The sequence below is a fragment of the Thalassophryne amazonica genome, chromosome 8, assembly GCF_902500255.1.
Source record: "Thalassophryne amazonica chromosome 8, fThaAma1.1, whole genome shotgun sequence".
Classification (NCBI taxonomy): Eukaryota; Metazoa; Chordata; class Actinopteri; order Batrachoidiformes; family Batrachoididae; genus Thalassophryne; species Thalassophryne amazonica.
The window spans coordinates 79,511,454-79,649,447 of NC_047110.1; the positions used below are offsets into that span (position 1 = coordinate 79,511,454).

Here is a 137,994-nt window from a genome sequence, read left to right on the forward strand (position 1 = left end):
GAATGTGAAGGGCATAAATGGTCCTGTAAAGAGGTCTAGGATTTTCACCCATTTGAAACATCTTAAAACAAATGTGATTTTTCTGCAGGAAACTCATTTACGTATTAAAGATCATACCAGGTGTAGAAAGCTGTGGACAGGCCACATATATCATTCAAATTTTGACTTCAGAGTGAAAGGTGTTGCAATTTTAATTAGTAGCATTAGTAGTGAGTTAACATACTGGCTTAACTCAGTTGTGTGTGCATGTGTGTGTGTGTGTGTGTGTGTGTGTGTGTGTGTGTGTGTGTGTGTGTGTGTGTGTGTGTGTGTGTGTGTGTGTGTGTGTGTGTGTGTGTGTGTGTGTGTGTGTGTGTGTGTGTGTGTGTGTGTGTGTAAAATTTACAAATGATTTAAAGGTTTTGATTGAAATGACTCAATGGATTTTTTAACTTAATTTTAAACTTCCTAGTAGGTCATATCTAGCTAGTTAAAATGTGTTAGTTTCATTGGGTTTGTGCTTTCCTGCTGTTGACTTCTTTGCTCTGTTTAGCTCCTTTCACACATGAAGCTAGTTACATTTAACGACCAGACAGCAGTGACTTGACATTCACATATGAATTTGTTAATTCATTTATTCTTTAAAGTATAATTTCTGTGCCATGGAGACACACTCTAAAATCATATGATTACATTCATGTCAGCACATCATCTGTACTCTGCATTGTGCATCTTCTGTACAAATAAATCCACATATAAAGAACAAGCTGGCAAAGAACACAATGGTGTTGAGCTGTCTCAAGTGGTAACGGTGAAGGCTGAATCTTTCACCTGATACAAAGTAGTGCACAGCGCAAGTGTCAGTTTCCAACTATGCAATTGTCACTTCCATTCCCATTAAAGGTGTTCTTACACTGTGATGGATAAAGCAAATGGATTAGTTAAGTATTTAAATATTTTTACTGGTGTCAAAATTGCGTAATCCATCGGTCTCCAGTGAATTTGGAGATTTGACGGCAGGTGATGTCACATTTCCTCTGGCAACACAGAGAGCAGTATTCAGCAGATCCATTTTCACACTTTCAAGATATACGAGGTCTGTCCAAAAAGTAACGGACCTTTTTATTTTTTTCAAAAACTATATGGATTTGAATCACGTGTGATTGCACCAGCCAAGCTTGAACCTTCGTGCGCATGCGTGAGTTTTTTTCACACCTGTCGGTTGCGTCATTCGCCTGTGGGCAGGCTTTGAGTGAGCACTGGTCCACCCCTCTCGTCGGATTTTCATTGTCAGGGAAATGTCTAAATGATTTGGAGCTTTGCTGCATCAAATTTTTCCAGAAACTGTGAGAGACAGCAAGGTGGACACCATTCGCTAAATTCAGATGGCTTTCAGGGACGATTTTATGGGGATCACACAGATTGAGGAGTGTTACAGCCGGTTTAAAGACCGCCCACAGCGGCTGAGAGCATGCCGCGTTCCGAGCGGTGATCAACAGGCTCAAACAACCAGATCATTTCCAAACTGAACGCTGTGTTGATCCGGGACGTCGTCTGACTACCACAGAAATGGCAGAAGACATGGACATCAAGACTTTTTCGGCACATTCCACTGTTACAGGAGTTTTTGTCATGGAAAGAGGAGCGGAGGAATGCGCCACCGTGCCGTAAATGGTGCGGCACAAAACCACCCCCGTGTTGGCCTCACAGGACGGCTTTCAGATGGCTTTCAGACGGCTTTCGGTGGCTTTTCAGTTGTGTGACTATCTGAGAAATTGTGGATTAGCTGGACATGCCAGAACATGTCCTGTGAGGCTTCATCACGGCGTTGCTTTGCGCTATGTGGCTCTGTCCCGACGCGCGAATTCCTGTGGTTTTGTCCCGCGCCATTTGCGGCACGGTGGCGCATTCCTCCACTCCTCTTTCCATGACAAAAACTCCTGTAACAGTGGAATGTGCCGAAAAAGTCTTGATGTCCACGTCTTCTGCCATTTCTGTGGTAGTCAGACAACGTCCTGGATCAACACAGCGTTCAGTTTGGAAATGATTTGGTCGTTTGAGCCTGTCGATCGCAGCTCAGAACGCGGCGCGCTCTCAAATGTGGATAGAATCCAGCTCACTTGGGGATCATGACGTTATACTTCCTGACAACATTTTCTCACTGTGTCGGCATTCAGTGCAGCTAGAGCAGTAAGGTCATCAAACAACTCTGTGGTGCCTTCTCACCAAGAGAATCTGTCAGCTGCTGTGATATCCAGTTAAAAAACCACTGTCTTTTTCTTCAGTTAGCTCATATATTTGCTAAATGAATATCTGTGCTGCGTGTTCCTACGTCAGGATCTTTCGTCTCTCCACTCGTGCAGAATTCACACCCACACCGGAGCTTTGGTCAGTCAGAATCCCAGTCTGAAGCATCGGACAGCCAAATGATATAATCGCATGAGTATCATAAAGTAAAAAAAAATACTAGAGGACACAACAAAACAAACAAACCACAAAACAATGTAAAGAAGCATGCAGCCACCGGGAAAGGTCCCCACCTGATGTCCACTCAAAATTTTGAGCATGCACAAAAATTTCTGACAGACTCAGTGGACATCAGCTGACAAGGGATGCAATTAGTGAATAATAAAAAGGATTTTTGCAGAATAAAAAGAAAACACAAATGGATATCCAAAATTTGCATCAGTTCCCTTTAAAAAGTGAGTCTACTGACACTTATTTGTGCATCCATAGGTGAGCACTGGTGAGCATTTGAAGCAGCAGAACATGATTGCACCATACACCAACAAAAGCCTGGGCTAAAGTCGAGTGCAGAGTTTTCCCACTACTTATACAGTGCAACATTGAGATTCACTTGACCCAGCGGGCACTGATTTGTAAATTTTCAACTCAGGGCCAGCTGGCTCCTAACTTGAAAAACAGAGGCCAATCTGATTCATAAGGAGCCACTAAGCAACTTTTAAAAAGTCCTGTGTGTATTTCATTATTATTGTTTTATTTTTATTATTTGTTTATTCCAAAACATGTCTTTTTTTACTTTGAGAAGTAAAATTATTACAGGAAACAACATCCTTATTCAAACACCAAAATGTATTTGGGAAAACACTTTCAATTTCAAAAAGCATTTGTTTGAATACTATGGGTAGCATCTTACTAGGATTCAGCTGTTGGGGAGTAGTTGGAGACACAAATTTGCAACAAAACGTGAATTAGAAACAATTTTACAGTTGGAATCTCACTGAATTGGTAATTATGATATGTTACGGCATACCGCTTGAATGTGGACTGAATGTTGCACAGACTGATAGCTATTTAGGGTCTACTCATTTCTCTTTCCCTGACCAAAGCAGTGTCTGTACATCTATTTTCAATTTTAATTTCAATTTTAGTTTATTTTCATTTATATAGCATCAAATCACAACAAAGCTGCCTCAAGGTGCTTCACACAAGTAAGGTCTAACCTTAAGCACACAGGTGACAGTGGTAAGGAAAAGCTCCCTCTGAGGAAGAATCCTCAAGCAGACCAGACTCAAAAGGGTGACCCTCTGCTTGGGCCATGCTACCGACAGAAATTACAAAACAATTCACAAACGACGACAGGAGGGTTTCAGGAACAGATACCACACCCATCTCTGGATGGAGCCATCTGGAGTTGATCCTTGGGCACCAGACTGTCGCTGCCCACTGCTCCTAGTGGTTGGATTGTGTCTAACTGCAATTAGGATGGGTAAAATACAGAAGACAAATTTTGTTGTATTTATGTATGTACAATGACAAATAAAGGTATTTTACTTTACTTACTTAAAAGTCATTAGTAGTTCGCATAAATAGTGCACAGAGTGCCACCCGAATGCCACACGGCAGTCTAATAGCGATGACATCTGTTTTTAAACTTCTTTTAGTTTTATGTTTCTGTCCCATACCCATAGCCCATGGCCAGGACTCCCTTTAAAAAGAGATTAGTAATCTCATTGGGACTTTCCTGGTTAAATAAAGGTTAAATAAAAAAACAAAAAAAATAGCTCGAGATTCTACTGTGTCAACAGTCTTAAAGGTGGAAATACCAGAACCCTTGGGAGTTTGAAGGTTCATTTTCCTGCAAAGATATCAGGATTGTCAAACACCTCTGTACAGTAATCTCATGACTCCAAAAACTCTTCCCAGATGTTTCTTGACCTTATAGGCCAAGCTCCCAGAGACATGAATGTCACTGCCAAGATAACGGAATCCCCACAAACAGACAAGCTGCCGTTGGTAGAGTCCAGGAAGTCAATGAATATCTCAGGACAATCACAAACCCAAAGCCGTGAGTTTGGTATCAATCATACTCACCTAAAAACCTGTAGAAATTATGTGTATGAAGCAAGAACACCTCAATTCAGGGAAAGGTCCCTTCAGACATTTTTTTCAGGCAGGCTGTTGCACAGCACTTTTTACCTGAGGCCAACATATTGCCATCAGGTATTGCAAGGACCTGGCATCCGTCCGCCTGTCTCTCGTCCATCCGTCTGTCTGTGTCCAGCATAAGTCCAGTTCTATTACTGCCAAGGTCTTCACATTCACAGGGAAAATTCTTGGGACACAGACCTTGGATAAGTTCAAAGATGGCTAACCTTGAAATATTTTAAGAGGCATTTTAAGAGGATAAAAAGTCACATTGTGTTTGAATCTGTTCTGCTTTGTTTTTGAGTGGTGGGGATGACAGCCAATCAGAGTAGAGTTGCACCGTGACATCAGTGGATGGTCTCTTCAAAACTGCTTTGCTTTGTGTTTATATGCATGTTTCTCATATATTATGTAAAAGCTAGCGAGAAATAAACACTTCTTAAACCAAACATGCCATTTTTGGAACGTAATAACGCCTCTGAACTTATTTTGCGGACTAAGTAGAGAAGCTTGATATTTCGACTGGACTGGGTTGCTTGACGCAAGGACATTTTGCTTCAAATCGCAGAAGCTTCCTCAGCTAAAATTCTTGCTCTGGTAGTCTGACTTCTGTCTTGACTCTTGTAGAGAAGAATAACAGAAGCCACAAACACTGGAGTTTTAAACCTAACCACACCCCTCCTACCGAGAGGCAGACTGCTATTGGCTAGTGACTTAACAATTGCTCTAATTAGCACCTGTTGTGCTCTAGTTAGCACCTTCCTAATGACAGAGTAGCTGTCCCACCTAACGATGGGACTGACACCTCTCCTGACGCCTCTCCTGATGATGTGAATGAATCATTACCATGAACAAAAGACAGAAATTGCTTAGACCTGAGTACCCCATTGTAAACAGGGGACAAAGCGTGTCTCAGACCCCCTCCCCGGTTAAGGCTGGGTTTCAACTGTTTCACATACAATGTCTCCTTCACTCCTCTCTCAAACCATTTCTTTTCTCTGGCTAAGATTTTAACTTCCTTGTCCTCAAATGTGTGGTTAGTGTCTTTAAGGTGGAGATGAACTGCCGACTGAGGTCCACCGGCACCCTCTCTGCGGTGCTGGAATAGCCTTTTGTGGAACTGCTGCTTAGTCTCACCTATGTAGTGTTCGTTACAGTTTTCCTGACATCTGATACAATACACTACATTGCTCTGTTTGTAATTAGGGATCCTGTCCTTAGGGTGAACTCATTTCTGTCTCAAGGTGTTAACAGGTTTAAAGAAAACTGGGATTTTGTGCTGTCTGAAGATCCTCTGTAGTTTTTCCCCTACTCCTGCTAAATAAGGGAGAGACAGTCGTCTTCTTCTTGGCTCCGTCTCCTGTCTGTCTGGTCTCTTTGTTCTTTGGGACTTCTGCACTTTATCCAGGGACCATCGTGGGTACCCACATACTGTGAGGGCTTTCCGGACATGTTGTTGTTGTTTAGCCTTTCTGTCTGTAGTTGTGGGCACCTGTAGGGCTCTGTGTTGAAGAGTCCTGATCACCCTGAGCTTGTGTTCAAGGGGGTGGTTTGAGCCAAAGAGCAGATACTGGTCAGTGTGAGTGGATTTTCTGTAAACCTCTGTGTGGAGCTGCCTGTTCTCTCCAATTGTAACATCACAGTCCAAGAAGGCTAAATGGTTGTTTCTGGCATCCTCACGTGTGAACTTGATATTGGAGTCCACCGAGTTGATGCGCTCTGTAAAGGCCTCCACTTCCTGTTGCTTGATTTTAACCCATGTGTCACCGACATATATGAACCAGTGATATCTCGATATCTACCGTGATACTGTGATAGCCGTGATATCTACTCAGTTTTTTAAGAGAAATGCAATTTAGAATTTTTCAAAGGCAGCATAGAACCCCTTATGTTTTGAATAAATTTGACTCTTCCAGATCTTCTTCATGTCGAAAGTGCAACCAGACTCCGAGTACCTATTTTCATTGTTTCTGGTCATGTCCTAAAATATCAAGATTTTGGTTTCTGGTAGCAAAGGAGATTGGTGCCATTTTGAAATGTAAAATCTTTTTGGACACTGGGCAGTTTTTATTAAGACTGCCAGGTAAAACTACATACTTCAACGGTAAATTACTCAAGAAGTTTCTCTCTTTGGCTAGAAAATGCATCCTGAACAAGTGGATAATGGACAAACTGTTGTGTGGGCCGCCCGAAGAGGAGGTAGTGCTGGCCAACACCAGAGGGCGCTCTGCCTGTAGACGGGCTTCAGGCACCAGAGGGCGCAGTTCGCCGCCAGGGACCCTGACAGCTGTCATTCATCATCTCATCTAGCCATCCATAAAAGCCTGGAGAAGACACCACACCCCTGCCGAGAAATCATCTGAGGTACTCAGGTAAAACTCTCAGCCGTCTTTTGTCTTGTTCAGCTAAGCTTATTGTCGCAACGTACTTTGCTGCTAAGCTCGAAAAGCTGTAATTTATATTCTGAGTTTGCAGACGTTTCAGTACACTTGCAGCTGGTCAGGAGGAGTTGGCGTTTCCGCTCCTCAGCTGCTAAGTGTGATTAGGATCTGCACGACTGTGGATATTGTGAGAAGTGGGAGGTAGTGTTTTTCTCCCTTCATCATCAGAACTCTGCTGACTGTTTGCTGGGTGTGTGCACACACCCACCCTTGACTGTTTCTGCTTCCTGCCAGCAGTACCCGATCTGACAGCTGGAGACGGTGGCCACCTGGTGACTCGGGACTTGGCGGCTCCGGTGTGTTCCAGATCCGTTGGCGGTGGAAATCGTGTGGGTCCCGACTCCTATCTGGACAGGCGTCTCCTATCCTCGAGCCTGCCCACACGACACCAACTGTATAAATTGACTGTAGTATTGAATTGTATCTGTATCCGTTGTGCACATTTCACAACATTAAAAGTGTTACTCTTTATTTCCATTGACCGTTCATTTACGCCCCCTGTTGTGGGTCCGTGTCATTACACTTTCACACAACACAAACCTCCTACAATTACAGAGTGGTATAATGAAATTTTTAGAGTTATGCCAATTGAAAGACTAAGCGCAAAACTGGTTGGGCAATGACAACTTGTTTACAGAAATGTGGCAGCCTCTTATTGATTACCTTCCCAGGAACTTTGGAGACATTATTGTTAAAAGCTCTTGTACATTGACCGGAAGGTTCTGCTTTGCGGAGTGATGCCCGTGTCTACTTTAACAGTTGTGTTTTGTTTTTACTCTACGCCCTCTGTGTTTCTGCTGTGTATTTTTTTTAAGTTACTTCCCACATAGTCTGCTCAGTGTTGTTGACATTTTTTTGTTGTTGTTTGTTTTTGTTCATGTTTAAAACCAAACAAAATCTCATTATAAAAAATAATATTTATTTACACTGCTATTTGCTACTAATACAAACACATTTGTTGCTTTATTTTTACCGATGCTGTGTCTGGTACGTTTCCGAACAACCAGATCGGAATGCTTTCCACATGACTACAGCATTTAATCAGACACACACACATAAAAAACATTTAACTGTGTACTATTACTTAACCACTGTAGAAGCGCAAAAATCTATGAAAATTCTAAGGTAAAAAGTAACAAGCAACACTTGTAACATTCACTTGATATGGTATGACGACATCTACTCCCGGTGCTTAAGGTTTGAACTGAACTTTTTATGTCAGCTGACACACTAACTAACAATAATTTAAAAAAAAAATTTGTTTAATTTTTTGTTATTTGTATTTCATAGCATTTGCTCTTCTCCTACAGCGCAAGTGTTATTCATTCATGTCTTCAGCCAGTGGATAGTGGACAACAGACCCGTGTGAATGTAACATATTGTTACATAAAATGTAAGAAAATTTGAAAGTAGTCCAAAGTATTTAGAATACGTGTATGTTAAGCAGTCTAACGGAATATGTTACAAATTACATTCTGGGGCATGTATTCTGTAAGCTGCAGACTGATACATTTTAAAAGCATATGAATAACCTGTTGTAGGTTGCACAAGTCTTAGCAACCATAGGAACTCAATCAGTAAAAAGTGTAAATAACCGTAATTACTATCACTTCCCAAATTTGCCGCAAATCCGTGCAATTAAATCAAATCAAATCAATTTTATTTATATAGCGACAAATCACAACAAACAGTTGCCCCAAGGCGCTTTATATTGTAAGGCAAAGCCATACAATAATTACGGAAAAACCCCAACGGTCAAAACGACCCCCTGTGAGCAAGCACTTGACGACAGTGGGAAGGAAAAACTCCCTTTTAACAGGAAGAAACCTCCAGCAGAACCAGGCTCAGGGAGGGACAGTCTTCTGCTGGGACTGGTTGGGGCTGAGGGAGAGAACCAGGAAAAAGACATGCTGTGGAAGAGAGCAGAGATCAATCACTAATGATTAAATGCAGAGTGGTGCATACAGAGAAAAAGAGAAAGAAACACTCAGTGCATCATGGGAACCCCCCAGCAGTCTAAGTCTATAGCAGCATAACTAAGGGATGGTTCAGGGTCACCTGATCCAGCCCTAACTATAAGCTTTAGCAAAAAGGAAAGTTTTAAGCCTAATAAAATTAAAGAGAAATATTACGAAATTATTTTAGAGTAAACCGCCGCTGTTGCTATGGTAGCTTTTGTTAGATGCCGTCAAAATTTCTATGACTCATCGACTGTGTTGTGGCAGTTGTTGCTGGAAAATGCTTTTCTCATATACGAGCAGGTGGAGCCCTGTGTCCTTATTATGGTTGCTTTACATCAGGTATAAAGTAAATACGCTACACCCAAACTACCTCCAAAAAACAAATACATGGCATTTATACAAGCATAAATACAGATGCTGTCAAACATTTTAATTGGACTGGTCTCTCACGACTCATAAACCCCAATCATCAGTGATTGTGAGTCAGCACATCTATAAAGTCAGTGTTTACCACGTCTAGACAGGCTGAGGGGCTGGAAACCTTGGGCATCTTATGTAGTACGATGCACCCTGTTTAACCACAGATGAGCGTTCCACTATCATTTGACCCTATAAATCAGCCCATCTCACATAAATACAGCATATAAGAGTTGAGGTACCAAGCAATAAATCTGTAGAGTGATCTGAAAGCAGCCCTTCAAAGGACAAGAAGACAGGAGACAAGGAGCTCTGCAGTGGAATTCCCTCATGATAAAAAGCATTAGGGCACCTCCTTCCCCAGGCTACGCTGTGCAGTAACATAAATCATCATGCTGAAGCTAGACACAATAGTAATCTTTCTGTGGTTCCATACCATATGTGTCTGAATATCCCCCTTCCTGTGCAGTGTTGTTTTTACAGCTTCACGGATGGCGCGAGACAAGACAGAATTGTTGGGAACCAAAAGGTGAGGCAAAATCTTAGCTGCTCCACACCAAGAAAACACTGCATAAATGCAAACAGAGCTGCACTTTAAAAAAAAAAAGATATATATATATATATATATATATATATATATATATATATATATATATATATATATATATATATATATATATATATATATATATATATATATATATATATATATATATATATTTATATATACATACGAGGGCTGTCAATAAAGTAACGGTCCTTTTTATTTTTTTTCAAAAACTATATGGATTTCATTCATATGTTTTTACGTCAGACATGCTTGAACCCTCGTGCGCATGCGTGAGTTTTTCCACGCCTGTCGGTGACGTCATTCGCCTGTGAGCACTCCTTGTGGGAGGAGTCGTCCAGCCCCTCGTCGGAATTCCTTTGTCTGAGAAGTTGCTGAGAGACTGGCGCTTTGTTTGATCAAAATTTTTTCTAAACCTGTGAGACACATCGAAGTGGACACGGTTCGAAAAATTAAGCTGGTTTTCAGTGAAAATTTTAACGGCTGATGAGAGATTTTGAGGTGATTCTGTCGCTTTAAGGACTTTTCACGGTGCGAGACGTCGTGCAGCGCTCTCAGGTGGCGTCATCAGCCTGTTCAAGCTGAAAACCTCCACATTTCAGGCTCTATTGATCCAGGACGTCGTGAGAGAACAGAGAAGTTTCAGAAGAAGTCGGTTTCAGCATTTTATCCGGATATTCCACTGTTAAAGGAGATTTTTTTAATGAAAGACATGCGGACGGGTCCGCGCGTCGGGACGCAGCCGCCGCGACGCTCCGCCACAGGAAAAACACCTCTGTTGAAAGCCTTAAGGACAAGTTGGAACATGTCCTGCCTGTTAAACAATTTCTCATATACTCACTCCACTGAAAGCCATCAAAAGCCGCCTGGATTTTACAAATGGTTATCAACACGGAGGTGTTTTTCCTGTGCCGCTGCACCGCACCTGTTAGAAAAGTATCCGTATCCGTATCCATCAGGTTTTTTGAATCATGTGTGCTTGCATGAGCCAACCTTGAACCTTCGTGCGCATGCGTGATTTTTTTCACGCCTGTCGGTTGTGTCATTTGATTGTAAGCAGCCTTTGTGTGAGGATGGGTGTAGTCTCTCATCGTTTTTTCTTTGCAAGGAAATGGCGGAACGACTGGAGCAGCGCGACTGCATCAAATTTTGCCAGAAACTGGGCGACAGCCAGGTGGAAACCATTTGGATTATTCCGATGGCTTTCGGTGACGATCCTATGGGCATCACACAGATTAAGGAGCGGTACAACCGGTTTAAAGAGGGCCACACAACGATGGAGAGCGTGCCGCGCTCCGGGTGGCCATCAACATGCTGAAATGATCAGATAATTTCCAAAGTGAACGCTGTGATGATGTGGGACCGTCGTGTGACTATCCGAGAAACTGCAGAAGAGGTGGACATCAGCACTTTTTCGGCACATTCCACTGTGACAGAAGATTTGGCCATGAAAAGAGTTGCAGCGAAATTCATCGGCACAAAGCTGATGGCGCAGCAAAAGCGCCACCGTGATGAAGCATCACAGGACATGTTGTGACATGCTCACCTCGTCCACAATTTCTTGGATAGTCACACGACTGAAAAGCCACCGAAAGCCGTCTGAATCTTCCAAATGGTGGAAGAGCTGGGCATGTCCCAGCATGTCCTGTAAGGCTTCAACACAAAGGCGCTTTTTGCTGCTCCAGTCGTTACACCATTTCCTAGCAAAGAAAAAACGACAAGAGACTACACCCATCCTCACACAAAGGCTGCTTACAAGAAAATGACGCGACCGACAGGTGTGAAAAAAATCACGCATGCGCACGAAGGTTCAAGGTTGGCTCATGCAAGCACACGTGATTCAAATCCATCAGGTTTTTGAAAAAAATAAAAAGGTCGGATACTTTTCTAACAGACCTCGTATATATATACACATATATATACATATATATACACACACATATATATACATATATATACACACACATATATACATATATATACACACATATATATATATATATATATATATATATATATATATATATATATATATATATATAAAGAATGCTTCTTGCTATGGGCAAAGTGTTAAAAAATAAAAATATTATTTCCCTATTTAACTGGACTGACAGAGACATACAGTACTGGGCCTGTCCTCAGTGTTTCCAGCTGAAACCTCACTCAAACCTCAATTTAATATGGCTCACTGTGATGCCTGGAAAAAATCTTGCCACCACACATATTATCATATTAATTACCGCAGTGTATTTTCGCTCACCAAGACGAGGGTGATACTGAAGTAAAAAAAAAAAAAAAAAAAAAAAAAATCACAAAAATGAAAATGCTCTCCAACCAGAAGAATTTGTTTACTCAGATGAGGAAAAAAGTAGGAAAACAGTTTTAAATACAGAGGGAGTATTTTCAAAGTGACATGCATATCAAGGGTGCACATTTGCAAGTAATCTTTGCTGGACCTTTTTAAAAATGCCACATTTCTCACATAAAATAGAAGGATGTGACTTGGGTTTCTGTGTGAGGGAGAAAAACAGATAAAGTATTGTGGGGAAAAAAATAACCTTCTAGCAGCTGGAACAAGTCCACCAAACAGTGTCAGTCCTGTTTCTGTCATGTGGGATGATAGCATTAATTCATTCTACGGTCGTCCTAGTCTAACCATTGCATTATCAGTGGAAGGATGTGGACTTGTTATTGTTATGATCTCAAAGCCTTTGGGTGGTCTGGAGCCACACACATGAAAAAATAAGACATAAACACAAATAAATGCATTAAACACTGACAGATACACCTGCTGTTTCTGTTTTGATATTAATGGAGAGACTGTTGGTTGAAATATTGAGGAGCTGTGAATTTCATTTATTCATTTTCTATGCCCAGTTACTGCAAGCAAAGGTCGGGGGGGGGGGGGGGGGGGGGGGCAGGAACCTATCCCAGCGGTCATATGGCATGAGGCGGGGTGCACTCTGGGCACAATGCCAGTCTATCGCAGAGCCACATATAGACAGACAAACACATTCACATGCACATCTACGGTCAATTCAGAGTTACCAATTCACCAAACCTACATGTCCTTGGAGCCTCAATAAATTAAATTCCACCTATATATATATATATATATATATATATATATATATATATATATATATATATATATATCAGCTGCTACAAGAATGCCTCAGGCAGCTGAAGACGGACAGTGATACAGAGCAGGAGGAGGAGATATCATGGAAGTCCAAGCTTCTCCATGGGATGTCTGATCAATAGATAGAGGAGGTGGCTGGAATCAAGAAGACCTACCAGTGGCTAGTAATGACTGGCGTAAAGGACGGCACAGAGGATCTGATCATGGCAGCGCAAGAACAAGCCCTAAGCACCAGATCCATAGTGGCAGGAGTCTACCACAGCCTACACGACCAAAGTTACATGTTGTGCAAATGTGCCCCAGAGACAGTCCACCACATAGTAGCAGGATGCAAGTTGGGACAGCGTACACTGAAAGGCACAACCAAGTGTTGGGAATTGTGTACAGGACCATCTGTGCCGCATATGGATTAGAACTCCCCAAGTTGCCTCAGCTTCTGTTCCTACTGGAGCAGGTGAAAGCACTTTGCATCCAGAGTGCAGAAAAGGATCGGTGCATTGAGGATTTGGAGCGGCAAGTGGACGAGTTAGAATAACATACTCGCATGAATGATCTGATCGTCACTGGGATTAAAATCAAGCCACGCTCATATGCACGAGCGGTGGCTGCTGACACGGTCAGTGGGCTGCCGAGTGATGAGGAGACGCAGTCGGTAGAGCAACAGGTAGTATCCTACATCCAAGAGAAAGGGATAGAGATGGACCTGGAGCACATCGAGGCTTTCCAGCCGCTGCCCTCCAGGAACAACGAAAAATCAGCTGTCATCCAGAGGTTGACAGCTGACATTAAATATGCCTACACCACCAATCAGCAATGACTTTGGTATGCTGCAGAGAATCCTCCAACATAAACAAATGGAACTAGAAGTGTTTAATTATATGGAGTGTGGCACGCTCGATCTACCTGAAATAGATCCTGATAATAATTGTCTTTCCACTTTTGTTGGTGACTGTAAATATTTCACTCAAGATCAATATAATAATAATAACGTAAATCCAGAGGGGAAACTGTCAGTCATACACTTTAATAGCAGAGGCATGTACTCAAATTTCAGTTCTATCAAAGAGTATTTGTACAAATTTAATTTTCCTTTCAGTATTGTTGCAATTATAGAAACCTGGATTAATAAAGACAGACATGCAGTTTTGTTTTAATGACTATGAGTTAAGATATATGAATAGAGAGAGTAAAACGGGAGGTGGAGTATCTCTATTCATCCACAAATCTGTAACTTATACATTTCTAACCAATCTGTCTAGATGGAATAATGGAATGTTTAACCATTGAAATTTGTAATGGAAAGCAGAAAAATATTGTAAGTTGTGTGTACTGATCACCTGGTTCACATATTGAACCTTTTACTGCAATATTGGAAGAAAGGTTTTCTATTTGCAACCAAAGACTATTATTCATCTGTGGTGACTTCAATATTGACCTAATGAATCCAACCTGACAGAAAGTAATAGATGACTTTTCTGATATAATGTATAGTTTGTCCTTTTATCCCACAATAACTACACCAAGCAGAATAACATCACATAGTGCAACATTAATTGAAAATATCTTTACAAACAATATGGGGGTTTCTATCACAGATCACTTGCCAGCGTTTACCTTGTGTGATTGTAAATTTTTTAAAAATTAAAGAAGATAGGAAGGTCACTTATAAACGAATAAAAACTGAAGAACCCATCAATGCTTTTAATAATGGTCTAAAAGAACAAGATTGGAGCTCAGTTATCTCAGAAACAAATGTAGATCGAGCCTATGACAACTTTTTGAACATGTTTGTCTCTCTGTATAATGAACACTGTCCAGTTAAAGAATTTTGTATAAAGAAAAAAAAAATCAATGGGAAGCCCTTGGCTCACAAAAGGAATACTGAATGCATGTAAAAAAAAAAAAAAGCAAAATTTATACAAATTGTTTATTAAACTCAAAACTAAAGATGCGGAACAAAGATATAAGACATACAAAAATAAACTAATACATATTATTAGGACTGCTAAATAATTATATTTTAAACATATTCTGTATGATAATAAAACAAATATAAAGAAGACGTGAGAGATATTGAATGGTATTATTAAACAGGGATCAACAAGAGCTGAGTATTCCAATTATTTTAATTATAAATGGTGACAATCACAATATGAACAATATACACTCAACAAAAATATAAACGCAACACTTTTGGTTTTGCTCCCATTTTGTATGAGATGAACTCAAAGATCTAAAACTTTTTCCACATACACAATATCACCATTTCCCTCAAATATTGTTCACAAACCAGTCTAAATCTGTGATAGTGAGCACTTCTCCTTTGCTGAGATAATCCATCCCACCTCACAGGTGTGCCATATCAAGATGCTGATTAGACACCATGATTAGTGCACAAATCTTGCGACATCTGTGGCATTGTGCTGTGTGATAAAACTGCACCTTTCAGAGTGGCCTTTTATTGTGGGCAGTCTAAGGCACACCTGTGCACTAATCATGGTGTCTAATCAGCATCTTGATATGGCACACCTGTGAGGTGGGATGGATTATCTCAGCAAAGGAGAAGTGCTCACTATCACAGATTTAGACTGGTTTGTGAACAATATTTGAGGGAAATGGTGATATTGTGTATGTGGAAAAAGTTTTAGATCTTTGAGTTCATCTCATACAAAATGGGAGCAAAACCAAAAGTGTTGCATTTATATTTTTGTTGAGTGTAGTTAACAACTTCAATCATTTGTGAATATTGGCCCAGAGGTGTCTACTGAGATTCCTGACCAATCCAAAGGTCTATGTAATGAATTAATGACAAAGAATCCTTATTCAATGTTTCTCTCTGCAACAAATGAACAAGAGGAAAAGAGGTTGTTCTTATTTGTAAAAGTAAATATTCCACTGACTGTCATGATACTGACATGTCACTTGTTAAAAGAATTGTTGACAATATATTAATTCCACTCACTTATGTAATTTATCATTCCAGTCCGGCTGTTTCCCAATGTCAAATGAAAATAGCAAAAGTGGTACCACTATTCAAAAGTGGTAATAAACACAGTTTCACTAATTATAGACCAAGTTCACTGCTGCCTCAGTTTTCAAAAATCTTGGAAAAATGATTCTCTTCTCAATTTGAAAACTTTGTTAATAAACATCAAATTATAAGTGAAAGCCAATATGGCTTCAGATCCGGGAGAACCACTTCCAAAGCAATAGTTGAGGCAGTAGAAGAAATAACAAATGCTCTGGACAAAAATAAGTTTGCTGTTGGTATCTTTATTGATTTACAAAAAGCATTCAACATAATCAATCATTCAATTTTGATGTGTAAACTTGAAAATTATGGAATCAGAGGAATAGCTGGAGCTGGATAAGAAATTACCTGACTGGAAGAGTACAGTATGTAAAAATGGGAGAATAGTCATCTGAACATCTTGGCATTACCTGTGGTGGTTCCCAGGGGTCAGTATTGGGTCCAATTCTGTTCAATCTTTACATAAATTATATATTTAATGTATCGCAATCATTAAAACTAATTCTCTTTGCTGATGATACTAGCATTTTTACAGTAGCTCAGATTACAATGTGCTAATGAATATTGTGAATGTGGAAGTGAACAAATTTAAAAAATGGTTGGATGACAGATTACTATTAAATTTTAATAAAACAAAAATGACTTTTGGTGAAAAGCATTCCAGATTTTCAGATTATCATTGACGGTGTACCAACTGAAAATGTATCTGAGAATAAATTTTTAGGTGTTATTATGGACAGTAAATTATCCTGGAAAGCCCACATCAGGCAAAAACTAAAATAGCTAAGCGCCTCTCAATTATAAATAAAGCTAAACAATATGAAGCGTCCAGCCCCTCTCCAGGAGTTGGGTACCAGCTGTCAACCGATCACCACCTGGTGGTGAGTTGGATCCACTGGGAGGGGAAGAAGCCGGTCAGACCTGGCAGGCCCAAACGTATCGTGACGGTCTGCTGGGAACGACTGGCGGAACCCTCTGTCAGCGAGGTCTTCAACTCCCACTTCCGGGAGAGCTTCTCCCAGATCCCAGGGGAGGTTGGAGACATGGAGTCCGAGTGGACATGTTCTCCACCTCCATTGTTGATGCAGCCGCTCGTAGCTGTGGTCGCAAGGTCTCTGGTGGCGGTCACGGCGGCAATCCCTGAACCCGGTGGTGGACACCGGAAGTAAGGGATGCCGTCAAGCTGAAGAAGGAGTCCTACTTATCTTTGTTGGTAGGTGGGACCCCAGAGGCAGCTGACAGGTACCGGCAGGCCAAGCGTGCCGCAGCCTGTGCGGTCGCAGAGGCAAAAACTCGGGTCTGGGAGGAGTTCGGGGAGGCTATGGAGGAAGACTATCGGTCGGCCTCGAAGAGCTTCTGGCAAACCGTCCAACGCCTCAGGAGGCGGAAGCAGCAACAGCTCCCCACCCGCACCGTAAACAGTGCTGGTGGAGAGCTGTTGACCCTGACTGGGATGTTGTCAGGCGGTGGAAGGAGTAATTCAAGGATCTCCTCAATCCCATCGTCACGTCTTCCGAAGAGGAAGCAGAGACTGGGGACTCAGAGGCGGACTCATCCATTACCCAGGCCGAAGTCACCGAGGTGGTTAGAAAGCTCCTCGGTGGCAGGGCTCCTGGGGTGGATGAAATCCGTCCTGAGTACCTTAAGTCTATGGATGTTGTGGGACTGTCTTGGCTGACACGCCTCTGCAACATCGCGTGGCGATCAGGGCCAGTGCCTCTGGATTGGCAGACCGGGGTGGTGGTCCCTCTGTTTAAGAAGGGGGACCGGAGGGTGTGTTCCAACTATAGGGGGATCACACTCCTCAGCCTCCAAGGTAAGGTCTATTCCAGAGTACTGGAAAGGAGAATTCGACCGATGGTCGAACCTCGGATTCAGGAGGAGCAGTGTGGTTTTTGTCCTGGTCGCGGCACACTGGACCAGCTCTACACACTCCATCGGGTGCTCGAGGGTTCATGGGAGTTCGCCCAACCAGTCCACATGTGTTTTGTGGATCTGGAGAAGGCGTTCGACCGTGTCCCTCGGGGCACCCTGTGGGGAGTGCTCCGGGAGTACGGGGTCCGGGGTCCTTTGCTAAGGGCTGTCCGGTCCCTGTATGACCGCAGCAGGAGCTTGGTTCGCATTGCCGGTAGTAAGTCAAACCTGTTTCCAGTGCACGTTGGCCTCCGCCAGGGCTGCCCTTTGTCACCGGTTCTGTTCATTATTTTTATGGACAGAATTTCTATGTGCAGCCAGGGTGTAGAGGGGGTCTGGTTTGAGAGCCACAGAATCTCGTCTCTGCTGTTTGCGGACGATGTGGTTCTGTTGGCTTCGTTAAATCAGGACCTTCAGCGTGCACTGGGGCGGTTTGCAGCCGAGTGTGAAGTGTCCGGGATGAAGATCAGCACCTCCAAATCCGAGGCCATGGTTCTCGACCGGAAAAAGGTGCTTTGCCCTCTTCAGGTCGGTGAAGTGTACTTGCCTCAAGTGGAGGAGTTTAAGTATCTCGGGGTCTTGTTCACGAGTGAGGGACGGATGGAGTGTGAGATCGATAGACGGATCGGTGCAGCGTCTGCAGTGATGCGGTCGCTGTATCGGACCATCGTGGTGAAGAGAGAGCTGAGTACCGATCGATCTACATTCTGATCCTCACCTATGGTCATGAGATTTGGCTCATGACCGAAAGAACGAGATAGCGAGTACAAGCGGCCGAGATGAGTTTCCTCCGCAGGGTGGCTAGGCGCTCCCTTAGAGATAGGGTGAGGAGCTCAGTCACTCGGGAGGAGCTCGGAGTCGAGCCGCTGCTCCTCCATGTCGAAAGGAGTCAGTTGAGGTGGCTCGGGCATCTTTTCCGGATGCCCCCTGGACGCCTCGCTGGAGAGGTGTTCCGGGCACGTCCCATTGAGAGGAGGCCCCGGGGAAGACCCAGGACACGCTGGAGGGACTACATCTCTCGGCTGGCTTGGGAACGCCTTGGGGTTCCCCCGGAGGAGCTGGGGGAGGTGTGTGTGGATCGGGAGGTCTGGGCGGCTTTGCTTGAGCTGCTGCCCCCGCGACCCGACTCCGGATAAAGCAGAAGAAAATGGATGGATGGGATGGATGGATGGGCTAAACAATATCTTGATTATAATGCACTTCGGATTTTATATTGATCATTGATTCTCCCCTATTTCACATATTGTATTGAAGTATAGGGAAATAACATTAAATGTTCAACAAACCCATTATTTTTACAGCAAAAAAGCATGGTGCGGATCACTTACAAGGTTGGCTTCTTAAATCATACTCACAATCTTTTCATTCAGTCTAAATTATTAAAATTGCATGACCTGGTAAAAATTATACAGTAATTATGTTATTCAAAGCATTTAATAATCAACTACCTAAAAACATGCAAAGAATTTTTACTTGTAAAGAGAACATTTATGATTTGAGAGGGTATGGAAATTTTATATTACCTCATGTTTGAACTATTCGTAAAAGTTTGTGTGTGTCAGTATGTGGAGTTACAATGTGGAATGCTCTGGATTTACAGCAGAAGCTATGCCAAAATATTCAAAATTTACCTTCTTATATAAAGATGCTGTTTGGCCAGAATACAGAGAGAGTAGAGTTTAGATGTATTGTTGTATTGCACCTTTTGGTATTAGTTTTGTGTTTGGTACAAGATGATTCCTTACCATTTTGGCATGTGTTACGTTGTACCATTGTGTGCTAATCTCTGTATGTGTCAGTGATTTATATTTTGAATGAGAATGGAACTGTTTCTTGTTTTTTTTTTTGTTTTTTTTTTTGCTTTTTGTTTTGCCTTTCAATTGTACCGATAAGGAAGTAGAAATAACAATTTCAGTTATGTTATAATGGAAGATAGGGGTGGGATTTAATAAGATTTCTTCTTCCCACTACTTTTCGAGATAAAACAGTGTATTGAGAAAATAAATACATGTATTGGATACATATAATGTCCAGGAGTGTTTTTGCCAAATTTGTTGCATGTACCGCCATTTGAAAGATTCCCCTGAAATATTATGTTATCTGCTACACTATATACAGTTTGCAGCACGTCTGTTTGTCTGTTTGCATGTCAGCATGTTACGTGTTACGAACATTACGTGTTCATAAAAGCACATTAGTGAAGCGAATGCACTGTAGATTTCATGCAGTCTTTGAGCAGATGAGGCTGTCACTGGCACAGAACCACAATGGCTCGAGTACAACACAAACCTGTTCAAACATGCTGAACCATGGCCAAGACAAGCAGGATGAAAATAATTTACACAAGTGATACTAAGATGAGAACATTATGATGACATATCTGAGGAAATGCCAAGCTGTTGCTCTGTTATCAAGTCTTTGTTCAATCTGCGATGATGCCAATCCTACACCTGTGCTATTTCAATGAGCCAGTGAAACATTATAATGCTCACACAATCCCGTGTAAAATATGCTATAACGGCACCCAGCAGAATAAGACATTACTGTATCAGTTACCATAAAAGAAACTGGAACTTGGAGGACACAATTATGGCACACGCAAACATATTCACGCAATTTCATTCAGAATATCCAGCATCACCTTTCTCATGTCCACACATACAGGGATACACATACACAACACCAGCACGTATCCAAAAGGTGGATATCAGCCCCCTGACAGGAACTGCTCCCAAAATTTGTATTGCAGCTCATACACCATTAGACATATCATGGAGGGGTAACGATCCATAGAGGTGAAACTCACATCTAAAAATGTAGTAGCTTCTTCAACGGTGGCATTACAATATTCCTAAAAGTTCTGCCTCGTACTGTGTTGTCATTCTCACTGTCCATACTGACAACACAGAGTTACGCAACTTAACTAGTTCAGAAAGATGTGCAGCATTTACAGACTGCAGCGTTACTTTGATATGAGTTGACAGTCATTATTCTAATATTAGCTCATCTTAGAGTGAAGTGACATAAAATCGCCACACGCATGACACACTGTGGGTAGAGCACCAACATAGCCAAATGAATGATCATCATAATACCTTACAGCTACTCGATTAATATCATTGCAACCAAGACTGTGATTATGTACTCTTACTAAGGCTGTGAGTTAAATAAGTAATCTTCACACACTACACTGGGGTCTGCATGCACCCCACCTAATCTGACTGTCTTTGGATGTGGGGAGAAGCTGGAGCATCCAGAGGGAATCCACAAAAACACAGGTAGAAATGCAAACTCCACATAGAAAGGCTACAGGTGGGCATCAAGCCCATGACCTTCTTGCTGTGAGGTAACAGTGATAACCAGTATTCCACCGTGCTGCCTGTTTTTGTGGATTCACACATCTAAATAAAACATTTGACTAGGAATTCGAAGAGGGTGTGATCTAACAGTACTATTCCATTTAGGTATACACCACTGTTTTCAATAAGATAAGCAGGACAGGAGGAATTCACTCAGAGCCAAACTGTTCTTTAAACCCAAAGTATTCCTCAGAGTCAAAACTGGACAGAGGTGGTTGTCTCATTAGATGAGCATGTCAGTATACATACTGACACATAAATATGACAGGGGTGTGGTCCAATATGTGAGTGCAAAAAGTACTAGGGGGATGTATCCGTAACATTTTGTGTCTCAAAATATACATATCAGATATCCCTCTGGTTCATAGGTAGGAAGAAACCTGTTACCTCAAGTCCAAATAACAGACCACTGCTGGAACCTTAATATGTTTTTTGCCTGATTCCACTGTTAAGGCCATTTCTGCAATGGAAAACAGACCTTAAAGAATTCCTTGGAGCACTGAAATTCACTCCAGGAATACATTTTACTATCATTTATCTATGGAAATCTGAATTAGAACAAGAAGGGGAAAGTTTTTTTTGTTTGTTGTTTTTTTAATTCCAATCTGAGGACATGAGCTCTTGTGTCTGAGCGAAGCAAATCCCAAGTATGACCTCGAACCGGGCCTTCCTATTCTTTGGATTTCTCCCATCATATTTTCATGAATTTTGTACTTGCTTGTAGCCTGCATGCTCAATAGGTACACATTCTATCTGACTGCACTTAAGAGACTGTGATTACAGTGTTTGCTGTTAAATGTTTGTTTGCTTGTTTTTTATACCTAATAATAAAATCTGATTTAAAAGGTGAAATTCCCTGGTGGCAAATTTGTGATTCTGTGTAATGCAAATCAAAGCATCACTGTCTCATTGGTGACTTCAAAATGCTTCAGTACGTTACCATTATTAAAGCACCACCCCCTAGTGGTTGGGACCAGCACCACAGACCATCATTGTATGTACTGCACAGGGCAGCAAAGCTCTCAGGTTTCTGTACAGAATCTCCTCGGCTTATCAATTTCTCCTGCAGAGCACTAAAGTAGGGCTGTGTAGTATGTAGGGCTGTGCTGACAGTGAATATGAAGGTTTCTGCTGGTAAAAAAAACTGAGCAGGCTTGAATTCTTTACTGCCCAAATTTGACAGCAATCATGAATGAGCGCCCAGTTCACAGCCAAATTGCTTTGGCATTAATCCAGCAAAACAGTCATGAAAGAAAAGAAACACCACAAGCACTCTCCATTATTCTTACACTAACGACAAATTCATTATATCATCATCAAAAAGAATTATGGCACATAAACACAGGTGATAACAAATGTCCAGGAGCAACACCTAAAAATGATCAATGTTATAAATTAATATAGCAATAATTTGAGAGGCTACCAGCGTTAAAAAAAAATAAAATAAAAATAGTAATAATTTTCCTACATCTGCCCCTTACCATTCTTGGAGGGAGGGGGGCAAAACTGCCATTAAAATCAGTTAAATTAACAAACATCAAATTTTGTTTTTGGGCGGCACAGTGGTTTAGTGGTTAACATTGTTGCCTCACAGCAGGAAGGTCATAGGATCACTTCCCACCTGGTCCTTTCTGTGTGGAGTTTGCATGTTCTCCTCATGTTCGTGTGTGTTCCCTTTGAGTGTTCTGGCTTCCTCCCACTTCCAAAGACATGCAGAGTTGTCAGGCACCGGCACCCGAAGCGGCTGGACCCGCAATGCAGACTCCCACACTAGGCTTTGGTGTAAGAGAAATCATCGTCTTTATTCCAGGTACGGTACACATGTGGTCAATCAGCGGAGCAGAGGTACAATCAGGGTCAGGCAGAAATGCAGTCATGGACGAGCAGGGTTCAGAAGCACTGGCAAACAAAGACATCCGGGAAGAGGCAAGAGGCATGATCGAGGAGAACAGAGCAGAAAATGGTACATGGCTAGACAAAAATCAGGACTGAAGATGAGAGCTAGGATGTGTGCAAAGATGACAAACTGGCAGAGGTGTGGTGGCTGGGAGGAGTTTAAATAAGCAGGTGTTAACAAGGTGCACATGAGGAGAATGATCTAGAAAGGGGGTGTGGCTGATGGACAAAGATTAAGCACTGTGCAAGATAGTGAGGAAGGAAAACACAAGGCGGAGTGACGTAAGATACAAAGACAGGTGCAAAGAGCGTGAGTGAATGGAAACACAAAGCAGGCAGAAACAAAGACACAATGGCAGGTGCAGTGATGTGAAATGAACACAAACAGATGGGATGAAGTAACAACTGACAACAGGGATCAGACAGATTATAATACAACTATGAACAGGGCACGATCATGAGAACTATAAAGCAAACCAAGAGGTTAGGCAAGAGTTAGGCAAAACTTTAACTTGATTGCGAGTGTGAATGTGTTTGTCTGCCTGTATGTGGCCCTGTCCAGGGTGCACCATACCTCACACCATAAAACTGTTGGGTTAGGCTCCAGCTGCATGTGACCCTTGACTGGAGTAAGTGTGTATACAAAATGAATGAAAATATTCTGTTTTACAAGTTACTTCTACCTGTAATATCTTTTCATTTGTTTGTCTTCATATACAATAATTGCAGCTCAGCATCAATAGGTGGGTTTCCAATACCCTTAAAATTGTTTTTTGTTTTTTGTTGTTTTTTATGTGATTCAAGAAAGCCTTATTTTGCAAAACTGCAATAGTAGCAGTTTTTTCTGCTATTATAGATTTCATGACGTCACATAGTGACGAAATTCTGAAATACAGGGCATAACACATGGGGACAAGGTAAGAGATGGAGCACTTCTTAAACATGACAAGAGATGTTGTTAAGGTAACAGTGGATTAAAGAATGACAGTCTTCGGACCCTGGGATAGACTGGCGTCCTGTTCAGGGTGTACCCCTCCTCACGCCCACCCTGTTCAGAGTGCCGCTCTCATTGGACCGACATCTCTGCTATTATGGAATTGTGGGATAGCTCGCGCCCACAGATTAAGCTCGCCGGACTACTTTCGCCACCCTGCTCAGCGTGCCGCTCTCGTTGGAGCAACATCATACAGAATGTGTCTCTTCCCAGATACATCTCGTTCAGTGCAGCTTCTTGTTCTGACTTTAACACGAAGTTAACACCCAAGTCTTTCATCGCCAACTGCAAATGGTAATCAGAACATTCCAATCGTATGTTTCTGAACTCTTCCGCAACAAACTGCATCATGTTAATGTTTACAATGTGCTTGAACAGGTGAAATTGCTCATAAAGTTTAAGTTTCTTAAATATTTATTACGGCCACTCTTAAAACTTCAGCTATCTTTATAATTTTATTACTGGTAAATTTTAGAATTAATGGAGATGAGATATATCCTCATTATCTCACAGGAACTACTTTTTGCGCAGGAATTCATCAAGCACATCGGCCGCGGGCACATACTAACACAGAATACCCAAAAACTGGCTAGACATTCAGCCAAAACGACAGCATCCACTTTTAGCTTGTCACAAGCTAAACGAGTGGCGCTCGTGAGAGTGTGCCTCACGCCTTATGACTGCTGGGATAGGCTCCAGCTCCCCTGCAACACTTAATTGGAGTAAGCAAGTATAAAAAATGAATGGATGGATGGATGGATGGATGGATGGATGGCAGCTATCGCAAATTGGCAAAACCAGCAGTGGCATTCAGTCAGTCAGTCAGTGGAAATGCTTTAATTATCGCTTATTTTTAGTGTAAATCTGTAATGGAAATCCAGCCTTCGACAGCAGTAGCAGCTATTTTAACATACTTCAGTTGCATAAAACAAACATCAAAGCAACATTGTGCATGCTACTGATTTTTTTTTTTTTTTTTTTTTTTTTTTTTTTTTTTTTTTTTTAGCATTTCAACATACGTAGTTGGTACAGCATAAGAGCGTATGAATAACGTAACAAACACACCACATATTTTTGTTTTCTGGTTTTTAGTTACATGACCTACTCAGGCTAGTATTCAGCCAGTGATGTGGATCAGCAGTTGAGAAAAGTGGTGAGACGCATCTCTCTGAATGTCTGTTTAACTAGAGAGTAATTTCATCTATTCGATGTGGTTTCTTCTTAGTTTTGCAGTCTTTTCTGCTTCCGTAAGCAAAAGACAACAGGCCGACCACACCAGTGGAAATTGTTCTTTCCAGCAATGCTTATGTCACTGAAAACCAAAGAAATATCTCTAAAAACTGTTACATAGCTGCTTTTTTTCCAAAAAGCATGCCTTTTGCTTGATGACTGAAGGCAGTTCTTGCATTTCTCAATAATCTAAAACCATCTCTCTGTAAACCCAGATAAAGCGGTTCTCTCCATGATCTGGACAGCGTTAACCTGATAACAACTCCTGGTACTTTCCAACAAAGAAAGTGGTAAAGTCAATCTAAATTCATTGCTTAAATCTTTGACCCAGGTAAACCGTCTGTATTAAATGAAACATATGATATTGAGATTAAAAATTAACTTTGATTCCTGTAATATCTTCTTCTTTGTCTTTCGGCTGTTCCCGTTAGGGGTCGCCACAGCAGTTCAATCGTTTCCATCTCACCCTGTCTTCTTTATCTTCCTCTGTCACACCGACCACCTGCATGTCCTCCCTCAGCACATCCATGAACCTCCTCTTTGGCCTCCCTCTTCTCCTCCTGCCTGGTGGCTCCATCCTCAGCATCCCTCTCACTATATACCCTAGGTCCCTCCTCTGCACATGTCCAAACTATCTCAATCTCGCCTCTCTGACTTTGTCTCCAAACCATCCCACCTGAGCTGTACCTCTGATATGTTCATTCCTAATCTTGTCCATTCTTGTCACTCCAAAAGAGAATCTCAACATCTTCAGCTCTGTCACCTCCATCTCTGCCTCCTGTCTTTTTGTTAGTGCCACCGTCTCTAAACCGTACAACATAGCTGGTCTCACTACTGTCTTGTAAACTTTCCCCTTCACTCTTGCTGATATTCTTCGGTCACAAATCACTCCTGCCACCTTTCTCCACCCACTCCACCCTGCCTGCACTCCCTTCTTCACCTCTTTACCACACTCTCCATTACTTTGAACAGTTGACCCCAAATATTTAAACTCATCTACTTTCACCACTTCTACTCCTTGTAACTGCTCTATTCCACTGGGCTCCCTCCCATTCACACATGTACTCAGTCTTGCTTCTACTGACTTTCAATCCCCTTCTCTCCAAAGCATATCTCCACCTCTCCAGACTAGACTCAAATTGCTCTCTACTCTCACTACAGATCACAATGTCATCTGCAAACATCATAGTCCATGTGGACGCCTGTCTGATCTCATCCATCAACCTGTCCATCACCACTGCAAACAAGAAAGGACTCAGAGCTGATCCTTGGTGTAATCCCACCTTCACCTTGAATGAGTCTGTCATTCTGGCTGCGCATCTCACCACTGTCACACTATTCTGTACATGTCCTGCACTACCCTAACATACTTCTCTGCCACTCCAGACTTCCTCATACAATACCACAGATCTCTCTCTTGGCACCCTATCATAAGCTTAGAAAAAGCTTATGATAGGGTGGCTATTGATGGCTAGTAATACTGTGAGAAATCTTGGAGTCATTTTTGATCAGGATATGTCATTCAATGCACATATTAAACAAATATGTAGGACTGCTTTTTTGCATTTGCGCAATATCTCTAAAATTAGAAAGGTCTTGTCTCAGAGTGATGCTGAAAAACTAATTCATGCATTTATTTCCTCTAGGCTGGATATTGTAATTCATTATTATCAGGTTGTCCTAAAAGTTCACTGACAAGCCTTCAGTTAATTCAAAATGCTGCAGCTAGAGTACTGACAGGGACTAGAAGGAGAGAGCATATCTCACCCATATTGGCCTCTCTTCATTGGCTTCCTGTTAATTCTAGAATAGAATTTAAAATTCTTCTTCTTACTTATAAGGTTTTGAATAATCAGGTCCCATCTTATCTTAGGGACCTCATAGTACCATATCACCCCAATAGAGCGCTTTGCTCTCAGACTGCAGGCTTACTTGTAGTTCCTAGGGTTTGTAAGAGTAGAATGGGAGGCAGAGCCTTCAGGCTCCTCTCCTCTGGAACCAGCTCCCAATTCGGATGAGGGAGACAGACACCCTCTCTACTTTTAAGATTAGGGTTAAAACTTTCCTTTTTGCTAAAGCTTATAGTTAGGGCTGGATCAGGTGACCCTGAACCATCCCTTAGTTATGCTGCTATATGCTTAGACTGTTGGGGGGTTCCCATGATGCACTGAGTGTTTCTTTCTCTTTTTGCTCTGTATGCACCACTCTGCATTTAATCATTAGTGGTTGATCTCTGCTCCCCTCCACAGCATGTCTTTTTCCTGGTTCTCTCCCTCAGCCCCAACCAGTCCCAGCAGAAGACTGCCGCTCCCTGAGCCTGGTTCTGCTGGAGGTTTCTTCCTGTTAAAAGGGAGTTTTTCCTTCCCACTGTCGCCAAGTGCTTGCTCACAGGGGGTCGTTTTGACCGTTGGGGTTTTTCCGTAATTATTGTATGGCTTTGCCTTACAATATAAAGCGCCTTGGGGCAACTGTTTGTTGTGATTGGCGCTATATAAATAAAATTGATTTGATTTGATTTAAGTCCACAAACACACAATGTAACTCTTTCTGTCCTTCTCTGTACTTCTCCAACAGTATTCTCAGAGCAAACAATGCATCTGTAGTGCTCTTTCTTGGCATGAAACCATATTGCTGCTCACAGATCTTCACCTGTTTTCTAAGCCTAGCTTCTACTACTCTTTCCCAAAACTTCACGCTGTGGCTGATCAGCTTTATGCCTCTGTAGTTACTGCAGCTCTGTACATCACCCTTGTTCTTGAAAATAGGAACCAGCACACTTCATCTCCACTCCTCAGGCATCCTCTCACTTTCCAAGATTTTATTAAACAATCTGGTTAGAAACTCTACTGCCATCTCTCCTAGACATTTCCACGCCTCCACTGGAATGTCATCTGGACCAACTGCCTTTCCACTCTTCATCCTCTTCATAGCAGCCCTCACTTCTTCCTTACTAATTTGTTGTACTTCCTGATTTACTCTCACCACATCATCCAGCCTTTTCTCTCACTCATTTTCTTTATTCATCAGCTCTTCAAAATATTCTCTCCACCTTCTCAGCACACATCCTCACTTGTCAGCACATTACCATGTGCGTCTTTTACCACCCTAACCTGCTGCACATCCTTTCCAGCTTTGTCTCTGTCTGGCCAATCAGTACAAGTCCTTTTCTTCTTCCTTACTATTCAACTTCTTGTACAGCTCGCAATATGCCTTTTCCTTTGCTTTTGCCACTTTTCTTTTCACCTTACTCTGCATCTCGTTGTACTCCTGTCAACTTTGTTCATCTCTCTGACTATCCCGAAACTTTTTCACCAACCTCTTTCTCCTTATGCTTTCCTGGACCTCTTCATTCCACCACCAAGTCTCCTTGTCTTCCTTCCACTGTCCAGATGTCATACCCAGTACTGTCCTAGCTGTTTCCCTCACCACATCTGTGGTACTTTTCCAGTTGTCCAAAATTGCTTCCCCTCCAGCCAGTGCTTCTCTCACCTGCTCACTAAATTTCACACAACAGTCTTCCTCCTTCAGCTTCCACCATCTGATCCTTTGTTGAGCTCTCACTCTCTTCTTCTTCTTTACCTCTAAAGTCATCCAACAAACAACCATCCTATGCTGTCTAACAACACTCTCTCCTGTCACCACCTTACAGTCTCTGATTTCCTTTAGCTTGCATCTCCTATAAAGAATAGAGTCCACCTGTGTGCACTTTCCTCCACTCTTGCATGTTACCCTGTGCTCCTCCCTTTTCTTAAAGTAGGTATTCACCACAGGCATTACCATCCTTTTTGCAAAATCAACTACCATCTGTCCTTCCCCATTCCTATCCTTGATACCATATCTACCCATTACTTCCTCATCACCTCTGTTCCCTTCACCAACATGCCCAGTGAAGTCCGCTCCTATCACCACTCTTTCATGCTTAGGTACACTCTCCACCACCTCATCTAACACACTCCAGAAATCTTCTTTCTCCTTCATCTCACAACCTACCTGTGGGGCATATGCACTGATGATATTCATCATCACCCCTTCAATTTCCAACTTCACACTCATCACCCTGTCAGACACTCGCTTAACCTCCAACACACTTTTTAACATACTCTTCCTTTAAAATGACCCCAACACCATTTCTCTTCCTGTCCTCACCATGGTACAACAACTTGTACCCACCACAGATGCTCCTGCTCTTACTTCCCTTCCACTTGGTCTCTTGCACACACAATATGTCTACCTTTCTCCTCTCCATCATATCAGCCAGCTCTCTCCCTTTACCAGTCATACTACCAACATTCAAAGTCCCCACTCTCATTTCCACCCTTCTAGTTTTCTTCTTCTCCCGCTGTTTGTGGCAACGTTCTCCTCCTCTTCTTCGTCGTCTTTGCCCAGCAGAAGCCCAATTTCCACTGGCACCCTGTTGGGCAACAGCACCGGTGGCGGATGTTGTTAACCCAGGCCGTGACCGATCCGGTATGGGAATTCGATTCTTAGTCTGCATAGTTGGGTTGGCTTGTTTTACGCCGGATGCCCTTCCTGACGCAACCTTCCTCATTTATCCGGGCTTGGGACCGGCACTCAGAATGTACTGGCTGCACACCCCATGTGGCTGAGTTTGATTGCTGTAATATAACTCTTGTAATCTAGACTTTAGCAGTTGTCTGCAAATGAAGTCTTGAGACCAATTTCATATCAGGACCAACCTCATTTACAATAAAATATCCACCTATTTCTGGTGTCATGGATGTGGTGAAACACGGCAACAGTGCATGCCGCCAAACTTGACTTGACCAAATCTTGATATCCATCCTTTCATTAGCACAGACTACTACTGCAACCACACATTATTGTTTGTTTGTTTTTGTTTTCCATGACCAGTAAAAAATCAAGGACCGAGACATCGCCCGGTATGGCGGAGCCGGGGCCCCACCCTGGAGCCAGGCCTGGGGTTGGGGCTCGCGCGCGAGCGCCTGGTGGTCGGGCCTTAGCCCATGGGGCCCAGCCGGGCTCAGCCTGAAAGAGCAACATGGGCCCGCCTGCAGAGGGGGCCATGGGGGTCGGTGCAGAGAGGATTGGGTGGCGGTCGAGGGCGGGTGGCCCGGCAGCTCGGTCCATGCTCACAGCCCCTGGCTGTTGGGACGTGGAATGTCACCTCGCTGGGGGGGAAGGAGCCTGAGCTTGTGCGGGAGGTTGAGAGATACCGACTAGAGATAGTCGGGCTCACCTCCACTCACAGCTTTGGCTCTGGTACCCAACTCCTGGAGAGGGGCTGGACACTTCATTTTTCTGGCGTTGCCCACGGGGAGAGGCGGAGAGCTGTGGTCGCATTGCTTATTGCTCCCCAGCTCAGTCACCATGTGTTGGAGTTTACTCCAGTGAACGAGAGGGTCGCGTCCCTATGCCTTCGGGTCGGGGACAGGTCTCTCACCGTTGTTTCGGCCTACAGGCCGAGTGGCAGTGCAGAGTACCCGACCTTCTCTGAGTCCCTGGGAGGGGTACTAGTTAGCGCTCCGACTGGGGACTGCATTGTTCTCCTGGGGGATTTCAACGCCCACGTGGGCGGCGACAGTGAGACCTGGAGGGGGGTGATCGGGAAGCACGGCCTCCCCGATCTGAACCCGAGTGGTGTTCAGTTGTTGGACTTCTGTGCTAGTCACAGTTTGTCCATCACGAACACCATGTTTGAGCACAAGGGTGTCCATAAGTGCACGTGGCACCAGGACACCCTGAGACAGAGGTCGATGATCGACTTTGTAGTCATATCATCGGACCTTCAGCCACGTGTCTCGGACACTCGAGTGAAGAGAGGGGCAGAGCTGTTGACCGATCACCACCTGGTGGTGAGTTGGATCCGCTGGGAGTGGAGGAAGCTGGTCAGACCTGGCAGGCCCAAACATATCGTGAGGGTCTGCTGGGAACAACTGGCGGAACCCTCTGTCAGCGAGGTCTTCAACTCCCACCTCCGGGAGAGCTTCTCCCAGATCCCGGGGGAGGTTGGAGACATGGAGTCTGAGTGGACCATGTTCTCCACCTCCATTGTTGATGCAGCCGCTCGTAGCTGTGGTCACAAGGTCTCTGGTGCCTGTCGCGGCGGCAATCCCCGAACCCGGTGGTGGACACCGGAAGTAAGGGATGCCGTCAAGCTGAAGAAGGAGTCCTACTTATCTTTGTTGGTAGGTGGGACCCCAGAGGCAGCTGACAGGTACCGGCAGGCCAAGCGTGCCGCAGCCTGTGTGGTCGCAGAGGCAAAAACTCGGGTCTGGGAGGAGTTCGGAGAGGCTATGAAGGAAGACTATCGGTCGGCCTCGAGAGATTCTGGCAAACCGTCCAACGCCTCAGGAGGCGGAAGCAGCAACAGCTCCCCACCCGCACCGTAAACAGTGCTGGTGAGGAGCTGTTGACCCTGACTGGGGATGTTGTCGGGCGGTGGAAGGAGTAATTCGAGGATCTCCTCAATCCCATCGTCACGTCTTCCGAAGAGGAAGCAGAGACTGGGGACTCAGAGGCGGACTCATCCATTACCCAGGCCGAAGTCACCGAGGTGGTTAGAAAGCTCCTCGGTGGCAAGGCTCCTGGGGTGGATGAAATCCATCCTGAGTACCTTAAGTCTCTGGATGTTGTGGCACTGTCTTGGTTGACACGCCTCTGCAACATCGCGTGGCGATCGGGGACAGTGCCTCTGGATTGGCAGACCAGGGTGGTGGTCCCTCTGTTTAAGAAGGGGGACCGGAGGGTGTGTTCCAACTATAGGGGGATCACACTCCTCAGCCTCCCCGGTAAGGTCTATTCCAGAGAACTGGAGAGGAGAATTCAACTGATGGTCGAACCTCGGATTCAGGAGGAGCAGTGTGGTTTTTGTCCTGGTCGCGGCACACTGGGCCAGCTCTACACGCTCCATCGGGTGCTCGAGGGTTCATGGGAGTTCGCCCAACCAGTCCACATGTGTTTTGTGGATCTGGAGAAGGCGTTCGACCATGTCCCTCGGGGCACCCTGTGGGGGGTGCTCCGGGAGTACGGGGTCCGGGGTCCTTTGCTAAGGGCTATCTGGTCCCTGTACGACCACAGCAGGAGCTTGGTTCGCATTGTCAGTTGTAAGTCAAACCTGTTTCCAGTGCATGTTGGCCTCCGCCAGGGCTGCCCTTTGTCACCGGTTCTGTTCATTATTTTTATGGACAGAATTTCTAGGCGCAGCCAGGGTGTAAAGGGGGTCTGGTTTGGGAACCACAGAATCTCGTCTCCGCTGTTTGCGGACGATGTGGTTCTGTTGGCTTCATCAAATCAGGACCTTCAGCGTGCACTGGGGCGGTTTGCAGCCGAGTGTGAAGTGTCCGGGATGAAAACCCGAGGCCATGGTTCTCGAACGGAAAAAGGTGCTTTGCCCTCTTCAGGTCAGTGGAGTTTCCTTGCCTCAAGTGGAGGAGTTTAAGTATCTCGGGGTCTTGTTCACGAGTGAGGGACAGATGGAGTGTGAGATCGATAGACGGATCGGTGCAACGTCTGCAGTGATGCGGTCGCTGTATCGGACCGTCGTGGTGTTGAGAGAGCTGAGTAGGGGGCAAAGCTCTCGATTTACCGATCGATCTACATTCTGATCCCACCTATGGTCATGAGATTTGGCTCATGACCGAAAGAACAAGATCGCAAGTACAAGTGGCCGAGATGAGTTTCCTCCGCAGGGTGGCTGGGCGCTCCCTTAGAGATAGGGTGAGGAGCTCGGTCACTCAGGAGGAAGCTCGGAGTCGAGCCGCTGCTCCTTCACATCGAACGGACTCAGTTGAGGTGGCTCGGGCATCTTTTCCGAATGCCCCCTGGGCGCCTCGCTGGAGAGGTGTTCCGGGCACGTCCCATTGGGAGGAGGCCCGGGGAAGACCAGGACACGCTGGAGGGACTACATCGTCTCGGCTGGCTTGGGAACGCCTTGGGGTTCCCCGGAGGAGCTGGGGGAGGTGTGTGTGATCGGGAGGTCTGGGCGGCTTTGCTTGAGCTGCTGCCCCCGCTGATCCGACTCCGGATAAAGCGGAAGAAAATGGATGGGTGGATGGATGGATGGATGTTTTTGTTTTGAGCTAAAAAAAAAAAAGACACACTGTATACACAATATTCTATGGAGTAATATTGTTAGTACATTAGCTTGTTTATTGTGTAAAATGATTACAACCTGTACAACAAGTCATTTCAGTTTACCGTTACAACACCAAATTACAACTGATCCCCCAAAGTACTATACATGGGCACAGTTTAAACCTTACCCACCCCATGAACAAGCACACTGGTGACAGTGGTAAGGGGAAAAATCCCTCAGGAAAAAACCTGAAGCAGCTCAAGCTCACTGAGGTGACCATCTGCTTTGGCCTTTCTAAATAAACAAAACAAAACAAAAAAAAAACAGAATTGACAGAGCATGCAATTATAGAAATAGTGCAGATAAGCAACCATATATGGTCCAGTGTTTTTACAATGTCGGCTGACCTGAAAGGATAATGTGGAGGCAAAGATCAGCGTCCTGGCCAAACAAACACACTAGTTAATCAGTGATCCCATCAATACCAGATCAGTCAATGAAGCTATTTCCATGACTTGTGAATGGTATATATCAAACTTGCAATTTGTCATTGCACACTGTATGGAAATAATAATTTAAAGTCTTGACTGCATTTTTTCTGCTTTATTAATGAAGCCCAACCTGATAAATTTACGCAGTGAATCATTGGGTGTTCATATTGTAATCCTTTATCTTTATCAGTCATCACTTTTTTTCTTACAAATGAAGTTGTTTTTGTTTTGTTTTCTGACTACCCCCCAGTTGCACATTGAGATTTGGCATCAGTTTTATGCCAGATGTCCTTCCTGGCCAACAGCTCCAATTCTACCTGAAGAAAGAATTTACAAACAATCATAAATGCGTAGATTTTGTTTTATTATTTGAGTGAGACACATCTTATTACTAGTACTGAAATTGGTTTCTCCCCTACATGAGTCAAGGACATGTACAGTGGTAATATCTGTGTTTGTTAAACTCAATGTGTGTACTATATGGAATATAAATCCACAACAATTAATTTTGCACTTACCATAGGATTATGTATGACTTTCAGGCAGTAGTTAGTCTTTCTCTCAAATCTCTGTCACCGGGGTTGTTCTGTCCTATTGGGGCAAAAGTAGACCATGTCAACTCAGGAACTTCAGAAAAATCAAACATTACTGGCAAAATGAAGACAAATAGCACAGAAGGCCATGGAATTAAGTTACAAAAATTTATTTCAGACAAACATACAACTGAATGACATACAGGAAATGTCCAACAAATGCTTAGAAGATCACAGAAAAGCAGTTCTTCTAATTCCAATGCCTTTCAAAGGGTCAGTTTGCTTCAGCAAAATGCTTTAAACACACACACACACACACACACACACACACACACACACACACACACACACACTTTAATAGTTGAATGAGAATAGAGAATTTTCATTGTGAACAAGTTTTAAAACCTCGCCTGTGCTGACCAATTCTGCATTTCTTCAGAAATACGCTGCATTAGCTCGGTAAGTATGACACTGGTAGAAACCCATTTCTGTCTACCAGATCTGAAAGAATGTCAGTCTGTTTGGGCATTTGCCCCGGTCCACTGACAAAAGAACAGTGCACCAGACCCTCTGTGGACTTCCTGCAGGTGGTCAGCCCACACCCTCATAATCAGTCTACATGTGTTTTGTGGACTTGGAAAAGGCGTATCACTGGGTCCCTCAGAGTGTCCTATGGGGGTGATGCAAGAGTATGGGGTACCGGATTCACTGCAATGTGTGATCCGGTCTCTATATGACCAAAGTCGGATCTGTGTCCACATTCTCTTCATTACATCAGAGCTGTTTCCAGTGGGAGATGGTCTCCGCCAGGGCTGCCCCTTGTCACCAATTCTATTTGTGATGTTCATAGACAGGATTTCAAGGTGCACTCAGGAACTGGAGGGTGTCCAGTTTGGTGACCTCAGAGTTGCATCTCTGCTTTTTGCAATGATGTGGTTCTGTTGGCTTCATCAGGCAGTGACCTCCAATGCACATTGAGCATGTTTGAGGCCGAGTGTGAAGCGGCTGGGATGAATATCTGCACTTTCAAATCTGAGGCCATGGTCCTCTATCGAAAAATGGTGGATTTTCCCCTCTGGATCAGGGGAGAGTTATTGCACCAAGTGGAGGAGTCTAAATATCTCACGGTCAATCTTGGACTTTTTTGGCGCCACGTGAAGGCGCCCTGGTATATTGGTGCTCCCTGTTTTGTCTGTTTTTGTGCGTAAATCGTGTGTCGTCATGCTCCTACACCCACGAGGAGCTTCTAAACATCAGATCATCAACACCCACGGACATTACGCCAGTTTTTTAGTGCCTGCAGCTGAACTGGTTCACTTTTTGGCCAAAAGAGTGAGACGCCGGCAGAGAGGAAAACGAGCTGGAGCTCTCAGACAAAGGGGCACACGCGCGCCCCTACCTGGGATATTTCTCTCCAACGTTCGCTCACTCGGCAACAAGATGGATGAGCTGGCACTGCTGATGAAGAAGAATAGAGATTTCTCCTCATCTTGTGTACTGTGCTTCACGGAGATGTGGTTAAATGCACAGACACCAGACTGCGCGCTCCAACTAGAGGGATTCCAACTCCTCCGCGCAGACAGAGACCGCGCAGACAGAGACCGAGCACTCTCCGGTGGAAAAACAAGAGGTGGAGGACTCTGCTTCTATCAACAACGCCTGGTGCTCTGATGTGACTGTGATCTCCCAACACTGCTCTCCCTCTCTGGAATATCTCCTCATAAACTGCAGACCGTTCTACGCTCCACATGAATTTAACTCCTTCATACTTTGCTCTGTGTATTCCACCGAGCACGGACGTGCACGAGGCCGAGCGCACGCTCGCGGATCATATTATGAGCATGGAAAAGACTTTCCGGACTCCCTTGTTATAATTCTCTGTGATTTTAACAAAGGGAATCTCAGTCAGGAATTACCAAAATATAAACAGTTTGTTAAATGCCTGACCAGAGAAGGGAGCACGTTAGATCATTGTTACACGACAGTGAGTGGCGCCTACCACGCGGTGGCTCGTGCAGCTTTGGGACTCTCAGACCACGTGATGGTCCACTTGATCCCCGCGTACAGACAGAGACTAAAACTCTCTAAACCTGTTGTGAGGACAGCTAAAGTGTGGAGCAATGAAGATGTAGAGAAGCTATGCGCGTGCTTGGGCACTACGGATTGGGATATGTTTGAGGCTTCAACAAGCAGTCTAGATGACTACACGGACACTGTGACATTGTATATTCATTTCTGTGAAGACAGCATCATCCCACAGCGTACCAGGGTGAGATATAACAACGACAAGCCCTGGTTCACACCTAAACTCCGGCAGCTCTGTCGGCAGAAAGAGGTGGCTTTCAGAGAAGGCGACAGAGACAGCTATAGAGGTGCAAAGTACAGGTTTAGCAAGGAGGTGGCAAAGGCTAAATCCATGTACAGTTCACGTCTGCAGCAAAGGTTCTCTGTCAACGACTCAGCCTCTGTTACCAGCTACAAGCCCAAAGCACCTCGTTCTATTGACGACTTGAAGCTGGCCAACGACCTGAACGTCTTCTATTCACGTTTTGAAGTCATGGACTCACACCTCCCCACCCCCTACACAACTGGATATTCAAACACTCTGGACCTCCCCCCTCTCACCGCTGCCCTCTCGGTCCAAGAGGAGGATGTGAGAAATCATTTCAAAAGGCTGAATCCACGTAAGGCCCCGTGCCCAGACTGTGTCTCTCCTGCCACCCTAAGACACTGTGCTGATGAGCTGGCCCCAGTCTTCACGGGGATCTTCAACACCTCCCTGGATTCATGCCATGTTCCAGTCTGTTTCGAGTCCTCCATCATAGTTCCAGTCCCCAAGAAACCATGTGTCACTGGACTTAATGACTACAGGCCTGTGGCTCTCACGTCTGTAGTCATGAAGACCTTCGAACGCCTGGTTTTATCCCACCTGAAGTCCATCACCGACCCCCTCCTGGACCCCCTGCAGTTTGCCTACAGAGCCAACAGGTCTGTAGATGACGCCATAAACCTGGCCCTGCACTCCATCCTGTAGCACCTGGACTCCCCAGGAACCTACGCTAGGATCCTGTTTGTGGACTTCAGCTCTGCATTCAACACCATCCTTCCGGCTTTGTGCCAGGACAAGCTTTCTCTGCTCCATGTGCCCGACTCCACCTGCAGGTGGATCACAGACTTCCTGACGGACCGGAGTCAGCGTGTGAGGCTGGGAAAGAACGTCTCAAACACTCGGGCTCTCAGCACAGGATCTCCACAGGGCTGTGTCCTTTCCCCTCTGCTCTTCTCCCAGTACACTAACTGTTGCACCTCCAGCCACGACTCCGTAAAGCTCATCAAGTCTGCGGACGACACCACCCTCATCGAACTCATTTCGGATGTGGATGAGTCTGCCTACAGGAGGGAAGTGGACCGCTGGTGACCTGGTGCAGCAGCAACAACTTGGAGCTCAATGCCCAGAAAACAGTGGAGATGATCGTGGACTTCAGGAAAGCCACAGCCCCCCCGCCCTCCCTCGCCCTCACCAACAGCCCCATCACCACTGTGGACTGTCACCGCTTCCTCTGCACCACCATCACCCAGGACCTCAAGTGGGAGTCAACCATCAGCTCCCTCATCAAGAAGGCCCAACAGAGGATGTATTTCCTGCGGCAGCTGAAGAAGGCCAAGCTGCCTGCCCAGCTGATGGTGCAGTTCTATACGGCCATCATCGAGTCCATCCTCTGCTCCTCCATCACGGTGTGGTACGCCGGGGCCACAGCCAGGGACAGACACAGACTGCAGCACATTGTGGCCTCTGCTGAGAAGGTGATCGGCTGTAGCCTTCCATCTCTCCACGACCTGCATGTCTCCAGGACTCTGGGCCGAGCAGGTCGGATCACAGCTGACCTTCTCACCCTGCACACGGTCTATTCGAACCACTCCCCTCGGGCAGGAGGCTACGGTCCATCCGGACCAGAACCTCCCGCCATAAGAACAGTTTCTTCCCCTCTGCCGTCAGACTCATGAACACTTCATAACTCAGTCACCTTAACCTTAACTCTGTCACTTTATCATTTTATCACGAGTCACTTTAGACAAATGTACTTTGGTTTTTAATTGCACTCCTCCCACTGCACTGTTGTTCTGTTTATGTCATTGCACATAGCCTTTCATATTTCATATTTTACCTTATATTTTATCTTATTTTAGCACATATTTTATCTTAGCATTTTATATTGCTCTCTGTTTAATGTTGCACCATTACACCAAAGCAAATTCCTAGTCTGTGAATCCTGTTCATTGGCAATGGCAATAAACTTCTTCTGAGTTCTGAGTCTTGTTCACAAGTGGGGGTAAATTGGAGCGGGAGATTGATAGACGGATTTGGGCGGCGTCTGAAATTTTACGGACATTGTACCATCGTGGTAAAGAAGTAGATGAACCAAAAGGCAAGGCTCTCAATTTACCAGTCAATTTATGCTCCTGTCCTCACCTGTGGTCATGAAATTTGGGTAATGGCTCAAAGATTAAGATTCCAGATACAAGCGGCAGAAATGTGATTCTGCCATCGGGTATTTGGGCTTACACTCCTGGACAGGGTGAGAAGCTTGATTATCCAGGAGGGATTCGGATCGAAAGGAGCCAGTTGAAGTGGTTCAAGCATCTGTTGGGGATGCTCCCTGGTCGTCTCCCTATGGAGGTCTTCCAGGCATGCCCAACTGGAGGAGGCCCCGAGGAAGACCCAGGACATGCTGGAGAGAATATATTTCCCAGCTGGCTTGGGAAGACCTTGGGATGCCCCGGGAAGAGTTACAGGGGCTGCCCGAGGATAGGGGACTGTGGGATGAGGTGCTTGCTTTGCTGCCACTGCAACCCAGACCCGGACCCGATCAATCTGGATATTTTTATGCAGATTAATATAGTTTAGTCTATTATTTTTAGCATTCTGTTTTTTCAGCATATGATCAAAACGTTTAAAGTGTACATCAAATTTTTGATTCTGTTCCTACATTGTCTTTGAATCGTGCAAAGATATGATTTTTTTTTTTTGTAACGTAATGAAGCAAGGCAATAAAACAGTACTAGAACAGTGACAGTGCAACAGTTAAAAAAAAACTATATTAAGCAAATTATAGAGCATCAAATTACTCATGTTTGAACAAGCATGGTTCACAGTAACATTTAATGAAACAGATATTATTTTCATGTTCAAATATCAATATTAAGCACAAGACTGGAATGTTTTATACTCCTGCATAAAGTGATGGCAAGCACGCTGTGTCAGTCAAACTCAAGGAGTTCCACAGTGTGCACTGGTTCCAATGAAAACACATGCTCCAACTGACTCCACCTGTTTACTTTGAATCCATTTCCATTCTGTCAACTTGGGGAGAGATATCTCTGCTTTCAAAGGGATCCCAACACTGTTTTCATTCATTTGCTCATTAAGTTCTGGAAAATGACAGCAACAGGATAACATATCAGCATTTCACAGCTCACCAAAGACAGCAACATATTCCTTAGATTCGTGTTCTGCTAACAAATAACAGCTGAATTCTGACAGTTGGTGCTGGCAAAGAGAAAAGAGATTATTGTGTTTCCACATTCTACCATACAGGTGTAGTTCAAAAAATATAAATATGATGAAAAAGTTTGATTTGTTGTATTACAGAAAGTGAAAATTTTATATATTCTAGACTCATTTCATATAAACTAAAATGTTTCAAGCACTTCTCATTTTAATTTGATAATTATGGCCTATTCGCCCTATTGAGGTTTCAAATCCCACAAAATCTCAAAGAATTTGCTGCTCTGCGAGATGTCAACAACATTAAGAAATGCACTGAGATGGTCTGATAACACTGCAATTTAACCGCTGCACACGGACAACAGCATCAACATTGCAAGGTAAAACTCTATATTGTGCCTAAAACTTTCGTGAATATATTATCTACGTTTTAAGACGTTGTTTTTGTTTGTTTTATGTAAACGTGCAAGAAGCTCAAGTTGTTTCACCGTTATTTACAATTGGATTTGCCGTGAGGTGCGATCTGTTCCTGTTCATGTCATTCTGGGGAAAGTGAAGTTTGTTCTTTAACACCCTGCTTATTGTCTTTTACAACACTGTTTGTGCTGTTTGTTTCAGAGTAATATATATGTGAAGTTCGGTTTGCCTTTATGAAGTTCCATGCAGGTTGAAGGTAGCAGACATGGAATATTTGGAATATTCATTGTAGCAAGTGTTCAGGGGTCTCATGCATGCAGTCTCTTATAAATGTTATGAAAAGCATAAAAAATTACATTTTGGTAGTATATGTTCATTTGCAATTGTCGTCATGTGGTTTCTCTACATTGTCTTGACTGCAGTGCCTCTCTGACACGCAAGGGATTATGTGGCATAATGTTCATTTGCAATTGTCGTCATGTGGTTTCTCTACATTGTCTTGACTGCAGTGCCTCTCTGACACGCAAGGGATTATGTGATATCTCAATAGGATGAATAGCGCTAAACAAAGTATCAAAATATTTCATACGATTAATCAGAAAAGAAAGGCTTGATGGAAGTAACAGAAATGTTTGACATTTCTCTGTGCCATTTCTCCAAAATCTCTTCAGTAATCGATTGGACTTATTCATTGACAAACACACGCGACTTACAGACAGTCAGTATGGATTTAGTACACAAAAGTACTAGACCTGAAGAAATTACTAACTCCATAGATGAAAAAAAACATGTAGTTGGAATATTCATTGACTTAAAAAAAGCATTTGATACAATAAAGCACAGCATATAATTAAAAAGGTGGGACGATATGGCATCAGCGGGATAGTTTTAAACTCAGTCAAAAGCTATTTATGCAGCAGCCAGCAGACAGTTTGTGAAGTTGAGTGACAGTTCCTCTTCATGCTTCAACATCAGCTGTGGTTTCCTCCAGGGCTCAGTGATGGGACCAAAATTTTTCCTTTTATATATTAATGACAAATATGAAGTGTGTAAATTATTAAAATTCACACTATTTGTCAAAGACAACAATGTCCTTTGTTCTGGGGACAATTAAAGGGAACTAGTAGAGGAGGTTCCAACCAATAATTTAAACTACAGAAGTTGTTCAATTGTAATAAATTATCACTAATCTTAAATACAACTCAAGTAATATTTGGAAAAAATAAATCAACCATGCAAATAAACATTCAAATAGATGGGATTAATATTGAAAGGGTTATGGAAATTCAATTTCTTAGGATAATTATTGATGATAAACTTAGCTGGAAACCACAGCTGGACACATACACTCCAAAGTATCAAAATTATTGTAATAACAAACAAAGTAAGACAATTTCTAGACTACAATTCACTACTGCTCACTGGTTTGACCCTGTTCAAGTTATGGTGCTGAGGTGTGGGGAAATATCTATAAATGTACACCACATTTATGTTACTCTCCAAAAAAGTACAATAAGAAGTATCCACAAGTCTGGTGACCTGGATCACACAAACCCATTATTTTTCCACTCTAAAATTCTTACATTTGCAGACCTGATTGAACTTCAAACTGTGCAGATATTGTTTAGAGCAAAAAGTAATCAATTGCCACAAAACATTCAAAAAATGTTCACGGTAGGAGAGACAGGTTACAGTTTAAGGGGTTGACCTAATTTTAAATACAGAAGGGTGAGCATGACAATGAAAAGTTTTCTTATTTCAGTTTGTGGGATTAAGCAGTGAAACAGTTTGAATGAGGAACTAAAGCGATGTCCAAGCATGATGCACTTTAAAAGGTTTTACAAAAATACGATATTCATGAAGTACAGGGAAGAAGGTCTACAAAATAATAGGCTGTTTATTTATTTGTTAGATTTTTTTTTTAACTTATTTAAATATTAATTTATTTGCCATTTTTGGTTTATCATATATTCTATTGTGTTTTTTGTTTATTTTTTTTCTTCTTCCACTATTTTTGTGTGTTTACGTTATTCTTTTATAGGAAATCCGATGTTGAGTTAAATTAAGATTTGGAGGTGTGGGGCAATATGTTTATAACTTCAGCCCACTCCTTTCTGACACGTGAACTCAATGTGCATGTACTTGCTTCACAGTGTTTCACTGGAAAAACAAATTCCAGTTTTTTAATCTGATTACATGTTCAAAATAAATATTTAATTCATTCAGTCATTCATTCAACATCTGAATGGAGACGATCAGCCTCTGGCACTGCTGAGGCCTTATGAAAGCCCAAGTTGCCTTGATAGCGGCCTGCAGTTATCTGCTGGGGTGTCTCTCATCATCTTCTTGACAATACCCCATAGATTCTCTGTGGGGTTCAGATCAGGCAAGTTGGCCGGCCAGTCAAGTATCAAAATACCATGGTCAGCAAACCAGTGACAAGTAATACAGCACTGTGGGCAGATGCCAAATCCTGCTGGAAAAGGAAATTAACATCTCCATCAAGCTTGTCAGCAGATGGAAGCATGAAGTGCTGGAAAAAATCTCCTGGGAGACAGCTGCGTGGACTTTGGACTTGATAAAACACAGTAGACCAACGGCAGCAGATAATATGACACCACAAATCATCAATGACTGTGGAAACTTCACACTGGACTTCAAGCAACTTGGATTCGGTGTCTTTCCATTCTTCCTCCAGGCTCTGGAACATGGATTTCCAAATGAAATGCAAAATTTACTTTCATCTGAAAAGAGGACTTTAGACCACTGTTCCACGGTCCAGTTTGTTTTTTTTTTCCTTAGCAGGTAAGATGCTTCTAACACTGTCTTTGGTTTAGGAGTGGATAGACAATAGGAATGCGACACTTGTAGCCCGTTTTCATGGATACATCTGTGCATGGTGCCTTTTAATGGACTGACTCCATGCTCAGTGTATGCCTTATGAAGCTCCCAAGTTCTTTAATCTTCTTAAGGCTGCAGTCATCCTTGTTGCTTGTTTATCTTTGCCTACTACACCTTTCCCTTCCAGACTTTCCATGAATATGCTTTGTTACAGCACTTTGTGAACACCACATGGGGTGTACAGCCAGTACATTCTGAGTGCTGGTGTCGCAGACCAAACGGTCACCCCCCCCCCCCCCACCAATGATGCGGTTCATGGATTAACACCTCGTTTGTGCTTCAAACTGCACACCAGTCATCATCTATCTCAGAGACAGATATCTGAAGCTTTTGTCCAACAATCATTTACACATAAATTCAGCATTATTTCATCATAAAAGGCGGCAGAAGCGATCAGAGCACCGCGGCTAAATGAGCTGCTAGCTGATGCGTTCACTGCGCGTCGGACATTTCAAAGCATCATGGAATTTCGCTTCGTTTCTGCTTAAAACGGCCTAATTTCTGCTTAAAACTGACTAGAATGATTTAAAAGGTTTTACCTTTGTCATCTGATGGCTAATAATCCCATTAATCCATTTGATTGCTTTGGTTGAAGAGACTCTGTCTCAGACGTGCTGCTGTGGTCCGAAATTATGCATGTGCAGATGCAAATTGCGGACCGATTTTTAGGGGCGGACCGTTTGGTCTGTGACACCGGTCCCGAGCGCGGATAAATGAGTATGGTTGCGTCAGGAAGGGAATCCGGCATAAAATAAGCCAACCCAACCATGCAGGCTAAAATCAAGTTTCCATACCGGATCGGTTGAGCCCCAGGTTAACAACAACCACCACCGGTGCCATTGGGCAACAGGGTGCCGGTGTTCTGTCGAGATGAGGTGCGCCGTCGAGATGAGGTGCCTCGCGTAACTACACATGTGCACTGAAAAAATTACTTGACGAATTTCGCGTATTTTGATGGGCAAGTAAATGTATGAATTGTTCATTCGAAGGCAGTAATGTATAAAATCTACTCACTATAAAACGATAAGTATTTTTAACCTGGAGTTAGCTTATTTCGACAGGCAAAATATATATATATATATATATATATATATATATATATATATATATATATATATATATATACATACATTTATGCTCCTAACGTAAAATACAGAAAATGTACTTACTAGGCTATAAATACACTGAATACAATTAAAAAAAAAAAAAAAAACTGACGGAAAAAAAAAAAAAATGCGCATGCGCAGTTGCATGTCGAGCGAGTTACAATATCTCCCCATGTGGAGTTACGCAAGGCACCTCATCTCGACGGGTGACGTCTTCAACTCCGGGGTAGAGCAATGTGCACATGCGCACGCATGCACAGTAGCACGACGCACCTCATCTTGACGGGACACCGGTGGAAATTAGGCTACTGCTGCATGAAGAAAAAGAAGAGGAGGAGAACATGTCCACAGACAGCGACAGAAGAGGAAAACTAGAAAGGTGAAGTGAGAGTTGGGACTGTGAATGTTGACAATAAGCCTGGCAAAGGGAGATAGTTGGCTGATATGATAGAGAGGAGAAATGCAGACATATTGTGTGTGCAAGAGATCAAGTGGAAGGGAGGTAAGAGCAGTAACATAGGCGGTGGGTTCAAGTTGTTGCATCATGGTGTGGATAGGAAGAGAAATGGTGTTGGGATCATTTTAAAAGAAGAGTATGTTAAGAGTGTGTTGAAGGTTAAGCGAGTGTCTGACAGGGTGATGAGTGTGGAGTTGGAAATTGAAGACTTGATGATGAATATCATCAGTGCATATACCCCACAGGTATTGCGAGATAAAGGAAAAGATGATATATATATATATATATATATATATATTTACACAGTAGTTTTCAGAATAATAGTAGTGCTATGTGACTAAAAAGATTAATCCAGGTTTTGAGTATACAAGTATTTCTTATTGTTACATGGGAAACAAGGTACCAGTAGATTCAGTAGATTCTCACACATCCAACAAGACCAAGCAGTCATGATATGCACACTCTTAAGGCTATGAAATTGGGCTATTAGTAAAAAAAAGTAGAAAAGGGGGTGTTCACAGTAATAGTAGTGTGGCATTCAGTCAGTGAGTTCGTAAATTTTGTGGAACAAACAGGAGTGAATCAGGTGTCCCCTATTTAAGGATGAAGCCAGCACCTGTTGAACATGCTTTTCTCTTTGAAAGCCTGAGGAAAATGGGACGTTCAAGACACTGTTCAGAATAACAGCGTAGTTTGATTAAAAAGTTGATTGGAGAGGGGGAAACTTATACGCAGGTGCAAAAAATTATAGGCTGTTGATCTCCAATGCTTTAAAATGGACAAAAAAAAAACAGAGACGCGTGGAAGAAAACGGAAAAACAACCATCAAAAGGATAGAAGAATAACCAGAATGGCAAAGGCTCACCCACTGATCAGCTCCAGAATGATCTGGAGTTACCTGTAAGTGCTGTGACAGTTAGAAGATGCCTGTGTGAAGCTAATTTATTTGCAAGAATCCCCCACAAAGTCCCTCTGTTAAATAATAGACATGTGCAGAAGAGGTTACAATTTGGCAAAGAACACATCAACTGGCCTAAAGAGAAATGGAGGAATATTTTGTGGACTGATGAGAGTAAAATTGTTCTTTTTGGGTCCAAGGGCCGCAGACAGTTTGTGAGGCGACCCCCAAACTCTGAATTCAAGCCACAGTTCACAGTGAAGACAGTGAAGCATGGTGGTGCAAGGATCATGATATGGGCATGTTTCTCCTGCTATGGTGTTGGGCCTATATATCGCATACCAGGTATCATGGATCAGTTTGGATATGTCAAAATACTTGAAGAGGTCATGTTGCCTTATGCTGAAGAAGACATGCCCTTGAAATGGGTGTTTCACAACAGACAATGACCCCAACCACTAGTAAACAAGCAAAATCTTGGTTCCAAACCAACAAAATTAATGTTTTGGAGTGGCCTGCCCAATCCCCGGACCTAAATCCAATTGAGAACTTGTGGGGTAACATCAAAAAAGCTGTTTCTGAAGCAAAACCAAGAAATGTGAATGAATTGTGGAATGTTGTTAAAGAATCTTGGAGTGGAATAACAGCTGAAAGGTGCCACAAGTTGGTTGACTCCATGCCTCGCAGATGTGAAGAAATCATGAAAAACTGTGGTTATACAACTAAGTACTAGTTTAGTGATTCACAGGACTGCTAAAAAAGCAGTTTGAACATAACAGTTTTGAGTTTGTAGCGTCAACAGCAGATGCTACTATTATTGTGCACACCCCCTTTTCTACTTTCATAGCCCAATTTCATAGCCTTAAGAGTGTGCATATCATGCTTGGTCTTGTTGGATTTGTGAGAATCTACTGAATCTACTGGTACCTTGTTTCCCATGTAACAATAACAAATATACTCAAAACCTGGATTAATCTTTTTCACATAGCACTACTATTATTCTGAACAGTACTGTACCCTCCCACTACATGGCCAATATATATATGTTTTTTTTTTCAGTTTAAGTAGTTTATGGATTTCAGTTTATGGGTCAGTTACTGCAGGAAATCTTGATCACAAACCCTATCGCCGCAAAAAGGATTTTTTTTTTTTTTTTTTTTTTTGGCGGGGCTCACTGCAGCCTGAGGAGGTGATCCGAGTAGCTCTCGCTTCTGGAGTCAAGCGCCCGGTCCCGCTGGGTGTGTCCCGCTCTGGGGACAGTGTCAGGTGAGGAGTTTGACTGGGGCCGTCCACCTGACAAATCATGGAGGACAGAAGCCTCCCCCAGGAGACCACTGATGTGTGCAGTAAATTTTGTGTCACTACAACGTATAACATTGACATTACTGAAAATTTAAACAATAAATAATTCTCAAAAATTTTTCACAATGACATTTTTCCAAACTGAGTGCTGTAGTAGAGCCAGCAGGAGACCACTGATGTTCAGTGAATCTGGTGACACCACACCTGAATTTATTGAATATTTTTCTGGTGTCTTGTTTTTGCACTTTGTAGACAGTCCCTCTGCTTCCATTTCTCCGCTGCCTGCTTGTTCAGATTAAAATTATTTTTCCAGCTCAGAGGATGGTTCATATGGATAAAAAATAAGGTTGTAGTTGGTTGGCTACCTTCCTAAGGTTAGAAACTAGTGTTGTTTGTTTTTCTATAACGTTTCTCTTGATTATTGAGCTGTTTACCGGAGGGACAGGTTTCTGTCCTCTGAGTTTCACAGGTGGACCGTCCCAGTCAAACACCTCACCTGACACTGTCCCCGGAGCGGGACACACCCAGCGGGACCGGGCGCTTCACTCCAGAAGTGAAAGGTGCTCGGATCACCTCCTCATGCTGTAGTGAACCCGCCAAAAAAAAAAAAAAAAAAATTGTGGAGATCGGGTTTGGGATCAAGATTTCCTGCAGTAATTGATTCGTAAACTGAAATCCATAAACTACTGAAACTGAAAAAACATATACATCATGAATGATACTGACGTTTTGTGAGACACACGTTCACTTTTTGCAATTAACAGTTTGTGGATAATTCACGATTTGCAGCTGATTCACGTTTTGGGGGTTAACAGACTGTAAGGTGGTGGCAGGGGAGAGTGTAGCTAGACAGCGTAGGATGGTGGTTTGTAGGATGACTTTAAAGGTGAAGAAAAAGGAGAGAGAGCTCAACAAAGGATCAGATGTTGGAAGCTGAAGGAGGAAGACTATTGCGTGAAATTCAGTGACCACGTTAGAGAGACAATGGATGGAAGGGAAGCAGTTTTGGACAACTGGAAAAGTACTGCAGACATGGTGAGGGAGACAGCTAGGAAGGTACTGGGTGTTAGCTGTGAGCTGTACAAGAAGCTGAATACTAAGAAAGGAGAAGAGGACTTCTACCGACAGGTCAGAAAAAGGGACAGAGCTGGAAAGGATGTGCATCCCATATGATGTGCTGTCCAGCGTGTGAAAGTGTGCCATCCAGCCAGATGGCGGGACGCCCCGCTGCACATCAGGGCTCATGACACGCGATCACAAAGTCTTGACAGTACGTCATGTGATGCAGGACACACGCGTGAACCATGGTGTGGTCATCTCATGGACCTACTCCTGGAGAGGGAAAGGCATGAGCCTGAATCATCTGATCGCCCCGCTGAGCATGCGTGAGCTCATTTCATCTGACTGCCCCACTGCAAATGCGTGTGAAACTGGAGCATCTGATCGCTGCGCCCTGCTGTCCACTATAGAACTGATTTCATGGAGAGAGTAAGAGAGAGAGCGTGCGTGGGGGGGGGGGGGGGGGCTGCTGTGGGATGCTTTACTGTCAGGACCTGCCTTAGCTCCCCTCTGGATCACATCTGTCTTCCAATATTTGCACTGTTATATGTCATCAAGAATCCCCTTATTATGGGTTTCTGTGGTATACTACTGTGTTGTCATTCTCACTGTCCATACTGACAACACAGAGTTACGCAACTTAACTAGTTCAGAAAGATGTGCAGCATTTACAGACTGCAGCGTTACTTTGATATGAGTTGACAGTCATTATTCTAATATTAGCTCATCTTAGAGTGAAGTGACATAAAATCGCCACACGCATGACACACTGTGGGTAGAGCACCAACATAGCCAAATGAATGATCATCATAATACCTACAGCTACTCGATTAATATCATTGCAACCAAGACTGTGATTATGTACTCTTACTAAGGCTGTGAGTTAAATAAGTAATCTTCACACACTACACTGGGGTCTGCATGCACCCCACCTAATCTGACTGTCTTTGGATGTGGGGAGAAGCTGGAGCATCCAGAGGGAATCCACAAAAACACAGGTAGAAATGCAAACTCCACATAGAAAGGCTACAGGTGGGCATCAAGCCCATGACCTTCTTGCTGTGAGGTAACAGTGATAACCAGTATTCCACCGTGCTGCCTGTTTTTGTGGATTCACACATCTAAATAAAACATTTGACTAGGAATTCGAAGAGGGTGTGATCTAACAGTACTATTCCATTTAGGTATACACCACTGTTTTCAATAAGATAAGCAGGACAGGAGGAATTCACTCAGAGCCAAACTGTTCTTTAACCCAAAGTATTCCTCAGAGTCAAAACTGGACAGAGGTGGTTGTCTCATTGAGATGTCAGTATACATACTGACACATAAATATGACAGGGGTGTGGTCCAATATGTGAGTGCAAAAAGTACTAGGGGGATGTATCCGTAACATTTTGTGTCTCAAATATACATATCAGATATCCCTCTGGTTCATAGGTAGGAAGAAACCTGTTACCTCAAGTCCAATAACAGACCACTGCTGGAACCTTAATAGTTTTTTGCCTGATTCCACTGTTAAGGCCATTTCTGCAATGGAAAACAGACCTTAAAGAATTCCTTGGAGCACTGAAATTCACTCCAGGAATACATTTTACTATCATTTATCTATGGAAATCTGAATTAGAACAAGAAGGGGAAAGTTTTTTTGTTTGTTGTTTTTTTAATTCCAATCTGAGGACATGAGCTCTTGTGTCTGAGCGAAGCAAATCCCAAGTATGACCTCGAACCGGGCCTTCCTATTCTTTGGATTTCTCCCATCATATTTTCATGAATTTTGTACTTGCTTGTAGCCTGCATGCTCAATAGGTACACATTCTATCTGACTGCACTTAAGAGACTGTGATTACAGTGTTTGCTGTTAAATGTTTGTTTGCTTGTTTTTTATACCTAATAATAAAATCTGATTTAAAAGGTGAAATTCCCTGGTGGCAAATTTGTGATTCTGTGTAATGCAAATCAAAGCATCACTGTCTCATTGGTGACTTCAAAATGCTTCAGTACGTTACCATTATTAAAGCACCACCCCCTAGTGGTTGGGACCAGCACCACAGACCATCATTGTATGTACTGCACAGGGCCAGCAAAGCTCTCAGGTTTCTGTACAGAATCTCCTCGGCTTATCAATTTCTCCTGCAGAGCACTAAAGTAGGGCTGTGTAGTATGTAGGGCTGTGCTGACAGTGAATATGAAGGTTTCTGCTGGTAAAAAAACTGAGCAGGCTTGAATTCTTTACTGCCCAAATTTGACAGCAATCATGAATGCGCCCAGTTCACAGCCAAATTGCTTTGGCATTAATCCAGCAAAACAGTCATGAAAGAAAAGAAACACCACAAGCACTCTCCATTATTCTTACACTAACGACAAATTCATTATATCATCATCAAAAATTATGGCACATAAACACAGGTGATAACAAATGTCCAGGAGCAACACCTAAAAATGATCAATGTTATAAATTAATATAGCAATAATTTGAGAGGCTACCAGCGTAAAAAAAAATAAAATAAAAATAGTAATAATTTTCCTCCATCTGCCCCTTACCATTCTTGGAGGGGGGGGGCAAAACTGCCATTAAAATCAGTTAAATTAACAAACATCAAATTTTGTTTTTGGGCGGCACAGTGGTTTAGTGGTTAACATTGTTGCCTCACAGCAGGAAGGTCATAGGATCACTTCCCACCTGGTCCTTTCTGTGTGGAGTTTGCATGTTCTCCTCATGTTCGTGTGTGTTCCCTTTGAGTGTTCTGGCTTCCTCCCACTTCCAAAGACATGCAGAGTTGTCAGGCACCGGCACCCGAAGCGCTGGACCCGCAATGCAGACTCCCACACTAGGCTTTGGTGTAAGAGAAATCATCGTCTTTATTCCAGGTACGGTACACATGTGGTCAATCAGCGGAGCAGAGGTACAATCAGGGTCAGGCAGAAATGCAGTCATGGACGAGCAGGGTTCAGAAGCACTGGCAAACAAAGACATCCGGGAAGAGGCAAGAGGCATGATCGAGGAGAACAGAGCAGAAAATGGTACATGGCTAGACAAAAATCAGGACTGAAGATGAGAGCTAGGATGTGTGCAAAGATGACAAACTGGCAGAGGTGTGGTGGCTGGGAGGAGTTTAAATAAGCAGGTGTTAACAAGGTGCACATGAGGAGAATGATCTAGAAAGGGGGTGTGGCTGATGGACAAAGATTAAGCACTGTGCAAGATAGTGAGGAAGGAAAACACAAGGCGGAGTGACGTAAGATACAAAGACAGGTGCAAAGAGCGTGAGTGAATGGAAACACAAAGCAGGCAGAAACAAAGACACAATGGCAGGTGCAGTGATGTGAAATGAACACAAACAGATGGATGAAGTAACAACTGACAACAGGGATCAGACAGATTATAATACAACTATGAACAGGGCACGATCATGAGAACTATAAAGCAAACCAAGAGGTTAGGCAAGAGTTAGGCAAAACTTTAACTTGATTGCGAGTGTGAATGTGTTTGTCTGCCTGTATGTGGCCCTGTCCAGGGTGCACCATACCTCACACCATAAAACTGTTGGGTTAGGCTCCAGCTGCATGTGACCCTTGACTGGATAAGTGTGTATACAAAATGAATGAAAATTCTGTTTTACAAGTTACTTCTACCTGTAATATCTTTTCATTTGTTTGTCTTCATATACAATAATTGCAGCTCAGCATCAATAGGTGGGTTTCCAATACCCTTAAAATTGTTTTTTGTTTTTTTTGTTGTTTTTATGTGATTCAAGAAAGCCTTATTTTGCAAAACTGCAATAGTAGCAGTTTTTTGCTATTATAGATTTCATGACGTCACATAGTGACGAAATTCTGAAATACAGGGCATAACACATGGGGACAAGGTAAGAGATGGAGCACTTCTTAAACATGACAAGAGATGTTGTTAAGGTAACAGTGGATTAAAGAATGACAGTCTTCGGACCCTGGGATAGACTGGCGTCCTGTTCAGGGTGTACCCCTCCTCACGCCCACCCTGTTCAGAGTGCCGCTCTCATTGGACCGACATCTCTGCTATTATGGAATTGTGGGATAGCTCGCGCCCACAGATTAAGCTCGCCGGACTACTTTCGCCACCCTGCTCAGCGTGCCGCTCTCGTTGGAGCAACATCATACAGAATGTGTCTCTTCCCAGATACATCTCGTTCAGTGCAGCTTCTTGTTCTGACTTTAACACGAAGTTAACACCCAAGTCTTTCATCGCCAACTGCAAATGGTAATCAGAACATTCCAATCGTATGTTTCTGAACTCTTCCGCAACAAACTGCATCATGTTAATGTTTACAATGTGCTTGAACAGGTGAAATTGCTCATAAAGTTTAAGTTTCTTAAATATTATTACGGCCACTCTTAAAACTTCAGCTATCTTTATAATTTTATTACTGGTAAATTTTAGAATTATGGAGATGAGATATATCCTCATTATCTCACAGGAACTACTTTTTGCGCAGGAATTCATCAAGCACATCGGCCGCGGGCACATACTAACACAGAATACCCAAAAACTGGCTAGACATTCAGCCAAAACGACAGCATCCACTTTTAGCTTGTCACAAGCTAAACGAGTGGCGCTCGTGAGAGTGTGCCTCACGCCTTATGACTGCTGGGATAGGCTCCAGCTCCCCTGCAACACTTAATTGGAGTAAGCAAGTATAAAAAATGAATGGATGGATGGATGGATGATGGATGGATGGCAGCTATCGCAAATTGGCAAAACCAGCAGTGGCATTCAGTCAGTCAGTCAGTGGAAATGCTTTAATTATCGCTTATTTTAGTGTAAATCTGTAATGGAAATCCAGCCTTCGACAGCAGTAGCAGCTATTTTAACATACTTCAGTTGCATAAAACAAACATCAAAGCAACATTGTGCATGCTACTGATTTTTTTTTTTTTTTTTTTTTTTTTTTTTTTTTTTTTAGCATTTCTTTCAACATACGTAGTTGGTACAGCATAAGAGCGTATGAATAACGTAACAAACACCCACATATTTTTGTTTTCTGGTTTTTAGTTACATGACCTACTCAGGCTAGTATTCAGCCAGTGATGTGGATCAGCAGTTGAGAAAAGTGGTGAGACGCATCTCTCTGAATGTCTGTTTAACTAGAGAGTAATTTCATCTATTCGATGTGGTTTCTTCTTAGTTTTGCAGTCTTTTCTGCTTCCGTAAGCAAAAGACAACAGGCCGACCACACCAGTGGAAATTGTTCTTTCCAGCAATGCTTATGTCACTGAAAACCAAAGAAATCTCTAAAAACTGTTACATAGCTGCTTTTTTTCCAAAAAGCATGCCTTTTGCTTGATGACTGAAGGCAGTTCTTGCATTTCTCAATAATCTAAAACCATCTCTCTGTAAACCCAGATAAAGCGGTTCTCTCCATGATCTGGACAGCGTTAACCTGATAACAACTCCTGGTACTTTCCAACAAAGAAAGTGGTAAAGTCAATCTAAATTCATTGCTTAAATCTTTGACCCAGGTAAACCGTCTGTATTAATGAAACATATGATATTGAGATTAAAAATTAACTTTGATTCCTGTAATATCTTCTTCTTTGTCTTTCGGCTGTTCCCGTTAGGGGTCGCCACAGCAGTTCAATCGTTTCCATCTCACCCTGTCTTCTTTATCTTCCTCTGTCACACCGACCACCTGCATGTCCTCCCTCAGCACATCCATGAACCTCCTCTTTGGCCTCCCTCTTCTCCTCCTGCCTGGTGGCTCCATCCTCAGCATCCCTCTCACTATATACCCTAGGTCCCTCCTCTGCACATGTCCAAACTATCTCAATCTCGCCTCTCTGACTTTGTCTCCAAACCATCCCACCTGAGCTGTACCTCTGATATGTTCATTCCTAATCTTGTCCATTCTTGTCACTCCAAAAGAGAATCTCAACATCTTCAGCTCTGTCACCTCCATCTCTGCCTCCTGTCTTTTTGTTAGTGCCACCGTCTCTAAACCGTACAACATAGCTGGTCTCACTACTGTCTTGTAAACTTTCCCCTTCACTCTTGCTGATATTCTTCGGTCACAAATCACTCCTGCCACCTTTCTCCACCCACTCCCCCTGCCTGCACTCCCTTCTTCACCTCTTACCACACTCTCCATTACTTTGAACAGTTGACCCCAAATATTTAAACTCATCTACTTTCACCACTTCTACTCCTTGTAACTGCTCTATTCCACTGGGCTCCCTCCCATTCACACATGTACTCAGTCTTGCTTCTACTGACTTTCAATCCCCTTCTCTCCAAAGCATATCTCCACCTCTCCAGACTAGACTCAAATTGCTCTCTACTCTCACTACAGATCACAATGTCATCTGCAAACATCATAGTCCATGTGGACGCCTGTCTGATCTCATCCATCAACCTGTCCATCACCACTGCAAACAAGAAAGGACTCAGAGCTGATCCTTGGTGTAATCCCACCTTCACCTTGAATGAGTCTGTCATTCTGGCTGCGCATCTCACCACTGTCACACTATTCTTGTACATGTCCTGCACTACCCTAACATACTTCTCTGCCACTCCAGACTTCCTCATACAATACCACAGCTCTTCTCTTGGCACCCTATCATAAGCTTAGAAAAAGCTTATGATAGGGTGGCTATTGATGGCTAGTAATACTGTGAGAAATCTTGGAGTCATTTTTGATCAGGATATGTCATTCAATGCACATATTAAACAAATATGTAGGACTGCTTTTTTGCATTTGCGCAATATCTCTAAAATTAGAAAGGTCTTGTCTCAGAGTGATGCTGAAAAACTAATTCATGCATTTATTTCCTCTAGGCTGGATATTGTAATTCATTATTATCAGGTTGTCCTAAAAGTTCACTGACAAGCCTTCAGTTAATCAAAATGCTGCAGCTAGAGTACTGACAGGGACTAGAAGGAGAGAGCATATCTCACCCATATTGGCCTCTCTTCATTGGCTTCCTGTTAATTCTAGAATAGAATTTAAAATTCTTCTTCTTACTTATAAGGTTTTGAATAATCAGTCCCATCTTATCTTAGGGACCTCATAGTACCATATCACCCCAATAGAGCGCTTTGCTCTCAGACTGCAGGCTTACTTGTAGTTCCTAGGGTTTGTAAGAGTAGAATGGGAGGCAGAGCCTTCAGGCCTCTCCTCTGGAACCAGCTCCCAATTCGGATGAGGGAGACAGACACCCTCTCTACTTTTAAGATTAGGGTTAAAACTTTCCTTTTTGCTAAAGCTTATAGTTAGGGCTGGATCAGGTGACCCTGAACCTCCCTTAGTTATGCTGCTATATGCTTAGACTGTGGGGGGTTCCCATGATGCACTGAGTGTTTCTTTCTCTTTTTGCTCTGTATGCACCACTCTGCATTTAATCATTAGTGGTTGATCTCTGCTCCCCTCCACAGCATGTCTTTTTCCTGGTTCTCTCCCTCAGCCCCAACCAGTCCCAGCAGAAGACTGCCGCTCCCTGAGCCTGGTTCTGCTGGAGGTTTCTTCCTGTTAAAAGGGAGTTTTTCCTTCCCACTGTCGCCAAGTGCTTGCTCACAGGGGGTCGTTTTGACCGTTGGGGTTTTTCCGTAATTATTGCATGGCTTTGCCTTACAATATAAAGCGCCTTGGGGCAACTGTTTGTTGTGATTTGGCGCTATATAAATAAAATTGATTTGATTTGATTTAAGTCCACAAACACACAATGTAACTCTTTCTGTCCTTCTCTGTACTTCTCCAACAGTATTCTCAGAGCAAACAATGCATCTGTAGTGCTCTTTCTTGGCATGAAACCATATTGCTGCTCACAGATCTTCACCTGTTTTCTAAGCCTAGCTTCTACTACTCTTTCCCAAAACTTCACGCTGTGGCTGATCAGCTTTATGCCTCTGTAGTTACTGCAGCTCTGCACATCACCCTTGTTCTTGAAAATAGGAACCAGCACACTTCATCTCCACTCCTCAGGCATCCTCTCACTTTCCAAGATTTTATTAAACAATCTGGTTAGAAACTCTACTGCCATCTCTCCTAGACATTTCCACGCCTCCACTGGAATGTCATCTGGACCAACTGCCTTTCCACTCTTCATCCTCTTCATAGCAGCCCTCACTTCTCCTTACTAATTTGTTGTACTTCCTGATTTACTCTCACCACATCATCCAGCCTTTTCTCTCACTCATTTTCTTTATTCATCAGCTCTTCAAAATATTCTCTCCACCTTCTCAGCACACATCCTCACTTGTCAGCACATTACCATGTGCGTCTTTTACCACCCTAACCTGCTGCACATCCTTTCCAGCTTTGTCTCTGTCTGGCCAATCAGTACAAGTCCTTTTCTTCTTCCTTACTATTCAACTTCTTGTACAGCTCGCAATATGCCTTTCCTTTGCTTTTGCCACTTTTCTTTTCACCTTACTCTGCATCTCGTTGTACTCCTGTCGACTTTGTTCATCTCTCTGACTATCCCGAAACTTTTTCACCAACCTCTTTCTCCTTATGCTTTCCTGGACCTCTTCATTCCACCACCAAGTCTCCTTGTCTTCCTTCCACTGTCCAGATGTCATACCCAGTACTGTCCTAGCTGTTTCCCTCACCACATCTGTGGTACTTTTCCAGTTGTCCAAAATTGCTTCCCCTCCAGCCAGTGCTTCTCCACCTGCTCACTAAATTTCACACAACAGTCTTCCTCCTTCAGCTTCCACCATCTGATCCTTGTTGAGCTCTCACTCTCTTCTTCTTCTTTACCTCTAAAGTCATCCAACAAACAACCATCCTATGCTGTCTAACAACACTCTCTCCTGTCACCACCTTACAGTCTCTGATTTCCTTTAGCTTGCATCTCCTATAAAGAATAGAGTCCACCTGTGTGCACTTTCCTCCACTCTTGCATGTTACCCTGTGCTCCTCCCTTTTCTTAAAGTAGGTATTCACCACAGGCATTACCATCCTTTTTGCAAAATCAACTACCATCTGTCCTTCCCCATTCCTATCCTTGATACCATATCTACCCATTACTTCCTCATCACCTCTGTTCCCTTCACCAACATGCCCAGTGAAGTCCGCTCCTATCACCACTCTTTCATGCTTAGGTACACTCTCCACCACCATCTAACACACTCCAGAAATCTTCTTTCTCCTCATCTCACAACCTACCTGTGGGGCATATGCACTGATGATATTCATCATCACCCCTTCAATTTCCAACTTCACACTCATCACCCTGTCAGACACTCGCTTAACCTCCAACACACTTTTAACATACTCTTCCTTTAAAATGACCCCAACACCATTTCTCTTCCTGTCCTCACCATGGTACAACAACTTGTACCCACCACAGATGCTCCTGCTCTTACTTCCCTTCCACTTGGTCTCTTGCACACACAATATGTCTACCTTTCTCCTCTCCATCATATCAGCCAGCTCTCTCCCTTTACCAGTCATACTACCAACATTCAAAGTCCCCACTCTCATTTCCACCCTTCTAGTTTTCTTCTTCTCCCGCTGTTTGTGGCAACGTTCTCCTCCTCTTCTTCGTCGTCTTTGCCCAGCAGAAGCCCAATTTCCACTGGCACCCTGTTGGGCAACAGCACCGGTGGCGGATGTTGTTAACCCAGGCCGTGACCGATCCGGTATGGGAATTCGATTCTTAGTCTGCATAGTTGGGTTGGCTTGTTTTACGCCGGATGCCCTTCCTGACGCAACCTTCCTCATTTATCCGGGCTTGGGACCGGCACTCAGAATGTACTGGCTGCACACCCCATGTGGCTGAGTTTGATTGCTGTAATATAACTCTTGTAATCTAGACTTTAGCAGTTGTCTGCAAATGAAGTCTTGAGACCAATTTCATATCAGGACCCCTCATTTACAATAAAATATCCACCTATTTCTGGTGTCATGGATGTGGTGAAACACGGCAACAGTGCATGCCGCCAAACTTGACTTGACCAAATCTTGATATCCATCCTTTCATTAGCACAGACTACTACTGCAACCACACATTATGTTTGTTTGTTTTTGTTTTCCATGACCAGTAAAAATCAAGGACCGAGACATCGCCCGGTATGGCGGAGCCGGGGCCCCACCCTGGAGCCAGGCCTGGTTGGGGCTCGCGCGCGAGCGCCTGGTGGTCAGGCCTTAGCCCATGGGGCCCAGCCGGGCTCAGCCTGAAAGAGCAACGTGGGCCCGCCTGCAGAGGGGGCCATGGGGGTCGGGTGCAGAGAGGATTGGGTGGCGGTCGAGGGCGGGTGGCCCGGCAGCTCGGTCCATGCTCACAGCCCCTGGCTGTTGGGACGTGGAATGTCACCTCGCTGGGGGGGAAGGCCTGAGCTTGTGCGGGAGGTTGAGAGATACCGACTAGAGATAGTCGGGTCACCTCCACTCACAGCTTTGGCTCTGGTACCCAACTCCTGGAGAGGGGCTGGACACTTCATTTTTCTGGCGTTGCCCACGGGGAGAGGCGGAGAGCTGTGGTCGCATTGCTTATTGCTCCCCAGCTCAGTCACCATGTGTTGGAGTTTACTCCAGTGAACGAGAGGGTCGCGTCCCTATGCCTTCGGGTCGGGGACAGGTCTCTCACCGTTGTTTCGGCCTACAGGCCGAGTGGCAGTGCAGAGTACCCGACCTTCTCTGAGTCCCTGGGAGGGGTACTAGTTAGCGCTCCGACTGGGGACTGCATTGTTCTCCTGGGGGATTTCAACGCCCACGTGGGCGGCGACAGTGAGACCTGGAGGGGGGTGATCGGGAAGCACAGCCTCCCCGATCTGAACCCGAGTGGTGTTCAGTTGTTGGACTTCTGTGCTAGTCACAGTTTGTCCATCACGAACACCATGTTTGAGCACAAGGGTGTCCATAAGTGCACGTGGCACCAGGACACCCTGAGACAGAGGTCGATGATCGACTTTGTAGTCATATCATCGGACCTTCAGCCACGTGTCTCGGACACTCGAGTGAAGAGAGGGGCAGAGCTGTTGACCGATCACCACCTGGTGGTGAGTTGGATCCGCTGGGAGTGGAGGAAGCTGGTCAGACCTGGCAGGCCCAAACATATCGTGAGGGTCTGCTGGGAACAACTGGCGGAACCCTCTGTCAGCGAGGTCTTCAACTCCCACCTCCGGGAGAGCTTCTCCCAGATCCCGGGGGAGGTTGGAGACATGGAGTCTGAGTGGACCATGTTCTCCACCTCCATTGTTGATGCAGCCGCTCGTAGCTGTGGTCACAAGGTCTCTGGTGCCTGTCGCGGCGGCAATCCCCGAACCCGGTGGTGGACACCGGAAGTAAGGGATGCCGTCAAGCTGAAGAAGGAGTCCTACTTATCTTTGTTGGTAGGTGGGACCCCAGAGGCAGCTGACAGGTACCGGCAGGCCAAGCGTGCCGCAGCCTGTGTGGTCGCAGAGGCAAAAACTCGGGTCTGGGAGGAGTTCGGAGAGGCTATGAAGGAAGACTATCGGTCGGCCTCGAAGAGATTCTGGCAAACCGTCCAACGCCTCAGGAGGCGGAAGCAGCAACAGCTCCCCACCCGCACCGTAAACAGTGCTGGTGGAGAGCTGTTGACCCTGACTGGGGATGTTGTCGGGCGGTGGAAGGAGTACTTCGAGGATCTCCTCAATCCCATCGTCACGTCTTCCGAAGAGCAGAGACTGGGGACTCAGAGGCGGACTCATCCATTACCCAGGCCGAAGTCACCGAGGTGGTTAGAAAGCTCCTCGGTGGCAAGGCTCCTGGGGTGGATGAAATCCATCCTGAGTACCTTAAGTCTCTGGATGTTGTGGCACTGTCTTGGTTGACACGCCTCTGCAACATCGCGTGGCGATCGAGGACAGTGCCTCTGGATTGGCAGACCAGGGTGGTGGTCCCTCTGTTTAAGAAGGGGGACCGGAGTGTTCCAACTATAGGGGGATCACACTCCTCAGCCTCCCCGGTAAGGTCTATTCCAGAGAACTGGAGAGGAGAATTCAACCGATGGTCGAACCTCGGATTCAGGAGGAGCAGTGTGGTTTTTGTCCTGGTCGCGGCACACTGGGCCAGCTCTACACGCTCCATCGGGTGCTCGAGGGTTCATGGGAGTTCGCCCAACCAGTCCACATGTGTTTTGTGGATCTGGAGAAGGCGTTCGACCATGTCCCTCGGGGCACCCTGTGGGGGGTGCTCCGGGAGTACGGGTCCGGGGTCCTTTGCTAAGGGCTATCTGGTCCCTGTACGACCACAGCAGGAGCTTGGTTCGCATTGTCAGTTGTAAGTCAAACCTGTTTCCAGTGCATGTTGGCCTCCGCCAGGGCTGCCCTTTGTCACCGGTTCTGTTCATTATTTTTATGGACAGAATTTCTAGGCGCAGCCAGGGTGTAAAGGGGGTCTGGTTTGGGAACCACAGAATCTCGTCTCCGCTGTTTGCGGACGATGTGGTTCTGTTGGCTTCATCAAATCAGGACCTTCAGCGTGCACTGGGGCGGTTTGCAGCCGAGTGTGAAGTGTCCGGGATGAAAACCCGAGGCCATGGTTCTCGAACGGAAAAAGGTGCTTTGCCCTCTTCAGGTCAGTGGAGTTTCCTTGCCTCAAGTGGAGGAGTTTAAGTATCTCGGGGTCTTGTTCACGAGTGAGGGACAGATGGAGTGTGAGATCGATAGACGGATCGGTGCAACGTCTGCAGTGATGCGGTCGCTGTATCGGACCGTCGTGGTGTTGAGAGAGCTGAGTAGGGGGGCAAAGCTCTCGATTTACCGATCGATCTACATTCTGATCCTCACCTATGGTCATGAGATTTGGCTCATGACCGAAAGAACAAGATCGCAAGTACAAGTGGCCGAGATGAGTTTCCTCCGCAGGGTGGCTGGGCGCTCCCTTAGAGATAGGGTGAGGAGCTCGGTCACTCAGGAGGAGCTCGGAGTCGAGCCGCTGCTCCTTCACATCGAAAGGACTCAGTTGAGGTGGCTCGGGCATCTTTTCCGAATGCCCCCTGGGCGCCTCGCTGGAGAGGTGTTCCGGGCACGTCCCATTGGGAGGAGGCCCCGGGGAAGACCCAGGACACGCTGGAGGGACTACATCTCTCGGCTGGCTTGGGAACGCCTTGGGGTTCCCCCGGAGGAGCTGGGGGAGGTGTGTGTGGATCGGGAGGTCTGGGCGGCTTTGCTTGAGCTGCTGCCCCCGTGATCCGACTCCGGATAAAGCGGAAGAAAATGGATGGGTGGATGGATGGATGGATGTTTTTGTTTTGAGCTAAAAAAAAAAAAGACACACTGTATACACAATATTCTATGGAGTAATATTGTTAGTACATTAGCTTGTTTATTGTGTAAAATGATTACAACCTGTACAACAAGTCATTTCAGTTTACCGTTACAACACCAAATTACAACTGATCCCCCAAAGTACTATACATGGGCACAGTTTAAACCTTACCCACCCCATGAACAAGCACACTGGTGACAGTGGTAAGGGGAAAAATCCCTCAGGAAAAAAACCTGAAGCAGCTCAAGCTCACTGAGGTGACCATCTGCTTTGGCCTTTCTAAATAAACAAAACAAAACAAAAAAAAAACAGAATTGACAGAGCATGCAATTATAGAAATAGTGCAGATAAGCAACCATATATGGTCCAGTGTTTTTACAATGTCGGCTGACCTGAAAGGATAATGTGGAGGCAAAGATCAGCGTCCTGGCCAAACAAACCACACTAGTTAATCAGTGATCCCATCAATACCAGATCAGTCAATGAAGCTATTTCCATGACTTGTGAATGGTATATATCAAACTTGCAATTTGTCATTGCACACTGTATGGAAATAATAATTTAAAGTCTTGACTGCATTTTTTCTGCTTTATTAATGAAGCCCAACCTGATAAATTTACGCAGTGAATCATTGGGTGTTCATATTGTAATCCTTTATCTTTATCAGTCATCACTTTTTTTCTTACAAATGAAGTTGTTTTTGTTTTGTTTTCTGACTACCCCCCAGTTGCACATTGAGATTTGGCATCAGTTTTATGCCAGATGTCCTTCCTGGCCAACAGCTCCAATTCTACCTGAAGAAAGAATTTACAAACAATCATAAATGCGTAGATTTTGTTTTATTATTTGAGTGAGACACATCTTATTACTAGTACTGAAATTGGTTTCTCCCCTACATGAGTCAAGGACATGTACAGTGGTAATATCTGTGTTTGTTAAACTCAATGTGTGTACTATATATGGAATATAAATCCACAACAATTAATTTTGCACTTACCATAGGATTATGTATGACTTTCAGGCAGTAGTTAGTCTTTCTCCTCAAATCTCTGTCACCGGGGTTGTTCTGTCCTATTGGGGCAAAAGTAGACCATGTCAACTCAGGAACTTCAGAAAATAATCAAACATTACTGGCAAAATGAAGACAAATAGCACAGAAAGGCCATGGAATTAAGTTACAAAAATTTATTTCAGACAAACATACAACTGAATGACATACAGGAAATGTCCAACAAATGCTTAGAAGATCACAGAAAAGCAGTTCTTCTAATTCCAATGCCTTTCAAAGGGTCAGTTTGCTTCAGCAAAATGCTTTAAACCACACACCACACACACACACACACACACACACACACACACCACACACACACTTTAATAGTTGAATGAGAATAGAGAATTTTCATTGTGAACAAGTTTTAAAACCTCGCCTGTGCTGACCAATTCTGCATTTCTTCAGAAATACGCTGCATTAGCTCGGTAAGTATGACACTGGTAGAAACCCATTTCTGTCTACCAGATCTGAAAGAATGTCAGTCTGTTTGGGCATTTGCCCCGGTCCACTGACAAAAGAACAGTGCACCAGACCCTCTGTGGACTTCCTGCAGGTGGTCAGCCCACACCCTCATAATCAGTCTACATGTGTTTTGTGGACTTGGAAAAGGCGTATCACTGGGTCCCTCAGAGTGTCCTATGGGGTGATGCAAGAGTATGGGGTACCGGATTCACTGCAATGTGTGATCCGGTCTCTATATGACCAAAGTCGGATCTGTGTCCACATTCTCTTCATTACATCAGAGCTGTTTCCAGTGGGAGATGGTCTCCGCCAGGGCTGCCCCTTGTCACCAATTCTATTTGTGATGTTCATAGACAGGATTTCAAGGTGCACTCAGGAACTGGAGGGTGTCCAGTTTGGTGACCTCAGAGTTGCATCTCTGCTTTTTGCAATGATGTGGTTCTGTTGGCTTCATCAGGCAGTGACCTCCAATGCACACTGAGCATGTTTGAGGCCGAGTGTGAAGCGGCTGGGATGAATATCTGCACTTTCAAATCTGAGGCCATGGTCCTCTATCGAAAATGGTGGATTTTCCCCTCTGGATCAGGGGAGAGTTATTGCACCAAGTGGAGGAGTCTAAATACTCACGGTCAATCTTGGACTTTTTTGGCGCCACGTGAAGGCGCCCTGGTATATTGGTGCTCCCTGTTTTGTCTGTTTTTGTGCGTAAATCGTGTGTCGTCATGCTCCTACACCCACGAGGAGCTTCTAAACATCAGATCATCAACACCCACGGACATTACGCCAGTTTTTTAGTGCCTGCAGCTGAACTGGTTCACTTTTTGGCCAAAAGAGTGAGACGCCGGCAGAGAGGAAAACGAGCTGGAGCTCTCAGACAAAGGGCACACGCGCGCCCCTACCTGGGATATTTCCTCCAACGTTCGCTCACTCGGCAACAAGATGGATGAGCTGGCACTGCTGATGAAGAAGAATAGAGATTTCTCCTCATCTTGTGTACTGTGCTTCACGGAGATGTGGTTAAATGCACAGACACCAGACTGCGCGCTCCAACTAGAGGGATTCCAACTCCTCCGCGCAGACAGAGACCGCGCAGACAGAGACCGAGCACTCTCCGGTGGAAAAACAAGAGGTGGAGGACTCTGCTTCTATATCAACAACGCCTGGTGCTCTGATGTGACTGTGATCTCCCAACACTGCTCTCCCTCTCTGGAATATCTCCTCATAAACTGCAGACCGTTCTACGCTCCACATGAATTTAACTCCTTCATACTTTGCTCTGTGTGTATTCCACCGAGCACGGACGTGCACGAGGCCGAGCGCACGCTCGCGGATCATATTATGAGCATGGAAAGAGACTTTCCGGACTCCCTTGTTATAATTCTCTGTGATTTTAACAAAGGGAATCTCAGTCAGGAATTACCAAAATACAAACAGTTTGTTAAATGCCTGACCAGAGAAGGGAGCACGTTAGATCATTGTTACACGACAGTGAGTGGCGCCTACCACGCGGTGGCTCGTGCAGCTTTGGGACTCTCAGACCACGTGATGGTCCACTTGATCCCCGCGTACAGACAGAGACTAAAACTCTCTAAACCTGTTGTGAGGACAGCTAAAGTGTGGAGCAATGAAGATGTAGAGAAGCTATGCGCGTGCTTGGGCACTACGGATTGGGATATGTTTGAGGCTTCAACAAGCAGTCTAGATGACTACACGGACACTGTGACATTGTATATTAATTCTGTGAAGACAGCATCATCCCACAGCGTACCAGGGTGAGATATAACAACGACAAGCCCTGGTTCACACCTAAACTCCGGCAGCTCTGTCGGCAGAAAGAGGTGGCTTTCAGAGAAGGCGACAGAGACAGCTATAGAGGTGCAAAGTACAGGTTTAGCAAGGAGGTGGCAAAGGCTAAATCCATGTACAGTTCACGTCTGCAGCAAAGGTTCTCTGTCAACGACTCAGCCTCTGTTACCAACTACAAGCCAAAGCACCCTCGTTCTATGACGACTTGAAGCTGGCCAACGACCTTAACGTCTTCTATTCACGTTTGAAGTCATGGACTCACACCTCCCCACCCCCTACACAACTGGATATTCAAAACACTCTGGACCTCCCCCCTCTTCACCGCTGCCCTCGCGGTCCAAGAGGAGGATGTGAGAAATCATTTCAAACACCGATAGGAATCCACGTAAGGCCCCGTGGCCCAGACTGTGTCTCTCCTTGCCACCCTAAGACACTGCGCTGATGAGCTGGCCCCCAGTCTTCACGGGGATCTTCAACCCCTCCCTGGATTCATGCCATGTTCCAGTCTGTTTCGAGTCCCTCCATCATAGTTCCAGTCCCCAAGAAACCATGTGTCACTGGAACTTAATGACTACAGGCATGTGGCTCTCACGTCTGTAGTCATGAAGACCTTCGACGCCTGGTTTTATCCAACCTGAAGTCCATCACCGACCCCCTCCTGGACCCCCTGCAGTTGCCTACAGAGCCAACAGGTCTGTAGATGACGCCATAAACCTGGCCCGGCACTCCATCCTGTAGCACCTGGACTCCCCAGGAACCTACGCTAGGATCCTGTTTGTGGACTTCAGCTCTGCATTCAACACCATCCTTCCGGCTTTGTGCCAGGCAAGCTTTCTCTGCTCCATGTGCCCGACTCCACCTGCAGGTGGATCACAGACTTCCTGACGGACCGGAGTCAGCGTGTGAGCTGGGAAAGAACGTCTCAAACACTCGGGCTCTCAGCACAGGATCTCCACAGGGCTGTGTCCTTTCCCCTCTGCTCTTCTCCCAGTACACTAACTGTTGCACCTCCAGCCACGACTCCGTAAAGCTCATCAAGTCTGCGGACGACACCACCCTCATCGAACTCATTTCGGATGTGGATGAGTCTGCCTACAGGAGGGAAGTGGACCGGCTGGTGACCTGGTGCAGCAGCAACAACTTGGAGCTCAATGCCCAGAAAACAGTGGAGATGATCGTGGACTTCAGGAAAGCCACAGCCCCCCCGCCCTCCCTCGCCCTCACCAACAGCCCCATCACCACTGTGGACTGTCACCGCTTCCTCTGCACCACCATCACCCAGGACCTCAAGTGGGAGTCAACCATCAGCTCCCTCATCAAGAAGGCCCAACAGAGGATGTATTTCCTGCGGCAGCTGAAGAAGGCCAAGCTGCCTGCCCAGCTGATGGTGCAGTTCTATACGGCCATCATCGAGTCCATCCTCTGCTCCTCCATCACGGTGTGGTACGCCGGGGCCACAGCCAGGGACAGACACAGACTGCAGCACATTGTGGCCTCTGCTGAGAAGGTGATCGGCTGTAGCCTTCCATCTCTCCACGACCTGCATGTCTCCAGGACTCTGGGCCGAGCAGGTCGGATCACAGCTGACCCTTCTCACCCTGCACACGGTCTATTCGAACCACTCCCCTCGGGCAGGAGGCTACGGTCCATCCGGACCAGAACCTCCCGCCATAAGAACAGTTTCTTCCCCTCTGCCGTCAGACTCATGAACACTTCATAACTCAGTCACCTTAACCTTAACTCTGTCACTTTATCATTTTATCACGAGTCACTTTAGACAAATGTACTTTGGTTTTTAATTGCACTCCTCCCACTGCACTGTTGTTCTGTTTATGTCATTGCACATAGCCTTTCATATTTCATATTTTACCTTATATTTTATCTTATTTTAGCACATATTTATCTTAGCATTTTATATTGCTCTCTGTTTAATGTGCACCATACCACCAAAGCAAATTCCTAGTCTGTGAATCCTGTTCATTGGCAATGGCAATAAACTTCTTCTGAGTTCTGAGTCTTGTTCACAAGTGGGGGTAAATTGGAGCGGGAGATTGATAGACGGATTTGGGCGGCGTCTGAAATTTTACGGACATTGTACCATCGTGGTAAAGAAGTAGATGAACCAAAAGGCAAGGCTCTCAATTTACCAGTCAATTTATGCTCCTGTCCTCACCTGTGGTCATGAAATTTGGGTAATGGCTCAAAGATTAAGATTCCAGATACAAGCGGCAGAAATGTGATTCTGCCATCGGGTATTTGGGCTTACACTCCTGGACAGGGTGAGAAGCTTGATTATCCAGGAGGGATTCGGATCGAAAGGAGCCAGTTGAAGTGGTTCAAGCATCTGTTGGGGATGCTCCCTGGTCGTCTCCCTATGGAGGTCTTCCAGGCATGCCCAACTGGGAGGAGGCCCCGAGGAAGACCCAGGACATGCTGGAGAGAATATATTTCCCAGCTGGCTTGGGAAGACCTTGGGATGCCCCGGGAAGAGTTACAGGGGCTGCCCGAGGATAGGGGACTGTGGGATGAGGTGCTTGCTTTGCTGCCACTGCAACCCAGACCCGGACCCGATCAATCTGGATATTTTTATGCAGATTAATATAGTTTAGTCTATTATTTTTAGCATTCTGTTTTTTCAGCATATGATCAAAACGTTTAAAGTGTACATCAAATTTTTGATTCTGTTCCTACATTGTCTTTGAATCGTGCAAAGATATGATTTTTTTTTTTTTTGTAACGTAATGAAGCAAGGCAATAAAACAGTACTAGAACAGTGACAGTGCAACAGTTAAAAAAAAACTATATTAAGCAAATTATAGAGCATCAAATTACTCATGTTTGAACAAGCATGGTTCACAGTAACATTTAATGAAATAGATATTATTTTCATGTTCAAATATCAATATTAAGCACAAGACTGGAATGTTTTATACTCCTGCATAAAGTGATGGCAAGCACGCTGTGTCAGTCAAACTCAAGGAGTTCCACAGTGTGCACTGGTTCCAATGAAAACACATGCTCCAACTGACTCCACCTGTTTACTTTGAATCCATTTCCATTCTGTCAACTTGGGGAGAGATATCTCTGCTTTCAAAGGGATCCCAACACTGTTTTCATTCATTTGCTCATTAAGTTCTGGAAAATGACAGCAACAGGATAACATATCAGCATTTCACAGCTCACCAAAGACAGCAACATATTCCTTAGATTCGTGTTCTGCTAACAAATAACAGCTGAATTCTGACAGTTGGTGCTGGCAAAGAGAAAAGAGATTATTGTGTTTCCACATTCTACCATACAGGTGTAGTTCAAAAAATATAAATATGATGAAAAAGTTTGATTTGTTATGTATTACAGAAAGTGAAAATTTTATATATTCTAGACTCATTTCATATAAACTAAAATGTTTCAAGCACTTCTCATTTTAATTTGATAATTATGGCCTATTCACCCTATTGAGGTTTCAAATCCCACAAAATCTCAAAGAATTTGCTGCTCTGCGAGATGTCAACAACATTAAGAAATGCACTGAGATGGTCTGATAACACTGCAATTTAACCGCTGCACACGGACAACAGCATCAACATTGCAAGGTAAAACTCTATATTGTGCCTAAAACTTTCGTGAATATATTATCTACGTTTTAAGACGTTGTTTTTGTGTTTGTTTTATGTAAACGTGCAAGAAGCTCAAGTTGTTTCACCGTTATTTACAATTGGATTTGCCGTGAGGTGCGATCTGTTCCTGTTCATGTCATTCTGGGGAAAGTGAAGTTTGTTCTTTAACACCCTGCTTATTGTCTTTTACAACACTGTTTGTGCTGTTTGTTTCAGAGTAATATATATGTGTGAAGTTCGGTTTGCCTTTATGAAGTTCCATGCAGGTTGAAGGTAGCAGACATGGAATATTTGGAATATTCATTGTAGCAAGTGTTCAGGGGTCTCATGCATGCAGTCTCTTATAAATGTTATGAAAAGCATAAAAAATTACATTTTGGTAGTATAATGTTCATTTGCAATTGTCGTCATGTGGTTTCTCTACATTGTCTTGACTGCAGTGCCTCTCTGACACGCAAGGGATTATGTGGCATAATGTTCATTTGCAATTGTCGTCATGTGGTTTCTCTACATTGTCTTGACTGCAGTGCCTCTCTGACACGCAAGGGATTATGTGATATCTCAATAGGATGAATAGCGCTAAACAAAGTATCAAAATATTTCATACGATTAATCAGAAAGAAAGGCTTGATGGAAGTAACAGAAATGTTTGACATTTCTCTGTGCCATTTCTCCAAAATCTCTTCAGTAATCGATTGGACTTATTCATTGACAAACACACGCGACTTACAGACAGTCAGTATGGATTTAGTACACAAAAGTACTAGACCTGAAGAAATTACTAACTCCATAGATGAAAAAAAACATGTAGTTGGAATATTCATTGACTTAAAAAAAGCATTTGATACAATAAAGCACAGCATATTAATTAAAAAGGTGGGACGATATGGCATCAGCGGGATAGTTTTAAACTCAGTCAAAAGCTATTTATGCAGCAGCCAGCAGACAGTTTGTGAAGTTGAGTGACAGTTCCTCTTCATGCTTCAACATCAGCTGTGGTTTCCTCCAGGGCTCAGTGATGGGACCAAAATTTTTCCTTTTATATATTAATGACAAATATGAAGTGTGTAAATTATTAAAATTCACACTATTTGTCAAAGACAACAATGTCCTTTGTTTCTGGGGACAATTAAAGGGAACTAGTAGAGGAGGTTCCAACCAATAATTTAAACTACAGAAGTTGTTCAATTGTAATAAATTATCACTAATCTTAAATACAACTCAAGTAATATTTGGAAAAAAATAAATCAACCATGCAAATAAACATTCAAATAGATGGGATTAATATTGAAAGGGTTATGGAAATTCAATTTCTTAGGATAATTATTGATGATAAACTTAGCTGGAAACCACAGCTGGACACATACACTCCAAAGTATCAAAATTATTGTAATAACAAACAAAGTAAGACAATTTCTAGACTACAATTCACTACTGCTCACTGGTTTGACCCTGTTCAAGTTATGGTGCTGAGGTGTGGGGAAATATCTATAAATGTACACCACATTTATGTTACTCTCCAAAAAAGTACAATAAGAAGTATCCACAAGTCTGGTGACCTGGATCACACAAACCCATTATTTTTCCACTCTAAAATTCTTACATTGCAGACCTGATTGAACTTCAAACTGTGCAGATATTGTTTAGAGCAAAAAGTAATCAATTGCCACAAAACATTCAAAAAATGTTCACGGTAGGAGAGACAGGTTACAGTTTAAGGGGTTGACCTAATTTTAAATACAGAAGGGTGAGCATGACAATGAAAAGTTTTCTTATTTCAGTTTGTGGGATTAAGCAGTGAAACAGTTTGAATGAGGAACTAAAGCGATGTCCAAGCATGATGCACTTTAAAAGGTTTTACAAAAATACGATATTCATGAAGTACAGGGAAGAAGGTCTACAAAATAATAGGCTGTTTATTTATTTGTTAGATTTTTTTTTTTAACTTATTTAAATATTAATTTATTTGCCATTTTTGGTTTATCATATATTCTATTGTGTTTTTTGTTTATTTTTTTTCTTCTTCCACTATTTTTTGTGTGTGTTTACGTTATTCTTTTATAGGAAATCCGATGTTGAGTTAAATTAAGATTTGGAGGTGTGGGGCAATATGTTTATAACTTCAGCCCACTCCTTTCTGACACGTGAACTCAATGTGCATGTACTTGCTTCACAGTGTTTCACTGGAAAAACAAATTCCAGCTTTTTAATCTGATTACATGTTCAAAATAAATATTTAATTCATTCAGTCATTCATTCAACATCTGAATGGAGACGATCAGCCTCTGGCACTGCTGAGGCCTTATGAAAGCCCAAGTTGCCTTGATAGCGGCCTGCAGTTATCTGCTGGGGTGTCTCTCATCATCTTCTTGACAATACCCCATAGATTCTCTGTGGGGTTCAGATCAGGCAAGTTGGCCGGCCAGTCAAGTATCAAAATACCATGGTCAGCAAACCAGTGACAAGTAATTACAGCACTGTGGGCAGATGCCAAATCCTGCTGGAAAAGGAAATTAACATCTCCATCAAGCTTGTCAGCAGATGGAAGCATGAAGTGCTGGAAAAAATCTCCTGGGAGACAGCTGCGTGGACTTTGGACTTGATAAAACACAGTAGACCAACGGCAGCAGATAATATGACACCACAAATCATCAATGACTGTGGAAACTTCACACTGGACTTCAAGCAACTTGGATTCGGTGTCTTTCCATTCTTCCTCCAGGCTCTGGAACATGGATTTCCAAATGAAATGCAAAATTTACTTTCATCTGAAAAGAGGACTTTAGACCACTGTTCCACGGTCCAGTTTGTTTTTTTTTCCTTAGCAGGTAAGATGCTTCTAACACTGTCTTTGGTTTAGGAGTGGATAGACAATAGGAATGCGACACTTGTAGCCCGTTTTCATGGATACATCTGTGCATGGTGCCTTTTAATGGACTGACTCCATGCTCAGTGTATGCCTTATGAAGCTCCCAAGTTCTTTAATCTTCTTAAGGCTGCAGTCATCCTTGTTGCTTGTTTATCTTTGCCTACTACACCTTTCCCTTCCAGACTTTCCATGAATATGCTTTGTTACAGCACTTTGTGAACACCACATGGGGTGTACAGCCAGTACATTCTGAGTGCTGGTGTCGCAGACCAAACGGTCACCCCCCCACCCCCACCAATGATGCGGTTCATGGATTAACACCTCGTTTGTGCTTCAAACTGCACACCAGTCATCATCTATCTCAGAGACAGATATCTGAAGCTTTTGTCCAACAATCATTTACACATAAATTCAGCATTATTTCATCATAAAAGGCGGCAGAAGCGATCAGAGCACCGCGGCTAAATGAGCTGCTAGCTGATGCGTTCACTGCGCGTCGGACATTTCAAAGCATCATGGAATTTCGCTTCGTTTCTGCTTAAAACGGCCTAATTTCTGCTTAAAACTGACTAGAATGATTTAAAAGGTTTTACCTTTGTCATCTGATGGCTAATAATCCCATTAATCCATTTGATTGCTTTGGTTGAAGAGACTCTGTCTCAGACGTGCTGCTGTGGTCCGAAATTATGCATGTGCAGATGCAAATTGCGGACGATTTTTAGGGGCGGACCGTTTGGTCTGTGACACCGGTCCCGAGCGCGGATAAATGAGTATGGTTGCGTCAGGAAGGGAATCCGGCATAAAATAAGCCAACCCAACCATGCAGGCTAAAATCAAGTTTCCATACCGGATCGGTTGAGCCCCAGGTTAACAACAACCACCACCGGTGCCATTGGGCAACAGGGTGCCGGTGTTCTGTCGAGATGAGGTGCGCCGTCGAGATGAGGTGCCTCGCGTAACTACACATGTGCACTGAAAAAATTACTTGACGAATTTCGCGTATTTTGATGGGCAAGTAAATGTATGAATTGTTCATTCGAAGGCAGTAATGTATAAAATCTACTCACTATAAAACGATAAGTATTTTTAACCTGGAGTTAGCTTATTTCGACAGGCAAAATATATATATATATATATATATATATATATATATATATATATATATATATATATATATATATATATACATACATTTATGCTCCTAACGTAAAATACAGAAAATGTACTTACTAGGCTATAAATACACTGAATACAATTAATAAATAAAAAAAAAACTGACGGAAAAAAAAAAAAAAATGCGCATGCGCAGTTGCATGTCGAGCGAGTTACAATATCTCCCCATGTGGAGTTACGCAAGGCACCTCATCTCGACGGGTGACGTCTTCAACTCCGGGGTAGAGCAATGTGCACATGCGCACGCATGCACAGTAGCACGACGCACCTCATCTTGACGGGACACCGGTGGAAATTAGGCTACTGCTGCATGAAGAAAAAGAAGAGGAGGAGAACATGTCCACAGACAGCGACAGAAGAGGAAAACTAGAAAGGTGAAGTGAGAGTTGGGACTGTGAATGTTGACAATAAGCCTGGCAAAGGGAGATAGTTGGCTGATATGATAGAGAGGAGAAATGCAGACATATTGTGTGTGCAAGAGATCAAGTGGAAGGGAGGTAAGAGCAGTAACATAGGCGGTGGGTTCAAGTTGTTGCATCATGGTGTGGATAGGAAGAGAAATGGTGTTGGGATCATTTTAAAAGAAGAGTATGTTAAGAGTGTGTTGAAGGTTAAGCGAGTGTCTGACAGGGTGATGAGTGTGGAGTTGGAAATTGAAGACTTGATGATGAATATCATCAGTGCATATACCCCACAGGTATTGCGAGATAAAGGAGAAAGATGATATATATATATATATATATATATATATATATTTACACAGTAGTTTTCAGAATAATAGTAGTGCTATGTGACTAAAAAGATTAATCCAGGTTTTGAGTATACAAGTATTTCTTATTGTTACATGGGAAACAAGGTACCAGTAGATTCAGTAGATTCTCACACATCCAACAAGACCAAGCAGTCATGATATGCACACTCTTAAGGCTATGAAATTGGGCTATTAGTAAAAAAAAGTAGAAAAGGGGGTGTTCACAGTAATAGTAGTGTGGCATTCAGTCAGTGAGTTCGTAAATTTTGTGGAACAAACAGGAGTGAATCAGGTGTCCCCTATTTAAGGATGAAGCCAGCACCTGTTGAACATGCTTTTCTCTTTGAAAGCCTGAGGAAAATGGGACGTTCAAGACACTGTTCAGAATAACAGCGTAGTTTGATTAAAAAGTTGATTGGAGAGGGGGAAACTTATACGCAGGTGCAAAAAATTATAGGCTGTTGATCTCCAATGCTTTAAAATGGACAAAAAAAAAACAGAGACGCGTGGAAGAAAACGGAAAACAACCATCAAAATGGATAGAAGAATAACCAGAATGGCAAAGGCTCACCCACTGATCAGCTCCAGAATGATCTGGAGTTACCTGTAAGTGCTGTGACAGTTAGAAGATGCCTGTGTGAAGCTAATTTATTTGCAAGAATCCCCCACAAAGTCCCTCTGTTAAATAATAGACATGTGCAGAAGAGGTTACAATTTGGCAAAGAACACATCAACTGGCCTAAAGAGAAATGGAGGAATATTTTGTGGACTGATGAGAGTAAAATTGTTCTTTTTGGGTCCAAGGGCCGCAGACAATTTGTGAGGCGACCCCCAAACTCTGAATTCAAGCCACAGTTCACAGTGAAGACAGTGAAGCATGGTGGTGCAAGGATCATGATATGGGCATGTTTCTCCTGCTATGGTGTTGGGCCTATATATCGCATACCAGGTATCATGGATCAGTTTGGATATGTCAAAATACTTGAAGAGGTCATGTTGCCTTATGCTGAAGAAGACATGCCCTTGAAATGGGTGTTTCAACAAGACAATGACCCCAAGCACACTAGTAAACAAGCAAAATCTTGGTTCCAAACCAACAAAATTAATGTTTTGGAGTGGCCTGCCCAATCCCCGGACCTAAATCCAATTGAGAACTTGTGGGGTAACATCAAAAAAGCTGTTTCTGAAGCAAAACCAAGAAATGTGAATGAATTGTGGAATGTTGTTAAAGAATCTTGGAGTGGAATAACAGCTGAAAGGTGCCACAAGTTGGTTGACTCCATGCCTCGCAGATGTGAAGAAATCATGAAAAACTGTGGTTATACAACTAAGTACTAGTTTAGTGATTCACAGGACTGCTAAAAAAGCAGTTTGAACATAATAGTTTTGAGTTTGTAGCGTCAACAGCAGATGCTACTATTATTGTGCACACCCCCTTTTCTACTTTCATAGCCCAATTTCATAGCCTTAAGAGTGTGCATATCATGAATGCTTGGTCTTGTTGGATTTGTGAGAATCTACTGAATCTACTGGTACCTTGTTTCCCATGTAACAATAACAAATATACTCAAAACCTGGATTAATCTTTTTAGTCACATAGCACTACTATTATTCTGAACAGTACTGTACCCTCCCACTACATGGCCAATATATATATGTTTTTTTTTTCAGTTTAAGTAGTTTATGGATTTCAGTTTATGGGTCAGTTACTGCAGGAAATCTTGATCACAAACCCTATCGCCGCAAAAAGGATTTTTTTTTTTTTTTTTTTTTTTTTTTGGCGGGGCTCACTGCAGCCTGAGGAGGTGATCCGAGTAGCTCTCGCTTCTGGAGTCAAGCGCCCGGTCCCGCTGGGTGTGTCCCGCTCTGGGGACAGTGTCAGGTGAGGAGTTTGACTGGGGCCGTCCACCTGACAAATCATGGAGGACAGAAGCCTCCCCCAGGAGACCACTGATGTGTGCAGTAAATTTTGTGTCACTACAACGTATAACATTGACATTACTGAAAATTTAAACAATAAATAATTCTCAAAAAATTTTTCACAATGACATTTTTCCAAACTGAGTGCTGTAGTAGAGCCAGCAGGAGACCACTGATGTGTTCAGTGAATCTGGTGACACCACACCTGAATTTATTGAATATTTTTCTGGTGTCTTGTTTTTGCACTTTGTAGACAGTCCCTCTGCTTCCATTTCTCCGCTGCCTGCTTGTTCAGATTAAAATTATTTTTCCAGCTCAGAGGATGGTTCATATGGATAAAAAATAAGGTTGTAGTTGGTTGGCTACCTTCCTAAGGTTATAAACTAGTGTTGTTTGTTTTTCTATAACGTTTCTCTTGATTATTGAGCTGTTTACCGGAGGGACAGGTTTCTGTCCTCTGAGTTTCACAGGTGGACCGTCCCAGTCAAACACCTCACCTGACACTGTCCCCGGAGCGGGACACACCCAGCGGGACCGGGCGCTTCACTCCAGAAGTGAAAGGTGCTCGGATCACCTCCTCATGCTGTAGTGAACCCGCCAAAAAAAAAAAAAAAAAAATTGTGGAGATCGGGTTTGGGATCAAGATTTCCTGCAGTAATTGATTCGTAAACTGAAATCCATAAACTACTGAAACTGAAAAAACATATACATCATGAATGATACTGACGTTTTGTGAGACACACGTTCACTTTTTGCAATTAACAGTTTGTGGATAATTCACGATTTGCAGCTGATTCACGTTTTGGGGGTTAACAGACTGTAAGGTGGTGGCAGGGGAGAGTGTAGCTAGACAGCGTAGGATGGTGGTTTGTAGGATGACTTTAAAGGTGAAGAAAAAGGAGAGAGAGCTCAACAAAGGATCAGATGTTGGAAGCTGAAGGAGGAAGACTATTGCGTGAAATTCAGTGACCACGTTAGAGAGACAATGGATGGAAGGGAAGCAGTTTTGGACAACTGGAAAAGTACTGCAGACATGGTGAGGGAGACAGCTAGGAAGGTACTGGGTGTTAGCTGTGAGCTGTACAAGAAGCTGAATACTAAGAAAGGAGAAGAGGACTTCTACCGACAGGTCAGAAAAAGGGACAGAGCTGGAAAGGATGTGCATCCCATATGATGTGCTGTCCAGCAGTGGAAAGTGTGCCATCCAGCCAGATGGCGGGACGCCCCGCTGCACATCAGGGCTCATGACACGCGATCACAAAGTCTTGACAGTACGTCATGTGATGCAGGACACACGCGTGAACCATGGTGTGGTCATCTCATGGACCTACTCCTGGAGAGGGGAAAGGCATGAGCCTGAATCATCTGATCGCCCCGCTGAGCATGCGTGAGCTCATTTCATCTGACTGCCCCACTGCAAATGCGTGTGAAACTGGAGCATCTGATCGCTGCGCCCTGCTGTCCACTATAGAACTGATTTCATGGAGAGAGTAAGAGAGAGAGCGTGCGTGGGGGGGGGGGGGGGGCTGCTGTGGGATGCTTTACTGTCAGGACCTGCCTTAGCTCCCCTCTGGATCACATCTGTCTTCCAATATTTGCACTGTTATATGTCATCAAGAATCCCCTTATTATGGGTTTACTGTGGTATACCGTGGACTGGTGGTTATTACCGGTGGCCGCAGCGGGGATAACGGTTGTGGGTGTGCATGTTGGTGTTCTGATGGCCGCAATACTCTGAACACACGTGGTGACATGCACAATAGTTGCGCGATCGTCAGAGGATCCTGGTTTACATGTTCACAGTTCATAGGATTGATATCATCTGACATTCAGCAGCAAGACACAGCAGGTCTTCAAAAGATAGCGGACCTCAGCGCTTGCTCTGCCATGCCCCTCCCCTTGTGTGCCTTCCACCCAGAGTTTGGGTGGTGATTGGGCCGTGCCTGCTCGGCATTCCAGTGCATTCTTGGTATTCTTACTACATTCTACATTCATTTAATCTGCATCAACCAGGTTAGTCCCATTGACATCAAGATCTCTTTAACAAGGGAGACCTGGACAATTATAAAGTTTTTAATTCACCTAACCTGCATGTCCTTGGATGTGGGAGGAAGCCGGAGTACCCTGAGGGAACGCCCGCAAACACGGAGAGAACATGTAAGGGTGATTCTTAGACTACGGGCACTTATTATGTCCTTTGATCATATTGTATGAAAAACAGAAAAAAGGGGAAATTTCACACTTTTATAGTTATCTTTACAATGAAAGTGTTAAGAAATTTGTTCTAGTACTCTATGATGACTTTTTCACCTTTTTTCAGCATCATTATATGCAAATATTGCCGTTTTGTGCTTGTCCCACACCCAGACTTTTGATCTTCAATAATAAAAATGAATGGTAAAGAAACATTTTTTTTAATGTTTTAAAATATCTCTGAATAAAATATCAGTAAAATAATCAAAACATAATTGGGGTATTCAATGTCATACAACTGTTGTGATTTTTTTAAACAAAATGTAGTTGTCCCACACTATTGCCGTAATTTCCACCACAACACTGTAATGTCCCTAAACAGTTTGTATGAAAGATTGTTTGGGTAGTTTCTATGGAGATAAACAGTGACATCAGAGCACATGTACATAGCGCCAAATCACAACAAACAGTTGCCCCAAGGTGCTTTATATTGTAAGGCAATGGTGTGGTGGAAATTACATTTACAAGGCCAATAGTGCCCGTAGTTAAAGAATTACCCGTAAACTCCACACAAAAAGGCCATAGGTGGAAATCGATCCCATGATCTTCTTGGTGTGAGGCAACAGTGCTAACCACAAATCCACTGTGCTGCCCACATTCTGACAGCATTCTGGGTATTTGTACTGTGTTACACCAACAACTGAACTGCATTTGTAAGCATAAGCACGGGATGCGCATGAATCAGACGAGGCGGGATCCGCCCACATTCTTAGTAGTCGAAGGGCATTTGTAAATTGCTGTCCGAATGTCTGTCCCTCCCAACTGCGCCTTGAAGTTTGCCTTTTGTCCCCATTCTGGCTGATTCTGCTTAATTCCTGCTCATTCATACTAAAACCCCTGTCACACATAGGCCGAACTGTGTCAGAATGACACATCTGGCCACAATCGGGAAGTGTTGAGTTGCAGTCTGAAGACAGATGGACAACAGTTTCTGAGTAGTCCACATACAGTTGTGCTCAAAAGTTTACATACCCTGGCAGAATTTTTGCTTTTTTGGCCATTTTTAAGAGAATATGAATGACAACACAAAAACTTTTTTTTCACTCATGGTTAGGGGTTGGGTGAAGCCATTTATTGTCAAACAACTGTGTTTCCTCTTTTAAATCAAAATGACAAGAGAACTACGCAAATGACCCTGATCCAAAGTTTACATACCCTTGTTCTTAATACTGTGTATTGCCTATTTAACATCAGTGACAACTTGGAGTCTTTTGTGGTAGTTTTGGACGAGGTTCTCTGATGGTGAAGCTGCCACTGAATATGTCTTGGACTTTATTTACATTAATTACAAAGAAATACAAACAGTATGGCATTTTATGGTAAATCTGCATGGAGTAGACAGTTCTCAAAAACTGAGTGACTGTGCAAGAAGAAGAAGAGTGAGGAAAGCCACCAAGACACCCAGACAACCCAGGAGAAGTTATGGGCTTATGTGGCTGTGACTGGAGACATTATGCACAGTGCAAGCTTTGCATTTTGCATCACTACTCTTAGCTTCATAGTGGAGTAGAGCAGAGAAGGAATTTCTTTCACCAGAACAGATCAAATCCAGGCTTGCATCTCAGATGTACCTTCTGGCAATTTGTCGCTAAACTTTCAGGTCTTCTTTTTAAGAAAATCCTCCTCTATACCACTTCATCATGAAGATGGATAACTGGTGATACAAAATGCAAAGCTTGCACTGTGCATAATTTCTCCAATCAAAGCCACGCAAGCCTATAACTTCTTCTGGGTTGTCTGGGTGTCTTGGTGGCTTTCCTCACTCTTTTACTTCTTGCACAGTCACTCATCTTTTGAGAACTGTCTACTCCATGCAGATTTACCATAGAGTGCCATACTGTTTGTATTTCTTTGTAATTAATGTAAATAAAGTCCGAAACATATTCAGTGGCAGCTTTACCATCAGAGAGCCTCGTCCACAACTACCACAAAAGACTCCAAGCTGTCATTGATGTTAAAGAGGGCAATACACAGTATTAAGAACAGGGGTATGCAAACTTTGATCAGGTTCATTTGGGTAGTTCTCTTGTCATTTTGATTTAAAAAGAGGAAACACAATTGTTTGACAATAAATGGCTTCACCCAACCACTAACCATGAGTGAAAAAAAAGTTTTTGTGTTGTCATTCATATTCTCTTAAAAATGGCCAAAAAAGCAAAAATTCTGCCAGAGTATGTAAACGTTTGAGCACAACTGTAGTTGGTCCCATTCACTTGGCTGTCCCAATTTCATTGCACAGTTCAAAACACTCTTGGCGCCATCGAGATGGACACACGTCTGATGGCGGTCTATGTGCAGTTTCTGCATCATCTGATCGCAATCTACATATTCTGACGGCGTCATAACAGTATATGAAATGATCCGATCGCGGTTGATTGAGCTCTGAGATTGATCGGTCACGGCAAAGCCTGCCGGCATGTTATGCCATGTATGTCCACCTCCACTGGACCCCAGCCAGGGAGGGCAAAGGAAATGCTGATATGTGCAGAATGTTGTGCACATGGGGAAAGTTAACGCTCTGTCAGCACAGTTCAGCAGCAGTTATAGAGTCCAGCTGGACGAGTAAATCTAGTAATGCTCCAGTGATTGGAGCATGATACTGATCAAACACTTAAAGGCATTTTTTGACAGACTGTACGCAAGCGATCACTGACAGTTGTCAGCCTTTTTGTGTGTGCACTGTGGATGGACAGCTCCTGGGGTCACGCACGTACACACCACGTGTGCACGTGGAGTGGCTAGTTTAGCCATTATGAACACACATACATGCAGCTGAGCGAACATTTCCGCCACACACTCACACGCCAGTTTGATCACCTGTTCTACGCACGCACACACGCGCACTCCGTCATGTGAGAGACACAGTCCTGCCAGCGCACCCTCCTCCTGATGAGAGGTCAGTGAGCACTGGGAATGTGAAGACGAGGGAAGATGTGAGATGTGATTGGGTGGATGAGTGAGTGAGTGAGTGAGTGAGTGAGTGAGTGAGTGAGTGAGTGAGTGAGTGAGTGAGTGAGTGAGTGAGTGACAGCTCCAATGTTGGTGGCATCTGACAGCAGTCTGTGTTGTCTGATTGTTGTAGAAATATGTTTGGGCTGCATTGTGCAGGTGTGCACAAGGATTCTGACACGGATGACCACGCCTCTATCCCTCCCAACTGTGTCCAGATTATGACTGTTTTTGCCGTGTCAGCCTGGTTCCTGCACATTCTTGCTATGTGTGACAGGGCCCTTAGTTTCTGTTGTCATTATGATTTAAAAAGAGTAAACACATTTTCACATTGTCATTATGGGGTATTGTGTGTACAGTTTTGAGGAAAAAAAAATGTTTTCATCCATTTTTGAATAACGCTGTAACATAAAATGTGGAAAAAGTGAAACTGAATACTTTCAGGATGCACTGTAATTGTGTGCAGCGACTTTAACATAAGTTTAAAAGAGATTTTAAAAAAATGCTTAATTGCTTTTCAAATGTCATGTGTTTGTATAACCACAGACATCTGTTATCTTTATTTGACTGTCTGCAGTATGTTTGTGGAGTGAACAAAACGGGCACTGTTTGCTCCTACTGCAATGGTTGTGGTCTGGTCATCCAAATATTCAGAAGGAAAAATCAGTCTCCTGCAAAATTAGAGCTTTCCATGTAGACCCTCAAGCCACAATGATTGAATCTAAACTCACAACTAAAAGTTGGTACACTATTCTTTACAGACTGAGCTATGCAACAACATTATCTTGTTTCCTGCACATGGTTTGAATAGAGGTGAAATGGCTGTGTTTGGCATATAGTATTGGATAGCTTCTACTTTTAAAGCCCCATGGGCCTTCTTTTCAGGGTCCATGTAACTTTGAACTAAACCCAGAGGTATATGGTATCACTGGAACAGACAAACAACAATGGGCTGAGCACAAACGCTGCATCAGAGATCCTCAGCTGCTTTAATAAAGCATCAATGTAGAACAGTGATGTTGGTGTTCACATGGATGTTTGGACTGGCTGGGTAATTACTGAGCATTGTTATCTGAGAATGGGGCTGTTTTCTGAGTGGAATGTTAATTGTGTAATTTCCTCAGGATTGCAATCAAAAATACATGTGACATTCCCAGAACAAAGTATGCACCCTTACTAAATAGTAACAGGCAAAACAAAAAACACAGTGCTAACAAATGTTCTGAATTACAGTGGGGGAAAAAAAAGAATTGCTAAAGCAGAAAAGCAGAACATGCCAATTATTGCTTTGGCATGCAATGACACTTTACATTTTACAAACACCAAACGCAAATTCATTCACTAATTCATAATTTCCTGTGCCAGTCATAGTGTAAAACTTTGATTGTAAAAATGTAGACAAGTGCGTGAGCCACTCACTAAATTAAAAACAGCACATAATGAGGATGAACTGCTGCTACTTCATGGTGAATACTGATGACAACTGAAAAAAGCAACCTTGTTTTGCCTAGGTAATATGCCATATAATGTCACGGCGCTTCACTTTTTCCACATTTTATTTTGTTACTAATAAAATAAAAAAGGAAGAAATCACATATACGTAAGTATTCACAGCCTTTGCCATGAAGCTCAAAATTGAGCTCAGGTGCATCCTGCTTCCACTGATCATCCCTGAGATGTTTCTCCAGCTTAACTGGAGTCAACGTGGGGTCAGTTCAGTTGATTGGACATGATTTGGAAAGGCACACACCTGTCTACATATGAGGTCCCACAGTTGACAGTGCATGTCAGAGCACAAACCAAACGAAATCAAAGGAATTGTCTGTAGACCTCAGAGAAAAAAATTGTCTTGAGGCACAAATCTGAAGAAGGGTATAGAAACATTTCTGCTGCTTTGAACGTTCCAATGAGCACAGTGGCCTCACTCATCGGTAAATGGAAGAAGTTCGGATCCACCAGGACACTTCCTAAAGCTGACCACCCGTCTAAACTGAGCAATCGGGGCAGAAGGGCCTTAGTCAGAGAGGTGATCAAGAGCCTGATGGTCACTCTGTCAGAGATCCAGCATTCCACTTTGGAGAGAAGAGAACCTTTCAGAAGGACAACCATCTCTGAAGCAATCCACCAATCAGGCATGTATGGTAGAGTGGCCAGACGGAAGCCACTCCTTTGTAAAAGGCACACGGTAGCCCACCTGGAGTTTGCTAAAAAGGCACCTGAAGGACTCTCAGACCATGAGAAACAAAACTGTCTGGTCTGATGAGACAAAGACTGAACTCTTTGGCATGACTCCCAGGTGTCATGTTTGGAGGAAACCAGGCGCCATCCCTGCAGAAAAGCATGGTGGTGGCAGCATCGTGCTGTGGGGATGTTCTTCAGCGGCAAAAATTGGGAGACTAGTCAGGATTAAGGGAAAGATGAATGCAGCAATTTACAGAGACAACCTGGATGAAAACCTGCTCCACAGCACACCTGACCTCAACTGGGGTGACGGTTCATCTTTCAGCAGGACAATGACCCTAAGCACACAGCCAAGATATCAGGAATTTTAAATTTCAATTTCAATTTTGAATTTATTTTCATTTATATAGCACCAATTCACAACAGAGTTGGCTCAAGACGCTTCACACAAGTAAGGTCTAACCTTACTAACCCCCAGAGCAACAGCGGTAAGGAAAAACTCCCTCTGAGGAAGAAACCTCAAAGTGACCCTCTGCTTGGGCCATGCTACAGACATAAATTACAGAACAATTCACAGAACTAATATACAGGAAATGCTGTTGGTGCACAGGACAGGAGGGTCTCCAGCACCTTAAACAAAGAGAAGAGGAAAACTCTGCGAATGTCCTTGAGTGGCCCAGACCTGAACCTGATTTAACATCTCTGAACTGATCTGAAAATGGCTGTGCACCGACACTCCCTATCCAACCTGATGAAGGCTTGAGAGGTTCTGCAAAGAGGAATGGGCAAAACTGCCCAAAGATAGGTGTGCCAAGCTTGTGGTATCATATTCAAGAAGACTTGAGGCTGTAATTGCTGCCAAAGGTGCATCAGCAAAGTATTGAGCAAAGGATGTGAATACTTATGTACATGTGATTTCTTTATTATTATTATTATTAATAATAATAATAATAAATTTGTAAAAATGAAAACAAATCATGTTGTGGGGTGTTGTGAGTAGAATTTTGAGGGAAATTAATTTACTCAGTTTTGGAATAAGGCTGTAACATAAAATGTGGGAAAAGTGACACTACATGCTTTGCTTCTACATTTGAGAAGCAAATATTGTACTTTTTACTGCATTACATTTGTGTTGAGGGGTGGTGGCCAAGTGGTTAATGCACTTGGTTTCAGTGCTGAAGGTTCTGGGTTCAAATCCCACCCCTGCCACATTTCTCCATGCAATGTGGAGTTGCGTCAGGAAAGGCATCCGGCGTAAAACCTATGCCAATTCAACATGCAGATCCACCTTGGATTTGCTGTGGCGACCCCGAATGCAAACAAGGGAGCAGCCGAAGGGACTTACTTTTTACTGCATTACATTTGTGTCACGGTCATGTTCTGACAGTTTCAGTGGTGCTTTTATTTTGGTGCTATTTGCAGTGACTTTCCACCGCTTCCTTCCACTTCAGGTGCTCACCTGCTTCCTTGGTGATTATGATGCCTACTATTTTTACTTCCCTTCTCCATCACTCCAATTCCAGAATGCCATGCTCCTTAAAATTCTTTGAGTGTTGTTTTTCCTTGTGTGTTTCCTCATGTTGCTGAAGTTTGACTGCTGTTATTTAACTAGTTGAATGGTGTGACATCTGGGTTTTGAATCTCTGACTGTACCTGTGAACTGTCTGTCCTGGTTTGCCCCTCACAGATATGATCAACTTGTGGACTGCCTTCTCTGTATTTATCGTCCTTTGTCTGCCAATTGAACATGAATAAAGGCTGTCTTATGTACCTGTCTGTTCTCTGCTGTGGGGTCCCCAGTCGTGCCTAAACCACACTCATCATCTTCAACCACTTATCCGAGATCGGGTTGCAGGGGCAACAGCTCTAGCAGGGGACCCCAGACTTCCCTCTCTCGGGCCACATTGACCACCTCTGACTGGGGGATCCCGAGGCATTCCCAGCCCAGTGTGGAGATATAATCTCTCCACCTCCTCCCAGGTGGACATGCCCTCGATTTTCACTGCCACCCATGGGACAGTGCACCCGACACCAGCGGTTCCCCTTGCGGGTGGTGAGCCCACAGGGTGGAGATGGAAGGTCCATGTTGCCTTTTCGGGCTGTGCCCGGCTGGACTCTGTGGCAAGCCCAGCCACCAGGCGCTCACTGACGGGCCCTACATCCAGGCCTGGCTCCAGATGGGGGCCCCAGGCTTCCTCTGAGCCAGGTCACATTTCCTCTACCTCTTTTTTTTTCAAGGTGTCTTATAAACCATTCTTAGGCTGGCCTCTCGCCTGAGACCAATTTGCCATGGGAGACCCTACCAGGAGCACAAAGGCTCCAGACAACACCGCTCTCAGGTTCATAGCGGCACATAAGCCTCTCCATCACGATAAGGTGATGGTTCCCGGAGAGGATAAGGTGATGGTTCTTGGAGAAACCATTACACCATTACAATTTATTTGGGTTTTAGCTTTAGATACTTTGCATATTCACTTTAACCACACAAAATATAAACAACTAAAATATATTACATCAAAAGGCATTATTGAACCACAGGGGAATATCCACAAGCCCCTGCCACTGTGTAAAATCTTGCATCTTAGGGCCCTATCCCACTGGCGTTTAGGAGGATTTGCGCATGAAATGAGGAGACAAAAGCTGAGCGTCCACAACAAAGGTGGGCGGAAATGACAAATGTCCCGGGGTGGATCAGCGAATACATGAGGAAGAAAAGCGAATATAACAGGGAACAGAAGCAAAGGCGACCGCAGAGGCGCCCCCATGAGGGGCACAGCGGCCGTGATGCACTCGCTTCATCCGTGCCCACTCTGTCTGCATGCGCGACATACCATTTGCAACCGTGATGTGGCCGTGCTGGGCACGCATCATATCTGTTTTGCACGCTGTCCCGGTCCGCCGCCAAGCCGCGCCAACCCGTCGGTTGCGGATATCAGCGGATGACAGGGGATATGTGGCACGTTGGTTGTGTATTTCCTGCGTATGTCTTCAGTATGTGTTCAGGCAGTGATGCGGATCTCATCCGCAGCAGGATTTTTGAGCCGCTCAAAAATCCTGGCTGCGGACATGCGTGCCTCTGCGGATGATCACGGACGTGTTCGGATGGCGGCCGACTCATACAGGAATGTTACACGGTTATTGCGGTTGTTTGGCGGATGTGGGCCACTTTTGTGCGCATTCCATCTGCAAATCCTCCTAAACGCCAGTGGGACAGGGCCCTTACATATGTATGTATATACAAAGATGAAAATGTGTGTGTGTGTGTGTGGTTGTTTTACAGAAATCTACAGTTTTGATCTTATCTACACATAATTTGGTGTGCTGATAGCTTGGGTTAATGGCCTCCTTATGGACATTTTAAAATATGTTTTATTGCACATTTAACAGAATATTCACATTAGTTTTTCTGTACTGCTTAAAATATGGGCAGATGTGGCTATAAATCACTGCCAACCCATATATGGATAAACAGGTGGAGCATGTGCAAGGCCTCGTGTGACCTGGTTGGGACAAACGCACCCCTATTTTGGAGTTCCCAAAGAAAGATTAAAGGGTAACTCTGCTTCGGGGTTACTGTTATTTATTAAAGCATATTTTTCATGGACTGGGTGGTGGTTTTCTTGATGGGTGGCTTTGGTGGGGTATTATAACCAGGGGCCTCATGTACAAAGCGTGCTTACGCACAAAACGCCGACGTTCAGATGTATCAAAAGTGAAATGACCATGGAAATGTGCGGTGCGTCACGTAAAAATCCTGGCTGGTGTACACACGTTTCTGCAGCTATTGTTCCACTGTGGACATCTGAAGGTGATGCTGGGAACCGTTAATAGTGTGAAAACAAGAAATCATCAGAGTGATGTGCACATCAGCGACACAGTGATGAGCAATTTAACACACCCACGTGTTTGCAATTATATGGATGATATAAAAGCATGCACAAAGTGATGCGTAAAATGGCACTAACAATGGCTGTGTTAGCATTGTTAGAGGACCTTGCAAATGGTGCAATCCCACGTGAGCATGTACTCAGGGAACGCAAGGATTTACTTGCAAATGGCGATAATTGGCTCATAAACTAATTTCGTTTACCAAGTCCACTATGACTGGAGTTGCCCACAGAACTGCGGCCGGCCCAGAGCGCAAAACGGCAAGGAGCCAGAGGTTGTCTGTGCCTACACAGGTGCTGACCACGCTGGACATCCTGGGATCATGGGCATTCCAGCGTGAACTGGCTGATAGGTGAGGCATGTGCCAGTCAACCTTGTACAGAGTCATCCCAGCTGTGTGGAACACAATCATCCAAATCTCATCCAGGTACATTCCAATATTACAGTGCTTTTTGCAGCAAGAGCCAGTTTCCCAATTGCAATCGGAGCTTTTGACGCCACACATTTTGCTATAGGGGCGCCATCACATGATGAGTTTATTTTTGTTAATAGGAAACATTTTCATTCCATCAATGTTCAAATCATGTGTGGTGCGCAAATGGCCGTCAGGCTGGAGGCTGCATGGTGCGTGATGGGGAGGCAGCTTTGTGGTTAAATAATTCATCAATGTAATTGTTCTGAACAAAAATAAATGCGGACACATTTGGGCATGTGCGCATTAAAATATTTTATAAATATGTTTCCTTTTTCTTGATGGTGGAACTAGAGAGCATCTTAACAAGCCCCCGACTGTGTTCAGTATTTATCAATAAAAGAGGGTGTAATGTTAATGTCACACACTGTCAGCCACCATGCACCTAATATCTTTTTACTTCAGTGTGCACGCAGCACAATTCAGCATTCACACACACAAAAGTACTTATTTCATTTCCGTTTTACATTCCAGCGAGCTGAGAGAATGGTGATCTAACCACAGCTTTCGTTGTTTTTACATGTTGTCTCTGAAAGTTCTTTAATTTTTACACACAACACAGAGACGATGGCAGGCATCATCAAACACACAACACTCCACACTTATGTTACCGTCAGCACAACACAACCAGACTATTTGAATGTATTTGCATATTCAGATGTAGGCGTGGCCAGGGAGGACTTGGTGCGCGTGCATGTGTGTTAAATTCCACGTTCAGTGGGATGTACAAACCGAACGTGCATGGATTCATGCCTACGCACACTTTGATACATCTGAATATATTTGTGCTTGCACCTGATTCAGGGTTTTGGCATACAGCAACTTTTAGTAGAAAGTCAACACAAGTCGTTGTACATGAGGTTGTACCCCAGGTTACTGCCTCACTAACAGCGGATTGTTAGAGCTAGTGTGGAGTGAAGCTAACTTAATCCAGTGTGCTTAATGCATCATAGTATGAAACTGTAGGGGGCCAAATTGAACTATGGCAGGCCACAACAGTTTAACTAGTTTATGGGAAACCCTGCGTATACCCCTGTCACTCTAGAGCATGAATGAGCCCAAATGCTGCACGAATGGACATTTGAAGTTTAGTTGGGCAAATATGAGCTGCATTCAAAATCCTCGTACAGCATTCTTGAGTGCATGCCACACAGTCGGGCACAATCGTGCGGCCAGCTCAAATGTAGTGCACATGCACCCCACTGTTGAGCTGCATTCGAGGTGGGGAAAGCTTGTACGGCGGTCGCAGTGACGTGTGATCGCAGTCTGACTGCATTCTAAATGTTCTGATGGTGTCAAGACAGCAGTCAAGACAGTCTGATCACAAGGGTAAATCGCCATGGTCAGGCACGGCAAATCCTGCCAGCATGTCCCGATTGTGGCACGGATGAGCTGTATGTGCACCTCCACTGGATCCAGTTCAGTTCAAATGAAATATTGTTATGTGCGATGTCTGTGGCATGCATTCATCTTGTGACCCAGACGTGAACATTGGGCAATCAAACCGAAAGCACTGTGTGTCACTGCGGGTCAATGCGTCTCAGAACCACAGCGCGCACATCTGAACGGACTGGTATACCCATAATAAACCTTATATTACAGATACATTGTCATTCCCTCCCATGGGTTAGATAATGTATGTGAAACAATATGATCATCATAGCTATAATATGATGTGCAGGTGCGCCACGCTGCACTGCCGGCACACGGTGAGTCAATGCGTGTCACAGGCTCAGGCTTATTTCATGCAGTAACATGCAAATTAATTATTTAAAAATCATACAATGTGAATTTTTGAATTTTATTTTTGGATTCTGTCTCTCACAGTTAAACTGTGCCTACAATAAAAATTACAGACATCTCCATTGTTTGTAGGTGAGAAAACATGCAAAAATCGACAGTGGATCAAATACTTATTTGCCTCACTGTAAGTATTCACAGCCTTTGTCATGAAGTTCAACATTGAGGTCAGATGCATCCTCTTTCCACTGATCATCCTTGAGACGTTTCGACAGCTTTATTGGAGTCCACCTGGGGTAAATTCAGTTGACTGGACATGATTTAGAAAGGCACACACCTGTCTACATATAAAGTCCCACCACAAGTGACAGTGCATGCCAGAGCACAAACCAATCATGAAGTCAAAGGAATCGTCTGTAGACCTCTGAGACAAAATTGTCTGGAGGCACAAATCTGAGGAAGGGAAGAAAAACATTTCTGCTGCTTTGAAGGTTCCAATGAGCACAGTGGCCTCACTCATCCATAAATGGAAGAACTTCAGATCCACAGGCCTTCCTAAAGTTGTCCGCCTGTCTAAACTGAGTGATTGGGGGACAAGGGCCGTATTCTGGGAGGTGACCAAGAACTCGATGGTCACTCTGTCAAGGATCCAGCATTCCTCTGTGGAGAGAGGAGAACCTTCCAGAACCGGGGTGGGCAATCATGTGCCCAACCCTCATGAAGGGGTGGGCACATGAAGGTGTTTTGGCAATCATGAAGGGCCAAGACACTGCAGGTTTCCCTTTCTACCAGTCACCTCAGAAGGTCATTTCATTGATGTTCAGTTGTTTCTATTCAGGGGAGAAGCTCATCAGCAAACCCACCTGCTGAGGTGATTTGTTGCAAGGAAAACCTGCATTGTCTTGGCATTCATTGCCCACCCTTGTTCCAGAAGTACAACCATCTCTACAGCAATCCACCAATCAGGCCTGTATGGTAGCGTGGCCAGACGAAAGCCACTCCTTTGTAAAAGGCACATGGCAGCCCACCTGGAGTTTGCCAAAAGGCACCTGAAGGACTCTCAGACCATGACAAACAAAATTCTCTGATCTGATGAGACAAAATCTGAACTCTTTGGCATGAATGCCAGGTGTCATGTTTGGAGGAAACCAGGCATCATCCCTACAATGAAGCATGGTGGTGGCAGCATCATGCTGTGGAGATGTTTTCAGTGGCAAGAACTGGGAGACTATTCAGGACTGAGGGAAAGATTAATGCAGCAATGTACAGAGACATCCTGGATGAAAACCTGCTCCAGAGTGCTCAACCTCAGACTGGGTCGATGGTTCATCTTTCAGCAGGACAGTGGCCCTAAGCACACGACAAAGATATCAAAGGAGTGGCTTCAGGACAACTCTGTGAATGTCCTTGAGTGGCCCAGCCAGAGCCCAGATCTGAATCCGATTGAACATTTCTGAAGAGATCTGAAAATCACTGTGCACTGACACTCCCCATCCAACCTGATGAAGCTTGAGAGGTTCTGCAAAGAGGAATGGGCAAAACTGCCCACAGATAGGTGCGAAAAGCTTGTGGCATTATATTCATATTCACGTGTACGGCATTCGAACACGGTTGTTCGAATGTCTGTCCCTCCTGAATGCGGCTCGAATTGTGGCTGATTTCCCCATTCAGGCTGATTCGGCCTCATTCGCACCAATCAGTGAAGAGTCCTCCCTATAGTGCATGTCGTCCTTGTTCTGGATGAGCCCCACTATGGTTGCACTGCGGTTGTGCAGGCGTCGATGACAGACTGCAGCTACTCTGTTAAGGTGTGTGAATCTCGCTAAAACATACCGACACAACCTCTCCCATTTGCCTTGTTTTCCCTTCTCCTCTGGGAACCGAAAAAACTGCACTTTTCATGACTGCTTCAGTGAATGCAGCCGAAAACAAAACCGTACACTATTTTTCCGTTCAAAGTGATGCTGTGTTTGCTTAGGCTGTCCCGGAAGTGGTCAAATCCCGCAATATCACGTAGGGGTTCAAACTAGACTGTGCTGCTCATTGTTTATGTAGATGCACACTCCTCTGCAGTGTGTTTTTCCATTGAGCATGTTTCTATCAGCCCGATGGATGATTACCCCCACTAAGCTAATAGCATCATCCGTTACTGTCTCAGTCACGCCTCAGTATAGACAAAAGCACAGCAGGTTGTAAGGTTGCAAAAGTGATTATTTAGACGTGTCATGTTAAAGAGAATGCATATGTGTGCTGATTTTTGTTGCATTTAGTTTTTACTTTGGGGCCTGTATTTTCAATATAGTATTTAAAGTATTTGTTTAAGATTTCATTAACCCTCTACTTATTAATGGGAGGTGATGCAATTTTGAATTATTTGATATTTAGCTGACATTGCACATTGACATACTGACTTCTGTTGTATACTCTATTGTATTTTGGGAGAGAACAATTCTCTAGCCAGTGAAAGGATGACACAAGTCAAAATATTTGAAGGTGATTCAAATTAATGTCTCATGTAGGCTTTTTCTCAAAGGATGGGTCTCATTCACGGATTATGCCTCTGGCTTCTTACCACCAGGCCAGACAAAATGAGTCAAATAAATGCCAAACAGTTTGTCTGTCATTTGATCATTATGCAAGTTGTTTTCAGTGGAAAAAATTGTGGCGAGTTGGTTGTTGAATGCCCACAGATGTTTTCCCCATTTCTCCTACGTTTTCCCTGACAAAGATCATTTCGGCAGATGTACACTCCACCTGGAGTAGAAATGACAACCAAATTTCCCCTGTGCTTGTTATGGATATATAAAACATATCCTGTGTTTAAGAACTTTCCCATGAAAAGCTTTGTTTTTAAATAAATCACGCAGTACTACCCCATCAAACAAATCCTATCCCGCGGCTTTCTTTGGGACTTTTCAGTGGAAAACACTATTACAACCCCTGGCAAAAATTATGGAATCACCAGCCTCGGAGGATGTTCATTCAGTTGTTTAATTTTGTAGAAAAAAAAGCAGATCACAGACATGACACAAAACTAAAGTCATTTCAAATGGCAACTTTCTGGCTTTAAGAAACACTATAAGAAATCAGGAAAAAAAATTGTGGCAGTCAGTAACGGCTACTTTTTTAGACCAAGCAGAGGGAAAAAAATATGGACTCACTCAATTCTGAGGAAAAAATTATGGAATCATGAAAATCAAAAGAACACTCCAACACATCACTAGTATTTTGTTGCACCACCTCTGGCTTTTATAACAGCTTGCAGTCTCTGAGGCATGGACTTAATGAGTGACAAACAGTACTCTTCATCAATCTGGCTCCAACTTTCTCTGATTGCTGTTGCCAGATCAGCTTTGCAGGTTGGAGCCTTGTCATTGACCATTTTCTTCAACTTCCACCAAAGATTTTCAGTTGGATTAAGATCGGGACTATTTGCAGGCCATGAAATTGACCCTATGTGTCTTTTTGCAAGGAATATTTTCACAGTTTTTGGTCTATGGCAAGATGCATTATCATCTTGAAAAATGATTTCATCATCCCCAAACATCCTTTCAATTGATGGGATAAGAAAAGTGTCCAAAATATCAACGTAAACTTGTGCATTTATTGATGATGTAATGACAGCCATCTCCCCGTTTCCCCATCTCCCGTTTGGCACGTTGGAGAGGTGTTCTCTTCACGGATGAATCCCGGTTCACACTGTCCAGGGCAGATGGCAGACAGCGTGTGTGGCGTTGTGTGGGTGAGCGGTTTTCTGATGACAATGTTGTGGATCGAGTGGCCCATGGTGGCGGTGGGGTTACGGTATGGGCAGGCGTCTGTTATGGACGAAGAACACAGGTGCATTTTATTGATGGCATTTTGAATGCACAGAGATACCGTGACGAGATCCTGAGGCCCATTGTTGTGCCATACATCCAAGAACATCACCTCATGTTGCAGCAGGATAATGCACGGCCCCATGTTGCAAGGATCTGTATACAATTCTTGGAAGCTGAAAATGTCCCAGTTCTTGCATGGCCGGCATACTCACCGGACATGTCACCCATTGAGCATGTTTGGGATGCTCTGGACCGGGGTATACGACAGCGTGTACCAGTTCCTGCCAATATCCAGCAACTTCGCACAGCCATTGAAGAGGAGTGGACCAACATTCCACAGGCCACAATTGACAACCTGATCAACTCTATGCGAAGGAGATGTGTTGCACTGCATGAGGCAAATGGTGGTCACACCAGATACTGACTGGTATCCCCCCCCAATAAAATAAAACTGCACCTTTCAGAGTGGCCTTTTATTGTGGACAGTCTAAGGCACACCTGTGCACTAATCATGGTGTCTAATCAGCATCTTGGTATGGCACACCTGTGAGGTGGGATGGATTATCTCAGCAAAGGAGAAGTGCTCACTATCACAGATTTAGACTGGTTTGTGAACAATATTTGAGGGAAATGGTGATATTGTGTATGTGGAAAAAGTTTTAGATCTTTGAGTTCATCTCATACAAAATGGGAGCAAAACCAAAAGCGTTGCGTTTATTTGTTGAGTGTAGTATTTATAAAATATAATTACTCTAAATCAATAATGATGACAGTATTTATTTAAAATACATAAAGTATATTGTTTGAATTGCATAATAATTACGTTACCTATGCCATTTATCTTGTATAGGTAACATAAAAACTCCCTTCTTCCTCAGAGGGAGTTTTTCCTTACCACTGTTGCTCTGGGGGTTAGTAAGGTTAGACCTTACTTGTGTGAAGCACCTTGAAAATAAATTGAAACTGAAATTGACTTTCTCTTATTTACACTTGAAAAGAGTTGTCGTTCGTTTCTGTTCGATTACGTAATTTTCCCAAGGTTGTCCTGACGACAACAAAGCTAGATTCATTCTTCAGGTCATGAAGAACAAAATGATACCAAAAATGTTGAAACTACCAATCAATGCAAGGTTCTAAACATAACATATAAGGCTGGCAACTCGACTATATATACAATTCTATCAGTAGTTCTGCAAACAAGCAGAAATATGGATCTGCCTCTATTCTCAAACTGCTTTTCACGTTATCCCACCACCTACCTTTCTCTTAATCAGAAGGCTACTGTCACTCTTATGCTGATACATCTATGAGCCACGAGGAGTCACAGATTCCTCCCCCAAAACACACACACACACACACACACACACACACACAGGTAATAAAATCTTGTAGGGGTGAAACACTACATTGTGAATCTTGATAATTCATAATTCATAATTCATTTTATTGTGTGAAATAGTATATACATAGTATAATAAAAGCACACGTCAGTACATTAAAATACAATGTTAAGCACCCATAAAAACATTAATTTAAAATCCCATCAATATTATGAGGTTAAAAAGAAGCACACATCGAGCCTCAAATAATCTTGATATTAAAATACATTATTTTTATACCATATAAACCAGAGGTGGGACAAAGTCACTGTCAAGTCATTCTCAAGTCATCAATCTCCAAGTCCCAAGTCAGCTTGCAAACAGTTGGTGTTCATTATGACTTCAGACTTGACTTGGGACTTGCTGATTCATGACTTGAGAGTGACTTGATGGTGACTTCATCCCACCTCTGATATAAACTTAAACTGAGGTGGTATAATATCTGTCATAATTAATTTTAAAAGAATTTACATCAGGTGAGAGTACAATGTGTTCAGGGAGGCTGTTCCACAAACATACAACTCTATTACTAAAACTAAACTTTCTGATCTTTTCACTTCCACAGTGAGTTCATGGCCTCTATGGCCAAGATACCTACGTCTAGTAAATAAAATATTGGGGTCTTATTGCCTCAAAACCATGTAAAATTTTATACATTTCAACTAGGTCACCCTGAACTCTTCTATCCTCAAGAGTTGTTAAACCTAATTCACTTAATCTTTCAGTTTCACTTAATCTTAATCAGGTAGTTGTATCAAGGATCGAACTGTATTTATTTATTTTTTTTATTTAGTATTGTGATACAAATAAATCATAAATGATTTACAAAATATACAAAAGGAAAAAGATAATATCAAGGATTATAATTCATACTTCAGATTAATTTGTTTAAACTAAAACATTCACCACAGATTACGTCTGACAACCTGTTTAGTGAGAGCAGTGATGTAACTATGTATCGTGAATGTATCATATTGTGGAGTGAGTGTATTGTTACACTTCTAAAGCCTTGTGCCCTGTGCAACCATACGGTACCACATGTAGCAACAGTTACTGCAAACACGGATGAAAGGTTATATAATGCTAATTCAGAGACTGGTAAGTAGTGACCAAGATCCAATGACAACTTAAAATCATAGACTGTATATATACACACTATTACAGGGCATTATAGATACTGTGTAACCCCTTTGTGACGTCACCCACAGGTTTCCTACAGAGACCCAGAAGAGCCGATATATGAAGCCCATATCTGGGCATCACCATGTTGGCAGCATTGGCATGGCTTATTCTGTGTACATCATGGCGAACTCATAAATGGATCAAGTGGTGGAGCATGGGCGGCTCAGTGAGTGACGAAAGAAGACTGAACATGCCCCCCAACTTCGAGTCCAAACCACTCACCAATCAATCACTCAGTGCAAATATTACAGCAGGGACATCTAAGATAAGTTGCGACAAGTCATGGCTTCATCTTCATGGCTTAAAACTTCTTAAACTAAAAAGTTAGAAAAAAATTTAACCCCCATACAGTTCTCTTGCACAGGGAAACCATCTACAGTAGGGCGAAAATATTTTGATTACCGAAAACCAGGGCTCTCGGCCTGGCAATGAGATAGTACTTAATAATACTCTAAGTTTCTGCAAAGATGCTCAAAGATGAAAAACAATGAAAACCAGAATATTTTAATCACTTTTCAAAAACACACATGACCTTTTAGAACTAGTGTAGAATTTATGTGCTTTTGTATTATAACAAAACACTTCTACCCAGTGCTTGTCTGACCCAAAAGCGCTAAACCAGATAGCAGTTCATCAGGCTAAAAATCAAATCTCTCTCACGCTCACAGATATGGATCGCGTTGGCCAGGGCAAACATGATCACACTCAAACCATCTTTGATATCGCACACTGCAATTCTCACCATAGCTCATAAATTTAACATCGGTTCAACTTTATTCGACTCACAAATGCAAATCTATAACACAATCGCACTATGATGCCTGTTGTATGTCCCAGAACTATCTCACTGATGTTGTGGTGCTCTTTGCCCTTACAACAAAAATGAATATGATATTAATTTTTGTGAATCTTGTTTTGGTAATGCTTCAAGTTTACATGTGATTTCTCCAAGGACCATCTGAGGGCCAGCCACACTTACTTCATCATGCTCTCAGCAATGACAACTCAGCCGATGGGTGTTTCCTGATCTTGTCTCTCGCTCTCTAATTGCAGTAAACGACTGCTGAGCCAAGACACAGCTGGGTACATCATCATTCCCCTCGCTTTCCTCATCCTTTAAAATAAAAACAAAAAAACATTCTTGTTCAGTGCTGATTGCACAGATAATTGTCAGAGCTGGAGGGCAAAGAAACTCCCTTACTTTTCTCAACCCTCCTCCTCAACCTGCTGTCTTCACTTGTAGCACAACACAACCCTGACCAACACAAACTGACTGAACCTGAATACATTCTGGACTGTACTTTTTTACTAAAATTGCACATGTGATTTATTTCACTGTGTGAGATTTCATGGAGTTCTGCCTCTAGTTTTCTCTGTGCACTTTTGCCACAGTTTCTGGAGGTCATTAAGGAAAATGACAACAGCAAAAAAAAAGATTGCAGAAGCAACATGAAGGTGCTGAACAAAAGAACATGATGTGCCGGCATGGAAACGTCATGAATAAACACAATTTATTGTCACCAGACTTCGACATTTGATGTTTAAGGCATCTTGTGTGAATTCTTGTTAAGTGTTTTAGCAATTGAATCATTTGGGTGTGGGCTTGTTTTTTTGTGTTTTTGTGGTGGGTGTTGTTGTTTTAGTTTGTTGGGGGGAGAGGAAAGAAAGTCAGGTGAAAAGTGTCACCAATAGAAATTAATCAAAACAGATGACCTCTGTAATATGTACACCCTCGCTAGTGCAGTCCCCCTGGATAAATCCACCCGAATCCAACTGAAATACCACCCCCCCCCCCCAAGAAAATTTTTTTTTAAAAAAAGAAAGGTTGCTGCTCCCTTGTTTTCACTCAGAGTCACCATAGCAGATCGGCATGTTGAACTGGCACAGGTTTTGCACCAGATGCAACTTCCGCATTACATGGAGAAATGTGGCAGGGGTGGGATTTGAACTGAAAACCTTCTGCACTGAAACCAAGTGCACGAACCACTTGGCCACAGTGCAAATGAGATATGAGCTGATAAATAAAATATACATTATGATCACAGTCAGTAAATTTGGCTCTAATCTTTTAAATCATTAGTGCAATTACAGTAAAACTTGCATATAATGTATTCAGGTGGACCAGCGAATTTTGTCCATTATAATCAAAATCTGTTATATGTATAAAACAGACAATATCTATTATATGTATGTAACGGATTAGTTACAGCCGGGAGGTGCCAAACGATCTACGGGGAATTCCCAGCACCAATTAGGTTTATGTATTTCCTAGATTAAAAGCCTGACCTGCCTCATTTAATGATCGGGTCAAAACTTCGTCTGAAAAAAATAAACGCCTGCCTTAAATAAGCGCCAGACATTATGTGCAGTAAAAAGATTACATTTGGTCGAGTCCACTGCTGAGAGGTACCTTAAAATCCTAAAGCTTGATTTATGCTTCTGCAACTCTGTGGCCATGCAATTTACAGCAGGAACAGCGGCTTTTTCTGGATTAATTTGTCCCTTGACGAGCTCCACTTCCAGTCCATGGTAAATGGACTGCATTTATATAGCGCTTTTCCATCTGTATCAGACGCTCAAAGTGCTTTACAATTATGTCTCACATTCACCCCGATGTCAGGGTGCTGCCATACAAGGCACTCACTACACACCGGGAGCAATAGGGGATTAAAGACCTTGCCCAAGGGACCTTAGTGATTTTCCAGTCAGGCTGGGATTTGAACCGAGGATCTTCTGGTCTCAAGCCCAACACCTTAACCACTAGACCATCACTGTTGTGTGGGCCGCCCAAAGAGGAGGTACTGCTGGCCCAACACCAGAGGGCGCCCTGCCTGTCGTCGGGCTTCGGGCACCAGAGGGCGCAGTCGCCACAGGAGTCCACCAGGAGCCCGGAGCTGACAGCTGTCACAAATCATCTCATCACCATCACATCCCATAAAAGCCTGGAAGAGACACCACAACTCTGCCGAGTTAACAGCTTACCCGTCAGGTAAACTACTCAGCCATTCTGTGCCGTACGCACACGTTTTTGCAGCAGAGCTTTTTGCAGTCGTAACCTTTTTGTACACTTGCAGCTTGTAGCCGAGTTTGTGGAAGTTGGAGGAGTTGGCGTCTCCACTCCTCACTTCTGACTTGATTAAGTGATACATAAGGCACTGCACGTACTCTGTGTTCCTGTATTGGAGGTGGAGGTTTTTTCCCTCAGGAAGGAACTGTATTTTTGCTGACTGTTTGCTGGGTGTACACACACCCACCTCTAACCTGTCTGTTCTTCCTGCCAGCAGTACCGGATCTGACAGCTAGAAGCGGTGGCCACCTGGGGACTCGGGACTTGGCGGCTCCGGTGTATTGCAGGTCTCCATTGGCGGTGGAACCTCGTGGGTCCCGGCTCTTCTCTGGATAGGCATCTCCTACCCTCGGGCCTGCCCATGCGTCACCTTTTTGTGGAACTTAATTGACAGACTAAGAGCAGTATTTTGACCTGTTGTGCACATTTGCAGTATTAAATTGTATTTATTGGCATCTCTATTGGCCGTTCATTTACACCCCCTGGTGTGGGTCCGTGCATTACATTTTCCCCAACAATCACCTCTCCTCCCCTTTATACAATCATCAACCTCCAAACCAACAGTACATGTAATTTTCCTCCATGAATTGTGGGTCATTTGAGCATCTATTTCCAATTCCATGTTGTGAAGTTGGTCACATTTGTGGACTTTTCTGGCAAACATATTTGATCAATGATCGAAATGTAATCGGCGTGCACAATGCAAAACTTTTAAAATATGATGGGAGAGGAAGGAATGAAATGAGAAATCACAGCCTTTGCGGTGTCCATCATTTAGCAGGTGCACATCAGGCGCCGGAGAGGGTTCACAACCCCATAGAGGGCTCTGAACTAAACCAGGTTTGTTCGTCTCACCCAGGGATAAGTATGAAACTTAACACCATATTGCAGTACAGGCAACAAGCAGCATTTTGTTAATAATCACGGCCTTAAATTACACCCTTCCTCGTTTAGGCACCAGGTCTGAGCACAATTTGAAAAAATAAACGGACGGGCTTTAAATCATGGAAATATGGTGCCCAATTTCTTCAAATCAGCGAGTGTCAGTGCTGAACGTCATTTTGTACCTCTGTTACTGGGCACATCCAGACTGCTCTGTCCGATATAAGCAAGTGATTTGTAATGGAAATACATTACGATGGGGTGGGACGTTTTGTCCGATGTGGGCAAAATCCATTATACAAAAATCCGTTATATATGGTGTTTATTACATGGAAAACAATTCAAAAGCACTGGGGCTTTTGGTTTTGTCTAATGAGTGCGAATATCCGGTTTATATGATGACAGTTTGGGCGAATATTACTGTATTGGGAAAATACTGAGAAACACGTTCCAAGGTCCTTCCAAATAATACATATTTAAGCCAATTGCAAATTCACAATTGGTGAATGCTGTCATTGTGATGCAGCACTGTTTTATTCTTTTTTTTTTTTTTTTTTTTTAAGTAACGTTATAGTCTTCATATAATATAGCAGGGGTGGTGGCCAAGTGGTTAGTGCAATTGGTTTCAGTGCGTAAGGTTCCCGGTTCTTCTGATGCAGATGGAAAACTGCTATATAAATGCAGTCCATTTACCACTATAAATTTAATCCTTCACACACATTGAAAACTTGCTAGCGTCACATAACATGATGCTAACGGGCATCACATAATGTGATGCTAATGGTGTAATGTTAGCATGAAAACTTGTTTGCATCACATAACGCATTGTTATTGAGTGAACATCAGCATGAAATCTTGCTAGCATCACATAAATGGACTGCACTTATATAGCGCTTTGCAATCTACATCAGACGCTCAAAGCACTTTACAAATTATGCCTCACATTCACCCCGATGTGAAAAACAAGGCGCTCACTGCACACCAGGAGCAATAGGGGATTATAGACCTTGCCCAAGAGCCCTTAATGATTTTCCAGTCAGGTTGGGATTTGAACTGAGGATCTTCTGGTCTCAAGCCCAATGCCTTAACCACTCGACCATCACCTCGCCAATGCCAATGGGCTAATGTTAGCATGAGCTGAGTGCCTTCATCTTGAGCAACTGGATTTATAATGTGCCTAAAAAAAACAGCTATAATTCTACATGTTCCCTAAAAATAAATAAATAAATGACAATTTAACAAGGTGTGCGTGTGTGGTGTTTTTTTTTTTTTTTTTTTTACAGACAGACTTAGTGACTCATGGTACAGATTAAGGTCAGGTCTAGGAGCACTGTGCCAGTGCAGCACATCACTGCATCCACCACACCGTGGAACTGCCCCCAGTCCATTTTGACAAGTCAAAGCAAGACAAGCACAAGTGTAATTCATAAGATGAAAATTATCTGCATTCCATTCAGGTAGTCCAAATCCAGAGCGCTGGCTCGCAGGCAAAGGAGACACTCAGTTGTAGCCAGCATTAATATTATTAAATACACGTGCATTTTTGTGACTTGTAGGAAAAACACATTTGTACAAGTCAAAAGATCTGCTGTCAAAAAGGCTTGCTGAATATCTGCTGGTGTGAAAAGTTTAACCAAATACAGTCCTGTGAGGTAATTGTTATTTTAATTATCGTAGCTGTGCAATAGCTATCCCAAGTCATAATCCTATGACAAAGATTGAAAAGAAAGTCAAGAGTCAGTCATTCATTCTCTGTAGTGAAGCAAACTTTTCATATAAACAAATGGGAGACAAAGATCACAGATTAAAAAAAAAAAAATTACAATATGCTTTCAATTACTCAATTAACTATGAAAATTATTTTATAAAGCCAACATATTATTTTAAATTTTTTTCTAGCTCCTCAGCCTTTGAGATCACAGTTTTGAAAATGCCATAGACATGCTAACGCGTTAGCATCGGTCCTGTTTTTAAGTTATAAAATACATCTATCAACTGTTTCAGGAGACCAGAACAGATCAGTTTAACATAAAAAAGGTAAATATTACTCACAGACATATGCTCTTTAGGGGGGGAAAATTCAGATAAAGCAAAATAAAACAAGAACCAGCAAAGCAGCAGATCGAAGATCGAAGCACTGTTTCATTCATTCAAGGTTCAAAGCAAAGCTGCACAGCAGAAACGGTTGATTATACAGACCCGCAGCAGGGTCTGTAATCAATGTAGAGAAATGATCATTTTCCTGACAAACACCCCCAAAAACAATGGCCACTCTGAAGGACCGATAAGGGAATCGTTAAGCAAAAAGGCTATTGATGTCGATGGATCGAATCATTTCTTAACGATACCCAAAAAGAATCGGTTCATGACACGCAACCCTAATAGCAACACGCTTTTTTTTTGTTTGTTTTAAAGTCACATTAAAGACTCATATTTATCTTAGTGACACACCCAAATACATATTTTGGTTGAACTCACCTCCATAACGACGCAATGTTGCAAACAAGTTGCTTGTTGCTTGTCCATTCCACTGACAACAAAATCGCGGCCTCCCCAGTGAGAATGTGATTACGTGCGAGCTTTGACACCATAAAGGCATCAATGGAGTCACGAGCTGAGTTACTTGTTCTACGCACGGGTAATAGAGAAGTTCAGCCATGTCATTGTATTCTTCATGTCCAGTGTTGGGGAAAGTAACTTTGGAAAGTTACTTCATTAGTTAATTTATACAGTTATATTTTACAGTTACTTCATTAGCAGCTGCGGACACCTTGTCGGCAGCTGCTGAATGTAATTAATAAAGTTACTCATAATCTAATTTGGTTATTTTTAAGATTTAGTACTCAGAAAAGTAACTATTAGTTACTTTGCTGATGAGTTACTTTGCTGATTGCTCAATCTTACGAGTAACCAAGTTACATTAGTCGTTACCTTATTAGTTACATTACTTATTAGTTGCACGTTTTCAGCAGATTCTAATAAAGTAATTGCATAATGCTGCTAATGAAGTAACTGCATAAAGCAACTGTATAAAGCAACTAAAAAAGTAACTTGTCAAAGTTACTTTTCACAACACCGTTCATGTCACTTTACTTAAGGTGTAGCAAGTTGCTTTGCATTGTGTGTACGTATGTTGTCATCATTAATTTTCATCAAGCACTCAAGTGAATGATGATCCAAGGTGATAGCCTGTCATATCACTGCAATGTTCTGGCATGCCGTACACAGCAGGTACATTTCAGTTGAAAAAATGCACGCCTTAACTCGCACATGCCACACGCTCGCCCATTCAGATTGTAATTAAAGTGCACCCTAGCCAGCCGCTACTACATAGTACGTAAAGTGTGATGCTTGCTACTTGACCTGAGTACCACGTGAACTGAAAAACTAAGTGCTCCAGTGAGCGGGTCGTGATTCTGACATATAAGGCTGACCGTGTGTGTGTGTGTGTGTGTGTGTGTATATACGAGGGCTGTCAATAAAGTAACGGTCCTTTTTATTTTTTTCAAAAACTATATGGATTTCATTCATATGTTTTTATGTCAGACATGCTTGAACCCTCGTGCGCATGCGTGAGTTTTTCCACGCCTGTCGGTGACGTCATTCGCCTGTGAGCACTCCTTGTGGGAGGAGTCGTCCAGCCCCTCGTCGGAATTCCTTTGTCTGAGAAGTTGCTGAGAGACTGGCGCGTTGTTTGATCAAAATTTTTTCTAAACCTGTGAGACACATCGAAGTGGACACGGTTCGAAAAATTAAGCTGGTTTTCAGTGAAAATTTTAACGGCTGATGAGAGATTTTGAGGTGATTCTGTCGCTTTAAGGACTTCCCACGGTGTGAGACGTCGCGCAGCGCTCTCAGGCGGCGTCATCAGCCTGGTCAAGCTGAAAACCTCCACATTTCAGGCTCTATTGATCCAGGACATCGTGAGAGAACAGAGAAGTTTCAGAAGAAGTTGGTTTCAGCATTTTATCCGGATATTCCACTGTTAAAGGAGATTTTTTTAATGAAAGACGTGCGGACGGGTCCGCGTGTCGGGACGCAGCCGCCGCGACGCTCCGCCACAGGAAAAACACCTCTGTTGAAAGCCTTAAAGACAAGTTGGAACATGTCCTGCCTGTTAAACAATTTCTCATATACTCACTCCACTGAAAGCCATCAAAAGCCGCCTGGATTTTACAAATGGTTATCAACACGGAGGTGTTTTTCCTGTGCCGCCGCACCGCGTCGGCTGCGTCCCGACGCGCGGATCCGTCCGCACGTCTTTCATTAAAAAAAATCTCCTTTAACAGTGGAATATCCGGATAAAATGCTGAAACCGACTTCTTCTGAAACTTCTCTGTTCTCTCACGACATCCTGGATCAATAGAGCCTGAAATGTGGAGGTTTTCAGCTTGAACAGGCTGACGACGGCGGCTGAGAGCGCTGAGCGACGTCCCGCACCGTGAAAAGTCCTTAAAGCGACAGAATCACCTCAAAATCTCTCATCAGCCGTTAAAAGTTTCACTGAAAACCAGCTTAATTTTTCGAACCATGTCCACTTCGATGTGTCTCACAGGTTTAGAAAAAATTTTGATCAAACAAAGCGCCAGTCTCTCAGCAACTTCTCAGACAAAGGAATTCCGACGAGGGGCTGGACGACTCCTCCCACAAGGAGTGCTCACAGGCGAATGACGTCACCGACAGGCGTGGAAAAACTCACGCATGCGCACGAGGGTTTAAGCATGTCTGAGGTAAAAACATATGAATGAAATCCATATAGTTTTTGAAAAAAATAAAAAGGACCCTTACTTTATTGACAGCCCTCGTATTTGTGTGTGTTCATGCACATATGCTTTCAATCTAAGGGCCCCAGTGACCTCACCCTTGGTGCCCCCAGTTACCATAGCAAGTTTGGTGTCGATTGCTTAATTACTGTTGCTGTGCATAGCGAACACACACGCATGCACGGTCAGCTTTAGCTATTAGATATAAGGTCACTGGACAGAGGTGCTTGGTGATGCCGATATCTTTGTAAATTAACAACTTCCAAGCCTTTCAGGTCCTGGTGCTTCCTGTGTGGTTGTTAGAGTTGGATGCTTGCCTGAGGCCAAAGGTAACGACTCGATGTCTTTGGTACTAGGTATCTTCAGAGGATAGGTACTGCTGGAATGACTTTATGTCAAACAAACAGTTACTCGGGGAGGCTTAGATGAAGAGTATTGGTTGTTTGGTGAGGGTGCATCAGCTATGACATTTTGACCACATGGTGCATTTCTCTGGACAAGGGGACAACATTTCACCTGGCTGCAGCATATGGAGTTACTTTTGAGAGGTGAGGATGGACTGGTGGTCTGCTTGGGTGATGGCCACCCAGGACCCAAGGCAGGAGAGAACTTTGACCCATCATCATACCTTATTGACACAGGAAAAGGTCACGATCCCATCCCATCCCATCCACAAAGCACTCTATTGACTGTACTGTAACTCAACTGAAATATTTTAACCTTAACTGGACTAAATCTGCAACATCAAGAAACTGTCTTGATAGCTTGTGATTTATTCCTACAAGAGGGCTAAGAGAATTTAAAATGTTTTCATTATCCATGTACAGTCAGGTCCATAACTAACTGGGCAGTCACAAGTTGTGTAATTATGCCTCTACATGTCACCACGATTGAGTTGAAACAATTAAGATGTTTGTAAGTGAAGACTTTTATCTTTAATTCAAGGGGTTTAACAAAATGATCACATTAATTATTTAGGAATTGTGGCTATTTGTATACCTAGTCCCTGTAGTTTTTCAGAAAGACAATATAGGCACTGATGTCCAGTAGTGCAGGTGCTTATCCTCAGATTCTGTAGTGTGAGCCGTATGAGAGTCAGAATTTCCCACTGGACAGGATATCAGTCTGGCGCAGGTTACTTCCTTTGCCAAAGCCAATATGTATTTACAGCTGGGTGTACAGGGACAGTGTTTAAGTGTCTTGCCCAAGGACACAGACAGGTTACATGACCGGGAATTAAATCCAGGTCTACATATTGGTAGCCCAGCTTATCCCACTGATCTACCTGCTCAACATATATATTGACCAGTACAAGTCAGTAGTATGACCTACTAAATGAAGCTTAAAATCATGAAGCTTTTGTTGAAATAATTGGCTGGGAGTCTAAACTTCATCACCATATCACTTAAATTAGGCTAGTTTTAGACATGTTGCGTGATGCGGGCAGCCCATTGTCCATTTGTGAGGCATGTTATTCTAACCTTGTCTGTAGGAGACAACCGTCACATCTACAATAGGACATAAAAATCTAATGAATAGCTGTACTTGTCAGATCTGAATTATTTTCTAGTTCTGGACAATCTGATTCATTCTTGGTGTCAATCTTTCATGTGAATTATCAAATAAACACATTCTTAAAAGCACCTCATCCATTTACAAGGGGTGACTGAAAAGTTTTGAGCCCAACCAAGAAGAAACCACAACTGAATTAATGTAATGCTTTATTTTTCAACATAATCTCCATGTAAATCCCCACACTTTTTCCAGCATCACCCTAACCCTAACCATCCTAAAGGACTCATCCCACCCTGGCCACTATCTGTTTGAACCACTGCCATCAGGCAGACAATACAGGGCTATTAAAGCAGGAACAAATAGACCGAAAAACAGTTTCTACCCAACCGCTGTTAGAGCTATGAATGCCACTGAAATAAAATAGCCATGTCATAAGCCACACTGAAATAAGTGCAATATCTGTTAATGTGCAATATCCACTGCCACTGTGAAATATTCAGTTTGGTACTTAGTTTTCTCATTTTATATATACACTCAACAAAAATATAAACGCAACACTTTTGGTTTTGCTCCCATTTTGTATGAGATGAACTCAAAGATCTAAAACTTTTTCCACATACACAATATCACCATTTCCCTCAAATATTGTTCACAAACCAGTCTGAATCTGTGATAGTGAGCACTTCTCCTTTGCTGAGATAATCCATCCCACCTCACAGGTGTGCCATACCAAGATGCTGATTAGACACCATGATTAGCGCAGAGGTGTGCCTTAGACTGCCCACAATAAAAGGCCACTCTAAAAGGTGCAGTTTTATCACACAGCACAATGCCACAGATGTCGCAAGATTTGAGGGAGCGTGCAGTTGGCATGGTGACAGCAGGAATGTCAACCAGAGCTGTTGCTCGTGTATTGAATGTTCATGTCTCTACCATAAGCCGTCTCCAAAGTCGTTTCAGAGAATTTGGCAGTACATCCAACTAGCCTCACAACCGCAGACCATGTGTAACCACACCAGCCCAGGACCTCCACATCCAGCATGTTCACCTCGAAGATCGTCTGAGACCAGCCACTCGGACAGCTGCTGAAACAATCGGTTTGCATAACCAAAGAATTTCTGCACAAACTGTCAGAAACCGTCTCAGGGAAGCTCATCTGCATGCTCGGCGTCCTCATCGGTGTCTCGACCTGACTCCAGTTCGTCGTCATAACCGACTTGAGTCGGCAAATGCTCACATTCGCTGGTGTTTGGCACGTTGGAGAGGTGTTCTCTTCACGGATGATGCGAAGGAGATGTGTTGCACTGCATGAGGCAAATGGTGGTCACACCAGATACTGACTGGTATCCCCCCCCCAATAAAACAAAACTGCACCTTTCAGAGTGGGCTTTTATTGTGGACAGTCTAAGGCACACCTGTGCACTAATCATGGTGTCTAATCAGCATCTTGGTATGGCACACCTGTGAGGTGGGATGGATTATCTCAGCAAAGGAGAAGTGCTCACTATCACAGATTTCGACTGGTTTGTGAACAATATTTGAGGGAAATGGTGATATTGTGTATGTGGAAAAAGTTTTAGATCTTTGAGTTCATCTCATACAAAATGGGAGCAAAACCAAAAGTGTTGCGTTTATATTTTTGTTGAGTATATATATATATATATATATATATATATATATATATATATATATAAAATGAGAAAAAAATATATATATACAAGGTCTATTAGAAAACTATCCTACCTTTTTTAAAAAAAAACTATATGGATTTGAATGACGTGCGATTACACCAATCATGCTTGAACCCTCGTGCGCATGCGTGAGTTTTTTCACGCGTCGGTGACGTCATTTCCCTGTGGGCAGGCCTTGAGTGAGATGTGGTCCCGCCCTCTCGGCTGAATTCCTTTGTTTCACACGCTGCTCGAGATGGCGCGCGTTGCTTTATCAAAATTTTTTCTGGACCTGTGAGGAATATCCGAGTGGACACTATTCGAGAAATTAAGCTGGTTTTCGGTGAAAAGTTTAACGGCCGATGAGAGATTATGGGGTGTTTCTGTCGCTGTAAGGACTTCCCATGGAGCGGGACGTCGCGCAGCGCTTCCAGGCGCCGTCGTCGGCCTGTTTCGACCTGAAAACATCCTAATTTAAGGCTTAATTCACCCAGGACGTCGTGAGAGAACAGAGAAGATTCAGAAGAGGCCGGCATGAGGACCTTATGCGGACATTCCACTGTTTAAGGACATTTTTTAATGAAAGACGTGCGCGCAAATTCGCCGAGTCGTTTCCGTGACGACAGGAAAAACACCTCCGTGTTGAAAACCATTTGTAGAATTCAGGCGGCTTTTAATGGCTTTCAACAAGTGAGTAACTGAGAAATTGTTTAACAGCTTGGGCATGTTCCAACTTGCCCGTTAAGGTTTCCAACGGAGGTGTTTTTCCTGTCGCGACCCCCCGCGGTCGGGTCCGGCCCGACATGCGACTCTGCCCGCACGTTCTTTCATTACAAAATGTCCGTTAACAATGGAATGTCCAAATAAACTCCTCATGCCGACTTCTTCTGAAAGTTCTGTTCTCTGACGACTTACTGGGTCAACAGAGCCTGAAATGTGGAAGTTTTCAACTTGAAACGGCGAGACGCTGCCGCCTCGAAGCGCAGATCGCCGTCAGGCGCCGTGGGCCGTCCTTACGGCGACACTACCAGACCAAAATCTTTCATCAGCCGTTAAAATTTTTACTGAAAACCAGCTGAATTTATCGAATGGTGTCCGCTCAGTTGTGCCTTACAGTTTTGAAAAAATTTTTGATCAAACAAAGCAGCAGTCTCTGAGCCATTCCTAAACAATGAAAAAACTACGAGAGGGTGGGCCACGCCTCACTCAAAGACTGCCCACAGGCGAATGATGTAACCGACAGGCGTGAAAAAACTCTCGCATGCCCACGAGGGTTCAAGCATGTCTGATATAATCACACGTGATTCAAATCCATATGGTTTTTGAAAAAAATAATAAGGTCGGATACTTTTCTAATAGACCTCGTATATATATATCTATATATATATAGATATATATATACACATATATATAGATATATAGATATATACATATATATACATATATATATACACACACACACACACACATTACTGTTTAGCCAAGGTGAAACTGAAAATACTGCTTTACTGTACCTGTCCGCCTCTCCCTGTCATTGCAACCACTCAGTTAAAACATTTCATTCTGTTTTTCATTTTCCAATGAAAGTTGCTCTTGTTCACTCACTACACTGCTCTATACTTCAGTGTCAGACAAAAGTGTTTAAAACTTCTGGAAATACTTTACTTGAGTCAAACTGTGTGTACCGAGTCATTCTAAGCCCTTTAATCTCTCCTTATGTTGTATTTTGTCTGAATGACAAAATCTTTTTTGTTTATGTGGCTGATATATATCCAGACTGTGTAGTCAGAGACTTTACTGCTTTGAGCCTTTGCCATATCTTGACCTCAGGTCACTGGTTCTGATTCATGCATATGAGGATTAGTTAAGTCAGCAAATTGCTTTGCTGATACTTGCCTGAGAGTTTGTGCTTATAGCAAATGATACCACACAAGAATCAGACTAAAGGCTCATTAATGCTTGACTTACATACATAAATCTATCAAATGATGTAAACATCATTGCTCACATACTTCCGGTATGGCTTTTCATGAAAAATGCATTTTAATTTAAGCAATGCCACCTTTCGCTTATTGTAATTTATAATGTAAAATGAATGGTTACATTAAGTGACAAATTATTTCAGATTTCACTGCATCATATCGACTTGAACTGTTCCGTAATAAAACATGTCATTCTTGAATTGTATTATAGCCCATGTATCTAGATCTGTATTGTTTTGGGTGCTATATAAACACTTAGCAAAGTTTTCCAAAATTGTTAAATGCCTTCCCTGTGTCATTTTTGCCTAGGGTCATGTCCTGCTTGAACTATTTCTACATTGCCTCCATGATTTCTGGTAGTATTGCTTCATTTTGCATCCATAAGCTTTCATATTACAGAATAAATGAATACAGAGTGTAGACAGATGGATCTAAACGTCTCAGTATGTTGCACGGGTAGGGTCCACTAGTCCTAAACTCTTTATTTTATATGATGATGTATATTACAACCCCAAACTAATTTTAAAGTTCACAAATAAATGTAATACTTTAAAATAGCTAAAAACCAGATCCAGTTTTGTTCACTTTACTGAAATAAACAGTATTCTTTCGACATACACCATTAATCACCTTTAATTGAACTGTTGTTTATAAATCTGTTGAAATGAAAATCAACAAATAATGGCAATTCACCATGATTAAATGTTTTGGGGTTTTTTTTAATTGCCACACTTTTGGAAACCTACCATAAATGTAAAAACAACTTAAACATGCTCTCCTTAATACTAGGGCTAGGACTAGTGGACCCTAGGACTATATAGTAGGAAGTACCCCCCATGTAGCATTGAGCATACTGTAAATGAGCCTGAAGACAATCTTCTAAGTAGCAAGAAGAAAGCAAGAAGATGAAAGTTGCTCACTTTAAGCTCCATAGGGGAGTCCAAAAACATTACTGTGCAACAAATGCGTGAATCGATCTTAGCAGGTTGACTGGACATAACTAGAGGTGGTGAGATACACTGTCGGATGCTAGTGTTTTACACCTCCAAAAATCTCTCAGCCACTGTTTTGCAGGCAGACCTCCTGCTTGGAATGGAGGAAACATTCACAGAGATATCAACCATTTATGGCTCCAGACAAATGGCATGCCACATCTAGCATAATCATATTTTTAACCATAACAAAGATAAGCAGATGTAAATCAGGCACAGCCCATCTCACAGCACTTACGTAGACTTTTTTAGTGAAAAGCAAATTAATTTCCTTTCATCACACAAGAGCTTTCTGGGCTTAACAAACAACCAGCCATTCTCCCATAGAATCAGATCCAGCCTTGTTCTAAACTGGATGAACTCTGTGAGTCACTAAAGTCTCTAAAAACAAAAGACCATTCTGGAATGATAAAAACTCAAGAGTGTGAACAAAAGTCCACAGCGAGATGAAATCATTCTATCTCTGGTCTATTCTCTGCAGGAACATTTCAAACTGAGGCATAGATTAACCTGATGCATATTTATGCTGGCATTATCAATCTGCATCCTTCAGTGTGTTCCTATGTGCCAGCTGCCAAGAAGCATTCCAGGCAAAAGATGCACACTGTAATGTACTTTGAGCAAAGACTTTAAAATGCAGTTGCCATACTCCCTAATAGAGCATGTTATTCATTATCAACAAGCAAAACTGGTATGAGGTAACTAAATATGAAGAAGAAAACTTTACAGCAACGTTTAAAGTTTTTCATGCAGTGCGCAGTAAACTGCAGGGTCTCAAAAAAAATTAGTCATTAAATTTGTTCATGATTGAATAGTGTTTTATAGTTACTTGATCAGCTCACAAAGTTCATTAAATAAACGGTTCAATCGCTTAAAATCTGAGTAATAAGATGTTGATGTTACTGCTCGTAAGGGTTCCTAAAACAGGCATTGCTTCTTGAACATTATCTCTATCCACCTACACAGAGCAAACTCTAATAATGTCACCTTCAAACAGGGGCGTGCTGGGAACATTTTTCAGCCCGGGAGTTTCATATCCAACCAGCCCACAAACCGCCAGCGCACAGGGATAATAAGAGTTCTGCTGTGGCATTTAAATTCAGCATTTATGTAAGCATTGAGCATTTATGACTGACTGTGAAAACTGGGTGGCTTATAATAGAAAGTAAAAGTTAGTTAGTTAAAACAAGAACGGTATTGTTAACTCACCAGTGCACCGGCTGGGCTTTACACTGTGCGATTTTTGGCCCTTTTTCATCTGATTTTTCACTCGTGCGAGAATTTTTTGGATCGCGCCGAGTTTCAGCTTAATCGTGCATCCTGCGTCGTGCAGTCTACATGGAGTAACGAGCTGCGTTTAACATCTCATGACCACCTCCCGATGGCAAATCATATGGTCGGATAAAAATCAAACCTGTTTGATATTTTGGTCAGCCGTCGTGACTCGTGAGGGTTCCGCGCTGTTGAAGCAGTGCTACAAGCGTCTACGTGCTGATTACCTCGCGCACTGTCCATGTGCAAACACCGGAGAGAGCAAACAGTGATCTCATGTAAAGTCTTGTGTTTTGTTTTTTTTATTGAGTTCCCTCGCAATAACCTAATATCATATTAAAAGTTCATGCCTATCAGCGCGCACAGCGCGCATATATGTTCAGTCTCCCCCAACCTGATTTCACTCACTGTGCGCGCTGATAGGCATGAAATAAATTTAAAAAAAAAAGAAGAAAAGAAAAAGCTTCTGTTACATTTTGCTTTTGGAAACACCAGTCCGTGGTTTTTGAACGTTCAATGTGAGCAGTCAGATCGCATCAGAGCATCGGGCCGTACAGTGTGAGAACATGAATTGTGCGCTCTGAACTTTTAAACCCTGCAGTTTTGTTGCACAGTTTGAGCTGGAGCCAAGTACAACGATTGAAAATATCGTACAGTGTATGCCCAGCTTAAGTCAGTGAAGTCTGTAAGTAGCTGGAACAGGTGGTACTGTACTACAAATGTTGATACGGCTGACATCCTGGCATCAACAGGCACGTAGCCTGTTATTCCCGGCCCTATTTACCATTTCCCTCTTCACTCTGTCTTCTTGAAAAAATATCTGTGAGCTTTGCACACTTGCCAGCATCTTCCTCCAAAGCTTTTCTTTTTCTTAATCTAGGTTTTTCAGCTCCACCTGGCTTTTTTCTGTCCATCTTTTCACTCACGGGCCACTCCTCCTATACTTGCTAGTAGCACAAGTCCCATCTGGGCGCACAGGGCTTGATTGGACTGAACTAACTGTAATGAATGCATAGGGGTGTTAAATGTGTAACGGTAATTGCACAATCAGGTGTACCACTAGTGCAGGGGTGGCCAAGTTCGGTCCTCGAGAGCCACATTCCTGACACTCTTAGTTGTCTCCCTGCTCCAACACACCTGAATCCAATGAAAGGCTTGTTAGCAGACTTTTAATGAGCCTTTCATTGGATTCAGGTGTGTTGGAGCAGGGAGACAACTAAGAGTGTCAGGAATGTGGCTCTCGAGGACCGAACTTGGCCACCCCTGCACTAGTGTTTCACTTTTGGTGAAAAATGAAATTCAGTATAATGCTTAATAGTTTGTTTCACAATAATAACAACATCCCAAGGGATCTTCATGCAGAATTTCATGAGCAAATACCATTTAGATTTTTTTCGGTGACAGACTGAGTGCTTGATCCTTGTGAAGAAAAACAGGTACTACGGAGACTACATTAAGTTTGTGAAGAACTCTTATTCCAAAAAGTTACACACCAAAGCATTGGAAATGGTGTTATTTCTGTGTCCTATAATGTGAGTCAAAAGACTGGACCAAAATTTCTGCTGTAAAACCTCCATCATAGTTTTACAAGTGATTCCAGTATAGAGCTACTACTACGGAGACTACAAGGCTCTACGGAGACTACATTTGGCACAAATTGTCATTCTTGAGGTACTAAAAATAAATATATCACTTCCAATTTCTAGATCATGGTTGAGACAAAGACACTCTAGTGAAATATACTGGTATCATTCCTGCAACTAGTGTTGCCTCTCTGTGAGTATGCTACTACGGAGACTACAATATTTTGGGGGACATCCACAACCCTGATTATGTGAATTTCCCAGAAGTTCCAGCAATAAAACTGAAAAAAAAATTACTAGCACTGTTTTGTAAGGGATCCATTTAGGTGTCAAATCTAATAAACAGGAATTATGAAATCAAAGGATTTATGTTTAGAACATAGTGTTTTCTCAAATGAATTGACATATTTGGATTCTGGTTACAAACCTATTATTTTACTCAAATGACTGCTGCTTGGCTCCAAGTGAAGATATTTTGATTCCGTAACTTGTGTCATGACCAGAGAAATACTGGGAATGTTCACTGATTGGTGTAGTTCTTTGAAAGGTTCGAGAGGATAAATATCAGCTTTATTATATAATGAGCAAATTTCACATGAAACGAGGTAACATGCAAAAAATTCCATTTTTTCACCATATATTCACCATTTTTGAGGGTTTTTTTTATGCATTTCCAAACTGTAAAAAGCAGGGCACAGATAAAGGTATGCCCAAGGGTCCTTAGCAATAGCTTCTAATGTCCCTAATGGCATTATTTTATGAGATATAGGTTGGTAACATTGCATTATTAAAATGGTAACACCTGATTGTGCACTTACCGGTAATGGTATGTCCCTGCCTTAGGCTTTGGAAAAGATAACAGCGTTGCAAAAGAAGCAGTCTTAAGTTATTTTCTTGTGAATTTTCGTGATTGTAAAACATTTATAACACTTAATGTCTTCTCTTTAAGATACAGCAGCCCAAGTGTCTTGCTGTGTAGCCTAACAGTGGTGGTCATATATGTATGCATATATATTAACACCCCCTCACAACGGCCCCAGGTTGGACCAGCCCACCGGGAAAACTCCCGACTCTCCCGATTACCCAGCACGTGGTAGCCTTCAAATGAACGACATCTCGTTTGTTAAAAGATGCCAGGCCTGACCCACATCAACAGGAGCTAGGTCTGGATCATACCATCCATCTCCATCTGCTTAGCAACTGGCATTGCAGGTGCTAGTGTTGCCTTAACTGAGAACTTTGAACTGCATCACTGAAACCTGTATGCCAGAGTAATTAAATGATTGCTGAGAATATCATACACAGCATTAACTTTGAGCAATGATTTTGCAAACTGTTACCACTCTGGGGTCAGAATGGACGGGGACCCACCTGTACATTAACAATTAAAGGTAATGTCAGTGTGTCTCAAACAAAATGTATTTGTATGCCAGCTGTTTTGGAGAAAATAGAACAAAAACATAAATTTCATAGTGAATAAGTGATACTAATGTAGATTACTTGAACAAATATGTTCAGAGCGGCATCTACCCAAGTTCTGGACTAAATGCCCTGTTTATGACGATGACCACACAAAGGCAGATTTAAAAACCTCATACCATTAAAAATATGTACAATTACTTTCTGCATGTTAATCAGTTTAACTGATCCCAATGTGATATTTGACACTAGAAATTAACTCCAGAGTCTAGACCTTGTATCTGCTGACTTGCCAATAGAAACTAATTTATGGAATAACATATACCTCTTGCTGCAAAGCAGCTCTGTAAGTGCACAATTACTTTTGATTCCTTTACAAATCTGGACCACCTAAAAAAATAATGCTGTAATTCCTACAGCATTTACCCAATTTGGATGTAATTGGTGATACTAAAGCAGCAAGTCTGCATTATGTGAATCCATGAACAGTTGTCTTTCAAGTCCAATATGGGCTCCTGACATCGACTCAAGTCAAGTTGCCCACAACATGATGCAAGTCTCAGTGGCTAGTTGCCATCTGATAGAGGTGTTATTTTTACATCCACCTGCTGTGTTTTCTAAATCACTATACCACTTGCTCTCATATGCATGTGTTGGTCTAAAAATGAGGTGTGGTCAGGTGTGAGTCAGGTCAGTATCATCCATCACCAGAAAGCATTTGCACCAGAGACCAGCAAAAACCAAGTCAAAAAAGCCCAGGGCTGTCTGGTACTGCACACAAATATACTGATTCAGTTAACACATATAACAAACAATACTACAACATTATTTGTCACATGCATACACATTAATACAATATTTATGTGCAGCTACATCTGCCACATTTGGAATCAGCATCAGCTGCAAAGTGAAGAGATGTCTGTGACAGAACAGAACAAGTCTCACAAGCCCAAATCTAGTATTCTTCTGTGAATGTTTTAATGAGCATTTCCAGCTCTTTTTTTAATTCCTTCATGTTTTTCTTTTTTTTTTTATAGTTTAATTGTTTATTGTGAGTTTATTGAGTTTATGTAATAACTGTGTCTGTGGTGTTGCCATCTTGGCCTGGTCTCATTTGCAAAGGAGTTTTTGAATCACAATGTGATTTTAAACCTGCTTCAATAAAAGAATGCATTCAGACACAGGAGGCTATCATTATATGCAGTGAAATACAACCATTGGCAAAATTATGGAATCACCGGCCTCGGAGGATGTTCATTCAGTTGTTTAATTTTGTAGAAAAAAAGCAGATCACAGACATGACACAAAACTAAAGTCATCTCAAATGGCAACTTTCTGGCTTTAAGAAACACTATAAGAAATCAGGAAAAAAAAATTGTGGCAGTCAGTAACGGCTACTTTTTTAGACCAAGCAGAGGGAAAAAATATGGAATCATTCAATTCTGAGGAAAAAATTATGGAATCATGAAAAACAAAAGAACGCTCCATCACTAGTATTTCGTTGCACCACCTCTGGCTTTTATAACAGCTTGCAGTCTCTGAGGCATGGACTTAATGAGTGACAAACAGTACTCTTCATCAATCTGGCTCCAACTTTCTCTGATTGCTGTTGCCAGATCAGCTTTGCAGATTGGAGCCTTGTCATGGACCATTTTCTTCAACTTCCAAAGATTTTCAATTGGATTAAGATCCGGACTATTTGCAGGCCATGACACTGACCCTATGTGTCTTTTTGCAAGGAATGTTTTCACAGTTTTTGCTCTATGGCAAGATGCATTATCATCTTGAAAAATGATTTCATCATTCCCAAACATCCTTTCAATTGATGGGATAAGAAAAGTGTCCAAAATATCAATGTAAACTTGTGCATTTAATGATGATGTAATGACAGCTATCTCCCGAGTGCCTTTACCTGACATGCAGCCCCATATCATCAATGACTGTGGAAATTTACATTCTCTTCAGGCAGTCATCTTTATGAATCTCATTGGAACGGCACCAAACAAAAGTTCCAGCATCATCACCTTGCCCAATGCAGATTCGAGATTCATCACTGAATATGACTTTCATCCAGTCATCCACAGTCCAAGATTGCTTTTCCTTGGCCCATTGTAACCTTGTTTTTTTCTGTTTAGGTGTTAATGATGGCTTTTGTTTAGCTTTTCTGTATGTAAATCCCATTTCCTTTAGGCAGTTTCTTACAGTTTGGTCACAGACGTTGACTCCAGTTTCCTCCCATTCGTTTCTCATTTGTTTTGTTGTGCATTTTCGATTTTTGAGACATATTGCTTTAAGTTTTCTGTCTTGACGCTTTGATGTCTTCCTTGGTCTACCAGTATGTTTGCCTTTAACAACCTTCCCATGTTGTTTGTATCTGGTCCAGAGTTTAGACACAACTGACTGTGAACAACCAACATCTTTTGCAACATTGCGTGATGATTTACCCTCTTTTAAGAATTTGATAATCCTTTGTTTCAATTGACATCTCTCGCGTTGGAGCCATGATTCATGTCAGTCCACTTGGTGCAACAGCTCTCCAAGGTGTGATCACTCCTTTTTAGATGCAGACTAACGAGCAGATCTGATTTGATGCAGGTGTTAGTTTTGGGGATGAAAATTTACAGGGTGAGTCCATAATTTATTCCTCAGAACAGAGTGAGTCCATATTTTTTCCCTCTGCTTGGTCTAAAAAAGTAACCGTTACTGACTGCCACAATTTTTTTTCTTGATTTCTTATAGTGTTTCTTAAAGCCAGAAAGTTGCCATTTGAAATGACTTTAGTTTTGTGTCATGTCTGTGATCTGCTTTTTTTCTACAAAATTAAACAACTGAATGAACATCCTCCGAGGCCGGTGATTCCATAATTTTTGCCAGGGGTTGTACAAGACACAAGTGACTTGAAAGCAACCATTAAATGAAATGACAGTAAATGCTCATAGAAAATACAAAACCTCACACTGCAGCACTGCTTCACCTCAGGGACCTTTGGTGGCCACTGTCCATTCTGACAGGTTGGTGCCAATCTGTTAACTTGACACAAGTCCTTTCACTTGCATCCGCTTTCTCGATATCAGTGCTGTGCATATGGAATGGACAAGTGGTATTTGGACTACAACATACCCAAGTCTATGGCAGACAATAACTGCACCTCCTTTACACCCAGCATATGGCTTTGAGAATGTATTTCCCACTGAGTTTAAATAGCAATGTGCTCTCGGAATGGCCCAGATTAGCCCTGTTTGGCATCAAAGTGGCTACCACTTTCTTCTAATAACACCATGCTTTAACCTGCAGTTGGTCCTATAGATGTTTATCTTAATTCAGCACGCTCAACCCTCTGCATATGTGTCCGTAACGTCAATGAACATCCACGTAAAACTTCCATTTACTTTGTCACTGCTTCTGACATGTTTCTGTTGCATTTAGACAAAAGACAGCTTTATGTCTGAACATGTATGAAGCTATTAAACTAAGCGTTCTTCTTGTGCTGATCTGCACGAGTGCCAAGAAGTTAACACATGCATGTGTGCTGGTTATTGTCGAAGTTACATTATGTGTGTTAATTTGATGGCGAGCATGACAGGTCAGTACAAGAGTGGCCCTTAGTTTGTAGTCCAATCGCTTCAGACGTAAACGTTTTTTTGTTGAACTCAACAGACACACGACAATGCAAAGCAGCGACAACGTAAACGGAAGTTTTTATGTGTTTTTAGTGAAGCTCCAGGCACACACACATGCAGAAAACTGAGTTTGCTGAATTAAAATACGTCTATAAGAAAAACTACAGGTTAAAGCATGCCATTGATAAAAGCAAGTGGAAGCAACTGATGCCAAGCATAGGGTGACCAAATGTCCTGTTTTCATGTCCTGTCCTAGCAATCCTGTTTTTTTTTGTTGTTGTTGTTGTTTTAAGAAAGTGTTGAAAATGTCCTGGTTTTCATTGTTTTTCATTGGGCTATTAAACTGACCGGAGGCTGAGTGCACCGTGTGCAAACCTGGCACATATGTTTCGGTTTCCAGCCGGGGTGCCAAGGATCTTAAAGCTCACACGGATACTGAAAAACATAAGTACCTTAGGGCCCCTTCACACATCGTGCGCAGGTTGGACGAAGTGCACTGAACGTCACGTCTGTCTGACAGGACTGTGAGCGGGACACCGCAGGACCATATGACAGGCCAACAGTACGACAAATATGCCACGTGCAGCAAACGCTGTTTGGTCAGTTATCGCAGCACTTTTTTTCTCTTTTTTTGAAAAAATATGTTCATCTGCTTGTTGATTAGAATTATTTCATGCTCCTTTTACAAGACAGTGATTGTGGCGCAGTAGAGTTGCCACTTCTAAGTGGACTTTGACCTTGAAATTTTTTCCAAGTTAAAATTTTGTGGAATTGAAAATTAGTGTTGGTGCAAATTTGGCACAGGTTGCTGTTCCTGCTCCACAGACACCGCCGCGTGCACGAACCATCGTACTGGTGTTGCGCATGCTTGCTCGTCGGTGCGATGTTTCGTGGTGCACTAATTTCGAACTGTTTCGCCGTTTTTGTCCACACTTCGCGCTATGTGTGAAGGGGCCATTAGCAAAGTTGATGGAGTTCTTTGTTAGACCAGGAAAAACAGGATGCTGAGAATGCAACAGAGGGTGCAGTCGCATTTCACACTGTGAAACAGCACAACTACTATACACTCAAAAACCAAATATTTGACTTATCAAAGAGGTATTATTTTAAGCATAATAAAACATGTTGAGTAACCTCTGAGAAGCCTATCTGAATTTATGTGTTTTGTAATATAACAATTTTTTATCCATGCAGGGGAATCATACTTTGAATGTATTGAAATTGTATAAGTACCTCGTTGCCGGACGGAGTGTCCTGGTTTTCTGTAATCAAAATATGGTCACCTTAACCAAGCAGGGCTAGCCCCAAATGGATTCACACCCAACTTATTTCAATTCAGAGTTCCGTTGGGTCTTCATGGTTACCGTACTGGCCAGGGGGCACGCAAGGTGCCCATCGTATCTCACCCCAACAGGGAATCCCCTGCTTGATCCGTTGCCCAGGTGTTATGATGCAGACGAGGGGTAGATTTTGACATTCAAAAAAATCAAGTAGTCCTGTGTGTGTGTTAAGGTAGCATACCGCACGTTTTCACTCATCACTATGCAAAATAAAGTTAGGTGGCTAATGCAAAGAACACTGTAATTCTCTGTAGTTTCTATAAACAATGACAAATTCAGTTTAATGCTTATTCCATGTTTAACAGCTAATAAAACGCAAGGGTAAAAAACAAACAAGTGAATTCAAATGTGGACAGTATGTATTTCTAAAGTTCCGAGCATTTCAGATATAATTTGATACACACAGGTGAATTTAATTATTTTATTTGGATGCACCTGCTTCAAATTGCACCTTACGGAGTTGGCACTTCTGCCGAGACTGTCTGTGAGCCACAATAAATACGTGTAGTGTATTTTAATACGTGGATTGTGTCGGATTGAATTTGGAGTGAAACGGAAACAAACGCTTCGAATTTACGACCTTCGCGCAGCTGGAGAGCACGAGTGAAATCCGAGCCTGTAAAAAAACAAAACAAAAAAAAGTTTCACGTCATCACGTCGTCTAAATACCGCAGGACGTGGGCGTGACTTTCATTTAACACCGACACACGATAAATCTTAAACTTACCTTCAGAGTAAACATTTGAAGCAGCCAAGCGGAGGTCCCGGCTGTCAACTCATATAGAATGAGTTTTGTACAAACTCAGTGAACAGGAGTTTGTAGATGTGTGGCGGAGCTGGAACCTTCTCGGTCCTCCTCCTCTCTCACATCTGGTCCTTTAATAACAGAACCTCCCCTCCGTCCCTGCAGCATTAGCTGGAGCTGCTAATTTTCTAATTTTAATGTCGAGAAGAGTCTTAAAGGACAAGTTCACTTTTTTCCTGTTTCCAACATTTGTTATTATAAAACACTGTTAACAATTAAGGTTTAAAGTACTTTTGCTCACCTTTGCCAATCTGTCATATGCGGGTGATTCTTAGACTATGGGCACTTATGTCCTTTGATCATATTGTATGAAAAACAGAAAAAAAGGGGAAATTTCACACTTTTATAGTTATCTTTACAATGAAAGTGTGTTAAGAAATTTGTTCTAGTAGTCTATGATGACTTTTTCACCTTTTTTCAGCATCATTATATGCAAATATTGCCATTTTGTGCTTGTCCCACACCCAGACTTTTGATCTTCAGTGATAAAAATGAATGGTAAAAAAACGTTTTTTCTAATGTTTTAAAATATCTCTGAATAAAATATCAGTAAAATACTCAAAACATAATTGGGGTATTCAATGTCATACAACTGTTGTGATTTTTTTTTTAAGCAAAATGTAGTTGTCCCACACTATGGCCGTAATTTCCACCACAACACTGTAATGTCCCTTTAAACAGTTTGTATGAAAGATTGTTTGGGTAGTTTCTATGGAGATAAACAGTGACATCAGAGCACATGTATATAGCGCCAAATCACAACAAACAGTTGCCCCAAGGTGCTTTATATTGTAAGGCAATGGTGTGGTGGAAATTACATTTACAAGGCCAATAGTGCCCGTAGTTAAAGAATCACCCACGTGCAAGGATGGCCCCAAGGGGTGGCCAGGGGGCCGTAACCACCCTGCTTAATTTACCGGTCACCCCACTACAACCTAAAATAACAGATGTCATTTTTAAAAGAGTGTAAAAATCTGTAATGAGATGTTTTGTATATATTTGTAACAATCATTATTTTATACTAAGGTCTACAGATTGAGTTGCAGACATCAGTTTATGTACACCTTGACCAAAACCCTCCAAAGTCAATTTTCTCTTACTATACATGCTCCATCTCGTCAAACAATGTGTGTTAATTAGAATGACTATTTTATTTCATCCATCCATCCATTTTCTTCCGCTTTATCCGGAGTCGGGTCACGGGGGCAGCAGCTCAAGCAAAGCCACCCAGACCTCCTGATCAACACACACCTCCCCCAGGTCCTCCAGGGGAACCCCAAGGCGTTCCCAAGCCAGCCGAGAGACGTAGTCCCTGCAGCGTGTCCTGGGTCTTCGCCGGGGCCTCCTCCCAATGGGACGTGCCCGGAACACCACTCCAGTGAGGCGTGCAGGGGCATCTGGAAAAGATGCCCGAGCCACCTCAACTGGCTCCTTTCGACGTGGCGGAGCAGCGGCTCAACTCCGAGCTCCTCCCGAGTGACCGAGCTCCTCACCCTATCTCTAAGGGAGCGCCCAGCCACCCTGCGGAGGAAACTCATCTCGGCTGCTTGTACTCGCGATCTCGTTCTTTCGGTCATGAGCCAAATCTCATGACCATAGGTGAGGATCAGAACATAGATCGATCGGTAAATCGAGAGCTTTGCCCCCCTACTCAGCTCTCTCAACACCACGATGGTCCGATACAGCGACGGCATCACTGCAGATGCTGCACCGATCAATATAACCTTAATTAGATAGAACTGGATTTGAATTCTCTTCACTCCTCACTCAGATTTTCAACAGGTCAACCAGTTACATTATGGTGGTCCTCTACAGCCTGCCCCAAAAAAAAAAACAAAAAAACAAAAGTGACTTTCTTAAGGTGCTTCCTGAAAAAATTGTTAATCTTGATGAGAAAATATTTTGTGCAAAATTCTATTCTAGCCACTGTCGCACGCGGGGTGGAAATCGCAATGGTTGAGCATATGAGCGCAAACCAGCAATAGTAATATACCTGTTCATAAATGAAATACAAATTGAAACAACAATCCTTTCTCCTTTAACTGATCATACAGAGAGAGATTAAAAAAAGTATTACATCACTCTCTATTTGGTGAAAACAAACTGTCACGGGGAGTGGCGTTTAGTTCCGATTTCCTTCACCTCCGTGAACTGACGTCAATGCCACTCAACATCTTGCAGCAGGGATTGGTGCTCTTGTTCATTTTCCATTAGGATCTGATCGTAATCCTGGAAAAGTGCAACTCCTCACTCAGTAAAATCACTGACAGCAGCAATGTTATCCAGGACCTGCTGTGACGACTGGAATGATGGGTCATCCTCCACTCTGAGGGGTCCTTGATCAGGAAGCCCATGTTGATGTTGAATGCCTCAAAAAATGCAACCTGAGGCAGCTGTAACAAAATCTGCCACTAATGAACTAATGTATCCAGTCCATAACTAAAAATGTCACTCACACCTCACAAAAAACATGGGCATATATATATATATATATATATATATATATATATATATATATATACACATATATATATATATATACTCAGTCACATGGGGTGTGGAGCCAGTACACTCTAGTGTCTGTCCCAAGCCCAGATTAAATGAGGAGGGTAGAAAGCAGGCAGGACATTAGAGGAGGAAGGACATTAACCTTAGTCTGGCAAATCTCAGTCACATGAGGTGTGCAGCCAGTAAACTCTGAGTGCCGGTGTAGCCGGCCAAATGGTCCCCCTAAAAATCGGTCCCCCTGCCTTCACTGCGCATGCATCATTTCGGAGCATCAGCATCGTCATTTAAACGTTAGCTGCTATCCACCGATTATCACCTCATTTCTGCTTAAAACTGCACTCCAGTCATCTATCTCAATGACAGATATCTGAATCTTTTGTACAACAATCATTTCCACATAAATTCAGCATTATTTCGTAATAAAAGACGGTGGACCTATCAGAGCGCAGCAGCAGCACGGCAGATGTCTTTTCGGTCATTTCAGTCAGTAGTGAAATGAGGCCATTATCGCATTGTTTTGCTTAAAGGCCCGGTCACACGGCGTTAGCTGAACAAAGGAAAAAGTCCTAAAGTGGCAAGTCGCCGAGAAAAAGTGGATGAATGAGCCTGGACTTCTCCCATGATCGTAAAGCCTGCGAGTGCAGAGCGCATAATTTCAATCTCAATTTATTTTCATTTATATAGCGCCAAATCACAACACAGTTGCCTCAAGGCGCTTCACACAAGTAAGGTCTAACCTTACTAACCCCCAGAGCAACAGTGGCAACAGTTTCTTCCTCCCTCTGAGGAAGAAACCTCAAGCAACCAGACTCAAAGGGGTGACCCTCTGCTTGGGCCATGTTACAAAGGGGTGACCCTCTGCTTGGGCCATGCTACAGACATAAATTACAGAACAATTCACAAAACGAATATACAGGAAATGTTATTGGAGCACAGGACAGGAGGGTCGCCAATACAAATACAACTCCCATCTCTGGATGGAGCTGCACCTTAAAAAAAGAGAAAAAACAGAATCGGGCATCAGAAAGACAAGAAATACTGTATAATTTGCCAGCATTAATCAACAAGAAAAACAGAAGAAATACTAAGGTGATCGCAATCCACTAGCCCTAAGCTTCACTAAAAGACCCAGAATTTAGGTACATTTTTGGCCACAGCACGCTCCATTTCCTAATAACATGAATTAAAAGAGTAAAAAGTGTAACACAAAACTATATCAATATAGCTATACGAAAGGGAAAGTAAGTGCGTCTTAAGTCTGGACTTGAAAGTCTCTACAGAATCTGACTGTTTTATTGATGCAGGGAGATCATTCCACAGAACAGGGTCACGATAAGAGAAAGCTCTATGACCTGCAGACTTCTTACTCACCCGAGGGACACAAAGTAGTCCTGCACACTGAGAACGCAAAGCCCGGGCCGGTACGTAAGGTTTAATTAGGTCAGCTAAGTAGGGAGGTGCCAGTTCATGAACAATTTTATAGAGTAGTAGCAGAATGTTAAAATCCAATCTCACTGGGACAGGAAGCCAGTGAAGGGATGCCAAAATGGGTGTAATGTGTATGAACTTTCTGCTTCGTGTCAAAAGTCTGGCTGCAGCATTCTGAACCAATTTGGGACCCCTAATGCTAGACTGTGGTAAACCAGAAAATAGAACTTCTCAGAGTTGGACTTTCGCCACAATCTGTCAACTGGGTTGCTAACTATCTTTCGCATAGGTCTCAGTGTGTACAATCAAACGGGCTCACTTCCAGTTGGCTAGAAATTACTAAGGGCGTTCCGCAGGGGTCGGTCCTCGGACCACTCTTCTTCATTCTATATATAAATAATGTTACAATGTTTCTGGTGCTAAATTTCATTTTTACGCAGATGATACTGTGTTATACACCTCAGCGCCCACATTAGAATTGGCTCTATCCCAGCTGCAGACCACTTTTAATATTGTCCAGCCAAATTTTAATGGCTTAAAACTTGTTTTAAATGCAGCCAAAACCAAATGCATGTTGTTTTCAAACTCCAAATCTAAATCACAGAATTTGCCAGTAATCACTTCTTCTCACGGAGTACAAATTGAACAAGTGTCTCAGTATAGATATCTTGGGATTTTAGTTGATGACAGTCTCTCTTTTACACCTCACATCCAGCAGCTGGCAAAGAGACTGAAAGTGAAATTAGGTTTTTACTTTAGAATCAAGTCTTGTCTGTCATTTGAGGCCAAAAAAAGATTGGTTGCATCTACTTTTATGTCTGTGTTGGATTACGGTGACGTAATGTATATGAATGCTTCTGTTCAAAGTCTGCGTGTTTTAGATTCTGTTTATCATGGTGCCTTAAGGTTTGTCACCAACTTAAAATCTCTTACTCATCATTGTTTGTTGTATTCTCGTGTTGGTTGGTCAGATCTGTCTTCTCGAAGAAAAAGCCACTGGCATCTTTTAATTTACAAATGTATTTTAGGCTTGCTTCCCTCATATCTCCAGGTTTTTATCAGCACAAAAGCTGCAGGTAGTTATAGTCTGCGCTCCTAGGATCTGCTGTTGCTGTCTGTTCCTAAGGTCAGAACAGAACGGGGAAAGAAGGCTTTTAAATTCGCCGCGCCCTTCACCTGGAACAATTTACAAAATGATCTGAAAATTCAGGAGCTGGTCTCTTTAAACACTTTTAAAGCACTACTACAAGACTTGGAGGCTGAAACATCAGTCTGTAGATGTTTGGACAGATGATCACATGATGCTTATTTTTAACATGTTTCTTGAGTATCAATGTATGTCTTATCCTGTTTGTCTCTTTTGTTTGTGTTAACTTTGTCTTTTTGCTGCCTGTCTTGGCCAAGACTGTCTTGGAAAAGAGATTTTCAATCTCAATGAGCTTTTCCTGGTTAAATAAAGGTTTGATGATGATGATGATAACACTGCAGTAGTCCAATCTAGAAGAGATAAACGCATGGATCAGGATCTCAGCATCAGCCATAGACAGGATGGGACGAATCTTCGCTATATTTCACAGGTGGAAGAAAGCAGTACTCATAATATTTCTAATGTGGAGGTCAAATGAAAATGTAGGATCAAAAATAACACCAAGGTTCCTCACTTTGTCAGTGTGATGTATAACACACGAGCCTAGGCTGAGCTTTAACTGGTCAAATTGATGCCGATGTCTCACTGGACCAAGAACCATCATTTCAGTCTTATCAGAATTTAAAAGTAGGAAGTTTCTAGACATCCAGCTTCTCACTGATGCAAGGCAATCTTCTAAGGATTTTATGTGAACAAGATTACCAGCAGTTATCAGCATGTATAACTGAGTATCATCAGCATAGCAGTGAAAGGTAATCCCAAAACGCCGCAATATGTGCCCAAGGGGTGCTATATAAAAGGAGAAAAGCAGGGGGCCGAAGACAGACCCCTGTGGAACCCCAAATTTCATGTCACTAAGGTTAGAGGTAGTTACTGTACAAAACACAGTGAGAATGACTGGTCAAGTATGACGTCAGCCATGTAAGGGCACTCCCAGTAATCCCAAAATGATTTTCCAGCTTATCAAGTGGAATATGATGATCCACGGAATCAAATGCAGCACTGAGATTTAACAGCACCAGGTGGTATAATCACGTCGAGTGTAGTTTTGAGCAGAGTTTAAACTATCCACAAGACTGTCTACTGATTGGGTATTTTCCAAATGTCAAGCTAAGACATCAGGCAGTCTAGCTTTGAGTTCAGTCTTAGATGAGAAGTTGACGCATTGCAGTAGTGAGATATAAGGTTGTCATTCCACTAAACACAGCAGCAAAACTGTAAACTTAATAAGTGAGTGATCAGAGACTACTGATGTAAGAGGCATGATGTCAACATTCGTGACAGCAATACCACGTGTGAGAACCAGATCCAGGGTATTTCCACTAATCGTCGAGTCCCAAATGCATTGCCGAAAACCTAATGCATCCACAATTTCCATAAATAATTTGCAGAGGATATCAGAAGGCTTATTTATATGAATGTTGAAGTCACCAATAATCAGAATGTTATCTGCACTAGTTGACAAGTTAGAGATGAACGCACCAAATTCATCTAAGAATTCAGAATATGGGCCAGGAGGCCTATTTACAGTGACAAATAAGGCTGATTTTTATTCTTCTGACCTTGGCAATGCATAATATCCTGAGCAGAGTGGAGAATCAGATGCTCAAATGGGGGTCATATGTGTGACCCCCAACAGCTAATAAGCTAAACCTAGATTTATAAATAAGAGCAACACCCCCGCCTTGCTTCGCATCATGACGGACGTGACTATGTATATGCTGGTGAGGAGGCCTCATTTAAGGGGAGGACAGCTGTAGGTTTAAGCCAGGTTTCACATAACCCAATCATATCTAAGTGATGATCAATAATTAGATCATTAATCAACAATGATTTTGAGGACAGTGATCGTATGTTAATGAGACCCAGACTAAGTGGGGTTGACATTTCAATCAATCAATCAATTTATTTTTTATATAGCGCCAAATCACAACAAACAGTTGCCCCAAGGTGCTTTATATTGTAAGGCAAGGCCATACAATAATTATGTAAAACCCCAACGGTCAAAACGACCCCCTGTGAGCAAGCACTTGGCTACAGTGGGAAGGAAAAACTCCCTTTTAACAGGAAGAAACCTCCAGCAGAACCAGGCTCAGGGAGGGGCAGTCTTCTGCTGGGACTAGTTGGGGCTGAGGGAGAGAACCAGGAAAAAGACATGCTGTGGAGGGGAGCAGAGATCGATCACTAATGATTAAATGCAGAGTGGTGCATACAGAGCAAAAAGAGAAAGAAACAGTGCATCATGGGAACCCCCCAGCAGTCTACGTCTATAACAGCATAACTAAGGGATGGTTCAGGGTCACCTGATCCAGCCCTAACTATAAGCTTTAGCAAAAAGGAAAGTTTTAAGCCTAATCTTAAAAGTAGAGAGGGTGTCTGTCTCCCTGATCTGAATTGGGAGCTGGTTCCACAGGAGAGGAGCCTGAAAGCTGAAGGCTCTGCCTCCCATTCTACTCTTACAAACCCTAGGAACTACAAATAAGCCTGCAGTCTGAGAGCGAAGCGCTCTATTGGGGTGATATGGTACTACGAGGTCCCTAAGATGGGACCTGATTATTCAAAACCTTATAAGTAAGAAGAAGAATTTTAAATTCTATTCTAGAATTAACAGGAAGCCAATGAAGAGAGGCCAATATGGGTGAGATATGCTCTCTCCTTCTAGTCCCCGTTAGTACTCTAGCTGCAGCATTTTGAATTAACTGAAGGCTTTTTAGGGAACTTTTAGGACAACCTGATAATAATGAATTACAATAGTCCAGCCTAGAGGAAATAAATGCATGAATTAGTTTTTCAGCATCACTCTGAGACAAGACCTTTCTGATTTTAGAGATATTGCGTAAATGCAAAAAAGCAGTCCTACATATTTGTTTAATATGCGCTTTGAATGACATATCCTGATCAAAAATGACTCCAAGATTTCTCACAGTATTACTAGAGGTCAGGGTAATGCCATCCAGAGTAAGGATCTGGTTAGACACCATGTTTCTAAGATTTGTGGGGCCAAGTACAATAACTTCAGTTTTATCTGAGTTTAAAAGCAGGAAATTAGAGGTCATCCATGTCTTTATGTCTGTAAGACAATCCTGCAGTTTAGCTAATTGGTGTGTGTCCTCTGGCTTCATGGATAGATAAAGCTGGGTATCATCTGCGTAACAATGACAATTTAAGCAATACCGTCTAATAATACTGCCTAAGGGAAGCATGTATAAAGTGAATAAAATTGGTCCTAGCACAGAACCTTGTGGAACTCCATAATTAACTTTAGTCTGTGAAGAAGATTCCCCATTTACATGAACAAATTGTAATCTATTAGACAAATATGATTCAAACCACCGCAGCACAGTGCCTTTAATACCTATGGCATGCTCTAATCTCTGTAATAAAATTTTATGGTCAACAGTATCAAAAGCAGCACTGAGGTCTAACAGAACAAGCACAGAGATGAGTCCACTGTCCGAGGCCATAAGAAGATCATTTGTAACCTTCACTAATGCTGTTTCTGTACTATGATGAATTCTAAAACCTGACTGAAACTCTTCAAATAGACCATTCCTCTGCAGATGATCAGTTAGCTGTTTTACAACTACCCTTTCAAGAATTTTGAGAGAAAAGGAAGGTTGGAGATTGGCCTATAATTAGCTAAGATAGCTGGGTCAAGTGATGGCTTTTTAAGTAATGGTTTAATTACTGCCACCTTAAAAGCCTGTGGTACATAGCCAACTAACAAAGATAGATTGATCATATTTAAGATCGAAGCATTAAATAATGGTAGGGCTTCCTTGAGCAGCCTGGTAGGAATGGGGTCTAATAAACATGTTGATGGTTTGGATGAAGTAACTAATGAAAATAACTCAGACAGGACAATCGGAGAGAAAGAGTCTAACCAAATACCGGCATCACTGAAAGCAGCCAAAGATAACGATACGTCTTTGGGATGGTTATGAGTAATTTTTTCTCTAATAGTTAAAATTTTGTTAGCAAAGAAAGTCATGAAATCATTACTAGTTAAAGTTAATGGAATACTCAGCTCAATAGAGCTCTGACTCTTTGTCAGCCTGGCTACAGTGCTGAAAAGAAACCTGGGGTTGTTCTTATTTTCTTCAATTAGTGATGAGTAGAAAGATGTCCTAGCTTTACGGAGGGCTTTTTTATAGAGCAACAGACTCTTTTTCCAGGCTAAGTGAAGATCTTCTAAATTAGTGAGACGCAATTTCCTCTCCAACTTACGGGTTATCTGCTTTAAGCTACGAGTTTGTGAGTTATACCACGGAGTCAGGCACTTCTGATTTAAAGCTCTTTTTCAGAGGAGCTACAGCATCCAAAGTTGTCTTCAATGAGGATGTAAAACTATTGACGAGATACTCTATCTCACTTAAAGAGTTTAGGTAGCTACTCTGCACTGTGTTGGTATATGGCATTAGAGAACATAATGAAGGAATCATATCCTTAAACCTAGTTACAGCGCTTTCTGAAAGACTTCTAGTGTAATGAAACTTATTCCCCACTGCTGGGTAGTCCATCAGAGTAAATGTAAATGTTATTAAGAAATGATCAGACAGAAGGGAGTTTTCAGGGAATACTGTTAAGTCTTCTATTTCCATACCATAAGTCAGAACAAGATCTAAGATATGATTAAAGTGGTGGGTGGACTCATTTACATTTTGAGCAAAGCCAATAGAGTCTAATAATAGATTAAATGCAGTGTTGAGGCTGTCATTCTCAGCATCTGTGTGGATGTTAAAATCGCCCACTATAATTATCTTATCTGAGCTAAGCACTAAGTCAGACAAAAGGTCTGAAAATTCACAGAGAAACTCACAGTAACGACCAGGTGGACGATAGATAATAACAAATAAAACTGGTTTTTGGGACTTCCAATTTGGATGGACAAGACTGAGTCAAGCTTTCAAATGAATTAAAGCTCTGTCTGGGTTATTGATTAATTAATAAGCTGGAATGGAAGATTGCTGCTAATCCGCCGCCTCGGCCCGTGTTACGAGCATTCTGACAGTTAGTGTGACTCGGGGGTGTTGACTCATTTAAACTAACATATTCATCCTGCTGTAACCAGGTTTCTGTAAAGCAGAATAAATCAATATGTTGATCAATTATTATATAATTTACCAACAGGGACTTAGAAGAGAGAGACCTAATGTTTAATAGACCACATTTAACTGTTTTAGTCTGTGGTGCAGTTGAAGGTGCTATATTATTTTTTCTTTTTGAATTTTTATGCTTAAATAGATTTTTGCTGGTTATTGGTGGTCTGGGAGCAGACACCGTCTCTACGGGGATGGGGTAATGAGGGGATGGCAGGGGGAGAGAAGCTGCAGAGAGGTGTGTAAGACTACAGTTCGCCCAGCCTGGCCTCCAAAGCTATGAATAAGCTACACTTATTACAAGTACCATTACTGCTAAAAGAGGCCGAGGAATAACTAAACATTTCACACCCAGAGCAGAAAAGTGCGGGAGAGACAGGAGAAGCCGCCATGCTAAATCGGCTAAGAGCTAGTAGCTGCGCTAAGCTAGCGGATTCCTAAAAACACGCAAAGTGAATAATGTGTAAATAATTTAGAGGTGATTCAGCAGAAGGAGTGCTTTAGTTAAGGCACGCGAAGATTACACTGGGAAACAAATCGTTATCTGGTTAACTAGATCAATCTAACTGCGCAGATTAAACAGCTAACAGATACAGCAAAACACCGCTGTGCTCCGGAACAGGAAGTGATACAATACCGCAGTGAGAGCCAACCACCAGTAGAGGCCACATTTGAACTGTTTGGATTTAGGGGTGGTTCCAGAGTAGCATATATAAGATGCCTAGCAGTAAGTTTAGGTTTGAGACATTCCACGCATGTTGTAGGTAGCAAACACAAAATCTTTGATATTGCTGGAACAGCCAATGGGCCATCCTCAATTTCAACATCATCTAATGTAGTAATGGGTATTAAGTTTGCAAAGCATATCCCTCTATGATTTTTATAGACACATCTACGGAAGCAGGCCACACTCTCAACTTGTTGAATTTCCCTCCCTGGCAGATATACTGCACTATCAACACAGTGGATTTTCTGCACTGATTTCCCCGCTAAGATAATGGATTCCACATTTGTCATAAGCCTTGCAGGGTCTCTAATCACCTTCTCCGTGGCCTGCTGTAAATTCCTAATGTTACTCTCCCTGTCCCTATGTTCACAGACAAGATGGTGGTGCCTTCCCCAGTAGGGTGGAGGCCATCCGACATGAGCAAGCCAGAACAAAGGCCAGTTATCAATAAAGCTAAAGCCTTGCTGTCTACAAAATTGCGCCAGCCACCTATTTAACGATGTCAGCCTGCTAAACGCCTCAGCAGTACCCCAGGAAGGGAGGGGACCAGAGACTATTAATCAATGTTGACACATCTTTCTGGCAAGGTCACAAGTCCTCTCTATGTCCATTTTTGTGACCTCTGTGTGCTTCATCCTGATATCATTGGTGCTGATGTGAATACCTATGTGACAATATCTCATGTCATGTTCCTTAGTCTGTCTTCCCTTCTGCAGTATCAGCACCCTAAGATGGGATGCAATGTTGGGAGCTCTGTCCCCAGGAATACATTTAACATCAGCCAGCGTCTGTAACCTGACTTTGCAGGTGATAGAATCCCCTATAACTAAAGTCTGTTGTTTTGGCCTGGAGACAGGAGTGGAAGTCACTTATGGGCTCAGTTAATTCACATCAGGCAATTCCAAGGGGGAGAACCAATTCACAGTTCGCAGTGGTGAGTGTGATCTGGGTACCACAACTGAGCACCAAGTTCTACGGGGCTTCCTCTGCCTAGCCACAGTCCGAAAGCTGTCCTCCACAGCCGACATTTCTACACTGATTCTCATGGGCTCGCTTGCCGGTGCAACACTAACCTCTGCTGGAGTGTCCGTAACATTTAACTCCATTGAGCTAAGAAGCTGCTCTAACTTACGGACACAGCTCTCTAAGAGAGCCACCTTATTTTCCAACATCACACAGGATTTACAGAGGGTGTAAAGTAGGTAGTGTACTTTGTGCACTAGGGAATTCAAGAGTATAGCCAAGCAAGCACGAGCTAACCAATAATAGATAAGCTAACCACTTCTAAGGCTTATGCAGGATTCACACAGATGTACACTCAACAAAAATATAAACGCAACACTTTTGGTTTTGCTCCCATTTTGTATGAGATGAACTCAAAGATCTAAAACTTTTTCCACATACACAATATCACCATTTCCCTCAAATATTGTTCACAAACCAGTCTAAATCTGTGATAGTGAGCACTTCTCCTTTGCTGAGATAATCCAGCCCACCTCACAGGTGTGCCATATCAAGATGCTAATTAGACACCATGATTAGTGCACAGGTGTGCCTTAGACTGCCCACAATAAAAGGCCACTCTGAAAGGTGCAGTTTTATCACACAGCACAATGCCACAGATGTCGCAAGATTTGAGGGAGCGTGCAATTGGCATGCTGACAGCAGGAATGTCAACCAGAGCTGTTGCTCGTGTATTGAATGTTCATTTCTCTACCATAAGCCGTCTCCAAAGGCGTTTCAGAGAATTTGGCAGTACATCCAACCAGCCTCACAACCGCAGACCACGTGTAACCACACCAGCCCAGGACCTCCACATTAAGCATGTTCACCTCCAAGATCGTCTTAGACCAGCCACTCGGACAGCTGCTGAAACAATCGGTTTGCATAACCAAAGAATTTCTGCACAAACTGTCAGAAACCATCTCAGGGAAGCTCATCTGCATGCTCGTCGTCCTCATCGGGGTCTCGACCTGACTCCAGTTCGTCATCGTAACTGACTTGAGTGGGCAAATGCTCACATTCGCTGGCATTTGGCACGTTGGAGAGGTGTTCTCTTCACGGATGAATCCCGGTTCACACTGTCCAGGGCAGATGGCAGACAGTGTGTGTGGCGTCGTGTGGGTGAGTGGTTTTCTGATGTCAATGTTGTGGATCGAGTGGCCCATGGTGGCGGTGGGGTTATGGTATGGGCAGGCGTCTGTTATGGACGAAGAACACAGGTGCATTTTATTGGTGGCATTTTGAATGCACAGAGATACCGTGACGAGATCCTGAGGCCCACATCACCTCATGTTGCAGCAGGATAATGCACGGCCCCATGTTGCAAGGATCTGTACACAATTCTTGGAAGCTGAAAATGTCCCAGTTCTTGCATGGCCGGCATACTCACCGGACATGTCACCCATTGAGCATGTTTGGGATGCTCTGGACCGGCGTATACGACAGCGTGTACCAGTTCCTGCCAATATCCAGCAGCTTCGCACAGCCATTGAAAAGGAGTGCACCAACATTCCACAGGCCACAATTGACAACCTGATCAACTCTATGCGAAGGAGATGTGTTGCACTGCATGAGGCAAATGGTGGTCACCAGATACTGACTGGTATCCCCCCCAAATAAAACAAAACTGATTCACTGTTGATTAAACAATGTATAAAAGACCAAACCGAAACTAACAAAAGAAAAACGAAGCGAACGGCAACCTTGACACTTTAAAATAAACTCAAAACAAAGCCCCACCATGTGATCATTTCTGCAGCAAATCTGTGCTGTCCACAACCACCTGCAACTGCATTGTCTTGACAACGTGTGCTCGTACACGCATGTCGCAGCCACTGACATTGACAGGAGAGAGAGAGAGAGAGAGAGGCTGGAGGTTGGACGAAGTTGGACGACAATCAAACGGAACGCTGACGGTATGGGAACTACGCAAACGATGAGGAACCGTCAAGACAGAAAGCAAAATGGAATACGGACAAATTGAGGTTGTTGTCAGGATTCGTTCACAACAGTTTGAAAATTCTGATGAAGCGGCAGCTACAGAAATGAAGCTGGACGACAGTTATACGATGTCTCTGAAAGTCAACGTAAGTCCACATTTCTTGTTTCATTTTGGCTTCAGTGTCCTTCGTTAGTGCCGTGTGACCGGGGTTTATAACTGACTTTGGAATGATTTAAGAGGTTTTACCTTGTCATCTAATGGATAATAATCCCATTATTCCCTTTGATAGCTTTGGGTGTAGAGAGTCGATCTCAGACATGCTGCTTTGGTCTGAAATGATGCATGCGCAGTGAAGGTAGGGAGGACCAATTTTTAGGGGGGACCGTTCGGTCTGTGACACTGGTCCCAAGCCCCGGTAAATGAGTAGGGTTGCGTCAAGAAGGGCATCCGGTGTAAAACAAGCCAATCCAACCATACTGAATAAAAATCGAATTTCCATACTGGCTAGGTCGAGACCCGGGTTAACAACGACCGCCACCGGTGCCGTTGCCCAACAGGGTGCCGGCGGTAATTGGGCTCCTGACAAAGTAGAGGAGGCAGAAATCTTTGAATGTTGGCAGTATGACTGGTAGAGAGATCTGGCTGATATGATGGAGTGGAGAAAGGCAGACACATTATGTGTGCAAGAGACCAAGTGGAAGGGAAGTAAGAGCAGGAGCATAGGCAGTGGTTTCAAGTTGTTGTATCATGGTGTGACAGGAAGAGAAATGATGTTGGGTCATTTTAAAGGAAGACTGTTCAGAGTGTTGGCGGTTAATGAACTAATGTATCTAATCCATAACTCAAAATGTCACTTATTTTTACCCCTAAAAGAACCAAAAAATGAAGACGCACCTTGAAAAAGTTGAAGTTTGTTTTTCGGGACCACCCTAGGTTACATAAACCAAAATGAATGCCTCTTGAAACAGTTCCACAAGATTCCAGAAATTTATGGAATTACTTTTAAAAGCTTCTAAAACACTAATTGACATAATCTGAATTCATTTTAGGGGCCGAACTGAAGAGTCAAAGCCTTATTAAACACAAGAAGAGGCTTGGTGTGAGGTATGGGGTGTTAAATTAAGCCAACCAAGAGTTTTGAAGCACAATTTTGAGACTCTACACATCAGGTTCCTTCAGGTTCCTTGTAAAACAATTGTGGCACCATGAGCAACTGTACAGTCTATTACACAAAAACAGAAAAAGCTTCAGACTTTACATGACTGAGAAAGGAGGCCCAAATTAACAATCAGGAATAAACCTTTATTTATGCAACTTTATTTATATTATGAATCATGTCACTTGAAAGACCAATGGTTCCCACCATTGATCTACAGGGATCCTTTACCTGCACATTTTTCACCATTCCCTACTCTGCCAAAAGCTGATTTTCATTCAGGTGTGCTCAGCCAATCAGCTAACACACCTGGTTCATGACACCAATGGTCTACCAGGTCAGCCAAAAGGGATCCTCAATAGCCAAACTGAAGCAGAAATATATTCAATCTGGATTTAACCTAGCTACTTACCTTCCCACTACATTTTGACCTTGTCCAGAGGTTACAGGTGGATTTAAGCATGAAGAACCGTTGCTTAAAACTGGGAGTGCATGGCCACCTGCCACATTTGGGCAACAACGTCAGTCTGTAACCATTAATTTTGTAACCAAATCTTTGTGGCTTTTGGTGGAACTCAAACACTAGACTTCTCACTCAAGAGTAAAATGCACTGTCAGGTCAGCCAAAGGGGAATCCTCACTATCCAAGGTCGTAGGAACATATTTCAATTTGGACTTCAACTTCATATTTTACTCGAGAAACCAAAAGCAATGTTAAAATGAATGATGATAGTTAATGATCTGGGACCTTCAGCCTCCCAACAACCTATTTTATGATGCCTGCAATGACAGTCATGTTGTTGTGCTCCACTTGATTTGGTTCAAAACCTGCTGCCACCCAATTTACAGATAATAGACATGCAGTATACACCCACCAGTCATTGATTTTTACCAGCCAAAAATGTTCATGTACAAGAAATATTTCTACAGATAAAGTTGGAAAACCTTACTTGTGACCTTTTTGAAATACTGATGTGAGAGATTGAAAAACATGTCGATTCCGCAAACTGTGGCACGCCTGCTGTGGTGTAATCTTCCCACCCGTGCAGGGCAGATAAATTCTCATCTTGGGGAGCTCTGTTTACCAAAGATTAACAACTGCTGATTTATGATCCAGGAGACACATTGTGTTTGTACATTTGTGGTCCAACTAACACAGCATTATTTTTAAACCCACACCCTGAAATAACTCCCAACACTAGAAAAAAATTTGAGAAGTTCAAATTTGCAGCTCATGTAAAAGCCAGGCAAGCAGAGTAGCGATGAGCAAAAGTTGGCACTTGTCTCCTGAGGTTAATGCCAGCGGAGCTGCCATGAAAGCAGGAAAAGGGCTGCTGAGAGAAGGAAGACAAAGATTCAGTGTCTGGTCTCTGTCCATCACTCTACTCCTCCTCTCCACACATACATTCTCTTTCCAAACAATCTCTTCTCCATCTATCATTCAGGTCTGTTTTCAGCAAATTATCTTTGAGGTAGGATGAGAGAGGAACTATTGGTACTGAGGATTTGTACATGACATCATCACTTTCTGCTTTCTTGTATTGCATTATTTTGGTGGTAATATTTATTTATAGAGTACAAAATAGTGCGTCATCTCAAAGAACTAAACTAGAGCAGCGCCCTCGTAGAGCGCAAATCTGCTCCAACACTAATTTTCAATTCGGGTTTTCACGTATCCCATAATCCCTTGCGTGCCAGAGAGTCGCTGCAGTCAAAACAACAGAGAATCCACACGATGACAATTGTAAATGAATATTATACTACAAAAATGTCATTTTTTATGCTTTCATCACGTTAATAAGAGACTGCTGCATGATACCCTGAAAACTTGCTAAAACAATTATAACAAAAAATCTGTGTCTGCTACGTTTAATTTGCATGGAATTTAATAAGCGCAAACCGAATTTCAGACATATTATATATATTGGTCTGGAACAAAGAGGACAAACAGTGTTGTAAAGAACAATAATCAAGACGTTAAAGAGCAAACTTCACTTTCCCCCAGAACAATATGATCACCCTTACCAAAAAGTAGTACATGCAAGTATGTTTCAAGTATACTTCCAGTTTACTTTTTATATACTTATCAGTACTATTTTTTGGTAAGGGCAGGAAGCGAGCGGAGCTCACAGCAGCTCCCATTGAAAATAACGGAGAGACAGCCTGTGATTCTCGCATGTTTACATAAAGCAAACGCAATAACGTCTATAAACCAAGAGAATATATTCACAAGATTTTTAGGCACAATATAAAAATAGTTTTATGTTGCGATGTTAACTGTGTTGTCCGTGTGCAGCGGTTAAAGTGAAGCGTGATCAGAGCGTATCAATGCAGTTCTCAATGTTACTGAGATCTCGCAGCGCAGCGACCTCTCCAAGATTTTGCGGGATTTGAAACCTGAAAAGGCTCAATTCCACAAAATTTTAACTTGGAAAAAAATTTTCAAGGTCAAAGTTCTCTTAGCAGTGGCTTTTCTTAAGCTAAATTAGATGCAATCAAATGTCAGGAGCATGTATTTAGTTGATGCACTTGAATCAAAGTTTCTTTGTGGTGTCACGTTTTTTTATTTAAACTTTTTCGGTTTCTGAATTCTTTTTCAGATAATTTTCACAGAACATTGGTTATCTTTGCTATGCACAATTTCACATTGCTTTTTGGCATGTGGTTTCCAACTGATAACTGGAAGACAGACAAACAGGCATAAAATTGGAACCTCCATCCAATTTTGGTGATCAAATCAAATCAATTTTATTTATATAGCGCCAAATCACAACAAACAGTTGCCCCAAGGCGCTTTATATTGCAAGGCAAAGCCATACAATAATTACGGAAAAACCCCAACGGTCAAAACGACCCCCTGTGAGCAAGCACTTGGCGACAGTGGGAAGGAAAAACTCCCTTTTAACAGGAAGAAACCTCCAGCAGAACCAGGCTCAGGGAGGGGCAGTCTTCTGCTGGGACTGGTTGGGGCTGAGGGAGAGAATCAGGAAAAAGACATGCTGTGGAGGGGAGCAGAGATCAATCACTAATGATTAAATGCAGGGTGGTGCATACAGAGCAAAAAGAGAAAAACACACAGTGCATCATGGGAACCCCCCGGCAATCTAAGTCTATAGCAGCATAAATAAGGGATGGTTCAGGGTCACCTGATCCAGCCCTAACTATAAGCTTTAGCAAAAAGGAAAGTTTTAAGCCTAATCTTAAAAGTAGAGAGGGTGTCTGTCTCCCTGATCCGAATTGGGAGCTGGTTCCAGAGGAGAGGAGCCTGAAAGCTGAAGGCTCTGCCTCCCATTCTACTCTTAA

General features: G+C 42.9%; 1 long non-coding RNA gene across 1 annotated transcript; it reads left to right on the forward strand.

The window, feature by feature from the left end:
- The first annotated feature begins 62,276 nt into the window (after positions 1-62,276).
- Positions 62,277-119,709, forward strand: LOC117515974. The gene is made up of 4 exons (XR_004562271.1): positions 62,277-62,318; positions 74,826-74,831; positions 114,407-114,417; positions 119,611-119,709. It is a non-coding gene; the product is annotated as an uncharacterized LOC117515974 (long non-coding RNA).
- Positions 119,710-137,994: the final 18,285 nt, after the last annotated feature.